The sequence below is a fragment of the Pyrus communis genome, chromosome 13, assembly GCF_963583255.1.
Source record: "Pyrus communis chromosome 13, drPyrComm1.1, whole genome shotgun sequence".
Taxonomy (NCBI): Eukaryota; Viridiplantae; Streptophyta; class Magnoliopsida; order Rosales; family Rosaceae; genus Pyrus; species Pyrus communis.
Genome location: NC_084815.1, coordinates 5,129,071 through 5,271,716, shown reverse-complemented (window position 1 = coordinate 5,271,716; position 142,646 = coordinate 5,129,071). Strand labels below are relative to the sequence as shown.

Sequence of the window (142,646 nt, the reverse complement as noted above, 5' to 3'; positions counted from 1 at the left end):
TCTGGGGGGCCTTACGCTTGACACCCTTGGTGGTTAGAGGTTTGTGAGGCTTTGACGGGGCCTTTGATTGAGCACCTTTTGAAGCTCGAGGAGTTCGGGTAGGAGCTTGTGAAGGGGATGCTTGAGAAGGCCGGGCACGAGTTTGTGAAGACGACGCTTGTTGTTCTGGATTATTAATAGAGAGAGAGAAGAGATGCTTAATGTCAACAACTCTACATAATATAAAAATATACACAGTAAATACAAAAGAATAAAATCTAAAAAATTATAACAAACAAGAACTAAGAAGAGAAATAAGAAATTACCCGCTTCAATACTTTCGTAGAACTCTAAGTGCTCCAACGAAGGTGCATCATCTTCTAAGGTGATAATACTATCACCCCTCATCCAATTATGCATGCAAATTGAGGCCTCCACCGATTTAGGAGTTAAAGAACTCCTAAAATCCAATATTACTCTCCCCTCGTATTAAAAGCATTATCTGAAGCTAGGGTAGATGCTTGAATAGCAAATATGTCTTTTGCAATGGCCGCCAATATAGGATACTTGCAACCATTAGTCTTCCACCATGAGAGAATTTAAAAGCACCCTTGGTTTCCTTGTCCACCTTCTCCACAGGATCCAACAAATATGAATCCACCTTATCTCCCACCACTTGCTCTTCACTATCTTCTACAAAATCAATCCAATCATCTACATAATCATCTTCAAAGGATTCAACAATAAGTGAAGTAAAAGAAGACTCTCGAGGAGGTGTGGGGACCTTCATGTGCTCCACTCCCACCCCACCCCCCCTCGCCCCAATCAACCCTTGGGGCATATTCCTTGTGAAGGGTGTCCAACACATCTCTTATCTCCTTAGTTTTTAAATGAGCATCACTTTCCAATAATTGCTTTATAAGGAGATGAGTGACATGCCTTAACTTGAAACTTGGATCTAAAATAAGAGCAACCACTAACAAATTGTTCAATTGAAGGTAAGAACCAAAATATTTGTCATACTTTGCTCTCATGTCGGTTGCCATTTGATTCAAAAGTACCTCCGTTGGTGAACTGGTTTGCACATTGGGTGGGGGAACCAAATTCTTGATAGTCGTTTCTATTTTGATGACATCATAGAGAGCGGTATGAGCCGTAGGGATCAAAGAATGACTCACCCACAATGTCACCTCATAGAAAACCCGTAAAAACCGAACAAACACCTACACCTTTTCCCAATCTTCTCTGGTTGGTGGTCCAACCCTTTTTGACCTTTAATAGCAACTATTCCATCTTCATCCTTTTCTTCTTCAAATTCTTTGAAGTACACGCTAAAAGGAGTATCACTTTCCTCCCCCATCCTAGCAAAGGCCTTCTTAAACATTATGGCTACTTCTAACATATGAAATGTGGAATTCCACCTTGTGGGGCAATCTAAGCAAACACTTGCTTTGCATGTTAACTTCTCCATAAACACAACTTGCTTGAAATAACCTTCGTGGAGAGCTCCTCACAAATCTCACACAATTTCTTATGGCTAAGAGGCCATTGGTTAGCCTCTTCATCCCTTGAACCACAATTAAATTGGTTATGTGAGGGGTACACCTCACATGTAAATACTCCCCATGCAAAATGACTTCTGAATTTTTCCACCTATTCATCGTTGACCTAAGTTGATCCAATGCAACTTTATTTGCAGAAGCATTGTCCGCTGTGATGGTGAGTACTTTATCTATGCCTCATTCCAACAAACAAGTTTCAATCAACTTAGCTGTTGTGGCTCCCGAGTGGTTAGCAATAAGACAAAAATTAATGATCCTCTTATGCATATTCCATTCATCATCAATAAAGTGTGCGGTGATGACCATATAATTGATGTTTTGAGTGCTTGTCCAAGTATCGGTGGTAAGAGAAATTCAGTGTGCATACAATTCCTTTTTCAAACTATCCTTAGATTGGACATACATTCTAAGGAAAGTTCTAACAAGAGTCCTCCTAGAAGGCACATGAAACAATGGACATGCAACACTACAAAATCTATTGAACCCGATCTTCTCAACGGTACTAAAGGGTACCTCATCAAGAACAACAATCTCTACACATGCTTCCAAACAATTGGATTGGTTAAACTCCCTAGTAACCAAAGTTTTACCCCATTTCTTATCCTCATAAAGAAGTTTTTGATTTTTTCTCAAGTTGGCCTGATAAAATTTACATTGTCGATTAAGATGTTTTCTCATTCCAGATGTACCATTAATGCTTGAATCGGCCGCATAGTCACCATCATTTGTATGTTCCGGGCAATAGACACATTTAGCCCTAAGTCTTACAAGTGGAACCATTACTAGTTTATTATTTCCACCTTTTACAACATTCCCTTCTGGATCCTTGAGGCTTACTAGGGTCTTAACTTGATAAGGCCTAAAGTGCTTCCCAACCTTACTACGTTTACCTTGTAGGAGTTGGGAGACACTTACCTCCTCTTGATCTCCTTCACTTTCGGTCTCACTTTTGCATCCCCCCGATTCATATTCCAAATCAATTGCATCCTCTACAGAATCTACATGGTCCAAAGCCTGCATCCAATCAATACAAAAATATTAATTACAATTACATGTCAATCTAGCATACACAATACCATTCACAGAAGCACTGAATCTGTTCCACATATTATCCAATATTCACACAACCTGATTAAAACATTCAAACAGATTATCCATTATGGTGTGACCAAGTCCTTGTGAACTCGGATAAGCACCAATAAAAACAAGCCACATGGACGACGATTTTAATTGAAAAACTGATTCGGTACGGTTTAGTACCGAACGTAGAATTGAAACCGAACCGATTTAGCACCAAACTGAACCGATCTTGTACCCATACCGAATAAATCGAAAAAAAAAACCGAATTGACCGAGTTTGGTTCAGTTCTCGGTATTTTTTGCCCAGGCCTTTGTACTACATTTTTCAGTAACGCGGTTTGAATTCCTTACCCCGAACATACCCTTAAGGTCCTCAATATTGGCGTATATTTTTTGGATATGGATTTTCTAACATTAGCTAGTATCTAGAGTTTATGGATTTATTGGAGTGCTTGTGTTTCCAGTATTATTATTCCTTGGAAAAATCGGTACCAAATAATCATGGATGGTGTGGTTACCAGTTATACCGTATTGACCACAGTGGGCTTCCAAAAAAAACAAATACAAAGGAAGCAAATGAGCATTCGGAAATTATTTCTCTAACGTTAACCTGACATTAGGCATAAATTTTCGACAGGATTTTTTCAATCCATTAGGCGAAGATAAAAGCAATTGTGCTCATGATAGCATTAGTCACCAGTCCTCTAGGAGAGATTCTCTCATGTAATCGAGTTTTAGTGTTATTGACATCAGTATCAAACAACCACTCATTATGTGTTTAATAAGTGCATGTTCAATGAACAATTGCTATTTGATGAGATAGTGATTGAGAGTGTCAATGTCCCTGTTCTTGGCTCGCGCCCATCTCGTTCTTCATGTTTTTATGAATAGAAATGTTATTGACAAAAAAAAAAAATAAAAAATAAAAAAGAAAAAAAAATAAAAAAGAAAAAAAAGTTGTATAGACCCAAAATTAATCACATTGTTGAAATTTAGAACTACTTTTATTAAGGCGGGGTATGTTTGTGTTTAAATAGTATTATTATTTTTTAAATGGTTGAAAAATATTTGTATATACCCTTTTACAATTGAATAGGGACAGTGGGAGTTCAATTGCTAATGCTAAACTCAGAGAGTAAATAGGATAATGTTATTCACACATTTATTTTTGTCTTTGATACACTTTTGTTAATTATTGACCATTGATCTTCTGCGACACATTTGATTCAAGGGCCGAAAATTAAGAAGGTGTGTGACAAGTAACCAATTATCGTTTCAGTATTATATAAAAAGAAAAAATTATGGTATTTTGTTGATTGTAGGCCTATAATTTAAAGACTTATATAACATGAGTATACAATTACGATACCGTTTTATGTTAATAAAATAAAAACACATACATAACGTGACAATATACATAATGCCATATAAGCCGTTCTCCTTGTGTTTCTACAAGCGAACAATATTTTGGTGAAAATTGTACTCACTTTCCACCGACTGCTGAAAAGCAATAGTATAGGCTATGGAGTAGTGTGCATTATTGCTTGGTTTTTACCCGTGGCTCCTCATAGCTTTAGCTTTCACTCTCCCCACCACCCCCATGCTTGTTCGGTTGTTTTCTCGATCAAATACAAAAAGGCCACCCTCCAAAGTTCAAATCCTTTTTTGGGACTTGGGGTTTCTGTTTAGGGAAAATTACATGCAACTAGCCCCTTTCTCAGTCATGGAATTTTACTCTGCAATCCATTGTATATGTTGGATAACAGAGTTCGACATATTTACAGAATAAATTTTACCTTATTATTGAATGGTTCCACACAAAATTGTACCAAGAATTTTTGTAATAAAATTTGAGAATTACTATTGGCACTCCAAAAATCTCAATTAGTATTCTAAATTTTCTATAATTAAAAAGAAAAATACACTTATGAGGAGTAGATAATGCGATTTTTGGAGTGCTAATAACAATTCCTTAAAATTTAACACTTGACGGAAGTGTGGAGGTGGTAAGTTGGAATAATATTTACGTGTTTAGTAGTGGATCGCTGGCCTACTTTGAAATCATGATAGTATACTAATATTCTCATTTTTGTATCTCTATCGTCTGCAAAATTTTATCACCTTTCTCTTTTTTAAGATATTCGACCATAATATATCCGCTTCTTTCTATCTCTGCAGTCAAGGGTAATATTTTTCCCCAACTCTCACATTTATGTACCAAATGAAAATAATTACATAGCATCTGTGTTATTGTCGATCTTTGGATGCTCAAAAAGCTAAGACGCTTTTGAGGAGGAGAACATGCATTATTGTTTAATCCGCATCTCACTATACTATTTATTAGTCAATTCATAAGATTAGGTTGCGACATTTTTTCATGGAAGAAGAGTGAATGGTCAGACAGACATCTTTTTATTGGTTGACATTCTCAGCTCCGAGTCACAAGCCAATACAAAATGGTAAATTTCTTGATTAAAATATGTTTTGAAATAAGACTTTAGGCCCTCAATATACAGGAATTCATAGCCCGATGAGCTAATGTTTAGCCAATTCCATGAGTTTGAACACCATGATCGATGCATATACGTAGATAACACAGATTGATGGTTTGAATTTGTAGGTTCATCGTACTGCAATATCTCATTCTAATAATGACATATTATATGTATTTTTTTTACACGACACGATATTATCGAACTAAAACGTCACATAATGATATGACTGTTTCATGCAAGTCATTATCCATGGTTTGGAGTGGAAAGAGAGGTTGAGGATAAATAAAATGGTAATATACCAAACAGTAGAATTTACAGCTGTTCGTTTGCTTTTAAGTTTGTAGTAGTTCTGGATCTCAGTTTCTAGGTATGATTTTGTGTGGGGGAAGGTTAGGATTGGATGATTAGGAATAGCAATATGTGCCACCACTTTTTTGGATCTCCTCGTGGTTTGTATCATGGCACATTGACCATTTTAATGCAGAATTATTAGTAGCATCCACCTAGTTCTACTGTTTTGGCATAATGTTTTCTAGACATTTTTGCATGCTTTTCCTACCCTTCTTTTGATTATTTTTTTACATTACTTGAAATGGTAGTGGTTTGTAATTTTACCATTGCACTCAAAATAGTATGATCTAGTGATATTTTTTTTTTAATATTAAATGAAATTTTAAGTTTAAATCTTGTTTCACGGGTAAAAAGATGGTCATTTAGATTAGTAATCTTATTTAAACAAACTGGGAGAAGCTAGGTCTATTTATCCTCAGGCCAAGTTTCTTATTTTCTTTGTAGCAATTGAAATACAATCACATGGTTTTTCTTTTATATTGGGGGAGGGAGGATTCATGGCTAAACCTTAGATCAAGGAATGCCTAAAACCTTAAATAGGATATAACATACAATTGAGCTTTAACGACTTGCTCCACCAACTAACAAGTATGTCGCTCCCAAGGGGAGGGTGGCATCGTTCTATCAGGGAATTAGTTCTTTCTAATTACTTTGAACGGAAAGGAAGTAGCCTACTTTGTAAATGATGAGTAATCCCAAGGTCTTGGTTTTCTAACCGTCTTGTGCAAATTAAGAGAATCAGGCTACCATTATAGTCCAACGACAAAACCTTATCATCTTTTCATTAAAAACAAGAAGGTATGATGAAACTATATAAAGCATAGCAAAATCAATATAATGTTTACGTAGAAAATCCTGAAAATATATCTACATAATTCAAAAGTATGAGTGATGGCCTTTCTTTTTCTTTTCCTAGTCAGTGTCAAAAGGCAAAATAATGAGAATGCTGAATTTAGTGCACATCGGAAGGCATCTCTTATGATGAAACATTAGTGAGGTAATGTCCTCCCCTCAACTCAATGTTTCCATCAAACTTATCTTACAAGCTGCAGGTTGTATTTGCTTCAAATGCATTAATAATTATGTTGTTGTTGTTTTTGTTTTTTTTTTGTCTTACAGCTGGATGTTCGAAGTAAGTAATCGATTGGACATTGTTAGCAGTCGTTAATGGAACCAATCAAATTTACTTTTGATTATTGTTGATTGGGAAGGCAATACCAAATACATAGAAAGAGCACCACCGAAAGGGAGGAAAGAGGCCATTTTTCAACAAAAATAAGTCAAAATTTTCGAAATCCAGTTTTCCTTCCAATTTCCAAATAATTTCGGAATATTCAGAGTTCTTAGAATTTTCGAAATTGATGTTATCTAGGAATTTTCAGAGTTGGACTTTACAGTTTGGTAAAAATTTGTGAACTTTTGAATAGATGTCATTCAATGTTTTTTTCCCCTTAACTTTGTAGTATATGTAGGTATGTTTATATTGGTGCGAATAGTAGTAGGGTGCTTGAAATCTCGACATGGTACAAGAGTGCGCCAATTCATTTTGCTTGAATTTAGTTCTTTACTTTACCTAGCCCGAATTATCGTGTTTACTTTATTGTCTTTCCTTTCAAATTTAAATGGTTGATGTGGAATTAATTGCATGTGTGGACACTATTGACTAGAAAAAAAAAAGTGATATTCAAAATTGTTTTATTTTTTAACTGCAAAAAGAAGAAATTACAAAGAAAAACCCATTTCTATTAATTGGTCTACTGTTGGGATCACTGTTTTAAAAATTCCCGCCTAGAGCTGCCTAAGTACTAGGCGACTGACTATTGTCCCGATTAATGCCTAGGCGTTTGAAAATTAAGAAATGACACTTAGACCTGTTGAGGCGCCCGCCTAGACCACCTAGACCGCCTAGGCACCCGCCTAACCCGTCCAGACCCGTCTAGACTCCTATCTAGATGGCAACTCATTTAGATAGAAAATAGATAACTTTCCTTTTGCATTTTATTATTTCCAATAAATTGTAAGAGACTTATTGAACACTTAAATAAACACATTATATGTTTGCTTGTCATGTTTTCATTATGTTCCAATACTTCATAATATATATATATATGTTATTTTATTTTCTAGTTTATGATGAAATTATATATATTTTAAGTATAAATAGACACTTATTTACACGAAATACAATAGATTTACTTAAATCCGCCTAGGCTTCTAGTTTATGATGAAATTATATACATTTTAAGTATAAATAGACACTTATTTATATGAAATACAATAAATTTACTTAAATTCGCCTAGGCTTTATCTAGCAATCTAGACGGTAGGCTCAGCCCAACCGTCATTCGACTAGTGTTTAGCGTCTTTTAGAACCTTAGTTGGGATTACTATAGAAGATACTATGTTGAGTGTGATCACTAACTGCTACCCATGTGTGTTGTCAAGTTAATGATTTTGCTCATCGTCTATCTCGCTTCTCCTTTTTTTCTATTAGCTGTTGTACCTAGTTTGAGAAACCTTCGAACCTCACATCAAATTTACTTGTTGGCAAATGTTTTAGTTAATGGGTTTGGCCCCCGTGCTTCTGTGGTTATATCTGATTTTGTAGTTATCAATGAAAGCTATGAGGTATTTTTCAAATCACGAGGGTGTGTAACCAAACTTGGACCCTATCTAAATTATGTCTCAATAAAGCAAAAGCGTCTGCTACAAAGTTGGTTTAACGAAAAAATGTTGATAAAAAATACGATCAAAATAACAAGCCACACGCTGAATTAAGAAGCGCACGTTACACAGTGACATTTTTGTTTCTTATATTTTCTTTCTGGTCTCAGTCCAAACTTTCCATCCGTCCAAAAACGTAGCCTAAAAAAACCAGGAATAGAAACTGGCTCCGGCCATAGCCCATGGCTTTGTACTCCGTCGTTTCCTGGTATTCTTACAGCTGACAACGACAAGGAAATTTGCACTAGATTTTTGCCAGAGCAGTGCAATTATGGCACTCGTCCTTCCTTCAACCTTTTACGTCCTTTCGCTTTCAATCTGTAAAGTCAACTTGCGATGAAATGGAGCTTCACTTGGACGTTTTCACCAACTGGGGACTGTTTTTTCACCGACCATCTCAGTGATTTCTCACCTTTTTACAGACCATTGAAAGTTTACCAGGGAGGACGACCTTTTGCTGCAGACTCTAGTCTTCCAATTCCTAATACCTATTACGGTTTTGTAGGTTTCTTAGTATGTAATACGAAGACTTTTCTTGAATTAAAATGGCGGGTTTGAAAATAATGTAGGAGGCAACAAGTGATCATTGAGTTGGTTAAAGTACCGCATATAAGGAATGAAACAGTATTTTCTAAAGTATTTTTAATATTAATCGAGTTTGGTTAAACTACCACCTACTAGGCTTAAACTATATTGGTCATCGAGTGGTACATGGTACATGTAAAGCTAGAGAAATGTAAATATATATCACGCTCCACTACTAATTATGATATTAAACTCTAAACATTAACCTTAAACCCAATCTTTTAACCCTAAACACTTACTAATTAAATCCTAAACTTCCAAAGAGGAGATGAACTTGTATGATACTACACTCTCTTAATGACGTCCAATGTTAATAGATAATAACATGTAACGTCATCATAACAGTGTACTGATCCACTCAAAGAGAAGAGAAATGTCTCGTGTGCCGTGCAGCATCTATGATCTAATCCAAGCTCCCGGTTGTCACGTGCGAAATGGACTTTTGCCTCTTGCTCTCAGTCCCAATTTGTCGTCACTTCGAGATTCCAAGTTCCTCACTCCAAGTTCACGAGGGCCAAACCTAACCAAACAACAAAATACCCGCTGACCGCTGCTCTTCTTTCTTGTTTACTTCCCTCTGACTTTAACACCCTTTTTACAGTTCACAGTTTTATTTACCTCATATACCCTTCAAAGTATACAGCAAGAAGAAGCTCCAATATTTGGATTGGATAGTTCACAACTTCACATCACACTTTACATTCCTGTTTTTTTTGTTACTATTTACTGAAGATACTATTTACAGAGAAACAACTTATCTACACCTGTTCATATCGCTTCAAAACTAAAACATAAACTCGAGCTACTATTTATGAGTATGAGATTTTCCGATATCATTTTGAATGCATATATCAGTTTATGTAAGTTTTTTTCTAGTTACACGAGAAAAAGGTAAAATGCATGCGATAATGAATGAAGATTTCCATTCCAACAAGGGTTTCTGTGTGGTTGGTGGAAGGTCAAATCTTGTCCTCATTGGGTATTATATAATATATGTTTCTTAGGATTCTTTTCATCTACTGATAATTTTTTAAAGGAAAAAAAAAAAAACACAGAAAATAGAGGTGGAGGTGGTGCTGAGATTGAAGACAGCATTTTCTTGCTAAATTTCAACTTTACAAATTATTAAAACGTTCTAGCTTTTTGAGCTTTTCTGTGTTAGAAATTTTGAATATTACAATAACTATTACCCGTGACTGCAATGCAGTTAAAAAAAAAAAAAAAAAAAAAAAGGACTGCAATGCAGAAATTAATTAAAATCTCAGTCTTAAGTTTGATGTGGTCATGATTAATCTTTTTTTAGCTTAATTTGGTAGCTGATTTCTATTGTAATGCTAATTTCATCGGTTGTAGTTGAACTCTATGAGAGCTTTGATTATATGAGATGTGGTCAGATATGCAGGGCAAATTAATTAAAAGTTGCTACAACACAACATAGAAGATGATGTGTGAGAAAGTGTAGGATTAGAGAAGGAGATGCTGTCCCATTGAAGTTTTTCGTGGTCACAAGATATGAGTCGCACAAACCTGCATAATTGTGAGCTATGAAATTGATCTTGAACGACTTTTCTGTATCAGTATAGAAAATACATGATATTAAAAAGAATCACAAGTTATTGAGTTATCACAACATATGTATTTATTTGTAGTCCAAATAAGTGGATACATATAGTTGTGTGAAAAGTAATATCTCCTGTATATTTGACTAAAAAGAAAAAAAATTAAAAAGCATTTGTTTTGCGCAGTGCTGAATATGCAGGGGCAATTTTCAACAAGATATGCTTGCTGATCATAATAATGTTAACAATGGCCCATAAAAATGGTATATATTATATTCTGGAATTAAGTAAAGGAGGGTCGATTATCTGCCCTCCTGGATGCTTTTCTAATTATTTTTTATTTGTGCAGTTACTGTTTAGTCATGTTAATGTTTTATATTTTATTATCTTTATAAAAAAATTAATATAAAATTTAACGTGACTTAACCGTCAGCGTACAAAATAAAAAAATTAATATAAAATTTAACGTGACTTAACCGTCAGCGTACAAAATAAAAAAAGATGAGAAAGACATCCAAACAGGAGGGCGGACAATACGCCTCCTTAAGTAAATTTCCATTTTTTTTTTCTTGTGCATGTTAGTTCAACTGCTCATTCAGTTTCGGATCAAGGGGCACAAAAAGGGGTGTGATATTCACACACCATTTTTTACTTCTCACACACGCTTTTAATTTTTGACCATTGGATCGAATGAATTAAAGAAGATTAACTGACAGAAATTAACAAATGATATGTAAGAAGTAAAAAGGGGTGTAGATAGCACATCCTTACAAAAATATATATTAGTTTAATGGAATTTTAAACGAATGCACTGTTTGTACCTCAACTTTTTGCAATCGTCAAAAGTTCCGATGTTATATCTTTTTGCTGATATGCCCTTTATCCCATCATACAAACCCAGCAAATCCTCAACTCCTCTCACTTCTGACTCTCGCTCTCTCTCTCCCCACTTCACTGATAGCTCTCTTTCTGATTTCTTCCTTCTCCTCCAATGGCTACTTCCTGCAAACATCCTTTACTTCTCTCTCTAATAATCTCCACATTTTTCCTTCTCACTTCAGCATTATTATCAGAACCAGACATTCTTCTCACCTTCAAGGCCTCCATTAAAGATCCCCAAAACTCACTCTCAACCTGGTCCAACAACTCGGGCACCCACTACTGCCAATGGCCTGGAATCACCTGCACTGCCACCACCACCACCACACTCTCCGTCACCTCCCTCAACCTCCAAAGCTTCAATCTTTCAGGTGACATCTCACCCACAATCTGTGGGCTCCCTTATCTGTCAGAGCTCAACCTTGCAGACAACTTCTTCAACCAGCCCATCCCTCTCCACCTCTCTCAGTGCACTTCTCTGGAGACTTTGAATCTCAGCAACAATTTAATCTGGGGTACAATCTTGAACCAGATTTCTCAGTTTGGTAACTTGAAAGTTCTCGACTTGAGCAAAAACCGTGTTGAAGGAAACATCCCACAAGCCATTGGTGCACTCCACAGCCTCCAGGTTCTCAACTTGGGAAGCAACTTGCTTACGGGTAGGGTATTTCGTTTGCGGTCACAAAGTATTTTCGATATAAGGATTAAGTCAATCAACATTATATGCTTTCGATATTTGATCTTAGTTGGAAAGTAACTTGCTTTCAAGTAGAGTATTTCGTTTGAGGTTAAAAAAAATTTGCTATTAGAATTAAATCAATCAATATATATTTTTGCTTTGGATATTGACCTTAATTGAAGAGGAAATTTTTTTCTATTGACTCTGTTAATTAGAAAATAAAGTGTCATGACGGAATATGAAATTATTTATTGATCAAAACGGAATTTTGTATTTTCAGGTAGTGTGCCCTCTATTTTTGCGAATTTGACTGAGCTAGTTGTTCTTGATCTGTCTCAAAATACATACTTGGTGAGTGAGATTCCTACCGACATTGGGAAGCTTGTGAAGCTTGAGAAGTTGTTCTTGCAAAGCTCTGGTTTTCATGGTGTAATTCCTAATTCCTTGGTGGGTTTACAAAGTTTGAGTGCTTTGGACTTTTCCCAAAATAACTTAACTGGTAGGGTTCCTCAGATACTAGGGTTTTCTCTCAAAAACTTGGTGTCCTTTGATGTTTCAGAGAATAGGCTTTCTGGGTTTTTCCCAAATGGCATCTGTAACGGAAAATACCTTATATACCTCAGCCTTCACACAAATGTGTTCAATGGTACAATACCTAACTCCATTAGTGAATGCTCAAGGCTTGAGGTGTTTGAAGTTCAAAACAATTTGTTTTCTGGGGATTTCCCAGTTGGGCTTTGGTCATTGCCCAAAATTAAGCTCTTAAGAGCTGAGAATAATCGGTTTTCGGGAGAAATACCTGATTCAGTATCAATGGCTGGTCAGTTGGAGCAGGTTCAAATAGATAACAACAGCTTCACTAGCAAAATTCCTCATGGTCTTGGGTTAGTCAAGAGTTTATATAGATTCTCTGCTTCTCTTAATGGTTTATATGGTGAACTCCCAACAAACTTCTGTGACTCCCCTGTTATGAGTATAGTGAATCTCTCCCACAATGCGCTCTCGGGTCAAATTCCTGAGGTTAAGAAATGCAGGAAGCTAGTGTCATTGTCTTTGGCAGACAACAATCTTAGTGGGAGTATCCCAGAATCTCTTGGTGAATTACCAGTGCTAACTTACCTTGATCTTTCTGACAATAAGCTAACCGGTCCCCTTCCACAGGCGCTTCAGAACTTGAAGCTTGCACTCTTCAATGTTTCCTTTAATCAGCTATCTGGTAGAGTCCCCTATTCTCTTATCGCAGGCCTCCCAGCTTCATTTCTTCAAGGAAATCCTGACCTTTGCGGTCCAGGATTACTCGACTCTTGTTCTGATGACCAGCCAAGACGCCATTCTTCTGATCTTACGACATTGACAAGTGCCTTGATATCTTTAGCTTTTGCTGTTGGAACTCTGATTATTGCTGGTGGGTTTATTTTTTATCATCGATATTATAAGCAGCGAGCTCAAGTTGGCCTTTGGCGTTCGGTGTTCTTTTATCCTCTCAGAGTCACTGAGCATGACTTGATGATGGGAATGGATGAGAAATCTGCTGCAGGGTGTCGTGGGGTGTTTGGTAGAGTTTACATTGTAAGTTTACCAAGTGGTGAACTTGTTGCTGTGAAGAAGCTTGTGAATTTCGGGATCCAGTCTTCGAAAACTTTGAAGACTGAGATCAAGACCTTGGCCAAGATAAGGCATAAGAACATTGTAAAAGTTCTGGGATTCTGCTATTCTGATGATTCAATATTTCTGATATATGAGTTCCAACAGAAGGGGAGCTTGGGGGACTTGATCTGCAGACCTGATTTTAATTTGCAGTGGAGTGTTAGATTGAGAATTGCCATTGGCATTGCACAAGGACTGGCATACCTTCACAAGGATTATGTTCCTCATTTGCTTCATAGAAATCTCAAGTCAAACAATATCCTTCTGGATGCAGAGTTTGAACCAAAGCTCACAGATTTTGCTCTCGACAGAATTGTGGGAGAAGCTGCCTTTCAATCAACCTTGGCTTCGGAATCTGCTTTATCCTGTTACAATGCGCCAGGTAAGAGAATTGCAAACTGAAACGAATTTTTGCATGCAGTTTGTTGCTGCATATTTATCCTCGTACTAATGTTTTCGCTGGAACTATTGCTAGCTACTCTTCCGCATCTTATGTTGCATAGATATGTGTCTTAGATTAACATCATATATGTGGTCTTTGAATATTTTCTTGATCATTGAATTATTCTGATGGTAATCAAAACTTGACAAAGACTGGTGACATGCTGACATGTTGCTACCGAAAGATTTGTTCACTCTCTTATGACATATATTTGTTGATTGCAGAATGCAAGTACAGTAAGAAAGCAACTGAACAAATGGATGTTTACAGCTACGGTGTTGTACTATTGGAGCTAGTGACAGGCCGGCCAGCTGAGCAAGCGGAGCCATCCGAGTCTCTTGACATTGTAAAGTGGGTGCGACGGAAGGTCAACATTACAAATGGCGCTGTCCAAGTTCTCGATCCCAAAATAAAAAATTCTTCCCATCAAGAGATACTAGGAGCTTTAGAAATTGCTCTCTGTTGCACTTCTGTGATGCCGGAGAAAAGACCTTCGATGTCTGAAGTCGTGAGATCACTTCAGTCCCTGGACTTGAGGACCCACGGGGCAGTTATCGACTTCTCTTCCTTTGAGGAACATTGAGCTTCGCTGCTTCAGTCTGAACATTGAGTTACAATTGCTGCAATTTTTAGTTGCTTTGTATGTAAATTAAATTAAACTTCACGGATTCACTTGTGATGGGGGAAAAAAAGATAGGGTTGGGCATGGTTTTTTGTGTCTGTTGTTCAACAGAAGATGATTTGGGATTTGGGATTTGGTTAACAGTAAAGGGATTTTTACAGTATAATATGAATGCCATAAATATGTGTTCTGGTTTGAGAGAGGCTTGAGTTTTGTTGTAGATGGTAACCATATCCAACCCTTGGACAAATTAAAGATGGGTTCCTAATTCTATGGACAATCATGGATTGTCAATTACACTCCATTAAACCAAACCTTAAATAATCCAGTAAAGTGTTATCCGCGGGCCATTTTCACCTCGTGCACATCCATGTTCATTTTTATTTTTGACATTTGAACACCACTTGCTATCTAAGTTCACCACAATTTCTATGGACACACAGCTGAAAATATAATTTTCAACTTTTTTATTTTTTAAGAATACCACATTTATTTCCAAACTGCCCTAAACACAACACACTGCACCCACCAACTCGCACCACCAACACCACCCCCACCACATCTCAAACAACGCCGGCCACTATTACCAACAACGAATCGCTGACTGCCATGACACATTCCTATTAGCTAATAGCATCCACGTATAGCGGCTAGAGATTCATTATTTTGTGAAGGATAATACTAAGGAGATGAAATTTATAAACCAAATGATGTATTACCAATAAGAAATAAATACGTTAATCGACACTTGGATCAACCCACTCAATATCCGAGAGAGGGTAGGCTTTTGGCGGCCGCAGAGACGGCGGATAAAGCAGTGGATAACGCAGCGGATGATACGTACTTGGAAATAACCGGGTCATAGAAAAGTCTTTCATGCCTCGACTCTCCCTCGGTTCGTTCGGAAATCATGGTAGTCTTTTCATGGAGATTATTGGGAACGGGAATGGGCGATCGTAAATATCTTGCTATTAATTGTAATTCCTGGGTCTTTGCTCATTTGTAAGGTCAAGGTTGCTAAAGTCTGTTAATAATCCAATCATCAACAACCATATTATTTAGTTTACACAATTTAATTTAAAATTTTGATCTTTCTAACATTACCGTTTGTAAAAGAACGAAAATCTAAATAAGCAAATTGCAATTTGCATTCTCTCCCTCGCCTCACCTATCTCACTCTCTCTCTCTCTCTCTCTCTCTCTCTCGTTTCTACCTTCTTCATAATCTTTTCCTTTTTTTTATTTTTATTTTGTGTGTGTGTGTGTGTGAGGAGAGAGGAAGTGGATGGGAGGAAAGAAGAGAGAGAAAGAAAAAGAGAGGGTTGGGGGAGGCCGAGTGGAAAAGGAGAGGGAAGATAGAGGTGGACGAGAGGAGAGAGGAGAGAGGAGAGAGGAGAGAGAGGGGGTGAGGCCGGATGGAAGAGGACAGAGGGGAGAGAGAAAAAATAAAAAGAGGTGGATGAGAGAGGAGAGAGAGAGAGAAGGGATGGGGCTGGGGGAAAATGAGAGGTAGAGAGAAGAAAATGACAATCTTAGAGCATTTTCAAAGGTGTTATTGTATTTTTCAACCGAAATATTAATTTCTATGTGGTATATGGTATAACATGGAATGGTAACAAGGGAAATTGTTATTAAATTTGACAGTAGCTTCAAATTTATTTTTAGTAATTAATAAATGTTTTTCATAATTTTTATTCTTAATTTTTGTTTTAAAAATACTAATTAAAATTATAAAAGTAAATAATGGTTTAAATTTGACATATCGGTTTGAGAAGATTTATTTTTTTTTTTTAAATCAATATGCCACATAAGACTTCAAATTTAAATTTAATGTTTAAAATTTGACATATCTTTTAGAGATGTTCTTATTGGGTCAGTTTTATTGGGCTATTTAATGTTTGGTTTTGTCCTAAGAATTAAATAAAAATATCACAATGTGTTTTGTTATGATTCAAAATGTTGAAACCTTTTTTTATTAGTTTTTCTTAAAACATTCTTTTGGAGGCAAGAATGCTACCAAATAGCTAGATAATATCGTGAGGAATGATTAAGATTTTTTAACAGGTTTAAGAACTTATATATTCTAAACTCAAAAGAAAAAAAATGTATGGAATTATTTTTAAAGAGTAAATTGGCCGTTAGATTTGTAACCTAGCTATATGCATCTTTATAGGATTAAGGGCAAGAAAATGACCATATTACTCCTTAAAGTGTGTCACGTGCGAGTTACGTGACATAGCTTGGCCGCAAATTGGATAAAACAACTTCGAATTTTTTAGTAGGAATGAAATTGATAATCTTTTTAAAAATTAATTTACCAAAATAATAATATTATGGACTTGATTTTCACTTGGATAATAATTCAATCGGTAATTTACTAAAAATGAAAAACAGAACGGTTAACAAATAAAAAACAAAGTATGACAAAGTATGACAAAGTATTTTATACTTTCAATAATATTTTCGTCCAATATATCTTATGTTCATGCCTTTCAAAAGAAGAAGGAAAAACCAAAAAAAAAAAAAAAAAAAAAAAAAAAAAAAGAAGTTGCTGGAGTTTTGTGAATAATACAAATTTGTTGGCGCCATCGGACAATAAATTCCAAGCATTCAAGGCAACACAGCCAAACTTTCTTTCATGCATACAGTGACAACATTATCTCTTCCAAATTAGACCAAGTGGCATGCTTCATTGTAAAACCACTATTAATTTGCAGATATTTGTGCATTTGATACGAGGCAGTTTCTAAATCTTAATATAGTCCTCTCATCAGATTAATTAACTTAATTTCCATTTAATTACTAAAATCTTGATAATTATCTAAACACGATACTTTGACAGAGAAAGAAATCCAAAATGAAACGATTTTGAATATAGCTGTAAGCAATTTTTAAAAGTGGTAGCAGATGACTAGTGAGCATCTTCGTGACACAAGACCCATGTTTTCTACAAAAAGTTGGCAAGCTTGAGTGTTAATGCATCTGGACATCCACCTTAATTTTGCAAAAATACATGATTTTAGAATTTAATTTTATTAAATATAGTAGCCAATATCTCATCAACTTCTACTAATATTATCACTAAGCATTGCAATTTAGAGACCATAAAACGTAGCCCCTTTTAAGACATATGCGTAAAACCCTGTTGCGCATGCAAAGCAAATTGGGACTAAAACGCTTACACTTGCAAACTGGTTGGTGGTAATGCCTTTAAATTTTGCTTCACTTTCCTCTTTTCTATCTTGTCTTGGTTCACTTTCCCTTCTCCTTTTTGTTCTTCAAGTACGCTATCCATCACTATCCATCTTGGCGAAACATTTATCAAAATTCTAGATTTGGGTTTAATTACAATATATCTGTATATAGGATTGTGAAGGTTTTAGTTTGCTTTGAAGAGATCTCAGTCACAAAAGAAGAAACTCAGGTACTTTTCATAAACATTCAGGTCACGTACGAAGAACAAGTAGTTTATTACTTAATGTGATATGTATCTTGTTTCCTTTAGATGATGCATTGTCTATATACATTTTCATCATCTTAAATCAGATTAGTTGCTTTTAAGTTAGCTCTTTTGAGGACAAATAAAATTTATCAGCATTGCCTTCATTTTTGCTCAATGACATTTATCATGTGGTGTCTTACAATCACTAATTTTTTATTTAATGGATGAAAGCATTTCCAAATCTATATTACCTACAATTCACTCCCTCTTCAACAAACGAAGGTGATAGCTAGAGTGTTGTTTTCTTTTTTAATTGGTCACTCTTCATTAACCATGACCACATCGTTGAAAGAAAATGATTTTCGCTGTCCCATTTTGCCTTCTGCACTTGTAGTATTTGGAATGAATGAATAAATAAAAAAATCAGGAGACGTGAACAACCTTTTATTTGGGTGTGCAGACACACTCACATCACCTACACAGGCACACACAGAAATACACAAACACACACTAGTGTTGATTATGAGTTAGGATGCAGCACACACTCTATATGTTATATTGCAACAATGTAAATCGTCTATTTTTTAGGTCTTACTCAAGGATCATCCACATAGAAATTTTTTAATATTTGTATATAGTATAAATATCAATTGCGCTCTTGCTTATTTTCGTAGTTGAATATTTTCCCTAATTTATTGCATTCATTTAGATATATTTCCTAACTTGTGATGTCCTACTAACTGTTTGCTAATTTGGTTTTGGGTGCTTATTTTTTCACTTGATTACCATCCATATCTAAAAGTTCACAATGCATTTTGCATAGAAATGAGAAAAAGCTATAATCAATTATTTCCCCTCCTTGAAAATTTCTCAAAAAACTAAAAAACACTAAAGTAATAAGTTACAAAAAAGAACGAGTAACAATCTCGCATAGTCACATTGACATTTACAAACTCCGGTCGCCGGGTAAGTTTTGTTCAATCAGAATTTGTGGTATTCCATTCAGCTTAATGTTTTTGTTTTTCATGTTTTCAGTCTACTTATGTTTATTAAGCATGGTTATATCTCAAAGTATCTCTGAATTTGAGTAGGTTGTTTTCAAGATCTAACCAATCAGTAAGTCAACATTTGAGTCCACTCAACAACATTTCTCATGATTTGGATGATCAATATTTAGGTCATCGAAAAATCATTCTTCTTTAAAACTCAATCAAATTAATCATATAAATTGTTTAATGTTCTAATAGTTATTGAACATTTGGTTTACAATAGTAGTCAAATGGCTTATACGAGATTTGATTCTGGAGAATTTTGTAAAGGGTGATTTTATAACGATGACTTAAAACAAAGGATTCAAATCATGAGATTAGTTCATGGAGTGAGTCCAAATGATTGTTCTTGTCGGATTTGTTTATGCAGTAACTTCTATTGGAGTGGAATAACATAATTGTGAAACTCGAACAGATTCGTTCAAGAATTCTCATAGCCCCAATCTAGCTATTGTTTTTTTTTTTAATTTCATTTTTAGGCCTAAAGTGATCCTCTCATTGTTTGATAGCAAGTTTTATTTGAACTTTTGTAGAGTTGCATTACAAGTCATGCTTGATATCTACTTTGTTTATGTATATGTATATTTTTGGTTCCATTATTTCCATATTTCATTGCATTCTCCAATTCGAGTCAAGTCTTTGGATATAATCTTGATCCTCTTGTTGTTTCCTACCTATTCAAGAACTATTATAAATGTAGTTGTTCAATCATTTGTTGTGCTTGTTATTATTTAGTAATTTTTATTGGATATACTAATCTAGTTCTCATCACTTCTTAAGTATTGTTTTTGCAGGACTATTCTCAGCTATTTCACAATCAAGTGTGCACTATGCAATCAAGTGATAACTTTCTTTTCCCTTATCACTTTTCAAGTCATTCAAGTAGCTCTGAACTAAGGAGCTCGTTCCTTCATCAAATGCAAAGTGATGGTCTATCACTTCACCTGCAGTCACATATTTTTGCTAATGAACTAGATGAGACTTTTACTAATTTTCAAAACAACACTTCAGAAGCAAATAAGTACCCTTTGCAACCCAATACTCAAATATCAACACTTGGGAACTCATTTGAAGTGCCTACTCAGAATACTTCTTTCTTTCCGAACGATCCATCGTTATCATCACTGCCTGTAGAAAGTGTTATGGGGTTTGTTGGTGACAACAATAATATCAAGAGTTGTGTAAACACTTCTGAAGAGAATTCTTTGAGGTAACCAAAACTTACTTATTTTTTTAACTCAGTACTATATATCAAAGAGTTGTGTTACTATTTAAGTATTGTTCAACTATGATTATTTCCAAGTACAGCAATCAAGAAGAGAATGATAGTTTGAGTGGAAAAAGTCCGCTGAAACGTAAACGACGTCGTAAAATCTCTGAACGCAAATTTTCTGATAGAAGCTCTCATTTTCGCGGAGTTTCAAGGTATGCCTTTCTTGTCTTATTATAAAAAATAAATACATTCAAATGTCTAATTAGCTAGATTAGTGTCATCTTCCCCTTGCACCTAAATTTATTTTCCCTCCCCACAATTCAATGCCCCAATGAGTTTACTTGGTTCCTAAATCTCTAACAAGATTTTGTATCGACACAAAGGAATTAGTAGATTACAAGATTGTATTGAATCACTCAAGGCCCATATTTCAACTACATCAAAGACACAATAATAAAAATAAGTGAAGATTGCGACCTCTATAATAATTTTGTTCCAATGTGCTACCTAAAGGCTAATTTTGACTATATATTGTCCAAAAATTGCACAGGGAAATTTGAACTTTCTTATATGTATGGTCATATATTGTTCATGAAGAGTTATGCGCAAGCCATTACATGACTCTAAGAAGATAACACATTTATCTTACATTGATAAATAAAGTGGTGAGCAAAAATATTCCCTTACCCCCCCCTCCCCCAAAAAACCCTTTTCCCAACGTTTATTACACAATTTTAGCATTCATTACAAAATTTTAGAACAAAACTAGCCTCATCAAATATTGAAAAATTAGTTGTACTCATAATAACTCTTTATGCTCAATATTTATTCTAATTTTATCTTCTATTAAAAATAAAATACAATTTATCTCTTTATTTCATATTTACTTGCACATCTTTACCAAACATGTTAATAGAAAAATATATTTCTCACTCCTTAGGAAAAGGTGCGCAAAACTATTCCCCATTAATTTCGTGTATCAGAAGCATTCTTGATGTAGATAATATGCTGAAATGCTTATGTGAGTCTTCCGGCCTTCGGAAGTGTAGATTATCGTGGCAAAGCCACCAACTGGTCCTTTAAAAAAAAAAAAAAAAAAAAAAGAAAAAAGATGAACTTGCTATATTATAGGTACCCAAACGGACGTTTTGAAGCATTCATATGGGATAACACCATACAAGAAAACAAAAAAACAGGTAAAATTATTTTATTTTCCATTTCCCTTCTTTTGTTACTAATGATGCAACATTTTAATTATTCGCTAACTTAATTTTTGGTTTTCTCTTGTTGTTCCTTCCATCAATGCACGTTCCGCAGTTTATATTGGTGAGTGAATTTCTTACATAACTCTTTCGTTTTGAACTTGAAATTACATCTTTAATGAGGCACACACCAAAAAATTAAAAAAGATATAGATAATTTTAATAATTCATAACCTATATTTTCTTTTTCCAAATGATAAACTAAACTTTTATGATCCTCAACCTTATAAGGGAGATAACTATTGACTCATAAAAATTACTGCAATTAAGCTATTTAATATTACAAGCTAGTAGTATTTTTGCCCCTCGTGAATGATAAATCTTAGGTTCGACTTTCGTAGATAGTGAGTTCAAGCCAAATTATTATGGTTGATTGGAATAGCCTAAGTGCCACTCATTAGTATAAATATGTCGTTATATTAAAAAAATTGGTAGGTGAATGATATCAGTTAGTGTAGTGTATATTTAGAGTAATGGCATATTTTGTCCCTTTAATGTGGTATTTAGAGTAGTAAAATCATTTGTAATAAAAAAAAATATTGCAATGAAAAAGAGAAGTTAAGTGTGGAGTTCTCAATATTGGCAGGTGGATTTGATACAGAAGAGGATGCGGCTAGAGCTCATGATCTTCTTGCTTTAAAGTTATGGGGAAAGTCTGCTGGATTAAACTTCCCAGTATGTTAAAATTATGATTTGCTTATCGTTAATTTAAGATTATATATATTCCCTCGTACAGGGACTTACGGAACTAATCTTGCATATCTTTATATAACGTAGTTGGAGATGTACACAAAAGATTTGGAGGAGATGAAGAAGATGACCTATGATGACTATTTGCTCCGGCTTAGAAGGTCACAATGTTAATTAACAAATTGAACTCATATATTCCATAGAAAGATAATTGTTCTTCTTATAATGTTTTGCTACTTGCTAGTGATCTGGCATATTGTAGAGAAATTTGCACATATACCACTTAGACTTTTATAAATGTGCATGGTTACCTTGAACAAATGAATGTTTATCCATTGAAGCTCCTGAACTGTTCTCTATGTAGCAGAATGCCACATAACTCATGTTAAATGATGATGTTATCCATATGGCTCTCATATTTGTGCTAACATGGCTGCAAACATTTATGCCATGTTAGCAAAAAATTATACCACAACATGGCTGCTTATTTTTTATCTTTAGAAAATACTTGAGTACTTAGTATGAGATTTACATTTTTTTTATAGCAAACTTACACTAAGGAGGTGGGAGAGTGGGTTAAGCCTCATATTAGGCTAGCCATACTAATATGATTCAAATTCGATCTTCAAAAACGAATTTGAACCACATTATTACTAGCTCATTGTGAGGCTAAGCCCCACCCCCCTCTTTAGTGTAAATAATGTTGTTTCCTCAAAAAAATAAAAAAAAAACTCACTAGTGAGTACCTAATTATTACCATTTTTTTGTCTTTTTCAAATTTTTTTATTAACAATTATATAAAAATGTAAAATAGAAATAAAACAAATCAGTTTTGTCATCCCATATCCATTGATTTCTTGTATCTATACCTTGTCAAATTTCAGAGGTAGTGCTAGCTTCGGCAAGGGCGTATCAATTTATCGTGGAGTTTCAAGGTATTGTAACCACCAAGCCCCTTCCATCTCTCTCTTTCTCTCTCTCTCTCTCTCTCTCTCTCTCTCTCTCTCTCTCATAGTCAACCATTGAAACAGGAACTCGAATAGTAAGAAATGGCAAGCTAAAATAGGGAAAGGTACAGGGTTCAAAGGCTTTTATCTAGGCACATTTGGTAAGTCCTAAGACCCTTTGTGCCTCAGTTTATACAAACTACTTGAAGAACTTAATTATTTGTCTCACATTGAACTAATTATATCCAGATACTGAAGAGGAAGCAGCCAGAGCTTATGATGTTGCACTGATAAAGACGAAAGGCACAAAATCTGTTACAAATTTTGATCGAAATCAGTATGATGTGAAAAGAATTCTTGAGAGCTCAATGATTCCTATTGGAAAGGGTGCTTCAAAGATGTTAAGGTGGTCTTCAGCTGATGATGTCCTGGAAAGCAGAAGAAACAATACTGAACAGAAAACTCCTATGGTACAACCATCACCATCATTCGAACCAAAAAGTTATCATACCATATCACCCTTCGCTAATAATTCGAATGCCAATCAATATGTAGACCCATTCCTCCATGCCTTCGAGAATACTAACAATTTCCCAAACTTTAGCTCTTCCTATAGTCTTCAAAACACTCAATTTCCTATTTATCCTCAAACAATTAACCCCACTTTCCTTCCAGGATTGACTAACATTGATCCAGGCCCGAGCTATATCGGAGAATCCTCGGCCAGTCAAGTTCCTGAGGTGAGCTTGGACACGATGCTGGTAGAGATTAATGAGAACCATGGCAGTCAGGTGGTTTCTTGGGACTTGGAAGCAATATTGGCAGAGACCAACGAGAGCCTGGGTAGTCAGGTTCTTGAGGTGAGTTTGGACGAGAGTCTTGGCAATGACATCATCAATGAAATGATTCCAGTAACTGGTAATGTAGGAAATGGAAACTCAACCATTATACCAGGAAATGCAGCAAATGGAAATGTTTTTGAAGACTTTGGAATGGAAGACGTGTCAGGTGGATCAGACAGTAGCTTTTCTTCTACACTGGAGATGTTCTTGATGAACTTTGAAGGTTCTAAATGTAATGCACGAAATTAGGTGCATAAACAAAAGTAACTTAGAAATCACTCTCTGTTGCTTTTGCGGAAACTTTAGTTTCAGTCTAAACATTGGATTACAAACTACATTTTAGTTTCCATTGTATGTCAATACAACTCAATTTTTGATATTTAACTTGTGATTGCGAAGAAAAAGATAGGGTTTGCATTGTTTGTCAGTTGAACTCAGTTCCATACGCCACCTATGTGGATCCTTGGAATTGATTCAATTTTTTATTTATGAAATTATATTACTTAATTACATTGGAATTTATATACAAATAATGACATTGCCTCCCCATAAAAGGTAGGCCAACTTTGCCACTAAATGATTGGTTCCACTCTTACTCACAAGCATTCGAGCTATATCCTTTTTTTTTTTTTTTTTTTTTTTTTTTTTCAATTATAGTCAATTTGTTATCAAGTTGATGGGGGGATTTGTTTGTATGATGTATATTCAAATATCATGTTATAGATCATAGAGATGCCATTGAACCACAAAAGTCAAGCATAATTTTGTAACAGAAAAGATGAAGTAAAATACATACCTACATCACCAGATGAAGATGATGAAGCCATGAAAGCTCTTTGTAATAGTTAACCTTCTCTTCTTTAGCAATTTAGAAGTGCTCTCAAAGAATAGGGCTTTGAATCAAATCGAGCAGTACCTTGCAAGAGCAGTGGCTAGCGTTTATATACTAAGATAATCCTATTAGAATCAATATAGGATTCAACTATCCAATCCACATTAAAACATATGATTAAACACAATCCTAGTACTATCTCAAGTCCACAAAACTTGAAATACTATATCAGTACTATCAATCCCATAAGGATTAGGATTACTAAAGCTTAATAATAGGACTTTTCCATATCTAATTCTCACACTATAACCAGATCCAATGTTATGTTCATACTCATATACTAACATTCTCCCACTTGAGCATTAAACATAACATCCAGTATATCGAATTTATGGAAGTGATCACCAAGTCTGAATTAACCAAAAGCTTATCACTACATTCAAATTCACCTATACATTTCAAAGCACAGAATTCTAGGACTCCATTTGCACGCTTACAAATTTTATTTCAAGAATCACAAGGTACTCTAATCTGCATTTCGTAAACATGTATACTTATAAATACAGTAATGTCATATTACATTACTCCCACTTGTCAAATTGATCTCAACACCCTAAAGTTAAGAATCTGAATATCAACCATAAAAGTTAACTAATCACAACAAAACAATAACTCAGAGATGCGTCAGTAAAATCACAAATCGATTTTCTAGCAAATCAAATCATCATTTATAAAAATTGACTTCTAGTACAATCAATTCCATAAGGAAAAATTGAACCCCTTATTGAAAACCAAAAGAATAAGAAAAGATTAGGCAGGAATACTACCTAAATTAATTATACCTACACATCAAACTAACAAAATAACTTACATTCCAAGGAATGCAACTTTAACAACCAAGAATAATCAAAGAATGCAGTCATTAAGAATTTGATTTCTCGCTCACTCTCACTTGTCAAAAGACTCCACAACTCCCATCTTCATAACATGTCCCTTAAACACATTATTTGGCAGTACTTTTGTAAGTGGATTCGTAACCATCAAATTTGTTGACAGATATATTTTCTCAATTTCTCCTTTCTTGATCACTTCCCTAACTTTAAGAAATTTAACATCCATCAATCTCAAGGCTGAAGTCCTCTTATTGTTCTTTGAGAAGAATACAATTGCACTGTTTTCACAAACATTTTTACAGGCCCTTTTATAGATTCAACTATCTTAATCTCAGTTATAAAATTCCTGAGCCAAACTCCCTGTTTCATACATTCAAAGCATGCTACAAACTCAACTTCCATTGTAGAAGTTAACACGATTGTTTGCTTTGCACTCTTCCACGAAATAGCAGCTCCACTCATCATGAAACATAACCACTGGTAGATTTTCTTTTATCCCTATCACCTGCATGATTTGAATCTGTGAAACCAATCAGTTCCAATGAATTTTCTCGATCATACACCAACATGTACCCTTTTGTTTTCTGCAAATATCTCAAAACTTTCTTTGCAACAACCCAATGAGCCTCTCTTGGATTTGATTGAAATCTTCCTAGCAAACCAATAATGAATGATAAGTTTGGTCTTGTGCATATGTTGGCATACATAAGGCTACCAACTAATGAAGCATATGGCTTCATCTTCATCAATTTAACCTCATTTTCACTTTTAGGACATTGATCTTTGCAAAACTTATCTCCCTTATTTACTGGAACATTTGATTTGTTACAATTCTCCATGTTGAACCTGTTTAGCACCCTTTCAATATACCCTTTTTGAGGCAAACCAAGTAACCTTCTGTTTCTATCTCTCATAATTTCGATTCCCAAAACATAATGGGCCTCACCATGGTCCTTCATGTCAAAATTAGTACTGAGAACAGCCTTGGTTCCTGTAGCAAATGCTTGTCTGAACTAGCAAGGAGAATATCATCAACATATAGAATTAAGAAAATGAACGTTGAGCCCATGAACTTAAGATAAATGCAATCATCCAATTTATTTTCTGTAATACCATGTGCAGTAATCACTTGGTCAAATTTGAGGAACTATTGTCTTGAAGCTTGCTTAAGTCCATAGACTGACTTATTAAACTTATAGACCATATTTTCCTTCCCTTTTTCAATAAATCCAATAGGTTGAACAATGTAGATCTTCCAATAGATCTCCATTCAAGAAGGCTGCTTTTACATCCATTTGACATAATTCCAAATCAAAGTGAGCTGTTAAAACCATAAAGACCCACATGGAATCCTTGGAAGAAACAGGTGAGAAAGTATCATTGTAGTTTATTCCTTCTCTTTGAGTGAAGCCCTTTGCAACTAATCTAGCCTTATACCTCTCAATTCTTTTAGCGGCATCTCTCTTAGTTTTATAAACCCATTTACATCCTATAGGCTTAATTTGTGATGTTTTATTCACTAGGGTCCAAACATTATTCTTGGACATTGAATCCAATTCCTCCTCCATTGCTTTCTACTATAGAACTACTTGAGCACTCTGCATTGCTTGATTATAAGTTATAGGATCATCAATGTCTCCTAAATCAAACTCAGCTTCTTGCAGATACACATAATCTTGTGAAATGGAAGGTATTTGAATTCTTCTAGATTTTCTTAGTGAATGTCAAACAAATAACTGATTCGTTACTTGAGCATGTTGGTCTTGAATTTGAATGCTTTCAGTGTTTGATTGTTCCACCATTTCTTGAGTTTCTTGTGCAACCATAGTGTCATCCATCTATTGATCTGAATCAAGGTTGGATGCAGGCAACCTTGTCAACATAGGTACATATTTATAATCCATCTGAGATGCACTTTCAATTAACTGTTAAATTTCTTCAAAAACAAATATGTCTCGTACTAATTCAGAAACATCCTCATCTTCAAGAAACGCTGCATTATGAGTTTCTTGTACTCTAGTATGTGCTTCAGGACAGTAAAACTTGAAACCTTTTGACTTCTCAGAATATCCAATGAAAAAGCATGAAGTAGTCCTAGAATCAAGCTTTTTCTCATTAGGATTATAAAACCTGGCTTCAGCCTTGCAACCCCAAACATGGAAGTAATCAAAACTAGGTCTTCTGCCTGTCCACATTTCAAAATGTGTTTTTGGTATTGCTTTCGAATGAACCCTGTTTAATATGTAGTTTGCAGTCTTCAGAGATTCTCCCCAGAGAAATCTGGGCAATTTGGATCTAGTGATCATGCTCCTTACCATCCCTATCAATGTTTTATTTCTTCTCTCTGTCACCCATTCTGATGAAGTGTTCCAGGGGTGGTGTACTGTACCACAATCCCTTGTTCAAAAAAAACAAGCAAAATGACATTTTTATTGACTTGCTTATGTGTACCTGCCAGAGTATTCCCCTCTTCTATCTGATCTAACAATCTTAATCACTGTATTTAACTGTTTTTCAACTTCACTCTTAAAGATTTTGAAACAATTAAGGGCTTAGGACATTTCACTAATTAGGAAAAGATGACAATGTCTGGAGAAATCATCAATAAAGCTCACAAAATATGAATTCCACGTATGGTTTTAGAAGGGAAAGGACCACATATATCAGTATCAATAATTCAAGTAGGCTATGACTTCTTTTAGCATCCAATTTCCTTACATTGACTATCTTTCCTTATAAACAATCCACACATTTGGATGCATTTTTAAAATCAATGGAAGGAACCAAATTCGATTTAGACAACTGAGATATCCTATCTTTTGAAATATGTCATAATCTTTTATGTCAAAGCATAGAGGTGTGATTAGACCCATGCATTCTTTTAGTTGTGGTATTCAAAACATGCATTCGATTTTCCTCTATTATACATTGTAATCTCCACAAATGATCATGCATAAACACCTTTCCAATTAATGAACATTTACTAAAAAACTTAACACATGCATCATCACCAATGAAAACATATTTTTGTTTAACCAATTTTGATGTTGATATTAAGTTTCTTCTCATTGTAGGAACACACAAAACATCATCTAATTGCATTATAAATCCAGTGACTAAATTAAAGTCTAACCACCTCAACAACTTCTATATTAACTTTTGTTCCTTCTCCAACAAAAACATTGAAGTAACTAGTTTCCTTTTGTTTTATAAAACCATGCAATGAGTTTGTTATGTGAACTGATGATCCAGTATCAAATCACCATGAATTGGAGGGATTTCAATGAGATTTTATTCCTCACAAACATAAACATCAACCTTCCCTTTAGCCCTTAACCAGTTCTTAAAAATTTCACAATATTTTCTATAGTGATCCTTAGTTTTACAATGATGACATCTAACCTTTTCTATGTTCTTAGTCTTTACTTTAAGATTGTTAAATTTAGAGGAATTGGAACTCTTAGCAAGCACAATAGTTTTATCATCAGTCTTAGTTTTTGAGAATTTACCAGAATTGGAGTTCTTTGCCTTAGCAGTTTGCACATAGTTGACAGATTCAACTTCTTTGCTTCTCTCCTGCTTTGTACACACTGGGCTATAAGCTCATCCACAGTCTAAGATTTATCCTGAGTGTTGTATGAGACCTTTAGTGGACTAAATTTCTGAGGTAAAGCTTGCAAGATCATGAACACCAATTGTTTTTCATAGATTTTGACATCCATAGAATTGAGTTTCTCAGCTGCATCAATTAGTTTCATAATATGATCTCTGATAGAAATTCCTCCTTCGAACTTGTAACTAGTGAGTAAAGTCATGTGCTCAACAATCTTAGCCTTTTGTGACACCTTGAATTTGTCTTCAATAGCCTTGACATAATCAAATGCAAAATCACACTTCTTAATGCCCCCACGCACAGTGTTAGTCATTCCATTTTCCAATATTGAAAGTGCAACCTTATTTGCCCTTGTCCACCTCTCAAAATTAGCCTTCTCAGCCTTGGTACTTTTGTCTGTGAAAGGTGTTGGTTGTGGTGTATCAAGTGTAATATCATACTCATTTAGTGTCAATAACAATTCTATCTCTCTCCTCCATTTCCGATAGTTGCTTCCACGAGTGAGTATTGGCATAGATGCCAAATTGATTGATTTAAGTGAAACTGCAAAATACAATAATGAAATCAGAACTTTGAATCTTTATAAGATTCCTGATTTCTACCCTACTTCACTCAAATCATACACAATGAATTTAATCATATACATAGCCTTGCAATCACAGAAAAGAAAACATATATAAAATAAACAATTCACCATGAACATAATACACAGATTCATGTTCAAAAGATGTCCAAAATTTACATCACACGCATATGCATATTCAATCTCTTCAATTACATAGATTCTATTAATGCAGTAGTTAATTGGCAGCGGAAACATTTGATTAGTTTGAAAGATATTAAGTGAGATTCGGTATCACTCAGGCATGATTAAAATTTTCAAAATTCATATTACCTTGATCTTGCAATCTTTCTCAAATAAAGAAAACATATTATATGGACTGCAACAATATTTCAAATCTATGTACATACCTCTAAATATTAAGATTAGTTCTTAGAGATTTCTTGGGAATCGATGTAAGTTGTGATGCACAATCGTGTAATCTCCAGAGAAAATTAGTGAAGAATGAGCGAGAGAGAATGAAAGAAGAGAGAGAACTGAGATTCTTTTAATGGTCATATTTTTAGTTAAAAGGTGAGTTAACGGCTATATAGTCTAAACGACATCGTTTATTTCAAAACTTATTAAAACACAAGTTTTATTTATTTCTAGGTTTCGATAGTTCTTTTATGAACACCCAAATACGATCTAGTTGAGGTTCTTGAACAAGATTTTTGAATTCAACAACAATAATCATCCATGACTCTGATACCACATGTAAGATGTATATTCACATATCATGTTACAGATCATAAAGATGCCATTGAACCACAAAAGTCAAGAACAATTTTGTAACCGTAAAAATGAAGTAAAATACATACCTACAACACCAAATGAAGATGATGAAGCCATGAAAGCTCTTTGTAATAGTTAACCTTCTCCTCTTTAGCAATTCACAAGTGTTCTCAAAGAATAGGGCTTTGAATCAAATCGAGCAGTACATTGAAAGAGCAGTGGCTAATGTTTATGTACTGAGACAATCCGTACTGATCTCCTATTAGAATCAATATAGGAATCAACTATCCAATCCACATTAAAACATGTGATTAAACACAATCCCAGTACTATCTCAAGTCCACAAAACTCAAAATACTATATCAGTACTATCAATCCCATAAGGATTAGGATTACTAAAGCTTATTAACAAGACTTTTCTATATCTAATTCTCACACTATAACCAGATCCAATGTTATGTTCATACTCATATACTAACATTGTTATCAAGTTGATGGGCCACAAATTAGCCATAGATAAAGTTATTGGGGCATGAAGCTCTGCATTTACTACTCCAATTGCTTACATAATGTATAAAATATATCGATTCATCTTAAAAATGTCAATGTATTTCTTGGAATTTATGTCTAGAGCACTTCAGAGGAAGGAACAATACAAATTCTGGAGGGCCCTGGGCCCATAGGTAAACTCCAAATTTCAAATTCAACAGTTAGATTTCTTGCATGTTATGTGACAACATTATCTTTCCTTAAATAAAGCAAGTGTCATGGTCCATTCTAAAGCCACTAATAATTTGCAAACATTTGTTACAAATATAAGAGGCATTTTCTCTTAAATTAATTTTAAGATTATGCACCTTATTAACTACTTACCAAAATAATTAAACTTGATAAGGCAGTTGACAAGCATGAATACATATAGATTTCTACTGTAAAATATTGCCAAAGCGAGATAATTATAGAATTAAATTCTGAGGCCTAAAGATGGCAGAAAATATGACCTCCTATTAATTGTGGAATGGAATTTAGAGACGACCAGGTGTAGCTCATCCTTACACATATGAATAAAACCAGTTGAGCATGCAAAAACATTTGGGTCTAAAACGCTTACACTTGCACACCGGTTGGTAACGCCTTCAACTTTGCTTTCCTCTTTTCTGTATTTTCTTGCTTCCCTTTCCCTTTCACTTCTTATTCCAGTGCTACCTGCACCATCTTTACCCTGTAAATTTTTTATGTTCGGTTTACACATCTGCTGTCTTTGTCCTCTCATTTCTCAATTCTCTTCAGGATTGTGGAGGTTTAATTTGATTTAAGGAGACCACTTCACCAAGACGAAGGCAGGTACAAATAGTTAATAGATTATGATTATTTTTCGTTTGTTTGCCTTTAGATGATCAATTATCTATTTTATACATACACATACATGTATAGGAAAAGGCTTCTGAGTTAGTTTTTCGGTGGACAAAGAAAATTTATCAGCATTGGTTTCTTTTTGCTCAGTGATATTGTTCTGCTAGGAAATAGCAAATTGAATCAAATGATTCAACAGATCGCCGTATAACCAAATCAAAATCACCTACAAGCTAGTCACCCTTTTTTTCTAAGAACCAAGGTGATAGATTATTGTATTCTGAACGGGTCATGGTGCTTATTTCACCTTAATTATCGACATCTCTTTGAAGCAACCTTAGAGATTTCAATGTTCATTTATAATAAGCCATTTTGGCCTTTTGTATATACTACCGCTACTAAGATGTAGGGAGTGAAAGAAAAAGAAATGAAATTACCAATTGAGAATGGGATGAAGTTTCTAATAATTTAACGGTACTTCGCGCCAATCAGGTTCAAATTTGTTAAGCCATCTTATATACAGAGAAGGATTCTCTCTTCTCTTTTTTTCCCTCCCCTTCCCTCCCCTTCCCTCCCCTCCTATTTGAACGGTCACGGTTAAGCCACATCAACATCTTATTTTAATTTTTTATAGAAAGAGAAAGACAAAATAGAGAGTGTGAGAGAAGGGGATGGAATGGGATAGAAAGAGGAAGGGAGAAAATTCTAGTCCCTTATCTACGTAACCATAGAGTTTTGGCGCGCAATAGGTTTTAATTTTTTCACTTACTAATCTACAGTTATAAATGTAAAAAAATTAAAAGTGACTCAACCCCAGCCTTATAATTTAAAAATTGTTGTAAACTAAATTATAAGAGAGAGAGAGAGAGAGAGAGAGAGAGAGAGAGAGAGAGAGAGAGAGAGAGAGAGAGAATGATTCAGGTGTATGAGAATTGTATGTTCACTCCTAGCCTCGTACCTTTATTTTTACTATTCATGATGAGCTTCTTCCCTTATAAGTAATACGAAGCCTAAGAGAATTTGATCTCCAAATCCTTTTATATTCTACTTTAAATTTACACAATCACATTGCTAATTAATAATACAATTTACAACAAAAATGATATAAAATGAGATTATTTATCGAGGGGTTCTTCATTTTACTACCATCTTATCGTTTGAAGTTAACGATAAGATGTAATTATATGGAGATTAACATACTTCAACATGAAAATACAGTCAGATCATGTTGTTAGATTAGGACCAACATAAATTTTGTTTTTTTGTTTTGTTTTTTTAAATAGCAATGCCCTTTTGATTGAAATAAAAGTGCGTGTATATATATACATATATATATATATTGTTTATATATACTTATCATCCTCTTTCTTATTCTTGTCATTCAATTTCTTCCCTAATTTGTTGTATTTTTTTGGATATTTTTCTTAACTTGTACATATTCTACCAATTTTGGTTCGACAAATCATGTCGAGCCATAATCTTCAAAGGGAGCCAATTTTGTTTCTGTATACGTCCTACCAATTTCGTTTGGGTGCTTAATTATTTCACTTAACTACTACTTATATATGAAGCTTTAACACACATTTTTATAGAAATGTGAACAAATGTAATCAACTAGCAAGGTCCGATTCGAAAACCTTCTAAAAAATGCTAATAAATGTGCAACGAACTTGCGCGACAGAGGCTTAAAATCGTTGCATGAAGCTCCCTTGTGTGACAACTCCTTTGTCGCATAAAGTTATGTCGCGCAAATGGTTTTTTCTACTAGTCGTCTAGTCTAGCAAAATATCTTGTGATGATTATAACCCTGATAACTGCAAATAATATGCCCTTAAAGCTTAATTGTAGGTAGCTTGCCTTTCGTTTTAATTAGTTCATTTGGCAATGATCTTTTCCTTGAAGTTAATAGTAGTCTGTCGTACGTGATTGCTTAGATTTTTTGTAGTAATTAATTGGATTCTTAAGTTAATTAATGTTCATGTACATTCATGTATTACATTTTTACACTGTTAGTCGTTGGTTATTCATTATGTTTATGTATTATGATGGATTATAAGGAAGAATATAACTTCTGGTGTGCTTCACATGAATTTTATCATAGTCCAAACCGTGATGTCGCTACTATAAGTTTGGTCAGAACGGTGGACATTCACTATCTTCAAGTATAGTCGTTGGACATGAGCTTGCCGAAGAACTTCACCATTATAATTGTCTCACATTGAACTAGTGATAATCATATAAGGAAGCAGCCAAAGCTTGTTGCACTAAAAAGCGGTTACAAAGTTTGATGTGAAGCATTTTGCCAAAGCTTTCCAGGACACCATCAGCTGAACACCACCTTAACATCTTAATTTGAAGCATTTTGCCAATTGGAATCACTGGCCTTGCCGGAATGCTGTCCTCATCATATTGATTTCGATCAAAATTTGTAATCACTTTTTCACCTTTTGTCCATAATTATCAGTGCAACATCATAAGCAGAAATTTGTAATCATCACTCTTTGGTATCTGGTTAACATTAGTTCAAAGTGAGACAATAATGAACTCATTAGTTAAATGCATTGTTCATTATTAGCTATTCACTTATTATTTTTTGGATAGGCTATAAAGTGTTATTGATTTGTTGTACAGCAGTTACTCTTAGTGCCCTTCAAGTCAAGACTATGAACTCAAGTGACAGCTTCTGTTATTCTTCTCCTCATTCGAGACGTTCGACTAGCACTGTGCCTAAGAAGTCTTCTTATCTAGGCTTCGTGAATGATTTCGACATTCATGGAAGCCAAAGATATGGTCTATCACCTCCTGTGCAAATGCAATCACATTTTTATGCTAATGTGCAGAATGAGGGTTTTACTAATTTTCACAACAATACTTCAGAAGCAATGCAGGATAATGCTACGATGCAGCCCCAAAGTCCATCCATACTTGAAAGTGCCTTGTTTGAAACGCCTAACAACAATAGCTTTTCTTTTTTAACCAATCCATTTTCATCATCACTGCCTCTGGAATGTGATACGGGTTTGATTGGTGAAAACTATGGAAAAAATAATGCTGTGAACATTTTTGGAGGACCCTTGATGAGGTAATTAAAACTTAAGTTATTTTTTAATTTGTAATATTATATTTGAAAATTTAATTATGTTATGTTCCACAATGATCAGCATCGATGAAGATAACAAGGGATGTACAAGTCCGATGAATAGGCAACGTAGACATCCGCGCCAAAACTCAAAACACACAATTGGCAACAAAAAATCTGTTTTTCGGGGAGTTTCAAGGTATGTCAACTTATACTTGTTTCGAATTGTTATAAGCAATTTTCATAAGTTACTTTTCTCCCAAGTGAAAGTGTTGATAGTTAATTTTCTTCCTAGCTACCGAGAGACATAAAAGCCCCTTCCAATTAATTAGTTACTGGTTTCGTAGAAAATAACAATAGTTCGAAATATAAAAAATAAAAAGCTCTCTCTACATTTCTTTCCTCACTCGATTTTCTCATTCTCCTGCTGTACTTTCGTTCTCGCATACATAGCTTAATCTAGTATGTAGTTAACAATGAATATATAGGCACACGGAAGGACGCTTTCAAGCATTTATATGGGATGGCACAGAACCAGAAAAGAAAGGCAAGACAGGTACTGAAGTTATTTGATTATCCGTCTCCGATTTTTGTTTACTAATCATGCAACATCTAAAATTATCCAATAATTAACTCTCGTTTTTTTTTTTTTTTTTTTTTATTGTCTCGTTGTTTCCTTCATGAATGATGCACGGAAGCAGTTTATGTTGGTGAGTGAATTTCTTGGATAACTCGTTAATTAAAATTACAATCTAAATCCTTAGACATTCACCACAAAAAGGAAAAAAGTTAATTAAATCATAATGGTACATATATGGAGTGGTTAGCCGCATTTGTTGTGCTCTAGCCTTTACCTAATAAAGGACCATAAGGACATTATGATTTACTTTTGTAACATAGTTTATTTGCTTCATAATTATGATTAGACATTACGAACTTATCAATGTCTAATCATAAACTAGAAACCTCAAGTCAAAGAAGTTAAGTTGCGAGATTCTCAAATTTAAATAGTTGATTACTTCTTAACTTTCCTTCAAATTTGGCAGGCGGATTTGATCAAGAAGAGGATGCCGCTAGAGCTCATGATCTAGCTGCCCTAAAATTATGGGGCGAGTCTGCTAAATTAAATTTTCCTGTATGTTATTAGATCAACAACGATGTATTTGATTGCTTATTCCTGTATTTTGGTATATGACTCATCCTGCATATCTATGTATTTTTGTAGACTGAACAATACAAGAAAGATTTGGAGGAGATGCAAACTATGACCAAACAAGACTATTTCCTCCACATAAGAAGGTAACAGTGTTGATTTAACAAAGTTGGAGATATGATGTTCGAAAATACAAAAAATTTATGGCTTTATGCTGTTATTGTTACGCAACATTCTCATTAGTGCAAAATGTGCTGATGATCAACTTGTCATTAATACAAATTGTTTGCTTTCTCAACATTCAACTTTCGCTAGTTACCTGGTTTATTGTCCTTCTTGGCATCTTTCTTTTTGGGTAACTTTCTTGCCATCTCTATTTATTGATGTATGTTAAACTTGTTGAATTTCAGAGCAAGTCCTAGCTTTGCCAAGGGTTTATCTAATTATCGTGGAGTTTCAAGGTATTATAACTCTCTCTCTCTCTCTCTCTCTCTCTCTCTCTCACAGTCATGCCGTGAAACAGGATCTCAGGCAAAAAGAAATGGCAAGCTAGACTAGGGAGAGGTAAACGGCACAATGGCCTTTATCTGGGTACATTTGGTAAGTCATATGACCCTTATGCCTCATTTTATCCATTAATGGCTTGATCAACATTTAGTTAACTTATTTAATTCATTTGTCTAATATTTTCCTGCTCTACAATCACATAATCAGAAACTGAAGAGCAGGCAGCCAGAGCTTATGATATTGGCGCTATAAGGACGAAGGGCACAGATGCAGCCACAAACTTTGATGTAAGTGAAAATGATGTCAACAGCATTTTACAGAGTGAAAAGCTTCCAATTGGAGAGGGTGCTTCAAAGTCTTTAAAGTTTGCTTCATCAGGTGATGATTTCATACAAAGCAGAAGAAAGACTAACAAAAAAACTCCCTTTTTGCAACCCTATGAAGATCATAGATTAGGCATCCTTAACCGTATTTCAACCCAACCGTCCTCGTCATTTCAGCAAACAACTCTTCAAACCCTACCAATATACCCCAATAATTCAAACCGTAGTCAGTATGTAGACCCCTTCCTCCAAGACTTCCAAAATACTGATAATATCCAAAATAACCAACTCCTTCAGTACTATAGTGTTAACCCTCGTTCTCAAGTTCAAGATGTTCCTGCAGGCTATCAGAACGCTAATTTTGAGACAAACCGTATTTTTAGTCATTGGGACGGTAATACTTATGGCGGAGGCGATAATTCGGTGGGGAGTGCAATCAATATTGGACCTGTCATACCCTCACAGATCCATGAGTTAAACCAGTTTCAGTATTATAACAATGATGCCTACGGCCAGAAGCTCAGTCAAAACCCCAACTCCTCGTATCTTAACTCCCATGTTTCGGCTTATCCTCAAACAATTAACCCTACTTTTCTTCCTGGGCTGAATAACCTTCATACGTGCTCTAGCTATATTGGGGAATGTTCCAGTAGTCAAGCTGAGGTGAGCTTGGGCACGATATTGGGGGAGACTGACAAGAGTCTTGGTAGTGACATAGTCTGTGAAGTGGTTCCTGTTGCTGACCTTGAAGTACATGTAAATCCTATAGAGAGAAACTCAATCTCAGTACTACCAGAAGATAGAGAAAATAGAAGTGCAGGCTATCAGAACGCTAGTTTTGAGACAAACCCTATTTTTAGTCATTGGGACTGTAATACTGATGGCGGAGGTGATAATTCGGTGGGGAGTGCAATCAATATTGGACCTGTCATACCCTCACAGAACCATGAATTAGATCAGTTTCAGTATTATAACAATGATGCCTACGGCCAGAAGCTCAGTCAAAACCCTAACTCCTCGTATCTTCTTCAAAACTCCCATGTTTCGGCTTATCCTAAAACAATTAACTCAACTTTTCTTCCGGGGCTGAATAACCTTCATACATGCTCTAGCTATATTGGGGAATGTTCCAGTAGTCAAGCTGAGGTGAGCTTGGACACAATATTGGGGGAGACTGACGAGAGTCTTGGTAGTGACATAGTCAGTGAAGTGGTTCCTGTTGCTGACCTTGAAGTACATGTAAACCCTATAGAGAGAAACTCAGTACTACCAGGAGATAGAGAAAATGGAAGTGTTGTCGAAGTCTCAGGGGTGTCCAAATCAGGTCATGTATTGGACAATTCTAGTTGGAAGGACTTGTTATTGATGAGCTTAAAAGATCCAGATTGTAAATTATGAAAAGGCTGCTTGCAAAAGCTAAGTGGTCTGTTTGTCCTTTCAATTTATCTGTTATGTTACTTGTTATGGAACTTTGGTTACACCACGATGGGACCACAAGAAGTAACATAACAAGTCGGAATCAGGTTTCGAGAGGGTCCCTCAGGGTCCACCTGGGTGATTGCTTATATGCCATGGTGATCTTATTACTTGTTTTGAGATATCTAGAAATAAGATTTATCTTGTGATATTCTGGATTTGTCATTACTTTGGATTTATGGTTTTACAATGAGATATTCTGGACTTGTGATTTTACATGATGACTATATATGTAGTATGGATTTTATATATATACAGTTTTCAAACAGGGCGTTGTTACGTTAAAAAGGAAAAAAGGTTCTTAGAAAACTTTCTTTTTGTCCACTCGCGCTTTTCTGTTTTGCACCTCCTTCAAGACTTAGTAGCAAAGATCTGTTCAATATCTAGGACCATTGGCAGCTCTGAAAAACCTCCCGAAGTGTAGGGAGAAGAATTGTATTTCCATTTTGTACGAGTATCCATCCTTTAGAGGATAGGATAACTGGATTGTTAATGTACATCTTAAACTTCTATTGTATTAGTTTAACTTATGCTCTGAACATGAACCACATGCATGTAATAGAGGATCTGAGACCCAATAGGTTTGGCCTTTTGAGGATTGTGGAACAAGATTGTATGTTTCTAATAAGAACCTTGTTCGAACCTTCAACGCATGGCACATAAACTCTGTTTGTATTATTGCTCAACACATAACCTCCTTTGCACAATTAGTCTGCTATATATATCTATCTCAGACTTGCAAGGAAAGTTTCTACACAATAACCACCTAACTAACTAATCATCCAATCTCATGACAAATGTCAATCATCTAATAAGGGTTCCATGATCTAACCAAATATACACCTATCTCTTAATTTGGATAACCCATCTTAGTATCCTATCAGTTTCTCCGAGTATTTACTTTATAAATAAGCGAGGTTTTGTCAAATTTGTGGTAGACTTTCTTTATAATGTAAGTCGTTATGTCAACATGCGTAAAATGATTTCATCACAATCCAGCATGGGCTAGCACGCCATGATTTCGGCTACCAAGATATCAAGGTCGGGGTGTGTCACTATTAATCTTGAGATCAGCTAAATATACTAACTCACCAGTAACATGCACAACAGTAAAATTTATGCTCATTAACTATGCCATTTTTGTTTATTACAAACACTATCTACTTAGTTAATCACCAATACAATCTATCGAAAATCTGAGCAAATGCTCTTTTTATAAGCATACAAATTCTATGGTTGAAGGAACTTCTTCTATAAGCTGCTGCCTTGCAAGATTTCTTGCCTTCTCTTCCCTCACCACTTCTTCAACAGTCTTCTTTATTCTGTGCATGGGAAAACAATAATGTGGTTCGATAGGATCGGTGGGATCAATAACAATTTTCTCCAGTTCAACGGCATTCTGTATCAAGAATTTGACAATTTCAAAATCACTTGCGCGACCATCATACCCTACAATTTCCACTACCTTGAGATAGCGATGGGAGCATTTCGATGGTTTCTTAAATCTCATTTCTCTTCTCTCGCATAATGGGTACAACTGCGGTAAGGAAACAACTTAATTAGTGTAAATAGCACAAGAACAAAAAGTTTCAGGAAGTTTATAGGCACAAAATAGAACTATCATTTAGTCTGCAAGTCTTTGGAACAATAAAGTTGAACTTGGGAAGCTACCAAATAGGATTACCCAGTAGAATTACCATTAAGACAATCTAGCAAATCCGTACATTCTCTACTTCAAAATATATGCAGGACACCTTTGTTCGATATAGAGTTTCATTTCTTCTATCTCACAAGCATTACGGTGGTAAACTTAATTTTACAATTAAAAGGAATTGAATAACAGGACACATTAAGTAAAAGACATTTAAGAGACGCACCACGACCCGCTTTCTGGATTCGGATCCCTAACTCCCCTCCCCCACCCCCAAACAACTATCCTAAAATCTTCATTGGGAAGCAAAATTGCTACCAAATAGGTTGTTGAATATCTTTACGATTAAACCCCGGACAATACACCACATCCCTGCTCCCTTGACTAAAACCTCATACACAAAATCACCAAAGTACATAAAGTTTTAATGGGTGATCTACCAAATAAAAATACATACCTCCAACACAAGTTTGTGCAAGTAAGGAGATGCCTTAATGAAAGAAGCTAACTGTAGAAGGATGAAAGCATCATTTGCTTGAAATTTTAGTTCCAAATGCTTGAGGTTTGCTAGTATAGGGAATACACGATTCCTTTCCTGGAACTGAAAACCAAACCAGGATTAAGGCACTTAACAAAATCGAACAAAAGAAAAGAGAACTATCACATACAAATTAGATGTACTAACCAGAAGTCCGTTCAGCTTGAGAATCTCTAGCTTAGAAATACAGCATGAAAGTTGGGTGAAGGCGTCTTGTATGCTCTTATATGAATAATCACATACCTCAACAAGAAGTGGTACATTCCTAAGAAGCATGTTTATTTCACATCCAACATGAGTAAATGAAACAAGGTTTGCGTCACATATCTCTATGCTTTTGAAGCTTGAGCATTGTTGTATCACTAGGTACTTCAATGAAATCGATGGACCAACAACACTTAGATTACGCAAATTTGGTGAATCATCCACCAATAACCGTTCAAGAACAGGACAGCTCGACAAGAAGTACTCAAGAACGTCTCCATCCACATCAACACTTTTGAAATTAAGAACTGTGAGGGACTTAAAGCCAATGCACGCACAAGGATTGGGGCTTGGAATGTCAGAACACAAGTGCTTCAAGGTGGAATCTTTTTGGATACCCAAAAGCTCATGCGGAAATGTATAGCACGGAAAAAACTTCCGAGGAAAAACACCATACGATAACAAGTCCAACTCAAGAATTTGAACTCCCTTTTTCATAGCAAACTGAATCCATTTATCAATGGAACTTGAAAACCTAGGATCTAGATCGAAACAAACCCTGAATTGCTCAACGGTTGGACCTTGATGCTGTTCCATCACACTGTTCACCCAATCGACGTACTTACGGATTTCCAACTCTCTTGCTCCTTCTCTGAGATCAGCCAAACTGCATAAAGTTTTCTCAGCATCAAAGTCGAGAGTCGTAGTAGATGCTAGCACATGGCGCCACACATGCTGCCATCGCCTAGAAAGTACGCTAGTAGCTTGTGCTTCCCTTAGTGGCAAGAGAGACAGTATACTAACAAGAACTTCATTCGGCAACGTACTAATTCGGTCCACATCCAACAAGTTATTGTCTTCATGCTTATTTTTCCTCCTACTTCTCAAATTGTAACCACCGCCCTATCAATTGAACCCAAAAACAAATGTTAAGACTAAGTTTTACCAGGTAATCTCCTCTCTTTCATGATTTCCTTAAATAACTAAATCAATTTTGCACAAAACATAGACAAAGTACGAGGAACCAATCAGAAAAACATAACCAAACGAATCAGACGAACTGACGATATATGGGAAAGAATTTTAACATTAAAAATGCTGTTTTTTTATACTAATTGGATACATGGGAAGAACAAAGATGCAAAATTTATAGCAATTTTACCTGGTCTTGGGAAAATTGAGAAGGTGGTCGACGCTGCAACCTTTTCTTCACTAAATCCGACGGTGGCCTTTCCATCTTACAAATCTTAATATGGAGGTTGAGATTTTGGGAAGTGGGATTTTCTGGGTTCAGTTCATACGCTACTGTGCCGTCTTCATCTCTCTCAATCCCTCAAAACTCAACTGATGCGTCAGCTCGGACCGCGCATTTTTTCGGGACTCACTGGTTTAGCCTTGTTGGACTTTCTCTGTGCTTTGTCCGCGTTCTGTTTGGGCCGTGCTTGTATTTTGTTACCTTCAGGCCTTTGTTTTGTTGGACTCCTTTCCTGAAAATCTTTTGTTTCTATTTTTGTTGAAATCTATAAAATAGAAATTAACAAATCTGTAGTGTGTGATTATGTACAATATTAGTTTTTGTTTAGTTTATGGATAAGATAGACAATTAATTCGTAGAAGGTCCTGTTGAGAGTTGTCCCACATCGGTGAGGGACAAGGTTTGCTATGTGCTTATATGGTCTTGGGCTACTCCCCATATTGCCAATTGGTTTTATGGTAGAACCTCAATTTCATCATGGTATCAGAGCGGGTTGTCCTCGTGTGAAGCCAAACGGCCACACGCGCTCCACGTCACCCAGTTGTTGTCCACGTGTAGGCTTGAAAATCCGCCACACGTGCGGGGGCGTGTTGAGAGTTGTCCCACATCGGTGAGGGACAAGGTTTGCTATGTGCTTATATGGTCTTGGGCTACTCCCCATATTGCCAATTGGTTTTATGGTGGAACCTCAATTTCATCAGGTCCAAGCTCCATTCACAAACAAAGTCAAACAAATTTTCATTGACTTATATATTGTATATACATTATCGTGGTTGGGACATTACTTTCATTTTGCTAATACTGAGATGTAATCTACCTACATTGAAGCTTCAAAGAAATTCGAACGAGATTTCCTTATATATTGTATACATTTTTTCTGGAACTGCAGGTTCATTATAGAGATAATGGAGATATATTTGTGAATCAGACAAAATATATTAAGGATCTCATTCATAAGGCAGGTTTGAAGTCTTGTAAACCTACAAATACTCCTTGCAAGCCCCACAACTCAATGCTTGTGACAGAAGGCACCCCATTACAAGATCCTAGTACATATAGAAGTATAGTTGGTTCACTGCAGTATTTGACCTTCACAAGGCCAGAAATTGCTTTTGCAGCAAACTCAGTATGTCAATTCATGACTACACCAACTGATCTGCATCTAGGAGCAGTAAAGAATACTAAGATACCTTCAAGGAACAATTCAGGTTGGAATTTGTTACTCAGCAACTGCAGAAATGAGTTTAAATGCATTTTTAGATGTAGATTGGGTTGCAGACCTCAATACCAAAAGATTAGTAACATGGTATGTAGTATTTCTTCGAAGCAATCCTATCCCTTGGTAGTCTAAGAACAAAATTTTGTTTCAAAAAGTACAACTGAAGTTGAATATAAAGCTTTAGCTCATACAACTATAGATATTACTTAGGTAAGATATATTTTAAAATATTTGAATGTGTTCTTGCCTAACCCTTCTATGATACACTATGATAACATTCAGCAATTTCACTAAGTGCCAATCATGTGTTCCATTCTGGAATAAAACATTTGGATACAGATTATCACTTTTGTGAGAAAGGGTACCACAAGGTGATTTGGAAGTGGTTTATGTTCCAGCAGATGATCAAGCTGTGGATATTTTGACTAAGGGTTTACATGGTCCATCCTTTATGAAGTATTGTTACAATCTGCAACTAGGAAATCCTAGTTGAGATTGAGGGGAATATTAACTATACTAATGATTTAGCAGCTGACTAATGACATGGTAGACTTGCAGTTGAGGATTGATGACTTGGCATTTGATCGGTTAGTATTGTTGTAACTAAATGATCAGGTTGTTAGGTTGTTGTTAGAGTTAGTAAAGTTGAGCTATATAAGCTGAGATATCCTTGTAAGAATTTATTGTGAATCATTAACACAGAAATACAAAGACTCTTTTCTCTCCATTCTTAGCTTTCTTTTCTTCTTTGATTCTTGATTTTTCTGCTTTCTCAATACATAAAAGAAATTTAAACTTTTGAAAGGATAGTTTGAACTCAAGTGCTTATGCAATTTTAGCCTTTTGGAGTAGAACGATGTAGGACACAAAGGGTCATTCTCCAGTCCAAAGGTGAATGGTCGACACACTTAGGACATAGAAAAATATACACATACAAATAAGTGGGAGGAATGAACCATACCCTCATAGAAAAAACGAGGAAAGATGCATACAAGGAAAAAATTGTGACACAAAGCTTAACTCTCAAACAAAACCTAAAAAGGTAAAGAAAGTCAATGTGCAAAAGAAAAATATTACAATAAATATGTCACCGAGGTTGTAAAAGGTCCATTTACATTTCCAAGTTTACAACTCCGGTTGCCTAACACAGCTATATCGTACAAATCTCAACAGATTCCCATGAACTGCAAGGTCTTTTGTTTACTTTTGATAGAAAATCTATTGTTTCTATTTGCTGAAATCTATAAAATATATAAACAATTAATTCGTAGAAAGTCCAAGCTCCATTCACATATCAAAGTAAACAATTAATTGTTCATCTGTAGTTTAGGGATAAAGATAAACAATTAATTCGTAGAAAGTACAAGCTCCATCCACATGTTATGAAACAACAAAGCCAAACAAATTTTCATTGACTTGTATATTGTATATTTATTATTGTGGTCAGGACAACGGATTGCAGTTTCCTTTCATTTTACTAATACTGAGATGTAATCCACCTACATTGAAACTTCAAAGAAATTCGAACGAGTTTTCCTTGAAACTTCCTCATCCATAATTAATTAATGATTCCATAACTATATAAATATCTTCTTAGTCGGTGCCAATGAATTGCAAACCTTTCCAGAGATTAAAAGATGATCAAGAATCCTATGAGCCATGTTTCTTGTCTCGTCTTCTGGTTGTTACTGTTTAAGACTTTATTGGCCATGGCCGGCATGGCACAAAACACAACGATACCAGTAAATGTGGGGGTAATCCTTCACTTTGATTCCTTGTTCGGAAAGGTGGGTTTGAGCTGCGTTAACATGGCTCTCTCTAACTTCTACGCTTCTCATGCTTACTACAAGACTAGGCTGGTCCTTCACACCAGGGACTCCATGAGAGATGTTGTTGCTGAAGCTGCTGCAGGTTCTCTCTCTCTACTTTTAATCTTTCCATTTCTTTTATCTATACTTTTTTATTATTTTGATGTTACATGCATGGTTTCGAAGCATAACCGATTGCTTTTTCCTAGGAATTGTACTTTTGGGTTCAGTTTTTGTTCACCACATGTTCATCATTTACTATCCTTTCTTAGAATGTGTCACGTGTTATATAGATTGACCAAGATTAACCTATGATAATAAAGGTGAGTTCAGGTTCAATGGACTCATCTAAAGTGAGTTTTTATCTTAACAGGTCTTGGTGTTACTAGAAATGAACCATCAAATTGAACTTTAGATTTATTGTCTCTCAAGAGTGATATAGTCCCTTAAACCTCTTAGTACTGATTTGGTATTAAAGTGCTTTTATAAAAAGTGGCTATAAAAAAAAAAAAAAAACTGAGCTTAAAAAGATGTTTGGCAAACACTTAAAAATAGCCTTATTTTCACAGTTTTGGATGAAAAAAAAAATTGAAAACGTGAAGCAATAAAAATGAGTTTATTCTTATAGCACAGCATAAACAGTTTTGTTTTAAAACACAACAATACCATACCAACCTTACTGGAATTTCCTTTAGCCTGCTCTACCTAGTTAGAAACAAAGTTCGGATACCAATTTCGACCAGTATGGATCCATTACTAATAAGTCTGCGATACACTGCAGCACCGATATGGTTCCCAAATTAAATGCATAAATCCAATACCTTGGGTGATCATGCGCAATGGACTTATTGATCAGGTGTAGTGTTTATCTTAAAAGATCTTAATGCTGAAAGTAATTAATGAATTGTCAACTCTTAATGTTCGTCCACACTCTTGGCTTATAAGTTATATCGAGCCACATAACCCCAACTGACTATTCCCCGTTAGGTCTGGGTGAAATAAATTCGACTTTTTTTGTACCAATTTAGAACTGCATCAGAATTTACTTTAATTTCTGCTTTTCCACCCCTTAAACAGCTTTAGAATTGATAAGGGACGTTGAAGTGCAAGCTATTATCATAGGACCGGAGTCATCAAAAGAGGCCAACTTCGTTATTGAGCTTGGAGACAAAGCTCAGGTGCCCGTAATCTCATTTTCGACAACAAGTCCTTTCCCAGCTACTTCTCAGACATCATATTTTTTCCGAATTGCACAGGATGACTCATCTCAAGTGAAAGCCATAAGTTCCATCTTCCAAGCCTTTGGATGGAGTGAAGCTGTTCTCATCTATGTTGACAACGAGTTTGGAGAGGGAGTAATACCTTACCTGGGTAATGCTTTGCAAGAAGTTGGTGCTCGTATCTCCTACTGGAGTGTCATCCCTCCAGTGGCCACTGATGACCATATTGTTTCAAAGCTTCAACACTTGATGACTATGAAAACAAGGGTATTCATAGTACACATGCTGCCTTCTGTTGGTTCTAGGGTTTTTGCCAAGGCAAAAGAGATAGGCATGATGAGTGAAGGTTATGCTTGGATAATGACTGATGGGATGACAAACTTTTTTGGTTCCATAAATTCATCTGCCGTAGATAACATGCAAGGGGTGTTGGGTTTGAAAACTTACATCCCAAATACACAGGAGCTTGAACATTTCAGAGTCAGATGGCAGCAAAAATTCCAAAACGACAATCCAACTATTCTAAATGTTAAGTTGGATGTTTTTGGACTGTGGGCTTACGATACTGCTGGGGCACTGGCCATGGCAGTGGAGAAGGTTGGGAGTTCTAAAAACTTCAGCTTCCAAAAGACAAACACGTCTGACAGAGCCAATGATCTAGAAACCCTAGGGTTCTCTTTAAGTGGTCCTCAACTTGTCCAAGCACTATCGAGTACAATATTCAGAGGCCTCTCAGGTAATTTTACTCTTGTTAATGGACAACTTCAGTCATCAGATTTTCAGATGGTTAATGTGATCGGTAATGGGGACAGAGGACTTGGATATTGGACACCCAAAGATGGACTTGTGAGAAACATGAAGTCTGCAAACACAATCACAAACACAAACACAAGCACAAACACATATTCTACCACTTCCAATGCCAGTAGTCTTGGACCTATTATATGGCCTGGTGACACAACCACCATTCCAAAAGGTTGGCAGAATCCTAACCATGGGAATACATTGAAAATTCTAGTTCCAGTGAAGCGTGGGTGTAAAGAACTTGTGAACGTGACACTTGATCCTAGCACTAACACAACCATGATCACTGGATTCTGTATTGATGTCTTTAAAGCCACAATCGAACAATTACCATATGCTGTTTCCTATGAATTTTACCCTTTCGTGAAGCCTAATGGTGAGGCAGCTGGCAGCTACAATGATTTGATCTTTCAACTGTTTCTTGGGGTAAACTGCTTATCCTTTGCTACTATTTTGGTTACATCATAGTAAAACCTAGGTAAACTACATCTATTTGTGTTTCTCTAACTGCATCTATAGTCGAGAGAAACTTACATACACTAGGCCTATATCACCAATACTCTTCATTTCTCTCTCTCTCTCTCTTTACATGATTAATTGGTCCCTTGACGAGAGAGACATGAAAATCAGTAGTGGTACATTGGGTGCAAGTAAGTTATATATTCTGCTAAAAGAGATGAGACCACAGAAACTGTCCAATTTCTTCATAAAATCTAATGTCATGTATTACTTGGCAGAACTATGATGCTGGAGTGGGAGACATAACGAATAGAGCAAATAGGTCGCTGTATGTTGACTTTACATTGCCTTACACAGAATCTGGGGTATCAATGGTGGTACCCATCAAACATAGCAAAAGTAGGCAAGGTGCATTGGTGTTCTTGACGCCTTTTACTTGCGAGCTTTGGGTAATAACCTGCTGTTGTTTCATCCTCATTGGATTCGTTATCTGGGTTCTTGAACACCGGATAAACGAGAATTTTCGCGGGCCTGCCGTAAGCTTTTGGTTCTCCTTCTCAACCATGGTTTTTGCACAGAGTACGTGTTCTTTTCATATGGATCCATAGATTATTTAGTCATCATTAATTGTCCATTTGCTTTCTTTTAATCTTATTTATACATTTTTTTATTTTTTTTATTTTTTTTTGTCACAGGGGAGCGACTAGTGAGCAACTTGTCTAGGTTTGTAGTGGTAGTATGGTGTTTTGTAGTCCTCACATTAACTCAAACCTACACGGCAAGTTTAACATCGTTGTTAACCGTCGAAAAGCTCCAACCAACCGTTACTGACGTAGGCCAGCTCCTCAAGAATGGAGACTTTGTTGGCTTCCAAGAAGGTTCATTTGTCCAGGAGTTACTGACACATGAACTAGGGTTTCATGTGGAAAAGCTTAGGGCCTACAGATCGACACAAGAGTTGGCTCAACTTTTTGAAAAGGGCGGTGTTTCTGCTGCCTTCGATGAAACCCCATTCATGAACCTTTTTCTTTCAACTTATTGCTCAGAATATACCATGATTGAACCAACGTTATTCAATGCTGACAGTGGTTTTGCCTTCGTAAGTTAATCTACTAATTGCTTTTTCTCTTTTGATATGCATTCTCCCTAGCATTACCATGAAACATTGAGTCTCTTAGGTCCGTTTGATAACCAATGCATTTTTCATCTTTTTTAGGCTTTTTAGTCAAAATAGTCTCTGAGATTTGCATAACTTCTCAATTTGATCCCTGAGATTTGAAATTAATAGAATTTGTCCCTGAGTTTGTCCACCATCAATCATTTTGATCATTCCTTGAAAAACGTCCATTAAACAAGAATATAATAACCAAAATACCCTTAATTTTTGTCAAATCATTTTGGTACATTATTTATTAAATTGAGGGTATGTTTGTCATTTTGATCCTTAATTAACATAATTTTGCACATAATGATTAAAATGATTGATGATGGACAACTTAGGGCCCACTTCTATTGATTCCAAATCTCAGGAACCAAAGTGATGTGTTATGTAAATCTCAAGGATCATTTTGGCTAAAAAGCCTTTTTTTTTTAAAAAAAAAAAAAAAAAACCAATACAAATTTTGGAAACTCAAAATAGTAGCTTTTAGTTTTTAGGATGAAAACTGAAAATAAAAAACAAAAACAAATTTTCAGAAAAAAAAAAAGTGAAAACTGAAAAACGAAATGGTATCAAAGTGCTCTTTACAAATTCATTCATCAAATGACATTTGCAGTAATATATTAACTCAAAGTGATAATTTGTTTGAGGTCAAAATATTTTCAGTTCTAGGATTTGGGCAATCAAAATTTTGTGCTTTAAAGAAGAGATAAATGATGAAGAGATATTTTAGCAAAAGATTTTAGTTTTGGGGATGTATTGTACATGGAGTTTGAGGGAGTTTACTTGTGTAGAATTATGAATACATGGATTTTTGAGGGAGTTTACTTGACTTGTATAGAATTCATGAGGATTTTGATTGAATCTACACGTATTTTAACATACTTTGTGAGATGCTCATCAAATATGAAATTATTTATTTACCTTAACCTAATTTCCTATAATTTTCAAATTGAATTTGAACCAAGCTCCAAGACACTCACACAAAAACAAGTCATCTGATTATTATTATTCTTCTTGTTATTTAAATGCATGTTTTCTCATGCATGTGGGATTATAATCCTTCTTTGATTTGGTGGGGTGCAGGCCTTCCCAAGAGGTTCACCTCTAACTCTTGATGTTTCAAGGGTGATCACTAATCTGCAAGAGCAAGGTAAAATAGAGAGCATCAAGGACAAATGGTTCAAGAAAGATGCAGGTTGTAAGAGGGACCCTGCCACCACTTCCATTAGCTTCAAAAGTTTGTGGGGATTATTCTTGCTTGTTGGGGTTTCTTCAGCATTTGCTCTTCTCGTACATGTAGCTATGTTCTTCTATCAGAATAGGCACCTGCTGATACTCCCTGATCCGAATGCTTCACTCTGGCACAAACTATGCAAGATAGTTACCTTCACATTATAAGTCCAGTCGAATCCTCATTAGACGCCATGAGTAACATCTTGTCGGGCGTCGCCGAAAGCAACAAGTGCCTACCCCGCATGGTGATTTGAATCCCCATGGTGAAGCAATCCATGAAATTCAGCCAGCTATTTAGATACTGAATTGATGTAGTAGTGGTTGAATTAGAGATCGAAATTGCGTAATGAAAGCTTGTGCGTCGTTTGATGACAAATACGATCGAAACTGAAAAAACCAAGTTATACTTGTTAACTGCATCTCAATTCATTATGTCATAGACAAGGAAATGAATCATTTTCTTGTTCCCACTCTTACATTCCGACCAACCAAACGAGGCGAGAATGAACGAACCTTGATAGTATTTGTTAACTAAGTACCACCGGTTGGGGATTTGGGCCACACTGGCCAGCCATCATAATTAACTGCGAGTCATCTTTGATAGCATTCGTTGGGATTGGAATGGATAATTCACTATATCTATATCAAATATTGAAGGAAGAAATGAAGATCCCGTTTGATAACTATTTCGTTTTCAATTTCTAGTTTTCTCTTTTCAAGTCTCAAGCCTCTCTGATGCATTTGGAATATAGATTCTTCCAGATCGAGTTTATTGCGTATGAGTAATTTAAATCAGATGGCAGCTTAATACAATATACGTAAACGCTAATGGCTCGGGCCACATTTTTGCCTAAATCCTCTTGATAAATCCATTTCATTATTCACAGCTCTGTTTAAGTTCTCTCCATACTTTCATGATCCAGAAAACCAACGGGGGTATACACATGTCGAGTCCGCTCCTTTGAAAATTACGCAGACCACACCTCACGAAGGAGTTCATACCTCGCATTCGTGCAGGCATGAACTGTATGCTCATGCTTTCCGTTTCCAATTCCATTTGCTACGATAGTTGGAGTTGATGGTAATTTGTCAATGATGGATGAAAGAGGTGAATCCAACTCCTCCAGCTCCTCATCACTTGTATATCCCTTTCGTTGTACAACTGAGACATTCCTTTCCAGTTGCGAACTTCCTCCTGCTTCTGAAACTTTTTCTGCCACATCAGCTGAGGAAGGTGGGGTGTACACAACTGGTGCCGCTGTGTAAGGGAAGCTCCTCGCCAGTTCTCCCGACAATCTGCGCTCCATAATGCTCTGAAGAAATGATGAAAGGGTACGTCAAACCTTCAGCGTTGTTAATTTTGTTTTTGCCATAGCAAAAGCGCATTTCTTCATTAGAAACTACAGAATATGGTCCATTTGGTTTCACATTTTAACATTAAACAGAAGATCCTTAAAAAAAGTTCAAGAAAAAACGTTGTCAAATGTTTCAAACCTACACGGTTATAATTGCAAAAACACATCAGGCCACAGAACAAAAGACTGAATAAAAGCAAAAGTATACCTCGGCATTCAGTGCCTCCAATACAGCTCCTGGGACAGCATCTGGACAGAACTCGTCTGGTGTGAAGTTACAAAGTATCCGCTTAACTAATGGAAGACTAATTGATGGGCAGACCTAGTAAACATGAAAGGAAACAAATTTGAATCAGCCCAAAAGGAGAGGTGAAAACGACGCCAGAAAATTCAGATAAGTTGAGGCAGTTGAACTAAAACCACAGCCATTTCCTTTCAATAAGAAGGCAATGAGATTATAAAAACTAACCTCCTTTCTGATTCTACTATCAATAAGCATGTCTTTGGGAAGCATCAAAAGATCACTCAAGGCATTCAGAAGAAGAAAGGATTTATCACCATCCCCACTCTGCCCGTCATCGTCCTCACTGCCAGGGTGATCTTCTTGCAGGGAATCATCAGCATCCATGTCAAATGTATCACTTAGCCATCTAGACCAATTTCCAACCTGCACGACATGAAGCCTCCTCATTATTTAAATCTAGCAATCACATTTTTTTAAAATAAGACCCAAGGACTTAAAAGTATTATGAGGAAGGAGGCACAGGTCATGCCCCTGTCATGGATTCAAGCAAATGGTGAAGAGGACATTCACATATACGGTTTTATGAGTAACTAGTGAGCAATCTAAACCCCAACTAGTCGTTGCCGGCACAAAGAATCTCCAGGTAAGGACCACAGAAATAGCAATATTGAGGCCTTCTAAGCAACAAACTACCAATTTTCCTTGGGAATCCTTAAGAAAATGCATTTATAAATGATGTGAACCATTCAAAAGTGGATATTTCTTTCTGTTTTAAAAAGAAGAAAAATAATTAAGTGAAAATGAGCATGATACTTACAGAATTCTTAAGTTGAGCACCAGACCCAAAACTCAAGTCGCCAGCGGGAATAGGTAGAACCCTGGAATCAAGAATGGGATCTGACACTGGATCAGTAGGGATTTCATGGGCAGATTCACGCAGAATAGCATTGAACATTGCCACATCTAGCCTTGCAACACAATGTTCCATTACCTAAAAGGCACCATTGCAAAAGGAAAGCTCATACAAATGTTCTAGTGAAGAATAAATGATGAAGATGAGAAACTTTGGTGATTGAAATTAAATTCCAATGTCTGACGGAAAAAAAATTTAACCACAGAGGGTTCTTAGATAGATATCCAATGATTTCATACCATTCTTGCCAAAACAGGCAAGCAGCCACACTTATGCCCCCCTGCTCGAACAGGACAGAGTCGCTGAGAAGCATCCTGGAAAGCGTTTTTCCATAGGTTGACAGAAAAGCTACCTTGCTTCTGATCACCCAGTGCAGGTCCTGACAACCTTACAGTCGTCTTATTTGTAGATGAACTCTCAGCTGGAGATTGCATATTCGGAGTCAAAGCCTAAAAAGATAAGACTCTGGTCAGCAAAACATAAAAGCACATCAAAGCTACTACAAAAATCACAGGTTAAGTGACAATTAAGTTTTCAATCAAAATTAAAAATTATCATCAGTCTATATAAATTCATGTATACACTTCAAGGAAAAAAATGACCTTGAACATGCAACTTATCCATCAAACAATATGATTGTCGTGATGTACAGACCCCAGCCACCTTTAACTGTTAAAAGCAAGAATGAGAGGTTCTTTGTTTGTGTAGGCGTACCTGCCACCATACTGACTCAACAATCCGAGAGAAAATCCAGGATTCAACTTTTTCTAATGCAGCTGTGAAGGTTCCTGTCTCTTGCCAGTCATCAGCGAATTGCATTAAACTGTTCATTTGTTTGCTACCGGAACTACCCCTCCATTTCAGTGAGGCAGACTTCACTTCATTTCTCTTGCTAGTCCCATTTGACTCCGCAAACTTTACTGAAGGACTTGACTGGCATGAAATGCCAAATGCTTGAGATATGATCTCCCTTAGCACGACAATGTTTGACAACCAGAAGGTCAACCTTAACATACAAAAGGAAAAAATAAATCATTTTCCAGAATCAGAGAACAGTTGTAACACTATGAACTATAACATGATAATTTTACCTGGGGACATCATTGCCACAGGACTTAGCTATCAATATAAGTCCTGATACAGTATTCTTAGCAATTGTCGCTCGCTTGTCCTGAGTCCAATGCTTGCAAGCATGGATATAAAGTCTAGAAATCCGCCGAGCTGGTGTGTGAACTTTATGCGCAGAGCTCCCATGCTCTGGTACTACAGAGTAGAGGGAAATTTCAAGAGCAGCAACTTCTCGCAGCTCTTCTTCAAGTTTCTCAATTCGCATTTCCATTTCTTCAATCTTTCGTTCCAAAGCTATTTCAACCTCTTGTTCACCATTTTCTTCCGCATTTACTATTTCATGGTCACTTTCTACAGTCTGAGCACCATTTGAGGCCCCATCAAGGATATCACTTACTCTTACCTCTTTAATAGGCTCATCATCAACCTCCACAAATGATTCTGAGGAAGGTTCAACAGGAACTTCACTATCAGAAGAAGTTCTGGTTTTAACTCCCGAAGGCCCGTTGTTTGAATTAGTGACTTTTTTGGCAGTGTCATGCAACCCCTTGGATTTTGACTTAGTAGATTCACTACCAGATCTCTCCCTGGATCCATGAGAGCTTTTTGAGGAATTCTTCTTTGCAATGGTTTTGGGTACCCTTGAAGCTCTTTCAACTTTCTCGTCCTCAAGGGTGGGTGAATCCCCTTGAGATGATACGGAGTCCTTCATTGTCTCGCAATCTGACACCTCGTCATCAATGTTCTCTTTGGAAGTCATTGGAGTAGCTTTCAGATCTTGAGGCACCTCCTCAAACCTGTTGACATCATCTACATAATGTATAACCAAGTTTTCATTAACTTCAGAGAGCTCTGTGCCCGTGTTTGAATCACTTACTAACGTACTGGAGTCTGTTTTAGCATAAGAGTCTTTGGATTCAGTTTCTTTTCCATTCAATGTCTTGCCATTATTCCCTTGATTCGGTTTATTGTCTCTCCTTTCACTTCTTCCAGTCCGCTTGGTGTTTTTAGTATTTGGGGTTTTCCTTTTGTCAACCTCCTTCATGCTTAACAAGGTTTAGTTCCTCCAGCTACAACAATCCAACGAAAGACTGTGACATGGAAGAAAACAAAACAATCAACAACCAAGCAAAGCTCTTCTCCTTATTACTTCCTCAGCGACGACTTGAAAACGAAAAAACAAAGCAAAGAAACGGAGCCAAAAACAGCAATAGAAACATAAAGCAAAGGGATTACAATTACCTCTTATGCAGCAACTTCCTTCAACTTTAAAATTATTTCGGTCAGCCTGCAAATTGGACATTGTTATGGGTCATCAACCGGAGACTTTTATGCAACGTTTTCCATGCAACAAAATCAAAACGGCGCTACACTGAGCGCGTTGAGTGCATCACAAGAAATGCAATGAAGAGCAAGCTTATGACTACCCTATTTAAAGGTCGTCTCAGTCACAGAGCCTTACGTTCATTTCTCAACTTCAAAAGGATAGACAAAAAATCAATCACAAGGACCAAACAAAGTTTGTTTACTCATTGCAAGGGACTTGTAGCTCAAGTAAATAAGAATCGCACAGCAAAGGATTCCTCTATACTAGATTCGGATCCCCCTCCCCCAATATCGCTCAAATCAAAATCATATTTTGTTTACTCACAAAAAGAAAAAAGTATATCTATTCATTCACTTAAAGAAGGCTCAATTCTCCCTTCTTTTTTTTCTTTTTTTTTTTTTTTATCAAAATGATATTCCAAACTATTCTAATATCCCGGTGAGTTCCTTTTGAATTTCAATGCAATATTGCTAATGCTATCATCACTGTTACATCACACCGACATATAAGACATGGGTATCCCAGTAATTCCAACCAGAAGGATCGGAATCGTATACAGCACGGGAGGGCCACATTTCGAAACAGTGACAATGATACATGTCAAACTCGTCTATTGTTATACTAATTAATTAAGACAGTGTGCCCGTCTTCACCCGAGTTCGAGCTTAAACTTCTCTTAACGTAGATTAGAATAGTTTAAAATATCAATTTTTCGAAAAAATATTGTCAATTTTGGGAATCAAATAAATAATCAAAACATGACACAAATCTATTATATTCTATGTCCACATCAAATGTGGAAAAAAATGAATATATCTCGATCTAGCAACTGGCAACAGCTAAACCAACAAAAGATACTCAATTTTTTAAAATTTTAATTTTTAGCTTGACCAACCAGTAGAATCAAGTCAAATCGATGAAATTGTAGAAACATCAACAAAACAAAAAGTAAAAAAAGTGAAAAAGTTAGCCTAATTAATCATCACAAACTAACAAAAATGGTAATTTTCCCTTTTGAATTTAATCACAATCATTTCCTACATATGTTCAACTGACGACGTGGCAAGATCCTGACCGTAGAATGTAAAATAACGTGATGTTTCTGAAGTGAAGAAAGAAACGGGCAATCACGTACCAGAAACGTGACCGGAGAAGATCCAACGAAATGTAGCAATCCGAGCTCAAAACGACGCCGAACTGAACCACACAAACACCCGCCGCAGTCTCTCCGTTAGCCGCGCGACTGCACCAAACACAAAAGAAAAACGACACGAAAGAGTGAGGAAATGCCACAATTGAAGAACTCGAATTCCAAAACCAAATGACGCCGGAAGCGATAAGCTCAGAAGAAAACGACAACAAGATCTTGGAAAAAGCTTCAGAATCCAGATCAGACGACTCAGAACACTGTAAAGGACCCGCTTTGGGGTGCGTGCCGTCTCTATCCGCCGGAAAAAGGCAGCATCGACCAGTCAAAAAAGTAACTGACAGTAAAAAGTTGTACTTACCGAAGGGGGATTTTTGCTGTGGGCGCTCCGGGATTATCAATAATTTCACGCCGATTAAGAGCTTTTCAGCTAATGGGGTGTTAAATTTTGTGAGGAATTTTCGAGGGAGGGAAGGTGCTATTTAAAAGGGGTGGGGGTGACAGTGTGAGGGGTACGGACATGGGGTAGTGGGGTGACCGGGAGAGAGGTTGTCGGTGGGCGTTGGGTGACCGGGTAGTACCGGTTAAGGGGTTGCGTTACGCCGTTACGCGTCGTGGAGTGTAAGTATGGTATGGTATGCCTAAACTGCCATCATTGTTTTGGTGAATTACATTTGGAATAAGATTATCTTCTCTCTTTTTTTTTTCTTTCCATTTCCTTTCTTTCAATTTGAAAGGTCACGGTTAAGACACATTAACATCTTATACTAATTTTTTATGGAAAGAGAAAGACAAAATAGAGAATGTGAAAGGAAATGATGGAAAGAGGAGAGAAGAGAATCCTAATCCATTACACTTATTTGGAATGAAAAAGTCTATTTAATCACCGGGTGGATGGGATAGGGAGGGGGGGTGAAAAGAGATTTTACTCAATTTAGTCTTTGAATTATCACCTCAGTGAAAATTAGATCATTGAATTATTATTTCAGTAAAATAAGTCTCTAAATTCATTAAAAATTGCTAATTTCATTCCTATTATATTCAAAGTTATTTTATCCAATTTTTCGTCAATTTGAGTCACTTCACACACTTTATAGTGTAATATCATCATTGTCTCACCTATAAACTCTTAACATTTCGTATACGATGCGAACATTACGTCTAATTTACCCTCCAAAATTAATTTCATACACTATTTTTCTATGAAAAAATTACCAATCTACTCGTCGATGTGTATCACATATAAATAACGTGATTTAAAGTGACAGAAAATTGAATATAGTAGCTTCAAATTTAATGTTAAGGATGTAATTGACAGTTTTTTATATTGCAATGATTGATTTTCCTGGAAAAAAAAAATTTAGGAACCTAATTTTCACTCAGATTGATAATTTATGGACTAAATTGAAAATTCACCCTTTACAATATATTAAGAACACGACGCGTTATGCTATATGTATTAAATGAGTGGATGGAAGTTCATTTTTGAAGTATCCCTCCACTTGTGTCCGTATATCCTGCATTCTAAGCATCCCGAAAAATCTCTCGTTTGGACTGGCCGTGAATGGATCTTATTGAATGTGATATGCTTTTAAGACTTGTAAGTTCCATCAACGTTTTCCTTCCTGATTCTCTCCGTGTCCACAATAATGTCATTTTATTTTGGCTATAAGGGAAGGTAGTTAGCTCGACCAAAACAAAAAGGGTAAGGTAGTTAGTAACAGTTTAAAACATTTAAATTATTTTCTTGTTAGAGTTTCTTTCCTAGGTTAGGTCTTCTGCGTGACCACGTGATTTTAAATATAATGAAGTAATTTCATCCATGTACATGGTTTATTTTTGTAATCTTATAGTTCTATAAACTAATTAAAACCTCGAAAGTTTAATCCAATGGGACGTTGAAAGTATTGCTTCTCAAGTTGGTGATGATAGTATTAACTATTCCCAATCAAGTAGGTAATTAATTAATGGGTTAACAAAATAAGATGGGATGGGCTTTACCATTCGTATCCCCACCACACTCACTGGCTCCAACATTGCAAATCATTATCCAAAACTACATTAATAAAACTCTTTTTATCAATTAAAAGAGTATCACAATAAAAAAAATTAAAGACAGTAATGTAATTTCACAAATCAAAATTTTACTGTTTTTTCTTAAACCTCATCTACATATAAGTTTATCATCTCTAATTTAAAAAATAAATAAAACTAAAAAACAACCTCTCTCCCTCTAAGAGATAAAGGGAATAGGCTAAACCTTACAATGAGCTTGCAATATTATGGTTCAAATTCGTCATTGGCGAGAATCAAACCTAAGAATTCTCACTTACAAGTGAAGAAGAATAACTTATACCGTAATATTAAGTGACAACCCTCAAGAAAAATTTAAACAAGTAAAATTACACTAAAATATAAACAATAGTATTAAATTATAAAATAAACCTGATGAGACGATGCGAACTCGAAGAGGTTCTAAGTTGACAATAGAGTTTTTCATAGAATAAGTTCATTGCTATTGAGATATTTCGGGTCATTGGAGTCATTGACACAAAATAATATAGTCTCTTATTTATTACCTTATATTATTGGTTTGACGATAAAATAATGGATATTGTTTGTGTTTCCTTTTAAGGAGAACCTACTTGTCTTTCACTATGATCAATGTATCTTCATCGTACGAACATTATAATCGAAATTGTTTGTTCTCTTAATCACCATCTAAAGATTATGATCAAACGATCAAGGCTATCAAAATCAAGATAAGTAATAATTTTAATTATGTTTATACGGTAAAGATACGTTAACTATACGTAAAAAGCAAGTAAGTTTCCTATAAAAAGAACACCTGCATTATTCGAAAATAATTGTATTCCATCAAATTGCAACCAAGAACGTCTAAAGGGAGTTCCACCGTCACAAGTTTGGTCCATTTGGTCATCTCTATGGACCACTCCCACCGACAGTGACACTATCGGCACACTGAGTGATATCCTCACCTTAATTTGTCATGTCCCCCTCTTCCCTCCTGCACCGACGTAAATCCACCTTTTCTTGTCACCTTCTGACGTTAATTCTGCACAAATTTGAGGACCGTTCCTTTCCCAGCTTATTTTTTTAAGCATAAACAAATTAGAATGGTAGGATTGCTCTGCATCCACGGACCACATGCATACAAAATAAAAGAATTTAATAAAAATAATAGGGAAAAGTAGCGTTTCAGTGAAAAATATATTGTCACCTTATGGAGTAGTGGTTGAGTCGGGGTCCAGTCCAATTAAGGTGCATTTTAAGGTCCTACAATACGGCATTTATTTATCATAAACCTTTCAGTCATATGTTCTCCCCAAAAAAAAAAAAAAAAAACCTTTCAGTCATATCAAAATGAACTTCTCATATGTAAACTGTAATATTTTGTCATTTCTTTGATGTGAAATGCTATTCTCCATCAGTTTATTTCTTAACTGAGTTGAAATGTTGAGTCCCACATCGGCTATGCCTATACAGAAGGAGAAATAATAGTTTAAATGCTCTAATCTCATTCCAACTAACACCGAAGTCTTTTGTGATAAAATTTCAAACCTGACGAATTGTGTAGGTGGTAATTACTAAGTTAAGGACAATATTAATCTTGTTGAAAGGAGGTCCCTTGGCCCGTCTATTGGGGACAGTATCGATATTGTTGAAAGTTATCACTTGACCCGTCTCTTTAATAATTCTATAGGAAGTGCATGCTCAAAGAGCTGTAACTCAATGTAGAGTGAATAAAAATAAATGATTCCAGTTCATGTTTGAACCAGGAAGAACCCAGATCGGTCATATATAGCAGTAGCTACAATTTAGCTTCACAAATAACTTGATCAAAAAATTACAAGAAGTGCAGCTAGCTGACAAATACGAACAGTAGATATATGAATTAATCTCCCAGGAAATAGAGTATTTACCCAAGAGTGATCCATAAGAAGCGTATACAATGATATATCAATTAATCTTCCAGGAAATAGAGTATTTACCCAAGAGTGATCCATAAGAAGCTTATACAATCTCCTTCAGTTGATGGATTATTCAAATAAGCTAATTTGAGGAACACCTCGTGGTATCTATTTCTTAATTTTTTTTTTTTCAATAATTAGAACCATTTATATTAATTCATCATTTATAAATTATCTTTGTAAAAATTTAGACAAATTCAAAATCATTAAGACCTCTACATGTAGTAAAAAAAATAGACGTATTCAAAGAAATTGTGGAATTGACAAGAAACGGTAATTACGGAGAAGATTCCAGAGTTAAGGTTGGGAATTTGGGGAATGGGTTCGTTTTCCTTGGCTTTGTGACTGGGATCATCAATGGTGGGAGAGGGGAGGGGGTAGGAGGCATAAAAAAAAAAATTGCATAAATCATGATCAATAACAAAAGTTTTGATTTGGCGAAGCCATGAGAAATACTTCGTCTCGGTTAGTTTGACAGAGTGAGCGGTGATGGGGCTGCAGACGGAAGAGGAAGCCATGGGAGACTGAGTAGAGAACAACTATAAAATCCTAGAACCGACGGGGGTGAACAGCAGGTAAGAGAGTAGAGGATCAGAAAAAAAGTTGTAAACCTAGGACTGAATTTTGCCTGATACCAAACTATGACTAGCATTTATAATGAAATTTGGTTACAATATATGAACGGTTTGACAAATTCCAACATCACCACATTCTCTTTGATGTCTGCCGTTTTCGGCAGTGTTGCTCGGAAATTTTTCTGAGTTTCAAACTGGTGATTGGCCTCTTTTGCTTGGATGCCGATTACTCCTTACTTATGGCTGTGTGCAGGAGGCGTCAGAGAAGGAGATGATCGGCAGTGGTCGGAGAATCAGCTGGCTGAAATTCCTCGAATCGACGGTGGAGAAAGTAGTGGATGCTTTTCGAATGTTATTTCATTTTTGGGCTTTTGGGCTCATTTTCTGTTTCTATTTTTTTTTTTTCTCTCAGTTTAGGCCCTTTTTGGTTATTTATAGGTGTTGTTGGGTCTTTGTCTGTTTGTAAGTTTCTGTATCTATGTGTTTGGTTGTATTAAAATCTCCCCTTTGACCAAAAAAAAAAATAAAACATCCCGCCACCGGTCTCAGGCTTTGGCATTGAGGTGGTGATAATCCTTCTTGATATTTTCCTTGTTTCTTTTCATATTTTTGGTAGGGATTGCTCTCTCACTTTATCAATGAGAGCATTTGTGGTTGTGGTCACTCTCTTTTTATGACGAGGTGAGCTTTTGTAGCTATTATGACTTACTGCTCAACTCCGGATCTTAAAGCAACAATTGTTGTTCAAATATGAGGTGGCGATTTTGTGGTTTGCGCACTTGACAAGGATCATGCAAAGGAAGCTCGCTATTGTTGGAGGTGACTTGTAGCAGTCTTTCCTTCATGGTAGTTGCAAGGGTTCGAGGGATTCACAATCATGTTTTCTTGTTGTTGTAAAGTTTTCAAGTGATGGTACGATGTTTACCTTGTGTGTCTTCATGGTGTTAGGTCCAGCTCATAGGGCTTAAGCCTTATGAGCTTATCTCTCTTGTTGGTTAGGTGTGGGTCTCTCATTTGAAGAATCGTACCTCTAAAGAGCTTATTTTGTGTTATGTCGTTTTTTGTTTTGTTTTGGTTGTGATTTGTTAGTTCTCCTGGCAAAGAACTATGAGGGCATCTTCATGATATCTCATAGCATGGCTTCTTTGCCAAAAGAACGTCTTCTTTTGCAAGTTCATCAGAAAGGATGTAAAGTTTTGTCCTCGAGAGCATTTCTGTTTGGTTAGATGTGGTTATGTGGGGTAGGTTTTGTATTGTCTTTCTGTAGCATTTGTAATGATGGAATTGCATTCCTGGTGGATGATGTTCTTCAAAAAGAGCACTTGCTGAAAAGGTGAGTAATGGAAGCTTAGTATTCACCGATCGACCTAATATAATAAGGATATCACTGCACTTTGTGCACATGCATGCTGCATGCAGCTTCTCAACCTCAAAACCATGTGTGTTGGTAGGAGTATTTTCAAAGGGGGAAATTATACTTTTTGTGAAAGACACATTCATTTGCCATATGGCTATGGAGAAAATGGTCCCATGATCAAGGCCATCTTCTTCGCACTCAAACAGAGAATTTCAATTCCTAACTTAAGAAAGAATCCAAGATAGACTTAACCTTCCACTTATTTCTACAAGTGATGGGAAGGGAAATCAAACATGAGTCTTTTGATGCATAAGTAAATGATCTTAATCACTTAGCTAGAAGCCTCTTACAAATCGAAACAATGTTCAAAATAGTGTTTGTTTCACACTTTTTGTACCCAACAATGGATATGAAAGGTTTTGCATTCCAAAAAATGATATTCATTAGTTTCGACTTAATCTATCAATAAATTATAATGATAACCTTATCCTTATATTTATATCTATATATAATTAGTTACTAAACTCATTGTCAACGTGACATGTTGAGTGACGAGTATCGTTCCGTTAAAATTTGGTATGTAACACTACACATGTCAGGTGCAATATATGTCAATCTATACAACGCTATGTTCCTATGAGTCTGATTTAAGTCACTCATCAGTACTAGAAGAGTGGTTTAAGACCATATATAACTATTTAACTTATAGGAATTCTTTAACAAGAAGGATCCCTATTTTTCAAAAAAAATGAAAACATATCTTGATGTTGGATTGACTTTAATGAAATAGGATAGTTGTGATTAAATCACATGCCACACAATCTCAACCACACTATTTCATTAAAGCCAAATCTAACGGTCAAGAGGGTATCCCTATTTTTTTTTTTTAAATAGGAATCCCTTTTGTTAAAAGGTCTGTTAACTTATGTGTATATATGTGTGTGTAAAAGTGTTGAATGTAAATAGTTAGTAACTTAATATGACGCTAACTATGTCATATATATACTTTGTAACTACGCTCGTAAACAAAACAATTGCATCGGTGCAACGTGATCTTCTCTCCTGGCATTACTTTGACATGATCAATATGCACATGCTTATGTCTTTTCAGAATCACAAAAAGAAGAAGCAACCAGACAACACATGCGTATGTCTGATTTCATCCCACATGCTTGGAGATTAAGTGTTACAATTGGAAATGGAATAAATATTTTTTTAAACTTACTATTAACACTTTAAAAGTCGAATTATGCATTCTTTGATAAGAGTTTTTTTTTTTTTTTTTAATTAAATAATAAAAAAATGGGAGTGCATTCTTAAAATTTTAAAGTATTAATAACAATTTTCTTAAATATATACCAGAACTAAATTATTAACTAGTCAAAATTAAGAAACACGCATTCATCATTCCCGATGGATCTCTTGCTGAACAATTTTTATGCGTAAAAAGTTAAAAACATGTCTTTGCATGCTGGAAAGAATGGAGCATAAAAGGCAAAATTTAGTTGATAATCTCTACTAATTAATAAAACATTCATTGTCAATTAAAATTCTATAAAATTATCAATTTAATCTTTTAATTAAAATAGAATATGAATAAGAAATATGGGGCAAAAATGTAATTTTACACAACTAAATTTTGTTGTTTTTTTTTCAAAGTCTCACCTACATGTAATCATAATATATCTCTAATTTATATATATATATATATATAATAAGAATAAAAAAATAAAAAACCAAACAAAACTTTCCACTCCCACATTCTCTATCACTATTTTCCTCTCTCCTTCTATTTCAAAAAAAAAAAAAAAAAAATTATCACACACTTTGTGTGTGCCCATATGCTAGTTAACTTAATAAGTAAACAAAATACTCTAATTTAAAATAAAAATTTCTTGGATTTGCACACCGTCTATCTATATTTTGAATCTTTGACAGACAAACTGTTTGGAGTCTCTAAAGGAGATGTCAAAATCCTAGGTGGAATGTCACTATACATATTTGACATCAAAAGTCTTTCCAACCGAAATGTTATTTGTTGACTAAATTTGAAGGTAGTGATTTGATGTCAAATTTAAAATCAATGTCAAATTTATTTTTAATTCATTTTAATAGTGGATCCCTTATTCCACTAACATTTCAACCAATAAAAATTTTGTTTCAATATTTTTTTAATAATTACAATCATTTAAAGCTCCATTTAAATAATAAAATAATATTTGACAATTCGATTGGAGAAGTACAAAATTTGACATAAGACTTCAGATTGTCACGTCAGCCATGTTATAACATTTTCTTTGGAGATGATCTTAGGGATCCGACCAGCTTCTTGTTTAAAATTTCTTTTATTTATGAAAGTTCAGGTAATCATGCTTTTCCGATAGTTTGACTCTTAGTGTTTTTCACAAAAATTAACAGATGTGAAAGGTGTTACACTAACTATATATAATCTTTTCATGTATCACCTGACTTAATAAGTTGCAAGAATGCAAGTTCAAGTCTTAGAAATGATCATTCTTAAAAAAAAATCATTTGAATCAAAGATAGTTGTCTTCTAAATGTATTAAATAAATGGTTAGTTCATCATGAAAACTTTACTTGGTACTCACACCATCGATTTGTTGCATACATTCGAATTTAGATACATAGACGATCTCCGATTAGAATAATTTTTTATAAATACGATCTTCAAATGAAGATTAAGAAATTAAAGAGTCAATCATAAAATTTATATGGTGCAATAGGTGAGCTATGTTCATTCTCACAAAATTTATTGGGGGATGTAAGTTATCCTTTACCTAAAATCAATAATAAAAGTAAAAAGGTACCAAAATTATTTTTTAAAACAATGACAGTTTTGAGTAAACTACGAGGGCATATCATTGAATAAAATGTCAAAAAGAGACTTATCTCATGCATCACTTACGCTCAGTAGTGGATTTAGAATTCTAACTTCAGATGGTCCTAATCAAGGGACATTAAGCGTTAGTCCTGCAATGGACTTGGACGTCTATGTGCGCCTAGATGTGGTCTAGGCAAAGGCCTAGATGGGCTAGACATATTTAAATAAACTTACTATATATCATACAAGTAAGTGTCTATTTACATTTAAAAAAAAAAAAAAAAAAAAAAACCTTTACTTGTATTGAGAATTTGAGGTTTATTATTGAACATACAACATACAAAAATATCATAATTTTTACTTTAGTATTTTAGTGAATTGGATGGTATGAGATGCAAGTGCAAGCAACTATGAGTTCATAATACTTTATGAAGTAATTTTTAGGAATCGTATGAATTTATAGGGATTTTTTTTTCTTCAAAAATATGGTGTCAAACATATGGTTTTTAAAATATTGGTTAAGTAATACATCATCCCTTATGCTAGGATAGTACCACCTGATTAGACATCAATCGAAAAAAAAAGATGAGAGTTGGCCCCGTGAAAAATGGAGAGAAAAGTTTTTCTTCTACATTGTAACCAAGGTCCAAGATCAGAGTCATGGTGATCTTCTCTCTTCCACCACATGTCTAGACCATTGGGTGGCCCTCGGATGTCCAATTCATAGGTTTGATCACCATGGGGGACGGAAACGGAAAAAGAAAGAAAGGTAAGCATGAGTACAACTCGGTAGACCGAGTCAGCGAGTTGCCAGACGAAGTTCTTGTCAGTATATTGCCTTTCTTGCCGCTCAAGAAAGCCGCATAAACTAGTATCCTTTCTCAGCGATAGAGGTACATGTGAACGTCCACTACGACTCTCAACTTTGATCCCCAAAAAACATCATGCAGCGTGCGCTTTGAAAAACTGCGTAACACGTACATTGATTGGGTGAATAGTGTGCTAGAACAACATAAAAGCCCAGTAATTGAGCAGTGCAGGTTGCGTTTTTGTCTCTGTGATGGTAAAGATTTCATGTTCCATTGATGAAAGGTTTCAATTTGTCTCCTGCTGTTCCAAGTCCACACCCTTCTGCATGCATTGGGTTCAAATCCCTCAAAGTTCATTGTTTCAAAAGTGTTGGTGAGGCTGAAAAAGCTCTCAACTACATCATGTCTAACTGTCCAGTTCTCAAACGATTATCAGTACTACTCCAATGATTTGGTTAATTTAAGAGTAGTCAATCTGTCGAGCGCACTGAAGTACATAGAGATACGACAATGTTGCAAGATCGAGAGCATTGATATTTGTGGCGCAAATCTTGTATCGTTTTGTATCGGAGGTCGGATAAACCTTCTTAGGAACGTACCGCAACTTGTAGATGTATCCATCTGTGCTGACAATGATGGATTCATAGAGGCTGCCTTGAATCAACTTCCATGTTGGTTTTCTCTGCTGGAGACTCTCAAACTGGATGGAATACTGGTTAGTACATTTGTGGTGGTTTAACTTTATATGTTTGGTTCTCCTTGGTTTTAGTGGGATTATGTTTAATTAGTGCCTTATTGTTTGGTTTTCAAATGAACTTGGAGAATTGTGTTTTCCTATGCTTGAAAATCTCAAGCATTTGGAATTAACATTTGGTTTAGATGATCATTGCAATCTTCTTCAGTTAAATTCCTTCGTTACGGCGTCTCCTTGCTTGCTTAAAGTTTTGTTGAATGTAAGTCTATGCCTTCTCAATTTTTTATATATATACAAGCGGTAACTGATCAAAACTTTAGGTTTCGAGAGTAAATACTCTTAACCAGCTCGGCTATAATTAAGCTCTTTGCAAACGAACTAAAATACCAATTAGGGGTGTAAGACTTGATGGAATTGCTCTGGTTTGTTCTTGATTCAGGTGCACTTGAGTTTCTATTCAAGAACACTGGGCAGAAGAAACGAAAAGAAAGATACTCCCCCCAAATGCTCCCATGATCACCTCCGAGAAGTCGAAATTAGAGGGTTTGAGGGACATTGATAATTTCCAACTTCTCGATTACTTGACGAAGACTGCTGTTAAACGGGAGCAAATTGTTACGAGTCTGTTGAAGAGTGTGGAACGAAGGGGAAGAAAGTATGACAGGCTTAAAGCAAAACATCCTCTCGTACTCTTGATTGGTGAACATGGCAACGATAGAGGCAATGAGAGAAGGTTGGGGAGCATATTGCCGGAAACTGTGGTCAGACGCCGCTGGAGGCCAATGGGCCAGCGGCACGGGATGAAGAGGAGGGAACCGTGTATCTGCTTCCCTGAGCAAGAGCATTGAGGTAAAAGTTGAAAGTTGGAAACCAACTTTTCCTGGTTCTGGGACAGTCAGTATGAATTACCCTAAACTGGAGTGTTACAAGAGGGTTTTGCTCTAGAATGCTTATTTTTCCACCTCTAAGTTTTCGAGATTTTTTTCAAACAGACTAAACCTATAAATTCGAACTTAAATTCGTTCGAAAGAAGAGAAGTTTCTCCATAAAACATGAGAAAAATACACATGAGAACATCTGTACCACACACGAACCTATGTCCCATTACATGGAGCACCAATTAACTACAAACTCATGGTTTTGCAACATTCAAGGTTCATGGCATATATTTGAACCATACAGAACAACTCAAAATCCCTCAAAGATGATAGCTTCGATTCAACTAAATCTAACAAGAAAATCAACCTGAAACAAAGACTACGAATTCAATTGAAAAAGAATGAAATACGAATAGCTGCTGATCCTTTTATGTACCCATTGTACCAATTCATCACAACCTGGGACTTTTCAGGGTTACCCTGTTGCCTATGTCTGAAAAACTTAAAAATAAAAGGACAGAGATAACTGAATCTAAATTTCATCAACGCCAAGGTCCCAACCTTTCAATTTTTATACCAAAAACAAGTCGCCAAAAATTGGGAAACGGTATGGAGTGACAATACGACAAGAGCTCCAGCTTCTTGATACAAATGAACTATACCATGAAAATCCATCACATGTCAAATGAAAAATACCTCACTGATAAGTACCAGAAACAATTCCTTGATTACATAAAACATAATGGTAATCAACTTGAAACATAATTAAACCCGCTGAAAGGGGTACCAGCCAGTTCAGTTATAGATATAGGTGATTACCACACTGCTCTAGTTTTAGCTAACGACACCTAAACTATGTTTATGATTTTCCTAACAGCACAAAAGACCTCTATGATCAAACCAAGAAATCACCCAAGCATCAACCAAGTTTTATAACGTGAGACCACAACATACTCCATCCCACTAAAGAGAATGAATCTTCTTTCAAGAGTCAGACGACAACCTCAATGATGAAATATGGAATAGAGACAGTGTTCATGATACTGGCTAATCAAAACCTTTGAGTGCGTTATTTACCAACCCAAATACTTCCAAAGTTTCAGAGAAAAATTTCATTGATCTGCATTTATATTCTAAATGTGATTTGTAAAACTCATGGAAACCACAAATCCTGGCTCCTATATCACGATTCAGCACTTTGATTATTTCCGCACATACAAAATTTATGTTTCCAGGAAACAATTATAAGAAAAAGAAAAATGCTAAATGGTATCAAAGTTCTGTGGTGTTTAAGTTTATACCCTGATGCAAGAGCTTACATGCCATGTAATTTTCACATGATTTAGTAAACCTTTTTCCTATACATCTAGCATCATTTTAAGCAAAATCCCTACAAAATTTATCCTATTTAGGTTCCTCAAACTTCAACATAGCTTAAAAATTGATTCGAACATCTGTATTTTGGGCACACTTCTTTCGATTCAAGGGTCATATAATTTCGTATTCTTTTTATTTTATGCTGAGATGATCTTTAAGGGATGACCTATGAGATGTATAGTTCGATTTTCGAAATATAACTTGTAGACCTATAAAGTGGGATGACATTCTCATTACCAGTGTTACTGTGTAAGTGCTAAGTATCCAGATATGTTTTATGCACATAGATTACAATCCTGGCTCCTAAGTATCAATTCAGCACCTTGATTCTCTCCACGCCTCTAAAACTTATATCTCCGAATGAACAATTACAAGAAAAAGAAACCTGCTAGCCGTTCCCAAAGTTCTACAATGTCTAATTTATAAACTGATGCAAGCGCTTACGTACCATGTAAGTTGTCGCATCATTTTGTTAACCTTCGTTACACATCTAGCATCATTATCATTTTGTTAACCTTTGTTACACATCTATCATCATTCGAAGCAAAACCCAGTACAAATATATCCTACTTATGCTCTTCGGACTAACTATCAACAGTGTAAGCCCTTAAGGCACATAGATGGCATCCTAGTCCTAGAAATTTTCACGAATGCATCCTAATTCTATAAATTTAGCTACTGATACCACTGCATAATTCAAATTATAAGTATAAAAAACTGTAATTAGAGGCAAGAAATTGATGAACTATTCGATAACATCGAAGAGTAAAAACATACAAATAATTGAAAAACAACTAAATTATGAAGTAATCATCAAGCTTCACATCAAAAGCCCAATTAAACATCCCCAAACCCTTATTTCAACTACATATCATATCAACAACCGAAAACCCATTTCAACTCAACAAAAAAAAAGGGATCGACCTCAGAACAAACCGGCATACCCAGATCGCATTTCAGTCAGATTCGCCCGACCCGGCGACAGAGAGGCCGGCCTGCTCGATCTCGAGCCGTTCGAGGGCTTTCTGGTGAGCCCAAGTCTCGATGGTGAGATCAGGCTTGGCGTTGAGGCCAACGCCGAGGATGACGATGGTGAGGAAGCTGGTGACGTAGCACGGGAGCTCCCAATCCTCCCATTTCCGAGATTGGCCTGGGGGAGGTGGGGTCCGATTGAAGAGGTAGCCTTTGGGTTGTTCCTCGTGGCCCGGGCTGGTCCACCGGCTCGGACCGGTGGCAGAGCCGCCGCGGGTTCGGAGCGCCTGGACGAGGCGATGGCGGAGCATTGTGGAGGCGGGTATGGTGAAGACTTTCGCTCCCAGCTCGTAAGGGAGAGAGAGAGGAAGAGAGAGAGCAGCTTTGTGGAGAGTGAACTTTTGATTTTCTGTGGTACTTGCTTATTTGATGGGCCTTTGCTATATAATTCTATGGGTCAGGACTCAGGAGGACAAGCCCAACTCCACTCACATTTATCTCCTTGGGTTTTATTTATTTGGCCCTGTTTGGCAGATCGGATAAAGGATCGGATATGATTAGTTATACGGACTTGGGTGTTTGGCATTCACTTGTACTAAATAAGCGCTGGATTAATTTAATCGGTCGGATAGGATAACACGGTATACACCCGCTTAATAAAACCAACCAAAACGCCCGGATTATTTAGTCGGTTTCACTCTCCTCTCTCGCGAACTCGGCCCTCTCTCTCTCTCGCTTCTCTTGGCATCGTTGTCCTCCCCGTCACCTTCTCTCGTCATCGTCGTCCTCCCCGTCGCCTTCTGTTGCGCCGCTTTCTCTCGCCATCTCTGCTCTCCTAGTGCTTGTCGCCTTCCTCGTCGTCCTCTCCTTGTGGCCTTCCTCATCACCTACTCGCCGTCCTCCCTTGCAACTGGGTCTTGCAAAGAAACATGGTGCGGCGGAGAGATGATTTCAATTTAGGATTTTTCTGCAACTGGCTATTTGAATTTATTTGGGATTTTTCTACAGTCAAGGAAGAAGAATATGGGAGAGAAAGGGAGGGAGTTTGGGGGGTGTGGCGGAGAGAGCTAGGGAACAATTATTTGGGCTTGTTCTGCAGTTGGGGAAGAAGAAGGGAGAGAGAGGGAGGGTGTTTGGGGGGTGCGGAGAGATCTGGGAACAAAAAAATGATTTCACTTTTTTTTAAATTTTTTTTTTTTAAGTTTGATTCCTCCTACCTAGTATAATACCAAACACAGTATAAATAATACGGTCACTAGTCCGATACTGCACCAAACACCCGACTAATTTAGTCAGTACTATCCGGTGGCTATTTATCCTATCCGACAGAAATAGTCAGTACAGTCCGAGCTGCCAAACGAGGCCTTATATTTTGGGTAATGCTATTTACCTTGGATTTTATTTATAGGAAAACTAATGAAAATGACTTGAAAATTTTGAGTTTTAACAATAAGGACAGAATAAAAGGTAAAGTAAATAGTATCATGATTGACTTTTTAGTGTAAAAATATGGTTTTTCGTTACAGTGAACAGTACCGGGAGCTTTTCGTTAAAGTTCCATTTATTTATTTATATCCTGGGTCAAGACTCAGGAGTGAGCTCTTTCTACTTTTGATTTGACAGCCGGGAATTGAGAGGAATATATGAAAAGTAAAAAAGCTAATGTGGATAGCACCACCATATATTTTATATGGTTGCAATTTTGACACTCTCTGTTTACCTTTATGCACTTTCATTAGATGCGTAACAAATTATAAAGGGTAAATTATATTTTACCCTGCTCATGTTTCTATTCAATTGCAACCTCAAACAACATTTCAATCTTATACATTTACTTATTATTTCAACCCAATGTCATACGATTCTTAGTCAATTCGTTAAATTGGACATTAAATGATGATGTAACAAGTGCAAAACCCATATTTTAAGCCTAAAGTATATTACTTTTAGTTTAAATTTTTTTTTTTTTTTTTTTTTTGCATAAAGATGTGTAGTGAATTGGTGTTGGTTTGGTTATATGTCTATATGGAATTGTTTGGAAACCAAACAAAGTGAGAGTTTTGATTTTAAAATTGAAAGACGAATTTGAACCATATTATTACTAGCCCATTGAGAGGCTAAACCCACCCCTCTCTTCTTAAAGTAAGTCCAGCGTGGTTAAACACCAAGGGGACTGGCTACGCGAGCAACCCAAATCATCAGCCTAAGCAGCTCCAGCCCATTCGGGCTATTGGGCTAAGGGGGATCCCGATGGAGAGCTCAGGTGCAAATCCAAGGCCTGAGCCCCTGAGGGGGGATGACGTCAGCCACCCCTTTAAAAATTTTGCGTCTGGTGCGTGCAACACAAGCACGCGTGAGAGCGCGTCACCGACAGGATTTGCAAGCAATGGGGCTTGAGCTGGACAAGCTATTTGTAGCCGTTACTGGGTGCAACATGGCACCCTCTCGCCCGTTGGATTTCAATGACTCTTTTTTTTGGACCGTTCGATTTCGAACAATGAAAAAAATTTCAAAACTCCCCCAACGGCTAGATGACGTGGCACATTATGAGCCGTTCGAATCCAGATCAACGATCCAAGTTTTTCAACTTTAAAAATTAAAAAAAAAAAAAAAATCTGATATGTTACCATTATGCCTTGTGTCACAATCTGGAGAGTTGGATTTCAAATTTTGTGTAATCCAACGGTACAAATTAATTAAGTTAATAAAAAAATTTAAATTTTTTTAAAAAATACCTTATCATTATCTTCCACCTTACACCACACTTACATATTTTCTCAAATACTTTCAACCACATTCCAATCTTTCTCTCAAAGTTTCTATATACTTCTGTTTCCAAAAAAAAAAAAAATGGCTAATGATGCATGTACGAATTTGACGCTTATTGAAGATGTTGCATTGTGTTCTAGCAGGGTTGAAGTTACTTATGATCCGATTACGGGTAATGAGATGCCGTTGCAAGAAATGTGGACATGTGGCAAGATGAGATTGGTTAAAAATCTTATTAGAAATCTATCCTCAATGATTCTAAAAAGATAATGACACATGGTGCGACGGAATTGGATAAATCTTATCGAAATCTATCACAAAAAATTGTATCAAACGGATCCCTTCCTCCTAATCCACCAAATCAGGGAATTCGTGTCATTGAAATTTGATCCAATGACTACAAACAGGGGTTCATTTTAAAAGTTATAATAACTTCAACCGTTGGATTGATTTTCAATGGCACGGATTCCTTGATTTAGTGGATTAGGATCCCTTCCCGAAATTTATCACCAAAATTGTACTTTTGGATAATGACACGTGACATGACGAGACCGGTTAAAAATCATATTCAAAATTACAAACAAAATTATTTTTTATTATTTTATAAAATAAAAATACAAATATTTTATTGTTTATTGCCATGGTTATTCAGGTTAAGGGTGAAGATGGAAAAAACAATTACTGTTCATTAAAGGTAGTTACTATTCAATGAAGGGGATTCAATTGCCTATTGCCATGGGGAGCCCTTACACACTAGAATTGCTCTTAGTGTACATAATATCCTTTGTTCAAAAAAAGATTGAAAGGTTTTCTCAATTACAGGAGTGTCCACAGAGACTGACGTTATACTTCTCTACATCAATAATCAAGTATAATTTCTCAATATTCTACGTTTCACTATTCCCCTTCGTGTCACGGTTACAGCGTAACTATTTTGTATATGTTCCGCTCTTAAGTCAGACATTTGTAGCTTTTAAGGAGGATCTTCACAACTCACCAGTAATCTCCGCAAGAACAGATTCCTCCAACAATGTGATGAAACCGGTTTTTATCTCTCAACGACACTTCTCTTCGATATATCTCCGAGACAAGTTTCGCAAAGTTATGGCAATCAACGCAAATCCGAAGGTTTTTTATGACACGCACTGGCACTCCTTCAGCAGTAGCAATCAGCCCGAAAGCCAAAGCTAGTTTTTCGCTATGGCCTAGGAGTATCTTCTCCTTCTGCTCCTCATCCACGTCATATAAAACGCAACCCAAATCAGGAACATAACCAGCTTCCTTTAACTTAATTGACAATTCTTTCACCTTTACAGACACCTCTTCTCTTCTTGGATGGGAGCGATCGCTTGCATGAAACGTATGAAGGATTTGGTCAAGCTCAATCCAACTTCTTCCGGGCTCCTTTATCACAGCCTTCTCTAACATCAATTCCCTTACGGTTCTTACATCTTCCCATCTCCCTGCAGAAGCATATAAATTAGAAAGAATGACATAGTTACCAGCATTTTCAGGCTCAATTTGTAAAAGCCTGAAACCAACAAATTCACCAATGTCGATATTTGAGTGAACCCTACAGGCACCTAAAAGCGAACCCCATATAGCAGCAGTTGGTTCAAAATGCATCTTTTTTATAAACTCAAATGCTTCTTCAACTCGACCAGCACGCCCAAGAAGATCAACAACACACCCATAGTGTTCAAGCTCTGGCTCAATTCCATTTTCACCTTTTTCCATCTCATAAAAATATTCCAACCCTCTATCCTCCATTCCTCCGTGGCTGCAACCAGATAAAACCGCCAAAAAGGTGACACTGTCTGGTCTGACTTTACTTTCTTCTTTCATTAATTTGAAAAGCTTAACCACCTCTTTTCCCATTCCGTGTTTACTATACCCTACTAGCATAGCATTCCATGAGATGACGGTTCTCTCTGGCATGCTATCAAAGATCCTTCTTGAGTAACTCAGGTTTCCACATTTAGAGTACATATCAATCAACGAGTTCAGAAGAACCACATATGAGGGTAGTTCCCGACGAAGGACGTGGTTGTGAACTTGCCTGCCAAGGTCCAATGCAGCAAGCCCTGATAATGCGGTTAACACACTTGCATAAGTGACGTAGTTCGAAATCATTCCTTCTCTCTGCAACTGGCGGAATAGCTCCAAAGCCTCCTCATCAAGACCCAGCTGGGCATAGCCAGAGATTATGGCAGTGCAAGAAACAACATCCCTTTCTGGCAAGCAGTTGAAAACTCCTCTTGCTTCATAGATTCTACCAGCTTTGGCATACATGTCAAGAAGTGAGCTCCCGACAAATATGTGTGACTCAAAATTTCTTCTTATTATCAGAGAGTGAATTTGCCTTCCTAAGTCCAATCCCGAAGCGCCAGTACATGAAGTGAGTAGTGTCGCAAACGTGAACTCATTAGGCTCCGTACCTGCAAAGTTTGCCGATATTGTCAATACAAGAAGCCCTTGTTCCGCAGCGAGATTAAAAAGATAAACAATAATCTCGAACTAATCAAAAGATCATTTAATTAAGCAAGAAAATCTGATGATCTTTACTCGCAGCATGAGCAATGTCTGAATGATGCACTTACATAACTCGAATAAAAACAATAATATACCTGATCTAAACATCTGCAGAAAAAGATTCAAGGCTTCGGAGGCATACCCCCTCTTAGAATAAGCCGAAACCATGGCCGTCCAAGACACAACATTTCTTTCAGGCATTTCGTCGAGCACACGGCGTGCATCACCCAAACGATCACAGTTGTTGTAGAAGACAATCAACCGAGTTCCGAGGTGCATAGGCGGTAGATAACAGGTTTTGATCATGTGGGCATGGACTCTTTGCCCTTCTCTGAAAGCCCTTCGGTTTATGCACTCGTTTAGGAGCGTATAGTAGCCGTCGAACTTCATCTCAAGGCATATAGCGGCCATTTCCAACAGAGCTTCTCTCAGTTGACCGTTGGAGCATAGAGATTTTAAATTCTGTGGATTTGGAGGGAAGGACGAAAGGGAGAGTTGGCGGGCAAATTGATTGACCATTTCCAAAAGGTACCCTTCTAAATTGTTTAGACTGCTTAAGGAGATTCCAGAGTTCAAGTCCAAGAGGCTATGTCCGCGTTTGTTACACGTTATATTTAATATATATATAAACTAATCTAAGTCTTTGACCCGACTAATCACTAGGCCCTCCAGCGGACTCCACATTTTTTGGGAGCGAGGAACTCTAGCATTTGCTAGGTGGGTATTGTGGGAGAGAGTCGAACTCCAGACCACTTGGGAGCAAACCAATGACCTGATTGCTGGACCAACAACCCTTAGATCTATTTTTATATTTACTCTGGAAAAAAAAAAAATTCAATTTTCTCACAACAAGAAGTGTTTAGTTGCACTCGCACACAGAATATGATAAACATGGTCATCCCTCCCTGCTTTGTGTGTCCTGCAAACATGAATAGTGATGATTGATCTGTACCCGCGTGTGCAACTAATCCTAACATGTTTCCCACACCTCATAAATTCTGAGTGAACGGAATTTATGGAGTATATGGAGTTGGTTTAATTTTAGACGGTAACATACAAAGCAAATCCAGAAATTGGTTTTCCTTACAAACCATTCACCCAGGGCATCAAACTAAAGAGCTCCAATTGAAAATTGAAAATACAAGCCACTTTTGTTTCACATAAGAAGATCAAGCCCAATCGAATAATTAGCAAAACGGCCTGCTTCCTTTCTGTAACATGATTTTGCTAAAAAAACATAGAGAAGTGTAACGGTAAGCTTTAGTAAAGACTATCATTTATGAGATTTCAACTCAAAACGATGTACTGTGACAGATGAGGATGTAGTTAAGTAGTGTTAAATACGAAGAACAAGTTTTCGACATCAAACGTGTACAAATCCTCGACAAGATTTGTCAGCAGCTTAGCCGTGTAATTGCTAAAGTGCAGAAAAATTCATGGTGCACAATGAACAAAGAAGTCTTGTAATAACAGTAGTGTAAAGCAAGGGTTCCTTCAATGATTTTACAATCGGAATCAAATCAAACAGTTCAAAAAATAGGTATTAGATTCAATGATCCTCATAGTTAGTAATATATATATATATATATATATATAGTTATACTTAATAAGGATAAACATACCAAATCTATTTCCTCTTGAGGCGAGGGAAATCGGGATATTCTTAACTGACCCTGAAAATCGAAGAACAACGAAACTCTCCATGAATACTGAGGAATTTCCTCCACTTCCTGCTAACTGCTAATACTATACTTTCTATATACATTTCTACTAGTACAACTCAATTACGTCTTCACATCTCCTTCTTCAAGTGACTTGTCTGCAGATTTTCTGTACAGAATACCGAAATCAAGTTAACATCGTTGTTTCATTTTGCTTTTTGAGTTGCAAATGAAACAAATTGCAACTCATGTATATTTTTCATTGATAAGTCAGCCCGAAAATGAGATACGCAAAAGAACTTTGCCAATAACCTTAATATCAGTCTAAGGTCTACCTGAGTTTGCTGAAGAGTCGCAACTGATGAGGGGGGGTTCTGGGGTAATGAAAGTATGATTTTCTTCTTCCCGCCCCCAACCTGGCTGCTGAAGTGTGTCAAAGTGCCATTGCTGTTGAAACGGTTGTCTGTGCGCGTTGATTGAGACTTCCGGCCACATCAGAGGTGTAACCATACCGGCGAGGTTACTTTCCATCAGAGGTCCACTCTGAAAATTGGGGAGGATGGGAAAAGTATATCCGTAACAGAAACATACAGTATCAACTTTTTGAAGCTAACTCAAAGATATAACTTGCTCTGTGATGTATTGTAGCCCATCAATTACAATGATTCTATTTATTACGAAAGAGAAAGTTACTTTTTCATGGACCCCCAATTTCAGTAGTACCTCTAAAACCAACAATCATAATCAACCTTTAGATCGCCTGATTTTTATGCCATCCACTGGCCTGACATTAATTACTGAAAATAGTGTCAATGTTTTGCTTGCAGTCTGTCATGTTGTAAATCACAAATCTAAAATCTTCAACTTGACATACCAAGAAAGTGTTTGGTAATCTACACTGCTATTATTATTAAGTATATGATATTACGATTACAGGTTCCAGGGGTGCAATTTCACGAGCAATTTGACGTGTATAATAATTTTGCATAACTGCATATGATGGAAACTGGAAACAGACACCTAAGAATGCATGCATAAACACACCCCCGAAAAAGTACTGAACAAGTGATAAAATCATAAAACACAAGGGCAAGCTTAATAGTTTCCCAATTTTACAATGCAACAGTAATTAAAGGAGCTACATGATACTTACTTCAGCGGCCAATATACTATTAAGGTTGAAATCAATTCCTGGGTTGACTGCTGCAAGTCTCATTGATAAGAACTGAAACAAAAAGTAAAATTTAACCAGAATCAGAACATAGCACTAAAACATGGTTCAAAATTACCAGTACTATAACTAAAGCATAAGTAGTTAAAACCAAAAATGGTGGTATATACAAGGACAGGAAGCAGAGCCTAGATCCGTAATTATGCACAACTTCTGGGCAAGTTAAATATGATTGGTTGCAGATTTTCCGGGAACCAAACTTTCTAAGACCTTATGGAAATGGAAATGGTAGACTGAATGAGTTTTATGCAAGGATTTAAGACGACATATCCAATCCCTGGTTATGCTTCCAATAGCCCACACAAGATTAAGAAGAATCCGTCAGTTCATTTAAGTTTTATTCAGAAGAACAAAGGAATAAAGGATTCTTTAACCAATTTTTTCGAGTACAAGCCTTTTCATTTCAGTGTCAAAACTATTACTTGAGATGTACGAAATGTGCAGCAGGTCTGACCTCAACTTGATGTTGTAGGGACTGCACATGATTGATGATTTCGTCTAGAACCAATGCTTTTCCTGAAATCTGCAAAGTAAAATTCTTTTAGTCAGTGACTATATAAATTGGAAGCATAAAATATTTCTCAAAAATGCATACAAACATTCAAATGATTCAAGGTATTCGTAAGATCCTTTAACAGAAAAAAGTTTGATTTAACACATTCTACTCAACGAGATGGAACCCGTAACTGGAGTATCCCTCTATTGATCAAAATGTTTTGGCTCCTCGTATAAAATTTGACCAGCAAAAATAAGGGCTCGTTTGGAAGTGATTTTAGAATGGCTGAAAGCGCTTTTGGTGAAATTGTTTTTGGGTTCCAAAAGCACTTGCATTTCTACTAAGGATTGGTTCCAAAAGCACTCTCATCAAAAGCGCTTTCAGTCATTTTAAAAGCACTTCCAAACGAGCCCTAAGTTGGGTAGATAATTTTCTTTATCATATATTTTTCTTGTCATTGTAAAGAGACCAATTACAGATCAAGCCAAACTAAGATCATATATGAGTAGAACAATTTTTTACAGAAATTCAAGGTATTCCCAATAAGAATCTCAAACTGATCACCATGGATCCACATTTCCCATTTTCAAAAACATTGTCATCGTGTCTATTTGAACAACAGGAGTTGGCATGAAGAACAGACTAAAATACAATAGCCAACTTCACTGGAGAATAACAGAATGACTTCTAAAATGTGCAATTCCACAAGGAAGCACATTTGAAACTTGAATATTTTGACGGCAAGATGCAGATGCAATGAATCAAATATACACTAAAATAAACAACTCATTTAAGAAAGTGTCCTCATTAGGCCCTTTCCGCAAGGTGAATCACGTGGAGTAAAATTTTATTGCAATCCGTCAGCGTCCAGCAGTGTACAGCTCAATGGATCAACTCCAATATGAATGAGAGCAGATACAAATCAATCACATTTGTTTTCTATTATCAAACCTACACCGAAGAAAAGGTAACTTGCTAAATTTTATTCGAAATTTTGTCCTATCCAATTTGAGGTAATTTCACAAAAATTATACCAGAAAATCCCAAAAACTTGCCATCAGCAGATAGGAATCTTAGGCATGCTAGATCTTTGGTTCAGCTCAATCAAGTGAAATGCAAATTGGACTCTCACGCACTCACATCATGATGTCCCACGCAGTTAGGTGGTGAAGGGCAGTTTGTTAGAGGAGGCTTTCTTTTGTCTTCCTTTTTCCGTCATCCAACGAGGGATGGATACCAAACTTGTTACAAATGGTAGTAGAGGGAACCCTCCCTTTAACTTGTGGGACCCACAAATATCTAAATCTACGAATTCAACATGCCAGCTAATTGTGGGGTCTCTCCCCCAAAGCACCACAACTCAGTCCAGCTAGCATTACCCCATGACAATGTCCTAGTCAGTAAGGGAGTATCCGTCATTTAAAACAAAATTCAGCTATGTTCTAAGTGAATTAGTAGTAGTGGGTCACGACAGATTTGAGTTAGGTCAGTTAGACGTCTATAACTTACACACTTTGGTATATTCTTTCTTCGTACCTCTTATCACATGAGGAGAGAGGAAGGAAGAAAAGGGTATTTACCAAGAGCATAAGATTGTTTCTGCGGTCAAACATGGCAATATGTTCGCCGCCTTACACCCGAGTTCAAATATCTTTATTTGAGACTAATTTGGAATCACGAGTCATTTAGACAAAGAAAAAGAGTACAAATTCCTAACATGACAAAACTAAGTGAAATTTCATATGACAGAATTAACCTTAAAAATGACTCCTCACCATACCCAGTACACACACCCACCCCCACCCCACCACAACTTTCCATTTTCTCAATTCTCCTCCAAATTATAAAAATAAAAAATGAAAAATGAAACTGCATTGTAATTACGGAAATGCCATTGGGACATGATCAAAGAGATTTTTCAGTGTCCGGTAGAGGATGGTACACTACGTGTCACTATACAAATAGTGGGATGTGTGTGTTAAAAAGTTAATAACTTAAAAAAAAAAAATTTCTCACAACTTCTATAAAAACAGGTGATGTACTATCCGTGTTCCCATCGCAATGAAAAATTTATCTGCCCGAGAGCACTTTTCTTGGTAGAAAAGCAAGGCACTTTTGTGAAAAGGTGACAATGACAAAACCGTTATTTAAAAAAGCACATAATATCTTAAAAAGCACAATTTGCACTTTTCCAATGAACAAGTATATTTAAAATCCCCAATCAACCAATTAATCAAAAGATTAAGATCCTAAAAGTTAATCGAACCTTATTGCATCCTGGGACCAGATCCTGCAGCAGCTTCATCCTCGCATTAATCTTCTCTCTCCTCGCCTGTAAAATCCCAGAATATTTGATTAATTAGCACAAAATATTTGATTAGTGAAAATTAATTGTGGGTTTAATTAATCAAAGGATTACTCGCTCAGCTAAGCTATGGCTGTCTGTGGCTTGACCGCGACGAGCTCGGACATGAACGTACGGCATCTTCTCGGCGTCCTCTTTGATTTCGGTCTTGCACTTCTTCGTCGGGGCTTTAATCTGAATTTCACAAAATGAAGGGGGTTCAATTCGAATTTGTTATTGCTCACTTTGAAATTTCAGCAAAATTCCGAAAAAGGGGAACCTAGAAACCCTAATTGGACGGGGAATTACCTTCTCTCGCTCCTTTCTCTTCGCCGAGTTCCTCTGGTTGTTCTTGGTCTCGTCGAGCGTCAGCTGCGACGAGTTAGGGTTCGAATCGATCTCGGCCGGCTCGGTCTTCACCTTCTCCAATTCGGCGCCGGAGTTCGACGGCACGGAGCTAATGTCCGGCGAGCCATCGCCGGCGAAAATCGAGAACTTGGCGGTGCGTTCGGTTAGAGCGGAATTGGTAGGGAAAATTAGGCTGGAATTGAAAGGGGGCTGCTGGACGTAGGGCGCGTGTTGGGGGTCGGCAGAGACGCCGGCCAGCGGCGGAGCAGAGTCGGATTCCGGCGAGAGGTGGAGGAGCTCCATGGCTTGGGTCGGCGGAAGTTCTAGAAGCGCGGTGAAGGAGCTGGCGTTCTCGGGCGGCACGGTCATGAGTTGGTTAATTTCTTCCCGGAATTGGAGGGACTCGAGCTCGTGTCCCGGTAAAGTGGATCCGGGTACGGTTGCTCTGGTTGGGTCCATTGAATTGGGCGGCAAATTGAACTGAAACAGAGCTCAGTTCCGTGACAAATTGCTCAAAGTTCTCAACTAGGACAAAGTGTAGGTATCAATTAAGCAAAAGCCCGGTAATTTGATTAAGGTCTCGGGAAGAACAGTGGTCTCTGTGACTGAAATTGGGTGTGAGAGAGACCTGGGTAAGGCTAGCAAATGTGGGCAAATTGGGCAAGTGGGTATAGATATATATATATATATATATATATATATAGAGAGAGAGAGAGAGAGAGAGAGAGAGAGAGAGGGAGAGAGGGAGATATTAGTAGTTCTGGTTCTGGGGCATTGGAAGTATTACGAAAGAGAGAGAGAGAGAGAGATTAATAGTTCTGGTTCTGGGGCATTGGAAGTATTACGAAAGCACCGTTGCTTGTTTTGGGTGTCCTGTTTTAAAATTATACGGATTTTCTTACCTCATTTGATTTGTACAGTTCGTGAGAGCTGAAGCTGAGTTAGGAGAGAGAAAGTGAGGAGAGAGAGAGAGGGTTAAACGGAGGGAGGAGGATGAAATGATGAAATGATGAAATGATGAAATGGAGGGGGACCACCATTATTTGCCTAACGCTGCCTCCATTTTCTCCCTGTTTTTCCCTTTCAACTTTCAAGTTCTTTAGTGATTTTCATATTATTTTTAATTTCTCACATATTTCTTGTTAATTATATTCATTGAATTAAATAAATCAAACATAAATTAACGGTTATAATCAAACAAAATTGTGTAAATGGCTAAAAAAAAAGTGTAAAAAACTACACAGATCTTGAAATTTAAACTCATTCAATAATGATATATACGAGGGTGACCATTACAGTGAGATGGTGAGCAAAAATTATGGGATTGGCTATAGAAAATTCCCAAATTAGATCTCATGTTCCTTACAAAGTTCAACTTTCATTCACTTGCAAGTTACAATTTTGGAACACAAAAATATGACATTATCTATTATAGATAACGATCTGATTTGTTAATAGGTTGACCTAAAATTTGTTATTTTCATGACATTTGGTGTCAAGTAACGAGTCATCCAAAAAATTTACGGACCTATTAATAATATAAATAATCAATAATTTTGTTTTGGTAAAATAATAAATAAATAAATTTATACGTATACACAAAGTGAGAATATGTTAAAAAGTAATACCAAAAAATGCTGCTCCCTTATTTAATTTTTTAAATAACGCAATTTAATTTATAAGGGAGAAAACTATAAAAATTAAAATCAAAACTACCTCACGTATATGAGGACGAGTTACTTACATATCTATTTTATTTAATCTTTTAAACACATGTAATTAATTCAACTTTTTTAGAATAAATAAATAAAAATAAAAAAGAGGCAATTATGACATGTGTGGTAAAAGACCAGTATATATAAATTGAAGATGCAAAAAGAGTGAAACTTTCATAGTCCTAAAGTTGTCCTTCTTCAATTAGAATTTTAAAAGAAAATACAATTTCACAATAAAAACAAAAATTCCCACATATTGGGGTTGTAGGTGGTTAGTGTGGACCGTGGAAAAGATGAGAGGAAGAGAGTGAGAAAGAACGCAGTTGTGGGATAGTGGTTAAATTTTTATTTTTTATTTATAGATATATTAGAATCACATGTAAGTAAGGCTTTAAAAAAATGTAAAATTTTGGGGGCACATACATTACATCCCATTTTTTTGTATTTATGTTTAGTTCTGATTAGAGGATTATAATGATAATTTTATGAATCTTTTTTTTTTTATTGACAATGAATATTTTATTAATATGTAATTTAAATATTATTTATACAAAACCATAAATTATAAAATAAAAAAGAGCTATAGTTTTATTCCAAATGGGAAGGCGTACGGTACAGTGGTAGGAGTCGGACAGTAGGCCATTGGGCCGTAGACGTATGCCGGGTCTCATAGGGTGGGGACCGTCCACGAATCAAAAGCCCAACACGGTAAGTAGAAGACGACCCGTCGTTTTCCTGCATTGATAATTAGGTCAGTAGTAATACTTCATTAATTACTTTTACCGCATTTGTGTATACACAGAAATTATGAGTAATTACACTTATTAGTCTAAGTCTAGTTTCCTCGGTCGTGGTCAACATTTGGACTTGTGTTTTACTGCTCAAGTCAAGTATTATTGCGTGAGATGAAAGTATTGTTATTTAAGGCAATATTGATAGTTCAATTTATGAAAATATTGATAGAATTTGGAGGCTGATTTCGTTGACTGTCAATCGAATTATTATTGGTGTGCCTCAAAACTTGAATTTTAAATGAAATTTTTGAAATTGTTTAATCACTCGATAATGCATGTGTAAGACAAATAAACGTAGTAAAGCATGATTAATAAGGTAGGTAAACTTAGACATGTAAGGTGTTGAAAATATGAGAATCGTTTATTGAAAAACTAATCAAACTAAATATGTCTTATACTTAGTAGTGGAGCAATAAATTAGTATGGTTAGTATTAGGCTATTGTGCAATAGTTCGTCTCTTTAAAATCTTAACATTGTATCAGAGTAGGTTGATTGACTTAGTTCAAATCGTATTATTACCTTGTCGCATTGGAAACTAACATCTTTTTTTTCAAAAAAAAAAAATTTAATTCTTGTGTGAAAACTCTGGATGCGTAGTAGTGATGATCATATCAATGGATAATATGAATGGAAAGAGATCTAAACGGTGGGTCCCATCCACATACAAATAATCTAACATAGATTTGTCAAGACCACCGGATCAAGTGATTCGGACCTTTCAAATTTCATTTAACAGTCCAAAATTATCATAGCTTTTAACGGATCAAAACAGGTGGGCTGTTAGATGAAATTTGAAAAGTTCGAATCACTTGATCCGGTGATCTTGGTGGAAGAGATCCAGAATTCCAATATGAATGGCAAGAGATCTAACCGGTGGGGCCCACCCACAGACAGATAATCTGACATAGAAGCTCCTCTGGTCGTCGGATGATCCAACATTTTATTTTAACACAGACCCTAATTAGGCTTAATTTGAATTTATAACATCTGGGTAGGGTAGGCCCAACTTAGGTTTGATTTCAACAAAAAGTTTTGGGTCCATAGTGCCCAAAAATATTTATTTATGGAATTCTAGGTTCTCTTTTTATGATTTATCACCGTCGAAGCGCAATTAATTTGTGAATGTGCAAATTAAAAAACCAGCCCAAAGTTTTCCCAAATTCACATTTTCGTCATCCTTATCAGTTAGACCAAATTGTGGAGAATAGCATCCAAGGAAATGTTTCTTTGTGGAACTTTCGTAGAACAATATTCGTCCATTTTCTTTCTGATTACAATATTCGTTTATTTTTTTTAATATAAATAAATGTTTTAATAATTTTGAATTTGTCTAAATTCTTGCAAGGATGATCCATATATGAATGATGTACTAAAATATATGGCTAAGATGGTTGAAATACAATACGAAATGGGCCATACAAAATGTGTAAGAAATGTATGTCCCAGATCCAAATCCTAAATATATAGTTGAGAAACATATTTGTGGATATACATTCTTGTGGGGGTTCTCATTCTATAATCTTTTTAAAGGATCCGAACTCTTTATATTTTACTTTATCATTTTTTTATCATTCTCGCAAAAGGTCAACAAAACAAAAAACTAGGCATTCATTTGTATTTAAGAAAATGATTCTATAAAGAAACACAAAAATGACTACTATTTAATCCAGTCATATGATTTTGTATTTGAGTAATTTTTTGTAGAGATAATATTTGAAGGAAAACCTGAAAAATAAATTATTTATCGTTGAAATATATTACAAAGTTGTCCTTATAAAGTTGTCAAAATGTGTCCCCGAATCGTCACGTATATACAATAAAATGTGTGTCATAATAGGATAAGGATCCTCTTCGGATTCATTTTATGAGGATTCTAGGGATCCTCACATCCTAGCCGTTCATCGTACATTGTGTTGTCAGTTTTCATTGAATACTATTTATGTTTAATTTTAAATAAAAAATTCAAAATGATTTTTAACGGTACAATGTACGATAAATGATTAGAATATAAGAATCAAGGATATCCGCAATTTAGATTCGGATCCATATCCGTTAAAATCTATGAAGAACCAGATCCACAAACCAATATTTATAGCTTTGTACTGTGCCCTAGGTACGCCCTATTCAGTAGCAATAATGCAGATAAATGTAGTCCTTTCTGCCTCAGTACGTGCAACATGTTGAGACAATTAAACTACGACCATCCTAACTCCTAAGGGTGGACAGGAACAGTGAGAACCTGCCACCTTTTGAAAGATGCTATTATTGCAGCTAAAATAATATACCAATACAATGATAACTTTATTATTTTTGGTCACATAAGGGGTAGAACACCTCAAAACTAACTCCAAAATAATACATCAATACAATGATAACCATAGTGCAGCAGCGGCTGTGGCCACTGCAATTCGTGATGCTTTGGAATTCTGTATTAAGCAAGGTTTCGACACTGTGATTGTTGAATCTGATGCCAAGGTTCTCATCCAAATGATCAGGAAGGAGCTTACCCACAAGTTTAGCTTGGAATGTATACTTGGTGACATCAAAGACTCTAGAGCGTGGCTTGGAGTTGGTGACTTTCGAATTTGTTTATAGAGGAAGTAACAGTGCGGCTCCCTCGGTGGCTAAGTATGTGTTTAAGGAGGGCCGGGGTTTTGTTTGGGATTGTATTGAGCCTAACTTCCTGTTTAACATTTTGGCGCAAGATGTAAATCTCTCTATTCGTCTATAATATTTCTATCTTGAGTTAAAAAAAAAATAAAATAAAAAAATTATTAAAACCAGTTAGAGTCCTAGAGACTCCAATTATATTATTAAACAAATAAATTATAATCCATTCAGGTAGATTCTCAAAATAATAATGTTCGAGATTCATATTATAATTTTAATTGGCAAGGCAGTCCTCCACAATGTTGTTGGTGAATGATGAGTCAGATGACTAGAGTTCAAATTCCCTCCCTATATTGTTAAGGAAAAACAAGAGTTAACGGAAGTCATCTAATTAACAACCATTTGAGTTTTAAGGAATTTGTCAAGACTAAGAGGGAAGTATTATTTGTCACAAGAAACAAAAAATTGTTCGTTTTAACAATTTGAGACTAAGTAACCACAACGGGATGACCTAGTGGTTGGAGATGAATTTCAAGCCTGTATTCCACACGACACGTTCTGAATTCGATTCCTAGTGCTAATGAATTGCATGATGATCTTCAGGGAGAGGCTGAAATATCTCTGTGAATCTTCCTGGACCCCGAAATGGTGGAGTGCCATGACGAAGCCACTAGCTGTTCTCTTTTTAAAAGGAAAAAAATAAATAAAAAACAATTTGAGACTAAGTTTATGTTAAAAATTATTTATTTCATATACTATACTTGAAATTTAGCTTTTTTGTTTTCTCAGAATCTCAGTAAACTCGGTGAATTTTTTTTAAATACATTTGATATTATCTACATTAAGGGGTGGAGAGTGGTTTAAACTTCACAATGGGCTAGCCATACTAATTGGTTTAAATTCGGCTTTGACGAGAATCAAATCTAAGACCCTCACTTACAAATTTATAAGTCAAGAGGAATACTCAACCATATTAAGTGACAAAAACTTGTATATCAAAAAACTCATGATTTAGTGTATCATGTATATTTGTTTTGTTCTTATGAATTTAGGGTTGATTTATTTTCTGTTTTGAGTTAGCATTGCATCTTAAATCTCTTATTAAAACAACTTAATAATCTTTCATACTTAATTTTTAGTTTGCATTTTGTGTATCTTTCTTTATTATATATTTATCTACCTGTCTTACACCCTTCTTCGTCCATTCCTTAATATCCCCGATTTTTTCCATACTGCTATTTTATCTCTAACACAAAATTAAAAATTAAAAACGAAAATAATTATCAAACAGAACATAATATTTTCAAAGAACATATTGAGTTGAGGGCAACACCATAAAATTGAAGTTTTGACCATGCATGATTAAAGCCCTAGAGAAAGTGTGAAAAGGAAACAACAAAACACAGAAAGCGGAAAAATGTCAGTATGAATATGTGCTTCTGTCAACTCTAGTTATGTGTCCTCAACAACCATGCAACAGTCAAATAGCAGCCTCAACAACCCTACCCTATTAATGTGGAATTTTTTAACAGAGTAAGTTCTCTTTCCTTTCTATCTTTTTTTTTGTTTTTTTCTTTCAGTATTTTCATATTTGAACAGTCACGACTAAATTATATTAATATATTAATATTTTGTGCTGATTTTTGTTATAGAGAGAGAAAGAAAAAGAACAAAGTGAAAAGGGGGAGGACCGAAGAAAAGGAAATTTGAAGGGGATATACTTATAGTTCAACTCCTTTTTTAACGAACTTGAGAAGTGTCTATATATAACAAAATGTGACACAAATTACATTGGATGTTAACCTAAGCAACTCGCTAATCATTGATTACTAATGGTCGGGATATTTCAAATTTTTATAAAACTCTAGGATTTCATAGTTAAAACGAAGTTTGGATATGTTTTGTGTTTGAAGAGGATTAATTTTTTTTTTAAGTACAAAACTTCGTATTTGTAGTTTTGCTTTCAACTTAATTGCACATCATTTCATAAACAAATTTGACTAACGATTTTGTTATTGAAAATGACTTTATTTTTTAATTCGGTCTATTTACAACCCTTTAGGCCGTGTTTTTTTTTAAGTGAACACCTCTTGTTTAGTGGACGAGTCACGACACGATCCATAAAATATATCCAATTACAAAAAGCAAGTGCTTTGGTTCGTGTTTGGTGAACTTACGAATAGTGGGATTAGATTCATTAAGTTGAAGAATGATGTAGGACAAAAAAGATGTAAATTCTTCTGAAGAAGATTTAGAAGAGTTAAAGAAAGGGTCTGACTGAAGAACGTGCTCATTAACCACCGCAGGATGACTTAGCGGTTGGAGACAAATTTTAGGCTTGTATTTCACATGTCACATCTTGGTTCAATTCTTAGCGCTGATGAATTACAAGATAGTACTCAAGGAGAAGCTGAAATGCCTTTGTATTTTTCCGGACCCCAAAAGGATAGATTGACCTAGTGAAGCCAACCGTTTGTCCTTTTTTGAGGAAAAAAAAAAAAAAATACTTGTTAGCTTAGGTTCATGTTTCTTATTAAATAAGGAACATGCATTGATGGATCTCCTAGTTCATGTAGGCATTTATTTATGATCTATGTGTACAATTTCATTATGTAGCATACATGCATTTATATATCATCTAGCTATAATTACTCTCCACAATGACTCTAGGTTTTTTCTACCTATTAGATCAAACAAATCAAAGAACCAATGATTAGAATTAAAAAAGAGTGCAAAAAGTGTAATAAAAAATGGTATATAAAAATCACTCTCTAGAATAATAAGTTCTTTGGGAAGGTTTTTTACTGGGACCCACATCATTAGTGTACTATGCTTAGCATATTGTCTTCTCATATTTTGAAATATTCTATATAAATAGGTGCCTACTTACACTCTAAAAAATAAAAAATATACTTTATTGAGAATTTGAGTAAGTTAAAACTTAAAACTTAAGCTATCATGGCATTGTCATCATCACAAATTAATGCAACAATAATAAGAAAAAATCAAAACCAAACAAAATTCGAAAATTCACTAGTTCGTAATATGAGTTCTTTTTTAGTAGAGTACCCAGAAAACTATGTAACTTAACTTAACTAAAAAAAAATTAAAAACAATGGAACCTCCTAGCCATTGCCTAGCAACCGCCTAACCCGCCTACCAACCACTTAACCCACCTAGGCGGTTGCTTATCCCACCTAGGCCGATTTTTAGAATAATAGTCTTGTGTATTCTCTTTTGATTTTTAATAAAGCATCGTACTCAACATCAAAAAAAAAAAAAAAAAACAAAAAGAAAAGAAAAAAAAAAAAGTTAAATTGTATGTGCAATACCCATGGTGATGGTTAGACTTGTAAACGGGTCGGGTTTATTAGGTTTGGGTCAGATTCAACCCGACCCGTTAATTTAACGGGTCACCCGAACCCAACCCATTAAGCCTAATAAGTCACCCATTAACACCCGTTAACAATTTTTTTTTTTTTTTTTTTTTTTTTTTAACATTTTGCATTCCAATACAAATTACACATCTTTTACCCAAAATTACAAACATTAACTAACAGTCTAACAATATATATATATATGTATATGTATATGTATATGTATGTATATGTATATGTATGTATATGTATGTATATGTATATGTATGTATATGTATATGTATGTATCAGACTACAATCTTCCAAATCAACTCATTAATAAAACTCCATAAGGGTTTTACAAAATGTGAAGCATAGCTATACGCCATGGGGCAATCGAACACCCAAAAATCTTCCAAATCAACTAATTAATAAAACTCTGCAAGGGTTTTCCAAATCAACTAATTAACTAATAGTCTAACATCTTATGTCGTATTCAACATCATCAAGATGTACTGCCCAATTACATCGTTACTTCAAGGAAGAATTTGCATATTGAACACCCAAAAATCTGCAACACACCCACAAAACACAATTAAACTCAACCCAGTACAGCAAATTCAAATAAACAAGGATGTTGGAAGTAGTGAATTCATAGGCAAACAAAACAGGTTTTCACTTTATTGTGGAAAATACATACCATGCTTAATCAAGACTAAAACTATTGGAGCATTGTCCCGAGTTTTCGTTAAGGCTCATGTCAAAAATTTCTTCAGTGAGTTCTTCCAAGTCAGCATCCTCTTTCTCTAAAGCTAAACATAAAAAGGAAAACAATTATAATCTATTATGTAAGAAAAAAAATACAAAGTAATATAAAATTTACCTCCTTTGCCAAAAAGCTAGTCTCTAGTACATAGCAAGGCTTGAACGGTTTCAGGCTACAAAGAACTTCGATATTGATCAAGCACCCTACCACTACTACTAAATGCTGATTCCGAGGGAATAGTTGAGATGGGAATTGTTAACACATCAGAAGCCATACGAGAAAGTACAGGATAACGAAATTGCTCCAGTTTCCACAATGAAAGAATATCCAACTCTTGTTTTCTATCAAGTCTCTTTTCTTCAAGATATAGATGTAATTCAGTTTTTTCATTTGAAGTTGACCCATCTTGGTAAACATTATCAAATTCCTACATATAACAACAAAATAGAAACAATGATGTCAACGAACAATATAAAAATAGGAATAACAAATATGAATACTACCTCAAAAAGTTTGTCTCCAACTTTTGTTTGAGTGGGAGTTTGATTGACTGGGTTAGATACAAGAAGATGAGAGAACTTGTCCATGTAACAACCAAAGAGTGCAAACAACGTGCCACTCATCCTTTAACTCTCTAGAATCCTTACCATAAAACTTGTCATAACCCCACTCTACAAATTCCAATTTATAGCGAGGATCAAGAATCACTGCAACGGCAAGAATCAAACTATACTCTGACCAATATTTTTCAAACTTCAAATTCATATAACTCCCCATCCGTCTCATGAAATCATCACAATCTTCCATAGCATCTTGAATACAATAATGGACTTTGAACTTTGGGAAAAACAAGTTTGATGTAGGGTAATTTGTTCTGGAAAATAAGCAAGTAACTTCATAAAAATACCCCAAGAAATTGGAAATCTTCTCTATTTTATCCCACTCTTCCAATGAAGCACATGAACTAAAATTAGAATCAATAAGTGCCAAATTGAGAAAAGCACGACAATAGAAAATAGCACTATCCAGCATTGTATATGTTGAATTCCATCTAGTAGGCACATCTTGTCATAACCCTTTTTTACTACCTGCATCCTACTTGTGCAACGCAAGCAAAAAACTTATTTTTTCTCGCTTCTGAACACTTTATATATTTGATGCACTCATGAACTTTCGTTGATGATCCATCAATTTCCTTTAGTCCATCTTGGACTATTAAGTTTAGGATGTGAGCACAACAACGAACATGGAAGAACTTTCCATCCATTAATAGCAAACCTCTAAAATTTAATTGTTTCTTCAATAGCTTAACAGAACAATCATTTGCAAGGGCATTATCCAAAGTAATGGAAAACTGTTTCTTTTCAATCCCCCACTCAACTAATAAGGCGTTAATTTTTTCAGACAAAGCAACCTCGATATGTGGAGGAGGCATATGACAAAAATTTAAAATTCTTTTGTGTATTTTCCATTCTTTGTCAACAAAGTGAGTTGTGAGTGTGAGATATCCATCAGTTGCAACATAAGACCATAGATCCGATGTCAAACAAATTCTTCCCTCAACTGTATTTAACCAATCTCGAAGTTTTATTTTTCATCTTCAAACATCCTCAACACATGTTTCTTAATGGTATTTCTACAGTGCAGTTTGATATCAGGAGATATGTATTTAAACAAAGTTTTAATGCCCTCATATTCAACAAGCCTAAAAGGAAAATCAAGCTTAACTATGGCCTCAATCAATAGCTCACAAAAACTAATATGGTTAAACTGAGGAGAACACAGTCCAACTTGAGATTTCTTCATATCAATGAGATGTTTTTTACTACACGAATCCATATGATTCATAGGTTTTTCGTCCCACAATTACTGTCACATACGTAAACTATCCCACAGTTTTTACACTTCGCATGTTGTTTATTATCAGGATCAACAAGCAATTCTTCAAACAAAGTCCAAACTCAAGATCTCTTTTGACATATCTTACCTACTTGTATACCTTTAGCCTTTCTCTTTGAAGGACTTTGTGCACTTGTTGTACCTTGCGCATTACTTAGATTGACTGTTGACATTTCCATAGCCTCAGTGTTCTCTTCATCAATATCCATCTGCACTAACCATAAACACAAGATGCATCAGATGCCAAGGAAGTTGAGACAACGAAAATGCAGAGCAGCATGTTAGTTAACAGTTAACTTAATAAAAAGTAGATTTCTAAAACAATTTCAAGTATCTCAAACAAACCGCAAGGACAAATTCTGTACTCAATTCCTAGATTAAACTTGCTAAAGTACCATCTACTGTGAGAAAAGATAAAAAAAAAAAAAAAAAAAAACCCCCGAGAACTCATCTAGTTAAAAGAAACCAAAAGCAATGACTACTATGACTTAATGCAATTCAAATTAGAAATCCATCAAACAATTTTAATTTTGAACGCCCACAAAAAAGAGATAACGAAAACAGCATGAAATAAAATCGCTTTTGAGATAGTTATTCGGGAGATTTACAACAATGTCAGCAAGAAAATCCTAAATTCTGATTCCTACAAGGCCAAGTTGTCTGTAAACCTAGTAAGCCTGGTGAAAAACGGGGCAGGCTCGAAAAACAGGATGAATCTCTTGGATTTTCCCCAACAAAGTGACCATACAGCTGCCCCAGGATGAGGCTTTACTTTCGGATTGGAAGCAGCAGTTGGAACATGATGTTGAAACTTTGAAATCGTAATCTAATATTGTTACCATTCGCTCAGTTCTTAACAGAGTTTCTGTCGATTACCGTGACCTTGAAAGTCTTTGCATTAAAGATCTAGCACTTACAACTGAAAATGTTGACAAAGTAGTAGGCTGGGCTGTTAGTCACCATCTTATGCATTGTTCAAACGCTTTAGTTAAAGATGACAAACTTGTTATTTCTACTGAAAGTCTTAGGGATGGACTAAACATTCTACAAGGCATTCAAAATGAAAACAAGAGCAAAAAGAAATCACTTAAGGATGTGGTTATTGGAAATGAATTTGAGAAAAACCTTCTTGCTGATGTTATTCCACCGAGCGATATTGGGGTTACTTTTGATGACATTGTGGCCTTGGAAAATTTGAAGGACACCCTACAGGAGTTGGTGATGCTTCCTCTCCAGAGGCCTGAATTATTTAGCAAGGGATAATTGGCAAAGCCTTGTAAAGGAATCTTGTTATTTGGTCCTCGGGGTACTTGAACGACTATGCTTGCAAAGGCTATTGCAACTGAAGCTGGTGCAAACTTTATTAACATATCAATGTCAAGTATTACTTCAAAGTGGTTTGGGGAAGGAGAAAAGTACATTAAAGTGGTGTTCTCCTTAGCTAGTAAAATTGCCCCTAGTGTTGTTTTTGTTGATGAGGTTGACAGCATGTTAGGCAGACGTGAAAATCCTGGGGAACATAAGGCTATGCATAAAATGAAAAGTGAGTTCATAGTTAATTAGGATGGTCTGTGTACAAAGGATAAAGAACGTGTATTGGTACTTGCTGCTACTAATAAGCCTTTTGACGTTGATGAAAATAACTAATCTTTCTAAACTACATTGTAACCATCTACCAAATCCCAGTAGTCCAATTTCACACAACCCCATTTCAGAAAACAATCGAAAACCCACAATTTTGCAAACAATTCCAACCCTAAATTCATTCCAAGCATCAAACCCATTAAGCAATTTTAATTTTGAACACCCACAAAAAAAAGCGACAACGAAAGCAGCATGAAACAAAATTGGATCCACACTTTCAGAAGAACCCAGAAGAAAAAAAAACATAAGAAATCGGATCCAAAACAACAAAAAACCCATATTTTAGAAAAAGAGAGAGAGAGAGGGAGAGAGAGGATTACCAGGAGCAATCTTGAGAAAGGACAAAAGAGAAGTTGCAAGAAGATGACGAGGGAGATAATCGGAGGTCCGGAGCTAGAAGGGAAGGAGCACGACGTGCGCGAGACCCGTTTATGACTTTTAGCTGTTTGTTGATTTGTGCGGCGATAGTGGAGATGGACTGAGGTCTGAGGGTTTTCTATTAAGACTATTGAAATTACACAAAAATCCTCAATAAACGGGCGATTAACGGGTTTCGCGGGTTCATCCAAAATGACCCATTATTTAATGGGTGATTAACGAGTTGACATGTTAACCACCCGACCCGTTTATCACCCACTTGAAAACTAATTTTAACGGGTTGGGTTGAAAATGCCAGGTTTAGTGATGGTGACATATTGGAACAAAAATAAAAAGGGGGAGAATTAGTTTATGCACAACATTTGCATGGCTTTGTCATGTCTAGTTGCATGAAACAATATTGTCAATTTGTCACATCTTAGTATCTACCACTACATTCATTGAATATTTCACCGTTTAACGTACATTATTTCTCATCTAATATTCCAAATCCAACAAGTATGTTCTTCACTTACATGTCATCAAACATAACTTCCTTCCATCTCCTAAATCCTTTTTTGTTTTATTTATTTATTTTATTCACACACACATAGTGTGCGGGATATATTATCGTTTTGATTATGAAATGTTAGTATCTTATATAGTCGTGTGTTTAACATCCACAAGTGCAAGGATCATATATATATTTGTGATAAGTTGGATACTTAGTTGTGGCACCTAGATGCGAGGACGGTACATATTTGTGATAAGTTTGATACTTAGCTGTGACTTTTGCTCGAGTTGATTCTTTCCATGAAATTTAGAGAGAAACAAGGGTTCAAAGTTACCAAAGTTGACTACAAATGAACTCGTACAACGTACCAAGTTTCTTGGTCAGCAAATGTTTTCACATTACCAAATGCTATGATTGCTAAATGGTTTCACATTTAGCAGGACCATCTTGGTCAGGGCGTGGATGTGTGCGTGACCCTTGATTATCTCTCTAAGAAAAGCTTTTGGTTGTGTCAATTGTGTAGTTTTTATTGCGTGAGTTATTACGTAGAAAGGGAATGTAAATATTGTGTAATTATTAGAGTTATGTTTTAGGAAGGTTATATTTATGTCCTTTATTTTTTTTCCTTATGTAACAAGGATTGTATGTAATTATATTGAGAATTATGGAATACATGAAAATTAAGCCGTAAAATTCTATTTGGCATTTGAGCCTAGTTGTCGTAACCCTAACCAGGAAAATACCCATCCCGTGCCGCTGTGCTGCCAGGAAATTTGCGAAGGCTTATTGTTGGGATCTTGGAGTTTTGTTTTTTCCTTTGCTGCTTCTAACCACTGCCATGCTGCTGCTTTGTGTGTCCGTGAGTCATAATGGCTGGTGTCGAAGATAATTCACGACTGAAGTTGGAGGGTGGGTCATGTACGACCACCGACAGTTCAGTTGTGAGCCCCGTGGTGATACATAATGATGCTTCAAACATACCAAATACCGTGAAACTTAATGGATCAAATTATCCTTTTTGGTCCAAAGTATTGGAGATGCATATCGCTGGGCGTGGTAAAAAAAGGTTTGTGACAGGGAGTATCAAAGAGCCGAAGGAAAATAGTGCTGAGTATGATGCTTGGGAAACTGGGAATACAATTGTGAAATGGTGGTTGATTAATTCCATGGATCCTACCATCATGGGTTTTTTCATCCATCTTCGTACTGCTACAGAAGTGTAGGAAGTAGTTGCACGAACATATTATGATGGCTTAGATATCTCTCAAGTTTATGAATTTAAGGTAAAGTCGTTTCGACTTCGTCAAGAAGGGTGTCTTATTGGTTTGTATTATGCTGATCTCAAAGCAGTATGGCAAGAATTGGATCAAAGAAGACCGATCAAGATGGAGTGTGCTCTTACCTTGAAAACGCTTTAAGAAGAGATTCAATTAGATCGAGTTTATGCCTTCCTGGCAAGACTACATGATGTATTTGATAAAGTACATAGTGATATTCTGAGAACTCAACCCCTACCATTTATCGATGAGGTATTTTCTACTGTTAGGTGTGAAGCCCAACGTCATGCTACCATGATGGGAAGAGTTAGTGTCGGTAGCCACGGAGAAGCCTTGACACCAATGGTAGCCATGGTGTCTCGACTATCCTCTGTTGGCCGACCATATGTGTCACCTTCATCGACAACTCGTCGTCATTTTACTCGGGAGAATAAAGATGATTTGAAGTATACTTTCTGTGGTCAAACCCGTCATATTGAGGATACTTGTTTCCAGAAGCATGGAGTCCCTAAGTAGTTCCCAGAATTGAAGAAAAAATTATGTGCCAATGATAGAGCTGTTAATGGAGCAAGTAGAAGCCGTGCATCCGTTGCCAATACCACACCTAGTACCAAAGAAGCCGTGCCCCCTGGAGATCCAAGTGAAAGTTTGTTGACTAACCCACTTCTAGTGAATCACTGTCCAATACAGGTAGTGTGGGGCGTGTTCTTTTGTCCTCTGACGTCGAACATCATACAGGTTGGATTCTGGACTCTGGTGCAACAGATCATAATGACCTTTGATAAAAATTTGTTTACTTGTATGACAACTGTGAAGCCTATAATAATCCCAAAAATTCTAGAGGCGACACGTGGACTTTTGCTCAAGAAAGACAAGATTACCCTCATTAAATGGGCAGGCTTCTCAGATGCTCCCACGCTTAGCTCACAACTTTGAAGGTCTCAGTAGCTGAATACAACTGCCCATAACTCACATTCCCTTGGCAAGGAAAAGTCAAAGTATTAAAGATAAGGATTAATTACCTAAATCCTATCTTTAATACATTCCCAATTGAAGATTGACTCTAATCAAGTAAGTAATTCCAATTTAAATCAATTAGGGATAATTACTCCATTATCTCAATATATTATTTCCTATTTAATATCTTGAGAATATTTATCCATAAACATTGGCCAATAGGATGCCGCCATATGTAGGGGTAAAACCCTAACACTATGGTCGACCCTATCCCTATAAATACCCCATATTCTTCCAACTTTTAGAAGCTTTTGCTAACCTAGAAAAGCTCTAAACACTTTACTCTCTCAAAGAAACTGAATTAGGCATTGGAGATCCATTGGCCTAACCTCCCAACCTTGTGGGTGCGTGAGGCTTAGGTCCTTGATCAAAGGTGTTAATTGTTTTGCAGGTGCATTTTCGTCAAGGCTGAAGACGGCGGAAATTTGCATTGACAAATTGGTGCACCATAACCGCTGTAACCTAGCAGCCATGGCAAGGCTACCAGGCCATGGCCCAAGTTCGCATGTTGCTGCCCTTACAGCGCACGGACCACCAAAACCCTGAGTAAGGGGCCCAGGTCTATGAAGAAGCAGGCCGAGCCTAAGAAGCCTAGACCACTGCAGCCCAAGTTGCGGCAGCGGAAGCTCAGCCAGCGCAGCAGCCTAGGCCCAACTATCTACCGAGGCAGCTCGAGCCTACTTGGCTGCTAACCGAGCCCAAGCTCGCGAAGAGCAAGGCGTGACCTAGCGTCAGCCAACCTACGCGTGACCCCAACGCGCCCCCATACAGAGACCTCTTAACCGGGTTAACCCACCCCACGACCATCTCAGACGACCCAACCCGCGACCCAATCAAATCCAAGACCATCTTCGTCGATCCAGATTCTGACCACCGGTCCCGCGATCAATTCAGGGTTATTTTCACCCCACTTTTCTACAGGAATACCAGCTCTGGGCTTGAGTTTTATACTACAGTCTACCATACATGGAGATACCCATTATCTAGACTTTTCCAATCTAAATGGCGAACACCACTTACCTCAGCAGGTCTTTAATTTGACGAGCGCCCTCTTGCAGCAAACCACCTTGGTAAACCAACTCCTTGAGCACATCGAGATATAGTGCGCCCCAGACAAGGTGTCCCGAAGTAGGATAAAGGCAGAAGAATGTGACTCATTCCAGTGACGTCCCAGTAAAGACTTGCTCAGCCTATCATAAACAGTACGTTCGGGTAGTATGCATTCTCGCTTGGGCTCTTGGGGAAACGTCTTCTCTTGCCTAAATACGCAGAGAAGCGTTCATTCCCAACTCGGCTCACTACAGTGTGCATTTGAGGTTGGGTCTACATTCCGACAAACACTGAGGACATTCCAGAAGAAATGTCCACAAGAGGCTAGGCCCACAAGGAGATCCTCCTGCGAGGCACCAGAGTAGGCAGCCGCATAACGGACAGAGGAGACCACGAGATTAGTCCAGCTCAAGTTCCACTGGTATCCCTCGTACCGCAGCACAGACGAGCATAACATGTTGAAGAGCAACATGGACCAGCATGTCAACATCGAGGGTAGCTGAAGGCTCCGTTGCCTCACCTGGCGTAAATCTAAGAAAAAGTACAAAAGTTCGTGGCAGAGCAGCTACGCGGATTCCAGCGCATCGATGCCACTGACGATGCCCTCCATAAAGATGTGGCCAACTTGAGCAGGTCACCATTTACGGACGAGATCAAGCAAACGGAGCCACCATAGAAGTTCAACCCGCCACATTTCACCTTGTTCAAAAGAGATGAAGATCCAGACAGGCACCTGATGCACTACCGAAGCGTCATGATCTTCTATGCCAACAACAACGATCTCATATGTAAGATCTTTACCACAACACTCCAAGGCGAGGTGAAAGACTGGTTCCACACCCTGCCGCCACGTTTTCAGAACTTCAGTGAACTTTCCTTGGTTTTCACTAAGGAATATTCATCATACCGCTGGATCAAGAAAAAGTCTGATCACCTCTTCAACATGAAGAATAACTTGAAGGAGTCACTTCGCACATATATCAAAAGGTTCAAGATGGAGAAGGAGAATATTGTGAAATGTGATGATAGTATTATGTGCTCAGCCTTCTTGAATGGGCTCTCAGTAGATCACGGACGAGAATTTGACATTGGCCAAAACCGCCTAAGCAGTTACGCAAAGACGCATAGCTGACTTAGAAGAAGGTGAGCGACAAATCACTCAACGACAAAAACAAGCCAAGAAGCAAACACAGGGATCGATCCCTGACGAAGGGAGACACGACGCCTAATACATACTCTTAGTTCTTAATCCTGATCAACCAGATCCTTCGCGACCTTAAGGACAAGTCGTGGTTCAAGCCGCTGCCACCACCCATGAGGGCTAACAACTCCAAAATGGACCAGACAAAGTTCTGCGCATTCCACAGAAGTCCGGGGCACATAACCAATGAATGCACCACATGGATGAAGTACCTTGAGAAGCTCGTGAAGAAAGGCAAGTGTGACCAGTATGTTGAAAGACCATCCGGCCAAGGTGAGAAACAGACGCCGATGCCAAACCATTAGCCAAAACGATCCGAATCAATGAAATCTTTGCCGAATCCGAGCATCAGAGTTCCAAGAAGAGGAAGATCCAACAGACGAGATCGGTCTTTTAGGTTCAAGGTGTAGGTGTTGTACTTGGACCAATCGTCAGCTTCACCAAACAAGACGCTAAGGGAATAGATTTTCCCCACGACGACACCTTGGTGATTTTTGTTCTACTGGCCCACGCCATCGTTGACAGAATTATGATGGACAACAATAGCTTAGTTAACATCCTACAACTATCAGTCATCCAGAAGATGAGCCTGGAAAGCACGATCAGACACAAAGCAGGGGTCTTGACCAGATTCAACGGACCCACCTCAACTGTCATTGGCACAATCATGCTCGACGTAACCAACCATCTAATTGTCTCATCGCAGACCTTTATGATCGTCGGTAACCCATCTCCCTATAACGAGATATTGGGCCGACCTTGGCTAGTGAAGATTGAAGCTGTGACCTCGATCGAGTATTAGAAGATCCGATTTCGTATCCTAGGAGGAGCAGTTGAAGAGATCAAAGACGACTAGGCCATGTCTCGACAATGCACTGTACAAGTTCTCAAGAAGTCGAAAAAGAAATCTTTCGCCCCAGCAGTAGCAACTGAAGTGCAGAAAGACGATTCTACCTCCACTAAATAATAATCACAGCAAACAGGTCAAGAATATGGCAAACAGGTCAAGAATATGGCATCAAGAATTAGGATGGAAACCCAAAAAAATCGCCGAACATATATCCCTTGACCCTAAGCAGTCAGACCATGCAAAGCGCACATCCAAAGAAGATCTAAGCGATCCTAGATATAAAGTCCCCCACTACTCTGAATGAGATCAAAGGTCTGACCTGACGAGCAGCTGCATTTAGTCGATTCCTCTCACGACTTACCGACCGATGCAATCCAAGCTGGAAACAGCTGATGATCTATGCATTTATATGACGGTATCTGAAGCAGCAATGAGCTCTACCTTCATACGAGAAGAGTTGAGGGCCCGACCACTTGTATTCCACAGTTCAAAAACTTTACAAGATGCGAAAACTAGATACTTGAAAATCAAAACTTTGATTTTGGCGCTATTTGTTGTAACCCGAAAGCTTAAGCCATATTCAGATGTACGCAGTCATTGTCATGATGCTATATTCTACACAGTCTAGACGCACGACATTAAAGGTGTGAAAACTAACGGATATTCCGATGAGCACAGTAACTCAGCCCAAAAACGCCCCAAAGGCAGTTGAGCACATTGTAGCCGCATGTGCCCCAAAGGCAGTTGAGCACATTGTAGCCGCATATGCCCCACCTGCAAGAGATTTTCGATGCTTGCATGTCGACGTATCATCTAACTACCAGGAATCGGGGGTAGGCCTAGTTCTCACTACCCCAGATGGTTCGATGCTCAAACAAGTGATCACTCTGAGCTTTAAGGCATCAAACAACAAAGCAGAGTATGAAGCCCAACTAATAGGTCTTTGATTAGACAAAGACCTAATGGTGAAGAACCTCATGATTTATTCTGATTCCTAGCTGATCACTAACCAAACCTTAGGGGAGTACGCAGCAAAGCATCCAAGGATAGCCCAATACCTTGAGAAGGTATGAAAGCAACTGGCCACATTCCACGAGTACACACTCACTCAGGTTCCACGAGCAGAAAATGCCCACGCAAATGCACTAGCAGGCCTGGGCTCTGCCTTAGACCATCAGCTCAAGCGCTCAATCCCAGTCGAGTGCTTGGAGAAGCTGAGCATAAATAAGGAACCAGCAGTCGATGTGGCGCATATTAACACAATTCCGAATTACTAAAATCCCATAATCGACTACTTAGTCAATGGAACGCTCCCCGTAAACAGACTAGAGTCTAGGAAGCTCTAGATAAAGGCAGTATGCTATTACATGTAGAATGACATGCTCGTTCGCAAATCTTTTTCAGGACCACGTCTCTGCTGCCTATCACATCCCAACGACCTGAAGACTCTTAGCTCAATCCACGAAGGCGTATGTGGAAACCACTCTGGAGGTCGCTCATTGGCACGAAAAGCTATTAACGCTAACTACTACTGGCCAACCATGCATCAAGATGCCAAGAAGTATGTACAAAAGTATGATAGCTGCCAGCGCTTCAAGCCCATGCTTGCCCTACTTGCAAGTGAACTCCATACACGGATGAACCCTTGGCCATTCATGCCGTGGGAAATGGACCTGGTATGACCAATACCACTTGCCACTAGGGGCAGAAACATGATGATTGTAACGATCGACTACTTCACAAAATGGGTCGAAGCTGAACCCATGACTACACCTACCCAAACAGACATAGAGCACTTCATATGAAAGAACATCATATACCGCTTTGGCATCCTATACCTCATCGTCACCGATAATGGTTCGCAGTTCTTAGGCAAGGATTTGGCGAAGTTCTTCGAAAAATATGGCATCAAGCAACACATGTCCATGCCCTGATATCCGCAGGGCAATGAGGAAGCCAAGGTTTCTAACAAGACCATCCTCGACCGCCTCAGAAAGTCCCTCTCAGACAAGAAAGACAAGTGGCGAAACGAGATTCCTGGTGTTATGTGGATGTATCGCACCACCAAAAGACGAGCAACCAGTGAAACTTTTTTCTCCCTAGCATATGACTCTGAGGTAATAATTCCTCCCAACATCATAGTGCCAAGCATCAACATTGTACTGCAGAATTTGGAGCAGAATGAGATAGCCACAAACTTAGACCTAGCAGAGGAAAAGCGCGAGAAGGTTATCACCCGCATTGCGGTCTACTAGCAGCAACTTATCTCTAGCTACAACAATAGGGCGAATATCCGGCTCCAGCCAGGAGACTTAGTCCTCAAAAAAGCCTTCATCACCGCTTGCCAGGAAGTAAAAAAAGATGGCTCCCATCTAGGCAGGTTCGTACAAAATTAGCCGAGTAAGCAAAAAAAGCAGCTACACCCTTACCACTATGAGCTCCAAAGAAATTGACAAGTAGTGGAATGCCTACAACATGAGAAAATACTACGTGTTACCTCCCACCATTCCTTGGACCTCGTTCAAGACATATAAAGTTTGAAGACTCAAGTAGCTCGATAAACAAGACTTCACATGTCGAGGAATATCAGTTGTTATGCCATTACAAGTTACTAGCAAATTTAATAAATTTTTCTATTTTCAATTAAGATTGAAGGAATTATTCACAAGCTTGTGTCGAATGCATAAACAAACTAACCATCCTTGTGACACGTAGAAGACGTCTGTACCCTTACAGACATAGTGTGTGCTGTCTAATTAGGAAAAGGTAAACTAATCCGGAATATTCAAACGTGGATGGGTAGTACGACTGCTCAGTTTCCCTTTAATGCAGTGACTACCTGAGCCGAACAACTCCCAGAATTAGCCAAGATAGTCATTCTCCTACAATAGACTTAGCTGACTGAATGATTCAATTCCGCAGGATTCCTGCCCATGAAAGAGTTCGCGTGACTAGAGGGTCCGTCCTCGCCGTGTAAGTCTTCATGAACGTAGCTTGGTTTTAAAGTGTTGTAATACTAGTTAAGCGACCTACGGAATCAAGTTACAGCTTGGAAGGATATGGCCTCTGAGGCACAATTTTGCATACATCTTACGCCTAAAACACTTCCGAGAGCCACAAATGACGCCTGAAGTGGTCATGAGGGTCATTTATTTATGTAAGTAAGATGTTGGGCCGACGACCCAATAGCTGGTAGCCTAAGGCAATCTATAAATCGAGACCTACACCTAGTATGACTACACGAACCCGTTTGCTTATTTAAAAGTAGCATTTCCAGCCAACGATTTACGGTTTAAGTTTTATTGAAGCTAAAGTTGAAGTACGACTATAACATCTATGTCGATTTCCTCTGCTTTCTATGAATAGCATGTTTCTGACCATTGGCTCTATAAGTTAAAAACTTCGCAACACGCCTCGGAAGGGACAAAGCTCAAGAAGCCACTAAAGCTGAAGTAGACTATAGTAGCTATGCATATTTCCTATGCTTTTGTCACATCCCAGTCTCAACTCCATCGTAACACGATATTGTTCGTTTTGGGCCTCAGCCACGCCCTCACGGTTTTGTTTATGGGAAATTTCACGAGAACTTCTCTGTGGGTCACCCATACTGGGATTGTTCTCGCCCGAACTCGCTTAACTTCGAAGTTCTGATGAAACTCGAAGCCAGTGAGTTCCCAAAATGCCTCGTGCTATATGAAGGTGGGCATGTACATATAAGGCACATCATTCCCTTTCCGTTGGTCTATGTGGGATGTTACAATCCACCCCCTTAGGGGCCCGACGTCCTCATCAGCACATTAACACCACACGGCATACTGGCTCTGATACCATTTTGTCACATCTCAGTCTCAACTCCGTCATAGCACAATATTGTCCGCTTTAGGCCCCGGCCACGCCTTCACAGTTTTGTTTTTAGAAACTCACACGAGAACTTCCCAGTAGGTCACTCATCCTGGGATTGTTCTCACCCGAACTCGCTCAACTTCGGAGTTCCGATGGAACTCAAAGCTAGTGAGTTCCCAAAAAGCCTCGTGCTATATAGAGGTGGGCATGTATATATATCCCACATCGACCAACGGAGAAGGCGTGATATGCCTTATATGTACATGCCCACCTCCATATAGCACGAGGTCTTTTAGGAACTCACTGACTTCGGGTTCCATCAGAACTCCAAAGTTAAGGCAAGTTCTAACAAGAGCAATCCCAGGATGAGTGACCCACTTGGAAGTTCTCGTGTAAGTTCCTAGAAACAAAACCGTGAGGGCGTGGCCGGAGCCTAAAGCGAATAATATCGTGTTACGGCAGGGTTGAGACTGAGATGTGACAGAATGGTGTCAAAGCTACTCTGCCGTATGGTGTGAGTGTGCCGATGAGGATGTCGGGCCCTTAAAAGGAACTCACACGATAACTTCCTAGTGGGTCACCCATCTTAGGATTGTTTTCGCCCGAACTCACCTTAACTTCGGAGTTCTGATGGAACTCGAAGCCAGTGAGTTCCTAAAAGGCCTCGTGCTATATGGAGATGAGCATGTACATATAAGACATATCACCCCCTCTCCATTGGTCGATGTGGGATGTTACAACTTTCTACGAGAAGAAAGTGCCTAGCCACTAACTCTATAAGTTAAAAAATTCGCAACATGCCCCGGAAGCGCCGAAGCTCATGAAGCCACTAAAGCCCAGATTCACGACTACAGTAGCTACGCAGACTCGTCTGCTTCCTACGGAGGCAACGAGTTTGGTCGCTGGCTCTCTAAGTTAGAAGTCTCACACATTTTTCCTCTTGCAGGTAAAGCTCCTTAAGCATTAAAGTCAAGACTAAAGCCTAAAGTGATGACGTGGGATCAACTGCTTCATCGAAGTAGCCAACACAACCGTCTGTCCTACGACAAATTTTTGCAAGTCGCCTCAAGCAGGCAAAACTCCTGAAGCCCCGCAACCGAAACTAAAACCTAAACGACGATGTGGGATCAACTACTTCATTGAAGCAATTCACCCTGCCACCTGTCATACGGTAAAGTTTTGGAAAAAACATTGTTAAATAGAAAGAAGAAGCAAAACGAAGAAAGCTATTTATTAAATTTCTAGCAAATTGATAAACTGGCTCGAAGGCCAACAAAGTTCAAACTTGTAGAAATCGGCCTGACAAGAAGCAAATGCCACTTCATGACCAGCTAACTCATTCTTTAGTTGTACATTCTCCTCAACAAGCCTAATACGAGCACCCTGCAGCTTATCCAGTTCATTTTTTAGGTTCTCGCTAGCAGACAGTGCACCTTGTAGAACCACTTCTTTGGACTTAAGCTTATTGGCAACATATTTGAGATGAGACATTTCAAAATGCATGAAGACAAGTTCCTCGTCATTGGCAAAACAAGCAGATCGTAGCTCCGAATTGACACGCTCAAGGTTATTGACCATCGGAGAAACACAACTAGCTTCATTCTCTGCAGCTTCTAACATCGCCTGAGCCACACTAAGCTTAGCCTTCGAATAGGCGATCTCTTGATAAGCGGTCTCTAGCTGCATAGAAGTGGGGGTAGAAACATCAGACCCCCTTAAAACTGCGAGTTTAGATTCGAGCTTCTCGATCTTTTCAGCAGCTGAGCTAAGCTAAGCCATCAACACACTTTGGCTTCCTTAGCACACTTGACAACATCCTGATCAACGCGCATAGACTCAGCTGCTAGGATCAAAGTCTTGTGCATTATGACAATCAGGTAAGACCTCATCGAGTAGGCAAGATGCTTCACAAAAGGGTATGAGAGGATGACAATTTTCCTGACACTATCAACGAACTTGGTACATGCATCAACGTCCTTAAGCAGGTCAGCCTTCAGCAATGCATAAACCTTGGGAAACTCTTCAGCCTCTGACTCAGTGGATTTCTCACAATTGCCCTTGTGAACATATGTCCCTTTCTTAATAGACGACTCAGTCGCAACAGAAAGAGGAATAGGCCCAAGCGCCACCTTAGTAGAAGAATCCACCTTCTCGCTCTTCATAGTGGCGAGCTTCTCAGAAACCGAACTAAACTTAGCTTTGGACGCACGCTTCGACACAAACCCAGAAACCAGGGGCACCATCAAACCTTTTCACTGGGCAACCCTTTCAGCAATGGTCGTGGCCACCTTCGGAGCAGCAGGTTCCACAAGCTTAGGTTCAATGGACTTTTTTGTCCCCTTGGGAGAAGTCAGGTCGATGGCAAGCTTCTCTGCTGCAGACGAGCCCCCAAGAGCAGCAAAAGAATTCCTTGGCTTTTTCTTAACCGAATGCTCACAAGCAGGTGATGAAAATCTTTTCTTTCCACCTTCATTGGCAGCAGGCTCTATAGCAACGATCGGACGAGCAAGTACCTCATCCTTTATCCATTTTATCTTTTCCTTCGGAAGCAGCCCACCTTTCTACCGACGAAAAGGACTAAGCAGCCAGCACCATTCATTGTACTTAACCGAAATGCCTAAAGCGATGTGCATTTTCTTCATATCTACCGAAGTTCTTGGAGTTGAGCCAAACTCCGAATCTACACAAAGTAAGAAAGACGATCAGTAAATTGAAGTCATGGAGCAGCTCAACAAAAATTCAAGCAGGCCAAGAATAAAGCAGTTCATTTACCACTAAGAAGGACTGTCAGAACACGCAGCTCAGGAGAGGAGGTAAACTCTCAATCTCCACTTACCTCCAAGATGCCCCTCTCTCACTCATGATCACCTTTGCAGGGAGCATCAAGAAACCTATGATGAGATCTCAGCTGCCCCATGCCTTCCTTATGGCCGATGTCAAAGACGTATTAGAACTCATTTATGGTCAAACGAAGATAAAAAAACTTGCTCAAGTTGAAGAACCTCACTATCGCACGAATTACATTCGAATAGCACTGAGCAGGTGTGCATTTCATGAAACAGACTACCTCCTGGAAAAAACACAGCATGGGAAAAGTAAATCTTAACACGAAGTAATACGAATGGAATTTGATAGCCCTCTTCCTAGCAGTGGCACCCTCGTCACACGGTTCATAGCTGCTATCATTCTTCACTCGTTTGATGCGAACCCCTGACGAAATTGTATGCTTTTACGCCTCAAGAAAATCCTGAAATAGCTCGTTGGAATTGATCTTGCCATGCGCAGCCTTGAAATAGCCCACCTTACTGGAAAAACCACCTTAACGGTACAAAGGTGGATGATACTTGTCATTTTTGCGATCGGAGGAAGACATCTCAAAATCTCTGCAAAAAGTATGAAAGAAAATATTTAGAAGGCAACTCAAAAATAAAAACAAAAAAAACAAAAAAACAAAGAACCGCAGAGCCCAGCACCAGGTTGCACGGCCCAGCTCTCTATTCTCCAACACGCGGTCCGCGTCGCTAAGCCCAACACGAGAGGAGGCCCGTGCCTCCCTCTTTTCCCCTTCGCACGCCTAACGCTCCAAAGGGGCCCAATGGCCCACGGCCCAATTCGTCAACGAAGAGGCGAACGCCCCGTGCCTCTCTCCCTCTATTCTCAGCTCCAGTGAGGCCTAGGCCTATCGGCCTACGCCACTAAGACCCGAGAGCCGGCCCATGCTGGTCTCTCCCACTCTCTCACTTCACGCCTGCACGAGCCCGTGCCCAGCAACCCCGAGAGCCCGGCCCAAGCCGACCTCCCTGCGCCTCAGTGCCTAGCCATCTCGGCCCGAGCCGAGTCGAGCCGTTCACTTGGCCCTTGCTAGCCGATTCCCGCTCCGCACCACCATGCGCACTAACTGCACTGCGGCACCCCTACCACGTGTTTCACACAACCTCAGCCCCTACTAAGCCAATTTTTCAAGTCTTAAGATTCCCAAAAAATTCAAGAAGAAGAAAATTCAAATTTTTCTTACCTTAGTGCGACACGGGGAAGAAGAACAACAACAAGAGATGACTCTTTACAAGGGCAAGAGAAGAAAAAAGCTAGGGGAGGGAAGAAAATTTTCTTTTGGCTTCTCTCTTCCTTGTTAGATGAAGATTGTTCTCCAAATTTATTTAATCCCCTGCTTAAGGCAAAATTAAATAGGTATTGGGGGCAATTGGTTTCCTTTTCCTAGAAGAGGTTTATCTTTAAATTAAGAAAGAAGATCAAGTTCAAATTGAGAAACAACTCTACAAGCCTACACAGCTTGGGATTTCTACACCAACTGCCATTTTCCTACGTGCAGCCCACCAGGTGTAGGAGCATTTGTGGAGCCTAAAATAATCCCAAAAATTATAGAGACGACATGTGGACTTTTACTCAAGAAAGACAAAATTACCCTCATTAAATAGGCAGGCTTCTCAGATGCTCCCACACCTAGCTCACACCCCTGAAAGTCTCAACAGCTGAATACGACTGCCCACAGCTCACCTACCCTTGACAAGGAAAAGTCAAAGCATTAAAGATAAAGATTAATTACCCAAATCCTATTTTTAATACATTCCCAATTGAATATTGACTCCAATAAAGTAAGTAATCCCAATTTAAACCAATTAGGGATAATTACTCTATTATCTCAAGATATTATTTTCTATTTAATATCTTGAGAATATTTATCCATAAACATTGGCCAATAGGATGCCGTCATGTGTAAGGTAAAACCCTAACACTATGGCCGGCCCTATCCTTATAAATACCCCATATTCTTCCAAATTTCAAAAGCTTTTACTACCCTAAAAAAACCTAAACACTTTACTCTCTCAGAGAAACTGACTTAGGCATCAGAGATCCATTGGCCTACCCCCCTAACCTGGGGGGGCTCATGAGGTTTAGGTCCTTGATCAAATGTGTTAATTGTTTTGCAAGTGCATTTTCGTCAAGACTGAAGATGGCGGAAATTTGCATCGACAACAACGACTCCTCAGAAGTGTATAACAATGGCAAATGGCACCACTGCACCTATTTTTGGGGCCGGCATTGTGGACCTCACACCGGTCCTCTCCCTCCATCATTGCTTGCTTGTTCCATCATTGTCTCATAATTTGTTATCTATTCCTCAAGTTACTGAGCAATTAGATTATGTTGTACTCACGTATCCACTATTTTGTTTACTTCAGGATATTCAGACCAATGAAACAATTGGGCGTAGCACTAAGAAAGTGGGGTTATATTATGTGGATGACATCGCTCCTGGCAGAGCTAATGCAGTTCGAGCATCTCGTACCAATAATTTACAAGAAGTTTGGTTATTGCATCGTATGTTGCCTAGTTTCTTTCATGAAATAAAAGAATCAGACTTACATTGTGAAGTATGTATTCTCGCGAAGAGTCATTGCGCTTCGTTTCCTCCTAGTATGAATAAAAGATTGTTTTCGTTTAATCTTGTGCACTCTGATGTTTGGGGTCCTTCTCCTGTTAGTACTCTTTCTAGAATTAAAAGGTTCATTACTTTCATTGATGATAACACCCGTATGACTTAGATATATGTGATGAAGAATAAAAGTGATGTTAGTATGTTGTTTAGGTCTTTCTCTCAAATGGTTACAACACAATATTCTTTTGTTATTAAAGTTCTCCGCTCTGATAATGAAGGTGAATATGTTAGTTTTAAATTGTCTAGTTTTCTTCAAGATTAAGGAATTCTCCATGAAACTACTTGCCCTCATACTACACAACAAAATGGAGTGGCTGAGAGAAAGAATCGTCATATCTTAGAAACTGCTCATGCCTTGCTTATTGGTGCATCCGTGCCTAAATGGTTTTGGCCAAAAATCGTTACCTATACTATGTATGTGATTAACTGTGTGCCATCTCGAGTTGTGGACTTCCGTACAGCTCTTCAAGTATTGACAGAACATGTTCCTATAGTATCCACCAACACCCTCACTCCTTGTGTGTTTGGGTGTGTAGCGTATGTTCAGACTCACAAGATTCATCGTAGCAAATTAGATCCATGTGCTCTTCAATTTGTCTTTGTTAGATTTGCTTCCTAACAGAAAGGGTATAAATGTTATCACCCTGACATTCGCCATATGTATGTGACTATGGATGTTACCTTTTTCGAATCCGAGTATTTTTATTCTTCATTCCCATCACCTTCAGATCCCCAAGAGGAGAGCACTAATAGGGATCAGGATGATCTTCGATGGTTGGAAATATTAGACAATTGGTTTTGGCAAGAAACCACTGAGAATGAGATACCTGGGTCTCGACAAGAAACTGCCGAAAATGAGATTAATGGGTCTCAGCAAGAAACTGTCGAGTATGTGATAGAGTTTCAGCTGCTACTTGCTAAGATAGACACAGCAGATCGGTAAGGATCTGCCGAAGAATTTGGAACAGTCCAGCCACTAGCTACTGCCGAACCTACAACCCCATCTCTCTCGAGCTCAATGGTGCCACCCAATGTGTGTTCTCTAAATACCCCTGAGGTAAGTACCACCGATGCTCGAGTAACTAATCTCAATAATGTTATGGGTACATATAAGTTGCCGCCAAGGCAAAATCGTGGTGTTCCTCCTGACAGGTATTCTCCCGAAGGAAAAGTGAGGTATCCAATAGCAAATTATGTGTCATGCAAAAATCTTGCACCGGAACGTCAAGCATGGGTGAATAATGTGAAAGCAATCTAAGTACCAACCCGAATTGAGAAGGCCTTGAAAGATCCTAAATGGGCTACTGCAATGGATGAAGAAATTATGGCACTACATAAAAATGATACGTGGGAGGTAATGGAACTGCCAAAGGGAAAAAAACTAGTTAGGTGTAGATGGGCCTTTACAATTAAGTACAAGGTCGATGGATCAATAGACGGGTACAAAGCAAGGTTAGTAGCAAAAGGTTATACTCAAATGTATAGTGTTGATTACCAGGAACCTTTTTAACCAGTAGCCAAGATGAATACGGTACGTGTTCTTATTTCTTTAGCTACAAATTTAAATTGGTCACTGAAACAGTTTGATGTAAAAAAATGTTTTTCTTCATGGGCATTTAGAAGAAGAAGTATTTATGGATTTTCCTATGGGGTATAATGCCGGAGGGAAAATTGGAGTATGTAGGTTGCAAGTCACTTTATGGGTTGAAGCAATCACCACGTGCGTGGTTTGGTAGATTTACTCAAGTTATAAGGAGGATTGGATATTACCAAAGTCACTTCGACCATACGTTGTTTGTAAAACGGAGAAGTGGTAAGGTGACAACGTTAATTATTTATGTGGATGACATGATAATAACAAGTGACGATTCAGAAGAGATGGTGAAACTAAAACACAGCCTTGCTGCCGAATTTGAGATAAAGAGTTTGGGAGATTTAAAATATTTCCTTGGAGTAGAAGTAGCTCGTTTGTCTAGAGGTATATTCTTGTCTGAACGAAAATATGTTCTAGATTTATTAAAGGAGACATGCATGCTTGGATGTAAAACATGTGGATACTCCTATTATAGAGAAGCATTATTTGGGAATTTATCTCGATCAGAAACCAGTTAACAAAGGTCGATATTAGAGACTGGTAGGGAGACTAATTTATTTGTCTCACACTTGTCTGAATATTGCTTATGCAGTGAGTGTGGTTAGTCAGTTTATGCACTCACCGAGTGTGGATCATATGGCGGCAGAGATGAGAATTTTGGCGTATTTAAAGTCTGCCCCGGGAAAAGGAATTTTGTATAAGCACCATGGGCATATGAGGATTGAGGGATTTACTGATACTAATTGGGCAGGTGATGTGACTGACAGATGGTCTACGTCTGGGTATTTTACATTCGTTGGAGGTAATTTAATTACTTGGTGAAGCAAGAAACAGAAAGTGTTATCATGGTCTTATGTCGAGGCCAAGTATAGGGGTATGGCACATGGTGTTTGTGAGATCCTTTGGCTACGAAAGTTGCTTTGGGGTCTTTGTTTTATCATGGTCTCCTCACTCTCACGTTCTCTTCACTTTCTTCCTTTGTCCTTCAATTTTAACAACCAAAGTATAAAATGTGTGTGGGCATACACTAGTTTGGAATAAAGATTATTTAAAAAGAAAATAGAAATATGAGACAATTTGGATTATTTGGAATAAAGATTAGATTGTTGACATTGATTTGCAGATACGGTGTAAACGTTGGAAAAAATTCTCTCTAGATCTCATCGTTAGTAGTCCAATGATTCGTCAATTCAGCCCACTCAAATTAAATCTGAAAGTTCGCGTTAACTCATTTTGCTTGCCCACCTCAAACAAACCAATGATTCTGATTTCTCATTCACAAATCAAGGGTTTGAATTTCTTGATCCTTAGATTTCAGACACTAAAATTCAGAGAGAATCCAAATTTGTAGAAGTTGACCAAATTGCCAAAAGGTTTGCATAGGAATTTTGGGGTTTGGACCACAAAAGATATTGAAAGCAGCCACATTGCATATGAAATGAAAGATGGGAATGTCCACCTCAGTCTCAGTGGCCATTCGTCTGCGTGCAGTCCACGAGAAGATGGCCCATAGAATGCGCATTTTAAAAACAATATTTATTTCTGTATATTATGCATTTTCTGACTTAGACTTGAGAGGAAGATACGGAAGGGGATTTTCTCTTCATTGGATTTACTTTGTGAAAATTTTAGGGAACTCCACATTCTAGTCTTTCATCGTACATCATACGATCAGTTTTCGTTAAGTACTATTTAAGTTTAATTTTAAATAAAAAAAAGTCAAATAATTTATGATCGCACAATGCACAATGAATGACTAAGATGTGCAGATCCCTAGGATCCCCACAATTTGAATCCGGATAGGATCCAATCCGGAAGAAAACACCCTCATGCACATTTCCAAGGGAAAAACTAAAGCTTTGTGCTAGTTGTGGATAGCCAGTTGGGTACCTAACAGAAAAAGCTATGACTTACAGGTAACAAGGAATGAGCCGAACAATGCTATTACGTGACACAACGTGCTTTAGTCAAGGTCATTAACATTTCAAACGGTAAGCACATGAAAAACCACTTGTTAGTGATTTAAATAAATAATCTAACAACATAATATGTTAATCAACATAAAACTAGCTTAAACCTACTATCCAGTTGCAAAGCATCGAGGGTCGCCCCCGTCTGCCACAGAAACGTACCAAGTGTCTAATTCAAGTGGGACCACCACAAGTTGAGGACCAACTGAGAGCTCATTTTCCACCAAGTTGTTGAAAGAAATAACTCATAAACCAATCCAAAAGGCTTTGTCTAGCTAGGAGCATTTGTAAAAATGTCTCCATCACAAGCAAACCACAAAACAAGGTGAATCATAACCGTGAATTTTAGGAAGGGAAATGATAACCACACAACTTTTCTTCTCGTACACACTCCTTTTAGTGTATGACCGTCAGATTGAATAAATCAACCGGAAACGATGAACAAAAATTAACATCGGCATGCAAAGGGAAAAATCGTGTGTGGTTATCATTTTTCGTTGCTAATTGTAGTAATACTAATTTTACAATTAGGAATTTAACATAAATGCAAGATTTAAAGAAATTTTCAAAGAGGAGAACAATGAGAGGTACAATGCAAATGCTGCATAACAATCAAAAGGGCCATACCGAATGTGATAACAAAGCAACAGCCAGGATATGAGTATTAATGTTTGGATAATGTAACCCTAGATGTTGTGGATAGGAGGTCGTTTCATGCCAAATTAATTATAATTCTAATACTGCAATTGCAACATCAATAAAGCATGTACTACTACTACTACTACTAATACACTCTATATAGCAACTCCGACAGCAATTTTGAGAGCGTTTAACATAATAAGCTAAGAGTGACTCTAAGTTATAAAACCTCATTCTAATGCTATTTGGAGAATGTGCTTCTTTACAAAGCACTTTCAACTTCGACATGCTTCTAATGAAACTGCTTTCAGCCAAAACGCTTACGAGCAGAAGTTCTTCCCATGTCCGACAAAACTCTAGAACTATTTGTCATTCCTTTACCTTGAAATTGTGGGATCAAGAAAAAACAACGAACCAAACAAATCTTCGAGTGCATCTTGTGAATCTAAGAGTGAGTTCATTTTATGTCAGAAGTCAGAGAGGGAAGCATACGACATGGAAGAAGAAGATGCAGGCAAAACAACTTGTTAAAATTACTCTCCCAAACAGCAAAAGACAGCGGAAGACAAAGGCTCCACAGACTTTTCTTTCAGTTACCCAAATAGGTCATTTGAGTAATTTCATCAACAGAGGGGGGCTGGTCTATCGGACGGTCAGATATTGTCCAACTGATAGGCCCACTTGACAGTGACCATCCTTCATAGGCCTTAATGATGGTGGCCCAGTCCAAAAACCGGAAAACAACCCTAGTCGAGCCCCAGGGCCTGAAAAGGACCCAACATGCTACAAGTCACGGACCAAGGGGAGTAGGGTCATCTAAATCTGCGGTTAAAAATTTTCCCATCAGGGATAGGACCCACTGACAATGTGGGCCCATTATGCTTGATGATGTTTGAGGTGGGCCTAATCAAACATTATTAGCGTTCTACTGACTGTACGAAGAAGGGCAAGTTGTTGTGAAGCTGCCTACAGTATGTCTGGTCTGGCAACCTCATGAGGTTTGGACACTTGGGCGATGAGGAAAATATGGGGCCCATTTTGATGCCATTTGTCGATTTCAGAACTCAGTGCTACAAGAGAAAGTGATTTTCGCACTCTCTTTTGATTTCTAGCACATCTCCTTCAATTATGCCATCTTCGCCTTTTGTTTATTCAATCTAATGGCTAGAGAAAAAAAGATGGGAGTGCAAGAGGTGAAAGAGGAGTGCAGAAATCACTCTCCCACATAAATCCGTCAGTTTAGGCTCATCCGGACTCTAAACCCTAAACTGTAACCCTAACTTGTTGGAAATATCTAGCCATCTCAAAAAGCCCTAACATATATACAAAAACTAAAGCCTACATGAACCCCCACCAAGCCCAAACACACATATAAGTCTTTGGGGCTATATTTTCTGCCCACAACCAGGAATTACAAGCACCCAGTTTTCTCTTAATTACAAGAGAAAATCTTAAGTGCAACCGGTTATATAAAGTAATGGCATAGATAAACATATGGTTTAATACCACCACCAACCGGTGATTAGTATCGTATAACAGGGCCAAGAGTTGTGGAGAGGTTATGCACAAAAGAAGAAAAGAATGCATTTGCAATGGATACAAATTTCAACATTCTGCTGGCAATGGACCCAGAAATGAAAGTTGAAACATTCAGTAATAAGGCAACAAGGATAGCAGTGGTGAATGAATTGGCACGACTATGGTAAACTATGAACTACGAGTGTCAGAAGGCAGGTTCAGCTGTCACTTTTTTCACTTACGAAATTTGTTATGTGCGATGTAAGGTTTTAGACAGACAGACCGACAATAAAAGATTATTCTTCTGTGACTAGACCCTAGAATCAAGCATTCTGCATACAGTGAACAACAAAGATATTCTTGCTGCCTTTCGAGAGAAACTAACAACATAACAGGACCTTAAAACATAAGATGACATACCACAAACACGATTAACTCACTTCCAATACAAACTAACAACTATACCATTAATCCTCCGGATACAAAGGTACAATCTACAAGGATTCCCCGTGCTTATCAGCCAACGGGAATACATCAGATATCAAAACAACAAAAGGGTACGGTTGTCCACTGAATCATTCATTCTACCCATTGAGCCTCTAAATTTCTATATCCCCTGAGCTATGATTCATCTTTTAGTCGTACAGATAGAAAACAAACTTACAATGAGTGGCTATCTGCTATCATACTGTCAAGCAGTGAGTAATCAAAATATCACAGCATGTTCTTCACTAGTCAAAGAGTTGAAAGCAGCTAATGTAAGCCTGCAAATTAGGATTTATTATCAGCATTTGATAAGTTACCGAGGGAGGCAAAAGAAGCAACTAACGACAATCAAAACTGCCTCCAGATAAACTGATGGTGAAAGAAAAAAGTACAAGGCTTAATGAAATCAATTATAAGACGCTGACTTTGAGTACATTTTGGCGCTTATGGTTCATATAAAACAGTAGCACATTTTTTAAGGGGTAAACAATTCCTCAAGGGAAACAAATTTTGGGATGGCAGTTACGAGTGGACAAAGAAAACTCCAGTGCTTTTCAGAAAAGAGCTGTAGGGTGATGCCCCTATCAATCATCAAGTTATCAGTGAACTTGCACGACAAATTCATCTACAATTTTTATTAATAAGCAGAGATTTTCCTTTATCGAATGTAAATTAGGATTTTAATAGATCTTATCCAGGCTCTTCAGGGTACCTATTGCAAACAGGTGGTTATTTATAATTTGATCGATGATAAAGAATCCTGCATGCTGTATTAGACACATTTACTAATATTTCACAAACTTAATCCCTACTTTGTTTGAGAGAGATAATTAAGTGACAGACAGAGTCAATGCATTCAAATAAAAGATAATGAAATCAGAAACAATTACAGTGGGATCATCAGAAAATAAACATATCATCCCTTATACATACAGCAACTTCTTAAAGTAATCGATATCATGATAAAAGAAAAATATAAAAGAATTCCATTGAGAAAACTTTGCAAACTAATGAGGAATCTGTTAATCCTTAATCCTGATACGCCCATCAATATCATGTACTACAACAAAGGAATCCATTTATCCTTCATGTCATCAGATGCTAAACGAACTCAAAGCAGTGAAAGGTATATACATTGAAAGTAGATTACGAAGTGTCAGTTCTAGAATTCTAGAAAAGAGGCACGAATGTCTAACTCTTCAGATCCGGCCCTCGGAATACATATTCCAGAGATGGCAATTCTATACCCAAACAGCAATGAAACACTTAATTAGAGATAATGAATTAAATCATAAAGCAAAAAACTTTTCCCCGGAAAAGATAGTATATGTATACTGTAAAGAACAAACCTGATGATGATTACAGCGAGAAGGCAAAAGTAGAAACCAAGTTTGACAAGCCTGCACTTCTTCTCAGTATTAAGAACCCTGAACACTTCAGTAACATCAATAAGATGCTGCTGTTTTACAAACCTGAATCATAGGAAAATGGTGGTTACGAAGTTGGAATGCAAGTTTTGCCCCCTCCCCACGAACACAGACACCATGCATATAGATATGCATAGGACAGACATTTAATATGTACTATAAACCAAAAGAAAAAGGTGAAATGCGGTTCAACTGCACTCTCAAATGCAAAATAATGCAACGGGCGGTTATCAAGTCTAGTGAACAATTTGGCACAGTTTTAAAATGGAAGAATCCCACTCCTATTTTAAAAGGTAAACGAGTCTATTATGATTTCGACATCAATCCATACAAGTTAAAACACAAATTGTAACACAAGCATTTTGTTGAGATAATAGCATCACATAATTTTAGCAACCCATTGCATATTCAAATGACGAGTAATACTCACAACATCACAATATAGCTAGTAAGAGGGACTGTAATGAGGAACATGAACCAACGTCGAGCCAAGAGGAAAAAAGCACAGAACACAATGTGCAATATGAACTCAGGGACAACCAATTGATTGATGCGATTTGATAGTTCGTACGGGTTGATATAGTCAGCCTCCAAGTCTGTTAACATCACATACTACAAAATACATAGCAGTGAAAAAACATTAGAGTCGTTTCACTCTAGGAGCACAAAATATGAATTTCATAAATGCTGCCCAGTACATGCAACTATGCTATGAAAATTCTGTAACCCACAAACAACCAAGGCGAATTTTCGGATTTACGATAAAATTTGAACCGATTTCTCGCGTATTTATTCATGCTAATAGTTGATATGCTCCATTGAAAACCACAAGCCACAGGAAATTAAGAGGGAAATTTCAAAAACCCACAAAAATTTTCCACTTTCCCATGAAAACTCAGCACAAATACAAATACTTGAGCGATCTGAGAAAGCTCTTGGCTCCCACATTAACAAAACAAAGCCAAAACGACAAAGAAAATAAAAATTAGGGGAAAAAGGAGAAGCAGCGATTCTTGGGTTTAAAGGTGGTGGCATTCTAAGAAAGAAAAGAGAAGAAGAAACAAGTACCTGGTAAAGGCTGGAGGCGAAGAAGGCAAGGTCGACGCAGAAGCAGATCAGCCAATACATCAATTCCCAAGCCATGCTTGCTTGCCAAATTTACTGGACTACTTGTATTGCTCTACTGCTAAAATTCCTGCTAATTTTTTTTTTTAAGTAAACAATTCCTTGCTAATTTGGTAGGGCTTTCAACTTTATGGAGGTAATTAATTTCCTAAAAACAAAACTTTATGGAGGCAAAAAGGTAATGGAGGGAGATTTTGGACATTATATAATACATGAAGGTAAGAATTATTTTTGTATGTTCCAAATCTCTGTTAATTTTTAGAAATATGGTCTTTTTCGTCAACTTCATCAGAATTTTGTCAAAATAAGTTATATTGGAATGACCATTGCTACAATTGGGGTCCCTCTACTCATCCAAGCATATAGTTATGATTATTTTCCTCAACTTCGTCAAAATGAGTTATGTCGGAAGGCTTATTGCTATAATTGGGTTAAAATTGAGGAACTATTGCTCCAATTAGGTTAAATTTAAGGGACTATTTCTCCAGTTGGATTAAAGTTGAGAGACCAATGGTAATAGATTTTTAGTTTGAAAGACCATAGCTGCACATTTTGATGAGTTGGGGGACCAATGGTAATGAATTTTTAGTTGAGGGACCATTGCTCTAATTGAGTTAAAGTTAAAGAACCATTACTACAATTTACTCTTATAAATAATGCACGATTGATCGAAAATGTCTTTCACTTAAATATACTTTGTACCGATAATATTGATAAAGAATAACTATGCATCTTAACACCAAATTGTCACTTAGTACTAGGAATAGTGAACTTAATCTAATAGTAAAAGGTTAATTGGCTGGCTGGTTTCAAATAGTTTAGGGTGTCAATTTTAATTGAAGTAATACTTCAAAGGGTAAAACCGCAATATACCCAATAATTCTATTAGTGTTTCTGTAATCCGTTCTTAATTGATTCATTCAAGTCGATGCATTGGAACGAGTCTCATGTGGGGAAATAAGCAGCCTCGTTTAGTTTAGTTGTGGAGTATTCTTGAGATTTTGTCATGAATTCCTTTTTGTGTGTGACTATTTTGGTGTTTTGTCAGAAATCTGAACCGAAAGACTTAAATCTAAAGCCCAAATGAAAAATGGACAGTGAGAAAAATGCTATCATTTCTGAAATTCACAATATAACAACCAAAATGTGTTCCACCAATCCTCCAACTCCAAAAAATGGATGAATAATCATCAAAATTTTGGATAAACTTGCCTTCACATTTCTTCCAGCTTGCGTTGGTGTAGAGATACAAATCATGTATTCGAATAAAATTTTCCTTTTACTTTTGACAAAAAAACGTGAGTTATGTTAATTAGTCATTTTTCACAAAAGAACGCTTATTTAATTAAATCTCAACCGTATATTATTGTCTTTTGATGCTTAGGAAAACAAAGCTGGATAAAATTAGAAATCAAACATGTGAAGTAAAGCCCATATGAAAAACCATAAGCCCAAGTCCGGTCGACCCTGTCATCCGTAAACACAGCAAAACGCAACTGAGAAGTGACAACTGACAAGTAGCAACCAGAAGCCACCGGGTCCGACACAAAAATTGCTACAAGCTTACGAATTACCATGTCTTCATATATCCATTGCTTGTTAATTAAGTAATGCCTTTTGTTTGATTGATGCATTGCAATTTGCAGGTATTCCTTTCTTCCTTCCACTCCCAGATCCTTCTTTCTCTCCCTTCTGGAATTCTCCGGAATTATCCATTTACTTATTAACCTCCTCTCCTTTATCTACAAGCTTTTCTCTTAAATAGTTTCCCTCTTTATTTTGTTGATTTGCAATCCCAGCAGGTAATTTTTTTTTTTCCAGTTTCTATAATCCTTATAATTTAAACCTAAGGAATTGGAATTAGAATTAGAATCTTATATGAAAATTTGTTGGGTTTTTTGTTGTTGTTGTTGAATTGAGTGTGTTAATTTCAAATGTTAAAGAGTTTCATAATACTTGCTTGTTGTTGGATTGGTTGGTCTCAGATGTTACAAGCCTGATTTCTATTTTATTTCAGTAATTGAATATTAAAAAAATATTTGTGTTGGTAGAGCAGAGGTATGAATGTTGCGATGAGCAATGGATTCTCATTTTGCGTTATGCGATACCGCTACGGATTGAAAGTTTTGTTTAGTATGATTGAAATTAGGGTAGTTTCTAATTGATGGTATAAAAATGTTAAATTTATAATCTGTTGTATATTTTTCATCCGAATGTCTCATTGAATGTTGACATTTTATAGTTTACTGACTTAATTCATGTGTGAAAATCCTTTGCCATGTGTTTCTGTAACGCGGGTTTAACTGGTAGGGAGGATCTCCGTTGATGTGAGATGGCATGAAGTTAAATCTCGATTACCAAGGTAATGTGATGGTTTACATAGCTTTGATGTCCCTTCCTTTTGATCTGTGTATTCCTTCTTACTTGCCATTTGCTTATGTTTTTGGGGTTGACAAATTGAATTGTAATGAGATTTTGAAGATCGGTTTGATAACTTAGTCAACGGATCTCCGATTCAGTGTAATATTCAGCTCAGTCTTCTGCTTTTCACGAAAACCAAATGCTAAGTGGCCAAGATCCTTATTCTCGTTCGACCAATAAAAAAGAATTTTCTTGTTGGAACAATAAAAAAGGCTTCAAAAGATCAACAAGGCAGACCTTTTATGCTTTGGCTATTAAAGTAAAGGGCATGGGTGCAGTACACTAAAATTTATATTGTGTTAGAAGTTTGGCGCTATGCTTTTCATAACATATGAAGTTAACTTGATCGTGCAGGGATAAACTATTATGCAAGAAGTTCTGCATGTTGTGTTTCCAATGTTACTAATACTTTTTAACTTTCACAATCTCATCTCCCTCTCTAGATTGATTTCAATTGCAAAGTCGCGCTTCTATAGATGGATAGGTTTCCATTTCGTTACATAATGATACTAACGAGTAAATCACATTCTTCTTTTGCCTTAGGCTATGCGAACGCAATTGTTTGTCCTCCCATTAACCATTCTTCGAAGACTACTGTCTGCCGGAGTGACTGTACTCTAATGCAGATGGGCAGTAAGATCTGTAGTGTGGTGTCACGAGGAGCATCAAGTTCATGTTGTTACGCCCTGCAGACGGGGAAGTCAGGAACAAAGTTTGTCCGTTTTTCTAACCCCAAGACTCGTCCATCCAGTATTGGCCAAACATCCTATACAAGCTGCTTCAAATCTTTCTTCTCCAAGGAAATAGGCAACTCACAGTCATTAACAGTTAATGCTGGAGGGCCTCATAAGCGATGTTTTGACATTTCATTTGCCTGTCACGGTATGAAAACCAGGCTTTTGGTTTCAGGACAAGGAATGCTTCCCAAAATCAAGTGTAATGTGCGCCGTGTATCTTGCCCACAAGGATGCGCCTCTTCTGGCTTATTATTTGGGTTGTTGGTCTGTAATTGTTCTGAATCAGCGAATGCTCAAGCAGCTCACAAGGACAATAAGGAAGAGGACAGTGATTTGTCATATGTAAAATTTTCTCATGGGAAAAAGGTTTACACTGACTATTCTATCATTGGTGAGTAGGCATCCTTCTTAGTTTTCATAATGTCTTTTTATGACAGATGAATACTGTATTCTCTATATGGCACAGGAATACCTGGCGACGGGAGGTGCTTATTCCGTTCAGTTGCTCATGGGGCTCATTTACGAGCTGGAAAATCAGCTCCCAGTGAGAGCCTTCAGAGAGAATTAGCGGATAGCTTGAGAGCTAGAGTATGTCTTTGTACCTTTTCCAGTCCGTTCCATGCACATCCTAAGCCAAAGCCCATAAATCCAGAAAATAATGAAAGAATCTTGATAATGAATTATCTACTTTTGCCCATGGATATTTTAATGTCATTGATGCGTTGATATGTTAAATTTGTAGGTTGCGGATGAATTTATCAAAAGGAGGGAAGAAACCGAATGGTGAGTTTTCTAATTGTGAGCTTAACTAATGTTTTGACAACTCGTGTGCTCTATTACATTTCCTTTCTGCATGACATATATGCTATCCATCTTTTACTATCCTAGAAGAATTGCATGTCATATTTCTATATACAAATATGCGGAGGTTAATATCTGAGGGAGAAATCACAACTCTAGGGATTTGATTGGGGGAGTTTGATGTAATTAGGGAGAGCGAGTAGATTTTGGGTTGACTTGTATAATCAAGCGAAGATGCAACTCTTTTAGACAACGGATTACTGAAATCCTAGATCTCCCTATTGTTCTTCTTCCTTCCCCAATCTTTCTCACTCCCTTTCTTCTCTATTTGAACCACCCTTCTTTTTCTCCCTATTGGTAAGGCGTCAATTATGAAGCAAAAAGTGAAAACAGGTTCCGAGTGCATGATGCCTTTGCGGTGAAGGCATATGGATAACCAACACCAGCATAATTTACATAGTTTTCCAAGTTGTTCGAAGTTTTTGATGATGGACTTGTAATTGATGTCTGTACAATGTGACAGGTTTGTTGAAGGAAATTTTGACACTTACGTTTCCCAAATAAGAAAGCCACATGTATGGGGAGGTGAGCCTGAATTGTTCATGGCTTCACATGTTCTCCAGTAAGTCCTCTCTCTGCGTTTTCACACTCGCCAGTATAGTTACAGAAGCACATCAGTATTGAAACCTTTATTACCAGAGGAACATAGTTCATCCACAATAAACATTGCTACGAAAACCCAGCGGAAAAAAACCTTAGCACATCAGTATTGAAAACTATATTATTACGGAGCTTTCTATTGTTGGACATTGGAATGATGAATCCATTGGTTACTGTAGGATGCCAATAACAGTATACATGTACGATGAGAAGGCTGGTGGCTTGATAACCATTGCCGAGTACGGGCAAGAATACGGTACGGACAACCCGATCAGAGTTCTCTACCACGGCTTTGGCCATTATGACGCGTTGCAGATTCCCGGAAAGAACCGAGGTAGATCGAGGCTTTAGTATACGTATTTGACAGAAAGCAGGACGAATTACCAACATTCTTAAAGGAATAATGTCCAACTCAATAGCATTATGATGTACGTGTGCATCTTATATTCTACTTGAAGTCATTTTTTCTTGGTTTTTAATGTTGTTTAACGGAATGTCTTGGCTGCTTCAGTATGGAGGACATCAGAATTTCTTTAAGGGTGTGCTATCCATACATCTCATTTTACTTCTCACACACCTTTTGTTAATATCTGTCCGTTGATCTTTTTTAATTCATCCGATCCGATGGCCGAAAATTAGAAGGGTGTGTGAGAAGTAAAAAAGGATGTGTGGATATCACATCCCTTTCTTTAACTGAAACCGCTTTTAGTAGAAACTTCAGTTCACCAAAAAGTTGATCAGCGGCGTCAAAAAGAATGAGTAGCGGTTTTCACACTTCTCTTTTAGCCACACCAAAATTGCATGTTTTAACCATTTGAAAGGTCAAAATTGAAAAACTCATGCCTAAAGCGTGAAGTTATCGTATACCATGTTAGTGGAGTTTTGTTTTTGAAACAATTATTTTAACATGAAATCAATCCATCTATGGGGTGTGTGGCCTTAATACTACGTAGCACTTGGTGCTGCAACGCATTTTAGCAGTTGGATTTAATTTTCCCATTTGCTATATCAGTCATTACCACGCACATTTAAAGGAAAATTGCAGCCTATGTAGTTTAATTTTGAAAATATAGTGTATTTCAAAGTAGATGCGGGCCTTCAAAATATTGGATTGGAATCGAACGTGGGCCTTCAAATCATTTAACCCAAACGGATACCAGCGAAAAATAAACAGTGATTCCGTTTTGTACCTTCGCTAAGTCCCCTCAAAACCCCTCCGCCTCTTCCTCTGTTCCCTGCCGCTGCACCTCTTCCTCCTCCTCCTCCTCCTCCTCATTATTCTCTCTCTCCGTCGGTCTCGTCACCCCACCACCACCACAGCCTTCCCTCATTCTCTCAGTCTCATTCTTCACTCTGTAAGTTATACTTCATCTTGCTCGGCAGTAATCTTTGTCTCGATTTTCTGTGATTACCATTATTAACTTGAAAACTTTGACATCTTTTGCATAAATTTGAGGCCCAATTAGTTGGATATGAAATTATATTACTTTTTATAGTTTGAGCTGTTTGTTGAAATGATTACTCTCAGTTTATTTGATTATTTTGGATTTTAGAAATTTTGTTGTGTTTGAGTTTACACATATTCTAGTTGAATTTGTGTCAGTTTTGTGGTTAATTGTGCATATTGCTATTCGGGTTGGTTTAGACGACAACTTGTAATGTATGCATTATGTTTTCGTTTTTCCTAGTAGAAAAGCAATCATCTAGTTCAAAGATTGGAGAGGATTTTGGATTGAATTGAGAAAACCATAGGGTACAAACTACAACAGTCTACGGGCATACGAACATATTTGCTTGTGAGAAGTAGGCACCGATCATTCGTTGTGTATAGTGAGAAAGAAAGAGGAAAGTAATAAAGGAATGGAGATAAATTTGGGGCACTTGGCGTTTGACATTGATTTTCATCCATCGCAGCAGTTGGTCACTACTGGTCTTATCAACGGCGACCTTCACTTGTACCGATATGCATCTGATTCCATTCCTCAAAGGTCAATACTTTTTAAGTTCCTCTGTCCTTTTTTCTTAATTAGTCTTTTGTATTCTTATATATTACTTGTGGTGATGACTAAGATGAATATGATATTAGGGTGTTGGAAGTTCATGCACACAGTGAATCTTGCAGAGCTGTTCGATTCATCAACAATGGGCAAGGTTTTATTGATTTTTTTTAGTTATTTGATATTGTTGCCATACCGTAATTAGTTGTGCTAATAAGAAGCTACTCATGGACGATAATGTTAGCCATTTTGACGGGATCTCCCGACTGCTCAATTCTTGCTACGGATGTGGAAACTGGTGCTTCTATTGCTCGCCTCGACGAGGCTCACGGGTCTCTATTTCTCTCTCTGCTCTGTAACTAGTCTCAAGGAATTCTTATTTTGGCCATATCCTAAACATTACCTTAATCTGATGCAGGTCTGCGGTCAATAAGCTTATCAATTTGACCGAGTCCACAGTGGCCTCTGGAGATGACGAAGGCTGTATTAAGGTCATTTTATGTTACTTGTGCTTCATTTACTGTTGTTTTCGTTGGTTTTATCATTTGTTTGACATTGCTTATTGCTCAGGTGTGGGACACCAGGCAACAATCTTGCTGCAATACTTTTAAAGCTCATGAAGAGTACATTTCCGATATGACTTTTGCAGCTGATTCCATGAAACTCCTAGGAACTAGGTAGTCCTGCATTCTCTTTTTGTTTTTTTTTATTGTATTCCTTACTTTTGCGGCAAATGACATACCCTCAAGAGTTGTTTATTTATATTTCTTCTTTTGCATTGTTAAGTGGAGATGGGACTCTTTCTGTTTGCAATCTTCGAAGAAATAAAGTAAGATTTTTTCCTTTCTAAAATTCCATAAAATACATGCTCAATGCTCATAGTGGATTTACTAAAAGATTTCCAAATTTGGTTCTATGGTTATGACAGGTTCAAGCTCAATCTGAATTTTCGGAAGAGGAGCTACTGTCTGTGGTTATCATGAAGGTTCACCGCTTTCTCCTTTCCCCTTGAATTTCTTCCAGTGATTTTATGATTTCATCAAATTATGTAACTTTCCCTCTTTCTTTTCTTTGCTGTTATTCCTAACCTTTCGTGCTTTTGGTTTGATCAGAATGGTCGGAAAGTTGTTTGCAGCTCACACATTGGGAATCTATTATTGTATTCATGGGGCTGTTTCAAGGATTGCAGGTATATTATATTTTAGTTTCTAATCATTTGTGAAAAATTGAAAATTGTACTTGACTGTAAGAGATATTGTCTACAAGCATGAAAGAAAGACTTTCAATTCTATTGCTCCTCTCTCCCTCCCACTTCTGATTCTCTCTTCTGGATGACTCTTCGAATTGCAGCGATCGATTTGTTGATCTTTCTCCGAATTCTGTGGATGTTTTGGTGAAGGTGAGTTGGTCATATATCTGTTTTACATATGTTGGCTTTTGATATTTGTACAACAGTTGTTTGTTGAAGCATTTTGAATTTTCTTGTGTCAGCTTGATGAAGATAGGTTGATCACTGGATCGGAAACTGGACTTATCAGGTGAAACTGCATGCAGAATCGATTAAGATTGATTTCACACAAATTTGTTTCAGCCTAGTAGGTATATTACCCAACAGAGTCATCCAACCTATTGCAGAACACTCAGACTATCCGGTTGAGGGTCTCGGTAATGCATTATTTTCTTTTCTGGAGGGTTGAGTAATCAAAATGTGTTTCTTTATTCCACTTTTATTGTTGTCTTGAGGAAGGTTGAGGATACTATCAGTTTATAATTCATAGAAAATACATTATGGCAGCAAACTCATTGATCATGAGTTCAATACGATCTAGTTATCCGAGTTCAATATGGTCTCATTGTGGAATCTTTACCATCAACCTAAAATCAAATTTTCTTATTTGTTTATTATATGTAACTCTTCACTTTTATACTCTGGCCTTTTAGGTCTCAATAATCTGCAAGTTATCTCCTGGGCCGTGTTTGGTTAACAATCTGTCTTTTTTGGTTTTGTAGCTTTTTCCTATGATAAAAAGTTTCTGGGCAGTATAGCACATGATCAGATGTTGAAGGTGTTTCTCTCTCTCTCTCTCTCTGCTCAATATACTATTGTCTATTGTGGAAAATGCTTTTTTTAACCCGTCACGCTTATGGTTCTGTGATGCAATCTCAATTCACGCTTACATTCTAGATTATGAAGTTTTAACTTTGTATGCAAATATCACTTCTCTTAGAGGTAAACAGTTGCCAAACTATTTTCTAGTGATGATTTTATTGGGGTTTTGAATTTACTATTGACAATCGTTTAATGCAGCTATGGGATATGAATGAATTATTGCAAGGTTCCACAAATACATCAAGGCCTCAAGCAGCTGCGGAGGACAGCGATAGTGACGATATGGATATGGATAGGAATCCTCCGAAGTCTAACAAAGGTAGGTTTATTTGATAAAAGAGAAATAGGGAATTTCGTTTGACTCCAAAACCAAGCACAATAATCATGTAACCGGAAAACATTCTTCTGTGTTGTATTCAACTGATATGACCGTCTTTTGCAGGTACAAAGAAGAAAAATGCAAGCAAAGATCGTGTTTCGGGAAGTTCAAATGATTTTTTTGCTGATTTACAGATGGAGGGTTGAGTACGGTTTTTCAACTTTGGTACGACATTTTTCTAGACCTGTTGATCAATGATTCCCAACACATGCTTTAGGGGATTGTAAGATATTCAGTTTTGGTTTTGGTTAACTTTATCATGTGTGGGAGGGAGTGTTTTTTTTATTTAGATGTCGAAACAATCTGATGAATCTGGAGTTGTAAAAATATCCGCTGGTAAAGATTTCTCCGCCGAGGATTGCCGTCAGTTTAAATCTCTTCTAGAGTTCTGGCTGCACCATGCACACAATAATGAAAGGAATACTCCGAACAGACTAGTACGACATGGCCGGACATGGAGGTTAACTCGAGTCGATTCAGGCGAGCACAATCCGGTCAAATGTGACCGAAATTCCATCGTTAATACCTTGATCCTGAAACCAGGAACTTGAAAAGAAAGCTCTCTGTTTTATTGTTTTTGTAGGTGTAGCAAAGGATGAAGCCGAAATACAATATTGGGTAGGGTTGGGATTTTGGGGATTTGGATCGGCTCGGGTAACACAAAACCGAAATTTTTGTTTTTCCTCATTTGTTGGGTCGGGTTATGGCCCAACGCATCCTACTCATATCTTTGTATTTGTATGTGGAAATTTTTTTAATTTATGAGTGTTTTTGTATAAGCGTTGTTAAAAGAAAAACGGTGAAATTTTATTAAATGCCTACATAAAGCTCTTTGGAGTAGTATTTGCTCCTGACGGCGTTGGTGTAAGTATTCAATTGTCCGGACTACTCGAAAGTTCGGCTTGACATCTATTAAATTGATAAATAATTAAAAATAATATTTCTTCAATTTAATACTGACATTTTATTTTCTGTACTACCGACTCGACAGGATTATTGAAGAAAAATTGGAGGTGTTGAGATCACAACACGTGTCACCGGTAGTAGTTCACAAGAGAAAACAGTACAGACGAGGGAGAGCTTTGAACTCGGATTCTCTTGACCAGCATCCCACTAATATTTTGAATCTCAAAATTTTAGAATGAATTGACATAAATACCCCGGGTTGCTTAGTTAGTGGAAACTGAAAAGTGTAACAAGCATTGTCTGCATGTGTAAATAATGTCATTGTCAAACGATCTTCTGACACCCATCACTAAATTACAATACAGTCCCTACACAGACACTTTTTTGGATAAAACTTTTAGGATAATGTTAAAGAATTTGTTAAGATAGTTTGAATATATGTAACAAAGATTTATACATGTTCCGGTTAAGAGATAGAGGTTAAGGGTAAAAAAAGTAGAGGTCGTTCTAGAAATATTTTGAAAGAAACTTAAAAAAAAAAAAAACATAGAATATCTAAATTTAATGAACGATTTGCCTCAAAACGTGTACAATGACGTTCTACGAATCATAAAACCAATCCTACTTATAAATAAAATAATGCTCTAAATGTCACTTGACCTTTATAACCCTTGAATTTGAATTTGGGCACAACGTGGGAGCAAACAGGATAACCTAATCTTGTCGTCTTGAAAATAATTAAGCTAATAATACAAAGGGATTAGTTGTATATCCAGCCTCAAAATTCACAAATCTTCTCATTCCCCCTTCTTTTGCTTGTTTTGTTTGAAATTAACAAACTTTAATCACGTTTTAGTTTGTTCTTAATTTTCCAAAGGAACAAACACCAAATATTTTGAATGAGTAATGCTATTCATACCATATTTTTATATACCACATTTCTATACCACCTTAGGTGGCATCTGATGTGGACAACCATATCATTTTTGAAAAATTTACATAACCCAAGGCAATGAAGGAGAAAGGCTCCTTATATACCACAATTATCATTTAATTAATTAGTTTTTCTTAATTATTAGTTTATTAAATAATGAACTAAATTTAAAAATCTGATTAATTCAAATGATATTTCTATCATCGTCAAATGTTACCTAAGGTGGTATAGTGGTACAAAAACATAGTATGAATAACATTACTTAAAAAAATAAATTAAACAATGCTAAACATTGGGGATTTGCAGCTAACTACTCATTAGTGCTACACTGGTCAGCAAAATTCAAACCTTCCCTCGAATAACACAATTCTCCACAATTTTAAACTCAGAACCCCTTCTTCCTCCAGTCTCTCTGCAACTCCATATGAACCAGTAGAGAGAGAAAGAAGGGGAGAGAGAGAGAGAGAGAGAGAGAGAGAGTGGCATTGTCAAATTTCCCAAAAGTTCAAACACAAAAAACATGATTCTTTTTTTGCTGCAAATTGCTCTACTTCTGGTTCCTGAAGTGGTGCACTGTCTCAACCAAGATGGACTCTCCCTCCTCGCACTCAAATCCGCAATCGAAACAGACCCGACCCGGATCCTCGACTCCTGGTCGGAATCCGATCCCACCCCCTGCCACTGGCACGGCGTCGCCTGCACCGGCAACCGAGTCACCGACCTCCTCCTCACCAACAAACGCCTCACCGGCTACATTCCCTCCGAACTTGGCCACCTCGACTCGCTCAAGCGACTCAATCTTTCAAACAACAACTTCTCCATGCCCATCCCGGCCCACCTCTTCAACGCCGCCGCGCTCATTTCTCTCGACCTCTCCAACAACTCTCTCGTGGGTCCAATCCCGGACCAAATCCGATCACTCAAGGCCCTGAACCACCTCGACCTGTCTTCCAATCTCCTCAACGGCTTTCTCCCCGAGTCTCTCGCCGAGCTTCCCTCCCTCGCCGGAACCCTGAACCTCTCGTACAACAAATTCTCCGGCGGAGTTCCGGCTTCGTACGGGCGGATTCCGGTGCTCGTGAGCCTGGACCTCCGGCACAACAACCTCACCGGAAAAGTGCCTCAGGTGGGATCGCTGGCGAACCAGGGCCCCACCGCGTTTTCCGAAAACCCTAGCCTCTGCGGGATTCCGTTGGATATTCCGTGCCCGGAAGCTCAAAACCCTGATTCCCCGAAAAGCGGGGGTGAGGATGTTCAAAAGCCTCTCAACCCGGATCCCAGTTTGGTACGGAGGGCAGAGCAGCGAGAAAATCGGAGCGGCGTGTCAGTGACGGTTCCGATAATTTCCGGCGTTTCGGTGGTGGTTGGGGCCGTGTCGGTATCGGTGTGGCTGCTTCGCGTAAAAAGCAGGGCGAAGGAGGGCAAAACGGGAAAAGAGAAAGTGGTAAAGGAGGTGGCTGTCGTGGTGGAGAATGAGGGGGAAGGGCAAAATGGTACATTCGTTGTGGTGGACGAGGGGTTCGAGTTGGAATTGGAGGATTTGCTGAGGGCATCGGCGTACGTGGTGGGGAAGAGCAGGAGTGGGATTACGTACAGAGTGGTCGCTGGGAATGGAGGGAAGGGATCTGGTGCAGCGCCGTCGGTTGTCGCCGTGAGAAGGCTGAGCGAGGGTGACGCCGCGTGGCGGTTCAAGGAGTTTGAGGCTGAGGCGGAGGCGATGGGGAAGGTGGTCCACCCCAATATCGTCCGCCTGAGAGCATATTACTATGCGAATGATGAGAAACTTTTGGTTACTGATTTCATTCGCAATGGCAGCTTGTACAATGCACTCCACGGTAAATTAACCGACTCTTTGCCGCCATTGCCATGGACGGCAAGGTTAAAAATTGCTCAGGGGATCGCAAGGGGTTTGGTGTACATACATGAACACAGCCCTCGAAAGTATGTTCATGGAAGCATTAAATCGACAAAGATCCTTCTCAACGATGATCTCCAACCTTACATATCCGGGTTCGGATTGGCACGTCTTATGTTGGGTACCTCAAAGTTCTCCACTTCAGCGTCGAGAAAGCAGAACTCGAATCAATCCATTGTGGCTTCTGGTGTGGCTGGTCCAAGTTCTTCAACCATTTACTTGGCGCCCGAGGCCCGAGTTTCTGGCAGCAAGTTCACTCAGAAATGTGATGTGTACTCCTTCGGAGTTGTGCTCATGGAGATCTTGACTGGTAGGTTGCCAGATGAGGGGCTCGAAAATGGTGGCGAGGGACTCGAGAGTCTGGTCAGGAAGACATTCAGAGATGAGCGCCCCCTTTCTGAGATCATAGACCCTGTACTTGTGCAAGAAGTTCATGCAAAGAAGCAAGTTGTTGAAGCCTTTCACATTGCCCTTAATTGCACTGAGCTCGACCCCGAACTGCGTCCTAGGATGAAAACTGTCTCCGAGAGCCTTGATCGCATCAGACTGCAATGTTAAGAGAAGAAAACAGAGAATGCAAAAGCTGACTGCTCATCCGGAATTGGTTATGGTGCTGAAAATGGTCTCGGATGGGCGTTTGATTGTATGTTTTTGTGGAGACGATTACTGTTAGGAAATCCATTAGCTTAATGTGTTGGATGTATCATATGTGTTGTGTAGTTGAATTATTGGTTGTTTGAAGATGATGAATTCAACGGGGACCAGCATGTTCTTAGGTTGCCGGCATTCTGGTGGAAGGGGAGAAGAAGAGTGTTTCCGGCCGTTTGTTTCTCTTCTGTAACACTTGCTTTTTGCACTATTCTCACCATATGATCCCTGCTTTCCCTCAGGTTGAAATTTGTAATGGCTAATGTTGAATAGCATCTGTGTTCATTATATTTGCTAACTGGTTTAGGGTAAAGACAATGTTTTTTATAGAGTAGATTGTTATGGGCACCAACTACCATCTCAAATGTTTTATATCAACTGATGTAGCACGTAACATAACCGTTGTTTATTCTTATAACTTGTTTCATTATAAACCCAAGTACAGCCAAATGAAATGCCACCACATCAGTTCGGTTTTATGAAGAGTACATAGTACTAACATAATATGCTAACGTAATAAGATCAAGGGCTAACTACATTTTTCAATATTTATGTTTGAGGTGATTTTCTAAATGGAATATGAGGTTCTAATTTTATCATATTTCATCGTTACGTTTTAATTTATATATATTTTTTGTATCTTTGAATGTTTAATTATTATTAAATTGATGAATCTTTTTGTCAATGTGATACAAATGTGACTTACACGTTAATCTATATATGGATCTCACATCATCAAGAATCAAAACTATCGATTCTACCAAAGGTATGAATTAATACTATACCAATATATTATGGTGCAAAATAAAAAATAAAATAAAAACTTTATGACCTATTAAATTAATATAAATAATTAAAGAATGGCTCATAAATATAAGCAAATAACGGGCTTCAATGGCCTTACCCAAAATTAGAGGCTCAAAAGGGTTCTTTGTCAGAGCCCAAAGGTTTGTAATATACTAATATGAGTTTGTTGGTGGGGAAAGAGGCCCATATCTTTTCACCAAGTAGGCCTATGCATTATGTGTTTGCGTTTTAACAAGAGTTAGAACATTTACAAAGATTTTCTCTCATCTTTCGCATTTTTTTTGTTAGACATTAGTGCCTTTTTTTTTTTTTTTTTTTTTTTTTTGGCAAAAACATTAGTGCGTTTTAAAAATTTCGTTGCTTAACCATCTGTTCCTTTAAGAATTTGATTAAACATTTTCTTCTATAATTTTATTGGAGGTATTCGATTATCTATAATATTGGTACATTTGGTTTTGGGGAACTTTAACGAAAAACTCTCATTACTGTTCATTTTAACGAAAAACCACATTTTTACACTAAAAATTCAATCCTGGTACTATTCACTTTACCCTTTATTTTGTTCTTATCGTTAAAACTTAAAGTTTTCAAGCTGTTTTCATTAGTTTTCCTTTGGTTTTATGATACAATTGGATTTCTGGCACATTTTATTTCTTGGTACATTTAGAATCTAAAAGTACCAAAAGTGAGTACATTTATTTTCAAATGTACCATAAACTTTAAGTAAATTTATTTATATAACTATAGGTAAAATTTTAGCAAATTAATTTAGAAAGAGACTCAGCTACGTTCGATAAGTTTGTGCAATGTTTTGTATAAAATATGTGCCAAGGTTCTTGCTAATCGACTAAAGCCTATTCTCTCATCCATGATTTCTCTTTTCCATAGTGCTTTTCTTCTTGGCAGACTTATTTTTTACTACTCTCTGCTGGCTACTGAGGTAGGCCATTTCTTGCATAATAGGTGGAGGGGTAATGAGGGTTTTTTAGCTCTCAAGTTGGATCTAAGTAAGGCTTATAATCGGGTAGAATGGGGGTTTTTGGAAGCCATGTTGCTTCAGCTTAGTTTTGCGGAAGCTTGGGTTCGAGTTGTGATGACTTGTGTTTCGTTTGTCTCATATTCTTTCATGGTTAATTGGGAGGCGAAAGGATGTTTGGAGCTGTTAAGGGGTTTGAGACAAGGTGATCTCATCTCACCTTATCTTTTCATGCTGCGTGTGGAGGGTTTATTGGCTCTAATTTCCCAAAATAAGAGGAATGGTGTGTTTCATGGGATCCATATTGATGGTACTACTTCGAGCCTACACCACCTTTTATTTGCAGATGACAATTTCTTCTTCACTTGTGCTACAATGGAGGATTGTGGCGTGGTTCAACATATATTGGACATTTATTCCCAAGCGTCGGGGTGAGCGACAAACTTCCATAAAAGTAGTGTGGCTTTTAGTTCTAATGTGGAAATAGTTGTGCACGTTCGTCTTGCCTCATTCTTGGGAGTACAATGAGTGGATCATCATGATCATTATTTGGGCCTCCCGACCTTTATTGGTAAAAACAAGAAGAAAACTTTCTCTTTCGTTAAGGAGAGGGTTACAAATTAGTTGAATGGGTGGAAAGGGAAGCTATTGAGTGGTGCGGGACGAGAGTTGCTTATTAAAGTGGTTACACAAGCTTTGCTGACCTATGCCATGTAGAATTTTTTACTCCCTAAAGCTTTTTGGGTGGAGCTCCAACAACTTATGGCTAGGTTTTGGTGGACTAGTGATCCCAATGCCCGTAAAATTCATTGGATGTCTTTGGATAAGATGTGCAGGGCCTAAGCAGAAGGCTGGACTAGGCTTTCGGGATCTTCATGCATTCAATCTCGCTCTTTTAGCGAAGCAAGGGTGGCGTTTAGTGCAGCACCCAGTGTTTGTGTCATGCCCCGATCATGACATATGTCCAGGATCGACACATGATGTCACCAATTACATGTATATCTAACATACCCAGCCTCTGGGATATGTACAAAGCACAACTCACGATTGAACTGCGTAGAAATTTTTCGTACACTTTATGGCACCTAACCTCTTCGTTAGACTACCTATGTACCCTAAACAGGGATCAAGCCATTCGTAGTTTATCCTTCACTACATAAATCTCGAGGAACATTTGACGAAGCACAACATAAATCTCTAGCAATATTGGTCAACAAGTCTAATCATAATGACAACAATCACAACCAACATCATTCCACAATCACATCAATCAATAACATATACCATACACCGAAATGCAGGGCTAGAGCGACACAGTTTGGCCAAAGCCTACATCTCTGAAGCTGAAATCAAATCCAAGGAACCAACAAGTCAAATGATGCAATTGCAAACCACTCATCAACATTAGGTTCCGGACCACTCAACGGAACCAAGACACCAAAGGGGATTTCAGATCACTCAATGGAATCCGAGTGGATACAATTCCGGACCACTTAACAGAATTATGGAGTACAATGCATATCGAACCACTCAATGAAATCCAAGCTGGATACAATTCTGGACCACTCAACGGAATCGTGGATCATGAGAAATTTCATACCACTTAACGGAATCCAGATAGAGCAGGGAACCAGACCATTCAACGGAACCCTAGCGGAAACCCAGTTGCAGATCACTCAACGGAACTGAGTGGAAATCCAAGGAATATAACAACGCTCGAAGAACAAGACATGAAACAAGTACTCAAAATACAAAAGCTTAACGAAACAAGAAATGAAACAAAGCGTAAGGTACATAATTAGAACGGCTCAACGAAACAAGAAATGAAATAATGATACGATATGTGAAATAAGTCTCGAAGCAACAAACCCCATGACAATGGGTTCATGGTCCACTACTAGCCCTCATATTTCATCACATCTGGCCAAACATACAAATCAACCACAATAAACAAGTCAAATCACATAAAATAAACAAGTATAACATAATGTGATGCCATCAATACGTAAATTGAGGTACACTTCAATCGAGGAAGACACATCATCATGCAAAGCCCAATAAGCTCTATGAAATCTCAATAACACTCTAAGCTCAGCGACATGTTATAAAAACTCGGGCCAGTTGACTAACAAGCCAACCGTTAATCAAGGTCGAAAATAGGGTCCACAACCCTAGAAATCAAAACCGGAAGATCCGTTTATCAGATTTCTAATCCGTAACTTCCAAAGATTCTCATTGGTCTTCTAGAACAACATAATAAGATTTCATTACGATCCAACAGTCGAATCTTCGTCGATCGCTAAGATTAAGTGGCGGTCAACGTTTGATTTTACAAAATTAGAAATCCAATTCGGGACGATCAGTACATCGTATTACCAATCCATCAATTCCTAATGTCATCAAATATTACAAATAATAACCCCATGGCGGCCAATTAGGCGATCAACTACAAAACAAAGTTAAACATTTGAATTTTACTAAACGGATGTCAAGCATAGAATCAGAGCATCAAATTTAGCCTAGGATGGGCATGTCGGGTTTCGGCCCACGCGCCACCGCCCTGACTCGCCTGAAAATCTAACTAATTCCAAAAATTACCAAATTTTACCAAAAGGAAGATCTCGATGAGTAGAACAAGTTTCATACCTGTGATTAAGGCCAATTTGGTCGGGAATGCCCCAATTTCATTTAAACTTGCCGAAAACCCTGGAAATTGTGGGCTTCGATTCGTTGAATGTGCAGCTTCGCTGTCCCCAAACTTGTTTGGGCTTTGTTCCTTACCTCCATAAAAGTTGAATGAAGGTGGTGGTCAACGGTGATGGTTGCGGGATCGGTGGATCACTGTTCATGGTGCTATCGGTCCCCTCCCGTCATTTTCCACGATATAGGCCAAAACTCTGTCGAATCTTGGGTGTAATATAAAGAGGGAAGGCTGGTGGGTCTGTCACATCCCGGCTTGGGCCCTCACCACATTCTGGGCTCGACTTCACCGTAGCACGATATTTTTCACTTTGGGCCTCGACCACACCCTTACGGTTTTGTTTCTGGGAACTCACACGAGAACTCACACGAGAACTTCCCAGTGGGTCACCCATCATGGGATTGCTATTGTGCGAACTCGCTTAACTTCGGAGTTCCAATGGAACCCGAAGCCAGTGAGCTCCCAAAAGGCCTCGCGCTAGGTAGAGATGGGAATATACATATAAGGCTTACTCCCCTGGGCGATATGGGATGTTACAAATTATTCCAAATACTTAGGAAAATTGTTCAAAATTAAACCATAAGCCTAGCAAAATAAGAGGGTAGGGCCGGCCACTCCTAGTGGGTTCGGCCACTAGGGGTAAACACCCTAAAAACATGTCTAATTTATTCATCCATAGGCGATGACGCCTCCTGAAAATCTAATATCTCCATTGATGTAGTTGCATCTTCCGGATGATCAACATGTGCAAAGTTAGACTCATAACGAGAATGATACTTGGTAATAGCCTCAGGGGAAGCTTGGGATATGCGTGACCAATGATCCCTTAATCCACAGCGATATCACATGTCCTGTTTAGTAGAAGCAGGTTGAACGAGAGCTTTGCCCTTGTTCTTGAAGTTTGAGGCCTTAAGGGGGAGTGGTGTATGCTGATGGGTCACATTTCTTCCCTTAGGTGCGGCACTCTGTTAACCTTAGGCCCGTGGTTGGACTTGTCGCCCATTGCCACGGCCACAACGATTCTTTCGTCGTTGATGGTTGCTAGAATAGGTCCCATGCACTTCAGGTGCGACGTTCGAGCTAGTGGGTTGAGCTTGATGATTCTTCATCTGAAGCTGGTTCTACTTTTCAGCGATAAGTAAAACAGAGATCAAATCCGAAAACTTGGTGAATTTCTGTGCCCTATATTGTTCTTGCAAGACAATATTGATGGCATGGAAGGTCGAATAGGTATTCTCCAGGAGATCTGATTCGGTTAGTTCCACTTTGCAGAATTTCAATAAAGAACATATTATACAAACTTCAGAGTTGTATTCATTCACGGACCTAAAGTCCTGGAAGCGAAGATGATGCCAGTTATGTCTTGCTTCAGGCAAGTATATGTTTTTTTGGTGATCGAAACGGTCAGCTAGAGCAAGCCAGAGGGTGCGTAGGTCCTCCTCAGCGAGATACTCAGTTTGCAATGCATCATGGATGTGTCTTTGAATGAAGATCATCGCAGTAGCCTTCTGAGTTTCGTCAATAGGTTTGTCGGTGATAGGTGCCTCAATGGTGGCTTTAATGCCCTTTGCAGTTAAATAGAGCTTCACGTCTTAAACCCACTTTAGATGGTTTCTTCCAAAAACTTCTAGAGCGGAGAAATCGTGCTTGTTCAAGTTCGACATGTCCCTAAAATAGAGGGAAAAATGTGAGTAGTCATATGGTAAGTCATAAACATATATCGTAGAACATACAGGTTCTATAGACATGTATTGGTTTAATTTATGCATGAAAACTACAGGTTTCATGTGGTATGTTTTGAATGAAAACTTCGGGTTTCAAAGGCACCAAATTTGAAACTACAGGTTCAATTTAGTTTTATGAACAATTAGTTCATAATGAGATGTTCCTGCAAGAAACACAGAATGCAATATACTGATTTGAATTAGTGGATTTGAGGATCTTTAGGAACTCAAGTGTGAGAGCTTCTTTACTACGAAATAATTTTGGATATTCGGGTCAATAATTTTGGATTCATTATTAGATTAATGGATTGTAGGTCATTTTTAATTAATTCAATAAATCGGGCCATACGAGGTCGATTGTAGAAGCTAGATAATATTAATATAATATTATTGGATTGAGAATATAGCCCCAAAATAATTTGGGCTTGGCGCCGTGGGTAAGGGGCATGGGTTGGGTGCCTTAAGTATAAAGAAAGGCCCAAAAAAGGACCTCAGGGTGGAAGAAATCCCCCAGCCGCAACTGGGTTTTTGTTTGGGGTGAAGGAGGGTGCACGGGACAAGGCCCAGCAGGAGCTAGCCTTGTGGGTGATGCATGGGAGGACAAAAACCTAGACCCGTGGGCTGGCATGTGGGTTCGATTGAAGGCCCAGCCTCAAAAAGGCTGGTGTCATAGCGGCGGGCCAATGCAATAGGATGGGCATGGGACTTCAGGCCTTGATGAGGTGAGTGCCAAGCCGAGGCCTAGTGGCTGCTTCCACAGTGATGATGCGGTGGTATGCCGCACCATGTCCAATCCCCCTTTTATTTTTTTCAAAATCCCTTAGGGTTTAGGAAAAACCCTAAATATGCTTCTAATTTATTTTGTGTAGTTTGACTCACAAATTCCACATAACAATTTAATTGTGCGATGCATGAAACAAACATATATATATATATATTGACAAATATATATATATATATATATATATTGACAAATATATAAACATATACAATATATATATATATATATATATATATCGAAAGGAAAATATAAACATAGAGGGGTTCATGCTTCATGGGAAATGTTTTCATGCTTCGTGGACATTTCAAATATCTTCTTTTATTTTAAGCATTCCTAATTAGCAGAAAACGAATAAGCCTTTGATTGTGGTGGATAATAGCCTCCTCCTGCAATGCGTCAATTCCTTAGCTTCTGGCAAGAGTGTGCTGATAACGTGTTGTAGGCCTATTTGATTGAACGATCTAGGGTTTAGAGAGAGGGGGCCGGCCACAATAAGAGAGAAGAGAGATTGATTTAATTGTGAGATGTGTTTGATTCACCCCATTGTGCCTTTATTTATAGTAGTAGGATAGGTAAAAACCTTTCCCCTTAGGATTACAACATTTAATAGGTAATCTAGTCCTAATAGAAATATAAGATACTTTCACATATCTCCTAGGATTTACACATCACATTTCTATTCTAAATATGACTGCAACAAAATTAATATTTTTAATAAAGTCACCAATTTAAATCTCCTAGATAGTAGAAAATTAGTTGTTTGCTAGCTGAAGTGGATATATATTAAATAAATAAATAAATGCTGAGTTAGCAATTGATTAAACCATCTTAATCAAATTTTGTAAAAGATTAAATGTTTAGTCTAAACAAGTTGAAAAAAATATAGGCAAATTATCTTTAGAAGGGAAATCAAAAGAGCTAGATTCCAAAAAGTTTATTTCAATCCAAATGAATATATGTGCATTTTTAGTTTCAAATGTGAAGAATTCAAGTAGGACCAAAGATTGAAATATCGGCCGATACACCGATATATCGGCCGATATATTGATATTTTCAACTGTCGATACTGATACTGGGGGGTAAGGCCATATCTTCCCCTATATAGATGATATATCCCCGATAAGTGCGATATCTCTGATATTTTGCCGATATTCTCGATATTTCCCGATACCTATAGCAAAACCCAAAAAAATTCAAAAGTTTTGAAGCAAATTGAAACCTAAAAGATTTTTTGGAGGTATGTGGGCAGTGATTAGATATGTGTGAATGCTTTTGGCAATATCCAATTCAAAAGATTTTTTGGAGTATCTATTAATTATTATTATAAAGAATCTATGCACAATGAATTGAGGGGACATACGTATCTTATCTGAAGAGAAAGAAATACACAAATCCAAATATTAAATTTCTGGTCAAATATATCTTTAATACCCGCAAGAAAATGATGCACATGTGTCTAAGCTTCTTGTGGAACTCTTTATCATTTAATATTTGTTTTGCTTTTTGGTTGTTTCTTTTTCACTTTTTGAAGTCAGGCAATTGGCAATATGCAATGCACTGCTCATATACCTCCAAAAAAATCTAACTACCTTTATTTCTATCAAAGCCAGAGAATCATCCAAATGAAATCCCTAAAATAAAGTCTGCAAAGCCCATATACCATTGTCCCCCAACCCCCAAAACTTCCCATTGTTATCACAAGAGAAGCCCTCTTTAAATCATAGGTTGTTTTACTTTTTTTTGGGGCACCAAATCTTCACTTCTCTTCTTTCTCTGTGAGCTTTTCAATTTTTATTTAGTATGTGAGCTTCTTTCCTTGTTTGCAAGTTCTTTTTTACTGCTGTTTCAGGTATGTGGCTCTCCCTCATGGTTAGTATTATTTTTGTGATAGATTTGATATTGTAAGTTAATTTAATATATTTAAGTGTGATAGATTAAAAATGGCAAGTAGTAGTAGACCGAGTGGAGCTAGTGTGCCTAGTGGTCTTGATGTGGCATGGAAATATGCTCGTCCAATAGAAGGCAATAAGCATGGCACAATATGCACATTTTGTGAATCCACATTTCAAAGTGGTGGAATTACACGGTTAAAGTATCATTTGGCCGGATTTGATCCACATAAGAGTGTAAAGAAGTGCAAAGAAGTACCACCAGATATTAAGAATGAGGTAATTGCATGGATAAAGGATAAATAGTCTAACAAACAACATAAGAAATCTGTTGAAGAAAACATAAGATCTACAACAAAAGGGGGATACATAGGCAATAAAAGTAACAATCCTGTTGATGATGATGATGATGAGGATGGATATGCATATCCTCCAGACATGCACTCTGCGGAGAAAGAAGATTACCTTGCTGCCATTAAAGCGTCGAAGGAAGAATAATGGTTTAGACAAGGAGTAGTTTACGGAATGGGAAGCAAACAATTTGCAAGGGGAGCAAGTGGTAGTAGTCAACCACAATATCGTCACACTCAAAGCCTTCGAGACCCACTCCGATCTCCTCTAGTACCAATGCCACACAAGAACACTAGAGCAAAACAGAGAACAATCAAAGGCATGATTAGAAACTCAGCAGAGGTACTTGGAAGATACTGTAGCAAATTCTTCAACTTGAGAATGTGGCTCCTCAAAAAGCAAGTTCCCTTCATTTCAAGAACATGATTGCTGCAGCCTAACAAGCAGGTTTTGCTTTATTCCTTATGACTTTCCTTTCTTGAACTTAAATATTCTAAACACACCAATTGCTAATATGAGTTCGATTATATTAAGTCAAGGCGTAGCCACACCATCGCCGTATGAAATAAAGCATAAGTACTTAGATATGGAACACACATACATGCAAGCCTATGTGGAAAAGGTAAAGGAAGGTTGGGCCGTGTATGGATGCACCATCATGAGTGATGGATGGACTGGCCTGACGAGGTTGTCTATAATAAATTTCATGGTCTAGTCAAACGGGAAAACAATTTTTTTAAAATCAGTGGATGCTTCAAATAAAACCAAGGATGCAAAGTACATCACCAAATTGTTGAAGGATGTCATAAAAGAGGTTGGGTCGTCAAATGTTGTTCATATTGTCACCAATAATGGTTCAGCCTTTGTTAAGGCTGGAGAGATAATGATGAAGTGGTATCCTATTTATTGGACTCCTTGTGCTGCATATTGCATTGATATAATATTTGAAGATGTTGGGGAGCAAGAGTCGGTGGCTAATGTCATAAATAAAGCTAGGAAATTAACCAACTACATTTACAATCATGGTTGGCTATTGGCTCAGATGAGGATCTTCTGTCAAGGAGATTTGGTCCGACCCGGTGCAATTCGGTTTGCGACAAACTACATCACCATCAATAGCATCTTAAAAAAGAAAGTTGGGCTGAGGCAACTTTTTACAAGTGAGGAATGGTATAATAGTCGATTCAGTGAATCAGAAGAAGGGAAGAGAATTGAAAGTCGAGTCCTTGATCATAGATTCTGGGATGCCATGGAATAAGTGCAATCCATCTATGAGCCTTTGTATAGCATCCTGCGAATTGTTGACACAGAGGTAGTTCTTACAATGCCTGTCTTATATGATATGTTTCACATAATGAAAGAGAAGATTTCTAAGTTGAAGGGAAAAAAATGGATTCTCAAAATCATCATTCACAGATGGGATGTCACATTATCTCGTCCATTACATCAAGCTGGTATGTTTTAATCTCTTAGTAAAAACGTGCATCAATTTTTAAATTTATACAACGGGCATTAACTAATCTTCATATTTGTAGCCCACTACTTGAAACCTAGATATCAATATGAAACAGCGGTTGGCCATAATAAAGAGTTACTTTCAGGACTCCAATGCATATTTGCAAGGTTGAATCCAACTGGGGATAGAGGTTTGCAAGCATTTGGGGCTGAGGTAAGTGAACACAAAACAATGTCTTCCTCATT

General features: G+C 37.4%; 14 protein-coding genes across 17 annotated transcripts; 8 read left to right on the top strand and 6 right to left on the bottom strand.

Moving 5' to 3' along the window:
* Positions 1–11,232: 11,232 nt before the first annotated feature.
* On the top strand, positions 11,233–14,802 carry LOC137713048 (probably inactive leucine-rich repeat receptor-like protein kinase At5g06940). Its single transcript, XM_068452283.1, has 3 exons — positions 11,233–11,873; positions 12,174–13,922; positions 14,207–14,802. The coding sequence occupies exons 1-3, from the start codon at positions 11,327–11,329 to the stop codon at positions 14,563–14,565; spliced, it is 2,655 nt and encodes an 884-aa protein (XP_068308384.1). The 5' UTR covers positions 11,233–11,326; the 3' UTR covers positions 14,566–14,802.
* A 5,580-nt stretch (positions 14,803–20,382) lies between these two features.
* Positions 20,383–24,297, top strand: LOC137712128 (AP2-like ethylene-responsive transcription factor PLT1). Its single transcript, XM_068451270.1, has 4 exons — positions 20,383–20,449; positions 22,156–22,244; positions 22,347–22,428; positions 23,456–24,297. Exons 1-4 carry the CDS (start codon positions 20,383–20,385, stop codon positions 24,295–24,297), a joined length of 1,080 nt encoding a protein of 359 aa, XP_068307371.1.
* Positions 24,298–39,660: 15,363 nt separating this feature from the next.
* LOC137713688 (F-box/LRR-repeat protein At3g26922-like) lies at positions 39,661–42,393 on the bottom strand. The gene is made up of 4 exons (XM_068453021.1): positions 42,169–42,393; positions 40,950–41,909; positions 40,722–40,865; positions 39,661–40,150 (listed from the first exon to the last, which is right to left on the bottom strand). Exons 1-4 carry the CDS (start codon positions 42,241–42,243, stop codon positions 39,827–39,829), a joined length of 1,503 nt encoding a protein of 500 aa, XP_068309122.1. The 5' UTR covers positions 42,244–42,393; the 3' UTR covers positions 39,661–39,826.
* Positions 42,394–45,117: 2,724 nt separating this feature from the next.
* LOC137711936 (glutamate receptor 2.8-like) lies at positions 45,118–50,331 on the top strand. Its single transcript, XM_068451091.1, has 5 exons — positions 45,118–45,391; positions 46,366–47,738; positions 48,050–48,350; positions 48,467–48,870; positions 50,017–50,331. The coding sequence occupies exons 1-5, from the start codon at positions 45,118–45,120 to the stop codon at positions 50,329–50,331; spliced, it is 2,667 nt and encodes an 888-aa protein (XP_068307192.1).
* A 573-nt stretch (positions 50,332–50,904) lies between these two features.
* Positions 50,905–56,701, bottom strand: LOC137712716 (uncharacterized). 3 transcript variants are annotated; one of them, XM_068451853.1, is made up of 10 exons: positions 56,582–56,701; positions 56,209–56,316; positions 54,989–55,034; positions 53,770–54,837; positions 53,393–53,684; positions 52,918–53,127; positions 52,583–52,756; positions 51,991–52,188; positions 51,730–51,843; positions 50,905–51,479 (listed from the first exon to the last, which is right to left on the bottom strand). In XM_068451853.1, the coding sequence occupies exons 4-10, from the start codon at positions 54,789–54,791 to the stop codon at positions 51,135–51,137; spliced, it is 2,355 nt and encodes a 784-aa protein (XP_068307954.1). In that variant the 5' UTR covers positions 54,792–54,837; positions 54,989–55,034; positions 56,209–56,316; positions 56,582–56,701; the 3' UTR covers positions 50,905–51,134. The 3 variants fall into 3 exon arrangements, with proteins under 3 accessions (XP_068307954.1, XP_068307956.1, XP_068307957.1); XM_068451855.1 differs by having other exon boundaries at positions 53,770–54,816; XM_068451856.1 differs by lacking the exons at positions 54,989–55,034; positions 56,209–56,316; positions 56,582–56,701 and having other exon boundaries at positions 53,770–54,543; positions 54,632–54,716.
* A 12,783-nt stretch (positions 56,702–69,484) lies between these two features.
* Positions 69,485–70,116, bottom strand: LOC137713098 (uncharacterized). The gene has a single exon (XM_068452354.1). It carries the CDS (start codon positions 70,025–70,027, stop codon positions 69,701–69,703), a length of 327 nt encoding a protein of 108 aa, XP_068308455.1. The 5' UTR covers positions 70,028–70,116; the 3' UTR covers positions 69,485–69,700.
* Positions 70,117–73,329: 3,213 nt separating this feature from the next.
* On the bottom strand, positions 73,330–75,579 carry LOC137713524 (putative pentatricopeptide repeat-containing protein At3g13770, mitochondrial). The gene is made up of 2 exons (XM_068452834.1): positions 75,113–75,579; positions 73,330–74,923 (listed from the first exon to the last, which is right to left on the bottom strand). Exons 1-2 carry the CDS (start codon positions 75,534–75,536, stop codon positions 73,479–73,481), a joined length of 1,869 nt encoding a protein of 622 aa, XP_068308935.1. The 5' UTR covers positions 75,537–75,579; the 3' UTR covers positions 73,330–73,478.
* A 979-nt stretch (positions 75,580–76,558) lies between these two features.
* Positions 76,559–81,692, bottom strand: LOC137713523 (transcription factor bHLH48-like). The gene is made up of 7 exons (XM_068452833.1): positions 81,059–81,692; positions 80,825–80,944; positions 80,672–80,737; positions 78,364–78,432; positions 77,832–77,903; positions 77,014–77,221; positions 76,559–76,847 (listed from the first exon to the last, which is right to left on the bottom strand). Exons 1-7 carry the CDS (start codon positions 81,554–81,556, stop codon positions 76,810–76,812), a joined length of 1,071 nt encoding a protein of 356 aa, XP_068308934.1. The 5' UTR covers positions 81,557–81,692; the 3' UTR covers positions 76,559–76,809.
* Positions 81,693–98,851: 17,159 nt separating this feature from the next.
* LOC137712127 (uncharacterized) lies at positions 98,852–100,100 on the top strand. The gene is made up of 3 exons (XM_068451269.1): positions 98,852–99,160; positions 99,361–99,545; positions 99,734–100,100. The coding sequence occupies exons 1-3, from the start codon at positions 98,852–98,854 to the stop codon at positions 100,098–100,100; spliced, it is 861 nt and encodes a 286-aa protein (XP_068307370.1).
* Positions 100,101–115,610: 15,510 nt separating this feature from the next.
* LOC137713845 (protein cornichon homolog 1-like) lies at positions 115,611–118,303 on the bottom strand. The gene is made up of 4 exons (XM_068453200.1): positions 118,152–118,303; positions 117,514–117,695; positions 117,006–117,128; positions 115,611–115,934 (listed from the first exon to the last, which is right to left on the bottom strand). The coding sequence occupies exons 1-4, from the start codon at positions 118,224–118,226 to the stop codon at positions 115,877–115,879; spliced, it is 438 nt and encodes a 145-aa protein (XP_068309301.1). The 5' UTR covers positions 118,227–118,303; the 3' UTR covers positions 115,611–115,876.
* Positions 118,304–119,655: 1,352 nt separating this feature from the next.
* Positions 119,656–123,364, top strand: LOC137712859 (OVARIAN TUMOR DOMAIN-containing deubiquitinating enzyme 4-like). Of its 2 annotated transcripts, none has more exons than XM_068452033.1 (7): positions 119,656–119,854; positions 120,519–120,570; positions 121,173–121,757; positions 121,833–121,954; positions 122,109–122,149; positions 122,691–122,789; positions 123,007–123,364. In XM_068452033.1, exons 2-7 carry the CDS (start codon positions 120,546–120,548, stop codon positions 123,176–123,178), a joined length of 1,044 nt encoding a protein of 347 aa, XP_068308134.1. In that variant the 5' UTR covers positions 119,656–119,854; positions 120,519–120,545; the 3' UTR covers positions 123,179–123,364. The 2 variants fall into 2 exon arrangements, with proteins under 2 accessions (XP_068308134.1, XP_068308135.1); XM_068452034.1 differs by lacking the exon at positions 119,656–119,854 and adding an exon at positions 119,862–120,010.
* A 654-nt stretch (positions 123,365–124,018) lies between these two features.
* LOC137713628 (WD repeat-containing protein 55-like) lies at positions 124,019–127,680 on the top strand. Its single transcript, XM_068452951.1, has 15 exons — positions 124,019–124,182; positions 124,516–124,815; positions 124,914–124,978; positions 125,069–125,156; positions 125,243–125,315; positions 125,395–125,501; positions 125,611–125,653; positions 125,753–125,809; positions 125,937–126,013; positions 126,175–126,223; positions 126,316–126,362; positions 126,416–126,489; positions 126,835–126,890; positions 127,133–127,253; positions 127,377–127,680. The coding sequence occupies exons 2-15, from the start codon at positions 124,688–124,690 to the stop codon at positions 127,457–127,459; spliced, it is 1,068 nt and encodes a 355-aa protein (XP_068309052.1). The 5' UTR covers positions 124,019–124,182; positions 124,516–124,687; the 3' UTR covers positions 127,460–127,680.
* A 1,841-nt stretch (positions 127,681–129,521) lies between these two features.
* Positions 129,522–132,056, top strand: LOC137713922 (receptor protein kinase-like protein ZAR1). Its single transcript, XM_068453279.1, has one exon. It carries the CDS (start codon positions 129,674–129,676, stop codon positions 131,624–131,626), a length of 1,953 nt encoding a protein of 650 aa, XP_068309380.1. The 5' UTR covers positions 129,522–129,673; the 3' UTR covers positions 131,627–132,056.
* Positions 132,057–140,645: 8,589 nt separating this feature from the next.
* LOC137712125 (uncharacterized) lies at positions 140,646–142,203 on the top strand. The gene is made up of 2 exons (XM_068451268.1): positions 140,646–140,873; positions 141,661–142,203. The coding sequence occupies exons 1-2, from the start codon at positions 140,646–140,648 to the stop codon at positions 142,201–142,203; spliced, it is 771 nt and encodes a 256-aa protein (XP_068307369.1).
* The last annotated feature ends 443 nt before the right edge of the window (positions 142,204–142,646 follow it).

Coding starts and splice junctions, on each gene's coding strand:
- LOC137713048 (XM_068452283.1), top strand. CDS start 11,327: ATGGCTACTTCCTGCAAACATCCTTTACTTCTCTCTCTAATAATCTCC. Junction 11,874..12,173: donor GGGAAGCAACTTGCTTACGG/GTAGGGTATTTC, acceptor TTGTATTTTCAG/GTAGTGTGCCCTCTATTTTT. Junction 13,923..14,206: donor ATCCTGTTACAATGCGCCAG/GTAAGAGAATTG, acceptor TGTTGATTGCAG/AATGCAAGTACAGTAAGAAA.
- LOC137712128 (XM_068451270.1), top strand. CDS start 20,383: ATGATTATTTCCAAGTACAGCAATCAAGAAGAGAATGATAGTTTGAGT. Junction 22,245..22,346: donor CTGCTGGATTAAACTTCCCA/GTATGTTAAAAT, acceptor TATATAACGTAG/TTGGAGATGTACACAAAAGA. Junction 22,429..23,455: donor CCGGCTTAGAAGGTCACAAT/GTTAATTAACAA, acceptor AATTATATCCAG/ATACTGAAGAGGAAGCAGCC.
- LOC137713688 (XM_068453021.1), bottom strand. CDS start 42,243: ATGGAAAGGCCACCGTCGGATTTAGTGAAGAAAAGGTTGCAGCGTCGA. Junction 41,910..42,168: donor CTCAATTTTCCCAAGACCAG/GTAAAATTGCTA, acceptor TTCAATTGATAG/GGCGGTGGTTACAATTTGAG. Junction 40,151..40,721: donor TGCACAAACTTGTGTTGGAG/GTATGTATTTTT, acceptor TCCTTACCGCAG/TTGTACCCATTATGCGAGAG.
- LOC137711936 (XM_068451091.1), top strand. CDS start 45,118: ATGATCAAGAATCCTATGAGCCATGTTTCTTGTCTCGTCTTCTGGTTG. Junction 45,392..46,365: donor TGTTGCTGAAGCTGCTGCAG/GTTCTCTCTCTC, acceptor CCCCTTAAACAG/CTTTAGAATTGATAAGGGAC. Junction 47,739..48,049: donor TCTTTCAACTGTTTCTTGGG/GTAAACTGCTTA, acceptor ATTACTTGGCAG/AACTATGATGCTGGAGTGGG.
- LOC137712716 (XM_068451853.1), bottom strand. CDS start 54,791: ATGAAGGAGGTTGACAAAAGGAAAACCCCAAATACTAAAAACACCAAG. Junction 52,757..52,917: donor TGCCTGTTTTGGCAAGAATG/GTATGAAATCAT, acceptor GGTGCCTTTTAG/GTAATGGAACATTGTGTTGC. Junction 52,189..52,582: donor GTGCTCAACTTAAGAATTCT/GTAAGTATCATG, acceptor CATGTCGTGCAG/GTTGGAAATTGGTCTAGATG.
- LOC137713098 (XM_068452354.1), bottom strand. CDS start 70,027: ATGCTCCGCCATCGCCTCGTCCAGGCGCTCCGAACCCGCGGCGGCTCT.
- LOC137713524 (XM_068452834.1), bottom strand. CDS start 75,536: ATGGTCAATCAATTTGCCCGCCAACTCTCCCTTTCGTCCTTCCCTCCA. Junction 74,924..75,112: donor TCTGCAGATGTTTAGATCAG/GTATATTATTGT, acceptor CAAACTTTGCAG/GTACGGAGCCTAATGAGTTC.
- LOC137713523 (XM_068452833.1), bottom strand. CDS start 81,556: ATGGACCCAACCAGAGCAACCGTACCCGGATCCACTTTACCGGGACAC. Junction 80,738..80,824: donor GCCATAGCTTAGCTGAGCGA/GTAATCCTTTGA, acceptor GGGATTTTACAG/GCGAGGAGAGAGAAGATTAA. Junction 76,848..77,013: donor CGACTCTTCAGCAAACTCAG/GTAGACCTTAGA, acceptor TATTCTGTACAG/AAAATCTGCAGACAAGTCAC.
- LOC137712127 (XM_068451269.1), top strand. CDS start 98,852: ATGATCTTCTATGCCAACAACAACGATCTCATATGTAAGATCTTTACC. Junction 99,161..99,360: donor CCTTCTTGAATGGGCTCTCA/GTAGATCACGGA, acceptor CTGATCAACCAG/ATCCTTCGCGACCTTAAGGA. Junction 99,546..99,733: donor AAGAAAGGCAAGTGTGACCA/GTATGTTGAAAG, acceptor ACCAATCGTCAG/CTTCACCAAACAAGACGCTA.
- LOC137713845 (XM_068453200.1), bottom strand. CDS start 118,226: ATGGCTTGGGAATTGATGTATTGGCTGATCTGCTTCTGCGTCGACCTT. Junction 117,696..118,151: donor TCGCCTCCAGCCTTTACCAG/GTACTTGTTTCT, acceptor TGTATTTTGTAG/TATGTGATGTTAACAGACTT. Junction 117,129..117,513: donor ACTAGCTATATTGTGATGTT/GTGAGTATTACT, acceptor CCTATGATTCAG/GTTTGTAAAACAGCAGCATC.
- LOC137712859 (XM_068452033.1), top strand. CDS start 120,546: ATGAAGTTAAATCTCGATTACCAAG. Junction 121,955..122,108: donor CGGATAGCTTGAGAGCTAGA/GTATGTCTTTGT, acceptor TTAAATTTGTAG/GTTGCGGATGAATTTATCAA. Junction 122,790..123,006: donor ATGGCTTCACATGTTCTCCA/GTAAGTCCTCTC, acceptor TGGTTACTGTAG/GATGCCAATAACAGTATACA.
- LOC137713628 (XM_068452951.1), top strand. CDS start 124,688: ATGGAGATAAATTTGGGGCACTTGGCGTTTGACATTGATTTTCATCCA. Junction 125,316..125,394: donor ATGACGAAGGCTGTATTAAG/GTCATTTTATGT, acceptor CTTATTGCTCAG/GTGTGGGACACCAGGCAACA. Junction 126,891..127,132: donor CACATGATCAGATGTTGAAG/GTGTTTCTCTCT, acceptor CGTTTAATGCAG/CTATGGGATATGAATGAATT.
- LOC137713922 (XM_068453279.1), top strand. CDS start 129,674: ATGATTCTTTTTTTGCTGCAAATTGCTCTACTTCTGGTTCCTGAAGTG.
- LOC137712125 (XM_068451268.1), top strand. CDS start 140,646: ATGGCAAGTAGTAGTAGACCGAGTGGAGCTAGTGTGCCTAGTGGTCTT. Junction 140,874..141,660: donor CACCAGATATTAAGAATGAG/GTAATTGCATGG, acceptor TTCATGGTCTAG/TCAAACGGGAAAACAATTTT.